The sequence below is a fragment of the Triturus cristatus genome, chromosome 7 (genome assembly GCF_964204655.1).
Source record: "Triturus cristatus chromosome 7, aTriCri1.1, whole genome shotgun sequence".
Lineage (NCBI taxonomy): Eukaryota > Metazoa > Chordata > Amphibia > Caudata > Salamandridae > Triturus > Triturus cristatus.
The window spans coordinates 1,682,340,737-1,682,484,915 of NC_140590.1; the positions used below are offsets into that span (position 1 = coordinate 1,682,340,737).

Sequence of the window (144,179 nt, forward strand, 5' to 3'; positions counted from 1 at the left end):
ACAGATATGAATTCAGCAGCCCACATGCCTCGAACTGAATATGCTACTTACCAGTATGCATCTGTTCTTGGCATGTAGGGCTGCTGACATTCATATCGCCCACCCTCCTCCCCGGCGCCTGTAGCAGCTGCAGCTCTCAGAATTACTGTATAGCATGGTCATCACTTACTGTATCTACTCCATCACTGCCACAATGGCGAAAAACAATCTAAGGATGGAGAAGATGCCCATGCGCACTGTGGTCCAGGGGAGGAGTCACCTATCTTGTGATACTTCGAAGACTCTTCCAGGACAACAACGTGCAAACATTCGGACCCAACACTAGGCGGCGATCTATGCACAGATATGAATGTCAGCAGCCCTACATCCCAAGAACAGATGCATACTGGTAAGTAGCATATTCAATTCCCACTACAGTCAGTACAACAGTAGGGAAAGTGTTCGATTGCGGAGGGGTAAAATGTACTATTCCCACCCCAATGATTGTAACAGTAGGGAAAGTGTTGGATTGCGGAGGGGTAAAATTAACTATTCCCACTCCAGTCAGTACAACAGTAGGGAAAGTGTTGGATTGCAGAGGGGTAAACTTTTCCCACTCCAATCAGTGCAGCATTATAAACAAACAAAATATAGTGAACAAAATAAAATTATTTCAAAAAGAAAGTAAATAAAGAAAAAGTATAAATATTTTGACAAATAAAATACAAATATATTTAATATATTAAAAATATTAAAAAAGAAAAACATATTACAATGTTAAATACATATCAGAAATACCTACAAATATTATTATAAATAAAATACAAAAATAATTTTCGAAATTATTTATTAACAAGAAAATGTATCACATAAATTCAAATTTAATTGCTTCCCACCCGATAACCCCACAAATCTTACAACCTACAGGTAAAACTTAACTTTAACAAAACATCATTTACACTATTAATATAAATATGTATCAACACACTAATTATCATGAATTAAATAATCATTATTAATTATAATTAATGTACTTCACACAATATACCCCCACAAAACACACAACACAAAATTTAACAGACACTTCTTTACACTAAAAACATATTTAATTATCAAATTAATAATTAATATTAATTCAAAATGATAATAATTTACTTCTCACACCATACCCCTACAAAACCAACAACTTGCATCTAAAAGCTAAAACATAATTATTGCACAATTAACATAATTAATTATCAATTAAACAAATATTTTTAATTAAAACAAATTATCAATTGATTTAAATTAATTAACTTTCCACCCTTTACCCTTATAAAACCTACAACCCGCACCAAAAATGAAACTTAAAAAAAATTCATTACACAATTTAAATAATTGTCAATTAAATAATTAATAGTTTTTAACAACGAATTATTAATGAATTAAAATTCATTTACTCCCCACCCTTTACCCCTATAAACCCCACAACAGGGCAAAAAATGTATAGCACAATTAAAATGATATATCAATTAAATAAATAATATTGAATAAGAAAATAATCATGAATTTATTATAATTAAATTACCTCCCACCCTATACCCCTATAAACTCACAACCCGCAATGAATCTAAACACACAAAATGTAATTGCATTAAATGCAATAACTACTAAAAATTAACAAATATATTCATAAACAATTATACACAGATAAATACATCATATACACTTAAAATATATACAATACATAATAATTAAAAAACAATATTTTGAACAACTATTTTTGCAAACAATATTAGTGACTTCGATATTTTAAAAATGTATATTGGTTACCTTAAAATCGATATTCTTGATATCGATATTCTTGCTGGTGATATTTCCATAGTAGGGTATTTATGACTCAATATTCTAGTATGGCGATAATTCTTTCTGAATACCATAGAAAAATAGGAACAGGGACCTTTTCTGTATTGTTTTTTTGCACTTTGAGCAGAGGAATTGGCCTTCAAAACTCTTCTACCGCCTCTATTTTGTAAGATAAGTATGCAAAATATTCCCCATGACAATGATGATGACAAAGCTGACAACCTGCTTCTGACTCACTATACTTATGGGCAATATCTGGACTTACAAATTGTAAGTGGCCCACGTAAATCTCTAGAGACTGGGCTATCCAAACCACCAATGGAAAAAAGTGCCTCTATCGCTGTGCTTTGCAAAGGGCAACAGTGGTTCTTGGTTTACAGTTGCCTACTGTTGAAACTAAGACAAATGTGTTAACTAAGATCCTTCAACCAGGTCCAAATTGTTCAGAGCCACTATTACCTTTCAGCAAGGTTCTTACTGACACCCTTATGACCACTTAGTCCAATTTATGCTTGGGCCCTTCGGTAATCTATCTGTTGCCTGGTGACATTGGCCTGCCCCTGGTGATCCTGATTTTCTGATGAGGCTCTCTATTCCTTAAAGTCTGAAGGTACAGGCATCGACCAGTAACAGCCCTCCTAAAGCATTTCTAATCAATCCTCCAGATGTACTGATGCCTTTAGAAAGAGATTTTTCTCTTCAGTAAATTTGGCCCTCTGGTCAGGTACAACATTACCTTATGGAGTATGCCCAACAAAGTTTTACTGTACGAGTAACGTCACTCCTAAAGCCTTACTAATCAATCCTCCAGATAGTCAAAATGTACTGATGCCTTTAAAAAGAGATTTTTCTCTTCAGTAAATTTGGCCCTCGGGGCAGGTACAACACCACCTTGTGCCCAACAATGTTTACTGACTGGCACTATACCTCTGAGCTGTGCTGGCTCAAATTATACATGATGGCCACGACAAAGCATACTCTGAGGGCAGAGCTACTGGCACCAGTGTACTGCCTAGAAGGCAGGCTTGGATGCTATCAATATGCTTTTCAGGAGATGCCCAGTCATCTCTTATGGACATACCCCTTTGACAGCTCTAGATTATTTGAGGGAAAGTCTGATTGGACGCTCAAACGATTTAAGGACAGTCGGTCCACAGAATGACCCTTGGACTCTTGTCTCTTGCTTAACATTATCATTAAAACCATTGGACATTCAGGGATTATTCCAGTGGGCCAGCCTACTGAGAACTCTGCCTGGCCAACCTGTGCAGCAGCAAGCCTAGTTCTTTCTAAGCAGAGTTCGTAGCGGTGACGAAGGCTGTTCGCACCAGCAGAGACAGCTCTCCTCTACTTTTTCTTCCCCTTCTGAAGGGGCTGCTAATTTGCTTTACCTTGCTCAGCTGGTAGGTAGTAGTATGCACATTTCCTTCCCACTGGAGATCCAGCACATCAGACAGATCGGTCTTTCATTTCCTCCTGCCCTATTTTACCTTTCAACATCAGAGCAACTGATAGCAGACCATTCCGCAGTCTTGCTTCAAGAAGTTGGCCTGTAGGCCAATGGTGCAATTGAGCGATGGCTGGCTTTGGAGACAGGAGAAGGGTGCTATTTGCACTAGTTCTTGTGCTAAAGAATGAAAACACCTCAGACCTACACTGGACGTTCAGCCACTAAATGCCTTTCTCTGGAATAACAAATTCAAAATGCTTACCTTGTCCCAGATCCTTTCTGCTCTTGACTCAGGATTTAGGATACTGCATTTACCCAATTCTTAGGAAATATCAAGCCTCGGCCTGAAGTGAAGTATTAGTCACTTTATTTAGAATTAAATATTTTTACTCCACAAAAAGTCTCATACTTCAAGCCTTGTGGAAGGTTCTGCAAGAACTGGTCTCTTTCAGATCCACATTACAACTTTATACGGTCGCTGAGTTTAGATTATAAATCCACAGCCTTAGACGTCCGAGCCTCTATGCACCTGAAAGCTACCAAAAAGCAGGAGGGCAAACTATTTTTGCCTAAAATCCTCAGAGAGACCCTGAGCAATCTCCTTCTCCCGGTCCATATTGGGACCATTCTCCAAAGAAATCTTCCTAAAAAAAAAAAAAAGAAGGACTACAGGAAGAAGCCTTGTTCCATGAGGGAACTGTCCCAGTGGGTTTGGTTCTGACCTGGCTGAGGGGACAAAGGGTTGCCTTCTCAATGTCTGACCTCACATTTGCTTGTGAAAGAGCAGGCTATTTTACCAGCTACTGGTGTTCCTGGGTCCAGGCTAACGGGTCTTCCTGTAAGTGGAAAAAAAATGCCTCCCCATACAGAGGCCATTGTTCCAGTTCTGGTAGCTACTGGACAACAAAGGCAAATTCGACTTCAGAAGATTTGGGCAGGAAAAGGGTAATTTCTTAAAAGTTATTTTTCTTAACTAATTATTGATAATACAACTTAATCAACAATTTGGACTTTAAATTAATATTAAACTAGAACTTTAATTACTATTTTAGTTGTTTTCAGGGAAAGGTTACAGATTAGTGTTTATAATCTGTATGTTGACATTTTCTCCAACCTCCATCCTGCCGGTGAAAAACCCTTTTGATGGTTAGTCACTGAAGGAACACACCAACTTTAATTTCTAACATATTCACCATTTAAATATCAGGTACTGTTCCTTCTGGGTGACAAATTGTAATTAGAGGTGAATTATGAACCCGTTTGCTGCTAGGCCTCCCTGTGCCTACCCTTTTTTTGGCTATTTGGGGTAGTTTGCGCTTAAGCCTCCATGACGTTTTGTTCACATAAGGTATCCACACCAAATTTGAGTCCTTTTCTTCCAACATCCTAAGGATTTTAAAAGTACCCAGGGGTTGTGAATTTCCCTGGAGGGGACCGAGAAATTAGCCAAAATACAGCTAAACGTTGGTTGGTTGGAGGAAAAAAAGTGCTGCAGAAGAAAGCATCTTTCTTCCCCCTGCAAATGGTATCAACGAAGGGTTTGTGGTGCTAAAATCACCAACATTTTCTACACAGTTTTGGCATTGTACTAGGACATAGCCTATTTTTCGTGCTTTCAACCTCCTTCCAGTTAGTGGTAGAAATGCGTGTACAACTAATAATGGATCCCGAAAAGCTATGCATTTCTAAAAAGTAGACATTCTGAATTTAGCAGGAGGTCATTTGTGTAGACCCTTTAAGGTTTTCCTATAGAAAATAACAGTTAAAAATAAAAAAATATTGAAATTACCTTGAAAATTTAGAGTGAGGAAGCCTCTGCAGTGACGGATGTAAAAGACATGTGGTGGGGGCACCGGCTTGGGCCCAGACGAGGGCATTGAAGACTCAGTGGCTGAGACAACATGAGAGAAAGGCACAGAAAGGAGCCACCGTCACCTCGTACATTGATCAGGACTAGATCTCAACGCCTACAAATCAAGCTACGCAGCGGGGGTGTAGTGACGCTGTGTGGAGTGAGGTGAGGAAAGTGAATCAAGCCAGGGGGAGGACAAGTGGTGAAATAGGTTGAAAACAGTGTCCCGGGAGTGGGACCCCTGTAGCCAATCGGGGGACCAGAGACGGTGAAATCTTGTGGGGTGGGGCTCAGGCAGGGCCCCTTCTCACCCCCTTCCACCAAGAAGGTGGTAAACTTGAGGCTACTTTGGGACACAAACAGTGCGGAGAAGGCACCCCCCCCCACCGGAAAGCTATAATGCACCCTAAGGGAATGGCCCCAGCCCAGACAAATAAGTTGGACAAGTACACAGTCCCCTGGCTGGCAGGGGCGGAGGGTATAACGGCCACCGTAAGCCAGGAGACAACAGAACCTTCTTTGGGAACCATAATGACCACTATACAGGAGCTAGGAACGACTCTGGAGTCTAAAATGGACAAAGTTACCAAAGAGGTGAATCTCCTAAGGGGAGACATGAACAAAACATCAAAAAAAAGTCGCTGCGGCAGAGCAGAATATTAAACGACCTCCAATCCGCCACCTCGAAATTAGAGGATCGGGTTCATCGACTCTCCCACCAACATAATTGGATTGCAGCAAAACTGGAAGACCAGGAGGAGAGGGCATGCAGGAATAACATCAGGGTGGTGGGGGTCCCAAAGGGGTCAGATAGGCCCTAGATTGATCTCCTCCTGGAAGACCTAATTGTCCAACATCTGAAGCACAAATGTCTTTCGAACTTCTTCTCAGTCGAAAGGGCGCACAGAGCGCCCATACCAATGCCCATGCCTGGGGCCCCCCCAGAACTATCATTGCCAGAATCCTCAATTACCGCGACCTCCAGCATGCTGCACGTACGCAGGGAGATCTACAATATGAAGATGCAACCATTTGTTTCTTCCCGGACTTTACCCTCATGGTGCAACGTCAAAGGCGTACCTTTGACGAGGTCAAGAAAGTGTTGCGGGCCGAAAATCTTAAATATATGTTGCTGTTCCCAGTCAAACTTTGTGTACTGGATAAAGACAAATCATAGTACTTTACTGTTCCCAAAGAGGTATGGGACTCACTGGAGGGTGGAAGAGCACCCAGGCAGCAGCAGAAACAGGAACGGACACGACGCGGGAACAAGAACGACGAAACCACTCTGGGTACGCACAACCAGGCTTCAGATACTTCACTCCGGAAGAGCACTCACGAAGCCCGGCCAAATGATCATGCGGGGGAGGGGAGTTAGGGCCTCCACAGAATTGTGGAAAGCATGAGGCGGCGGTGTTCGCATCTGGCCAGAGACTGACAGGACATTGACCACAAAGAGGTGGACACTGGGCTAAGGACTTTACAATCACGAAAGCACAAGTAAGTGCTGGGACAAGTCTGTACCAGGCATAGGGACACAATCAAATGCAAAGCTATGGGAGGCGAGGGTGGGCCACCAGTGGGTTGAAGGCGTAGGTGTTAGCCCACCCTAGAGTGTTACAATGGTTAAAAAGGGTGACAGGCACTCTGCAAATTGGGGAAGTGGGTAGTTATAGACCTACGGTGCAGGGTAGCAGGGTGAGGGGGCGGGGGATGGGACTTTGTTTAGGTATTATTACGTTGCGCATCTCTAAAGGTTTAAATGTTTTAGCTTCACGCGTACCACTACACATACTCCATAACACTCTGGCTTGGAATGGTATGGGAGGGGGTGGGGGAGGGTGGGGGAAGGGAGGAAGGGTAGCAGCTCACCTAGTGTTGTTATGACTACACACTCTGAGGCGCTTCTGAGGGTTTGGACGTGTGACTCCAATTTCCTTGGATTCTAAATTAAATGTTCCAGGGTCTTGCAATACTTGCACAGACACTCCCCAGACTTAATCTTTCAACAGGAGACTCACCTCTGTGGTAACCATTACCTAGCACTCAATAGATTTGGATACACATGTGTGCGGGATTTACCTCGGGCTCTAGGGAGTGCCGATAGTTGTCAGGAATATGGTGCCCTTTCTGCCAGAATGCACTTGGCAGGACCCAACCGGCAGATATGTAGCGCTGACAGGAATGTGGGAGCTAGGACCATCAACTTGTGTTCTACATTCATACCCCCAAGACTACATACCGAATCTCTCCCGACACTAAGCAGGCAGGTGCTCGACATGCCTCAGGGCATCCTAATATTGGGAGGGAACATGAACCCCATGATGTCCCCAAAACTTGATAGAACAGCAGTTTCCCGCACAGCCAATGCTTAATATGTTCCAGGGGGCAAAGGAGGAGGGGCAGCTGCCAGAGGACCTATGAATGGCCACCATTGTAGTCATTACAAAGAAAGATAAACCCCCAGAGGTATGCAGCTCATACAGACCCATATCGCACCCAAATGTCTAGGCAAAGGTGCTTGCTAAGGTGTTGGCCTCTAGAGTGCAGTCTACGATTTCCACAATAATTCACCCGGATCAATGAGGGTCATGCCACACAGGAGCACCAGACTAAATCGTAGATGTCTGTACGGAATCATGTCCGTTACTGCGTCCTGTCCGGCAGAGGCTGCTTCAGTGCTCTCACTAGATGCCCGTATGGCGTTTGAGAGCATAGAATGGCCATACCTATTCGCCGTACTATCAAGATTCGGTTTCGGCCCAAAGTTCTGTGTATGGGTTCACCCGCTGTATTCGGGCCCGAGGGCAAGAGTAAGAGCTAATGGGACGGTATCCAGACCCTTCACACTACATAGAGGTACACTGCAAAGTTGCTCCCTTTCCCCCATGATCTTTGCGATAGCTCTCGAGCCTCTTGCTGTGTGGGTATGCAGGGATCCCCTGGTGCGCGAAATTGACATTGGAGAGTGTTCGGGGGAATGAATGTCAGTATATGCGGAGGATATTTTTTGTATGTGCACAGACATTCCACAGACTAATACATATCTTCCAAATATTTGGCAGCTACTGGGGCTACCAGGTAAATTGGGAGGAATCGCTAATTTTCCCTTTGGCCGGAGAGATCCCTTCTCTCACATCTGCCAGTGGAGCCCTGTCCATACTTGGCCCTGCCCTTAAGCACATCATTACCCCATTCTGGACCAAAATCATCAACACCTCTCTCTCCACGGGCTGTGTCCCCACCTCCCTTCAACTTGGCAAATCTCGCCCATAATCAAAAACCCCAATGCTGACCCCAATGACCTAAATAATCTCCGCCCCATCACTAACCTCCCCCTTCTCTCAAAGGTCCTTGAAAAATGTGTCCTACTACAACTAGACAAACACATCGAAAACTTCAACCTACTCGACCCCTTTCAATCTGGCTTCAGGAAAGGCTGCAACACCGAAACGGCAATGCTCAATGTCATAGATGACATCCATCAATCACTTGACAATGGCGAGACCTGCCTTCTTATCCTTCTTGATCTCTCCGCAGCATTCGATACAGTCAACCATTTAGCCCTACTTAATGTGCTTAGGACCCGTTTTGGCCTTAATGGCACCGCCTACAAATGGTTCATCTCTTATCTACAACACCGAACTCAGCAAATCAAAATTCAAAACTGTCTCTCTAACCCCACTCCCGTCTCCCTTGGAGTCCCCAAGGATCTATTCTCTCTCCCTCTTTAACCTCTTAATGGAACCCCTCACCCTCATTCTTAATCAAGCAGGCATAAATTACTACCTCTACACCGATGACACCCAAATCTATTACAAGATTAAAACTCATGCTGACATCTTACACCTGAACAACACCCTTACCAAGATCCAAACCTGGTTCCATTCCAATCATCTCAAACTCAACCCTAATAAAACCGAAATCATTCTCTTCTCCCCCCAAAATAACCCTCTCCCCGTTCAATCATGGATTTCTGACCTTAATGCACTCAACTGCTCACTCACCCTGTCTAACTCCGTTAAATCTCTTGGCATCTCTATCGACAACACCCTAACCCTTAACGTTCACATCAAAAACTCTGCCAAAGGAGCCCTCTTCACTCTCCGTCACCTCGAGAAGATCAAACCATTCATACCCACCGATGATTTTAAACTTGTAGTTCAGTCACTTGTTCTGTCACATATTGATTATGGTAACGCCATCCTCAACGGAATCCCCAAGGTACACCTTGCTCCAATCAAAGCTGTGCTCAATCTTGCTGCCAGGCTCATCAGGGACTGCAAAAGCTTCGATCATATATCCCCGGCTCTCAAATCTCTTAAATGGCTCCCCATCGAAGTCAGATCTGCCTATAAAACCGCTTGCATTACTCATAAAGTCCTCCACCAAAACACTCCGCAGTACCTCTCAAAGAAACTCCTCATTGCGGGCTCCACTCGACCTCTGAGAAGCACCAACACCCTCCTCCTAATCCCACCTCTGCATAAAAAGAAAACCACACACTCACTCCTTCTCTGGCAATGCCCCTACTATCTGGAATGCTCTCCCCAAAAAACCTGCGCTGTAATCCCTCCTATTCTAGTTTCAAAAAAGACCTCAAAACCCACCTCCTCAATTATTATTGGGGATCCTAACCTGTGTCCTACACCTGATCTCCTATCAACATACTATATTTGTTCAGTAATATATGTCCTGTTTCCTGTACACCATCTACCTAATTACTTGAAATGTATAGCTCCAGCCCGTTTATTTATCTTGATTTACATAATGCTCATGTTGTTTTTACTTTGTATATTTCAAATTTTTGTTGCTCTACCTTTCATATGCTTTTATACCGTATTTGCCTTATACTATCCCTATCTTGTAAAGCGCTCCGATACCTCTGGGTCCAGCCAGCGCTATATAAAACTTTCAAAATAAAATAAATAAATAAAATAAAAATACAGGACAAATTCAAATACTTAGGATAGCTAAGTCAAAAGAGAAATTCCTGGTTCTGAATCTTTATTCCCAACTTGAGAGGCTACAAGAGGATGTGATCCATTGGAGACGGCTTCCAGTCACCTTATGGGCCGAGCTGTCTTATTCAAAATGATGGCCCTTCCGCACCTCCTGTATGCGTTTCAGAACCCCCCATACCCGATCCCGACTACTTTCTTTCAAAAGATAGGAGACCTACGTAATCTACTATGGGAAAGGGGTAGCCCGCGAATTATGCTATGCAAACTACAACGGGGAGTATATGACGGAGGTCTGGCGGTTCCGTATGTTAGGAGCTACTACTATGCCTCCCAACTCGTAAATATCAATGACTGGGTCTGTGCACCCTACACAGAACCGGCATACCGGGTGGACTGCCATGCCATGGGAATGGAAGGGAACCCGGTTGCATTGTACTGGAAAGGCTGAGAAAAGATTCTTCCTACGCACACATGGGATGGGAGGCCAAACTGACTGAACAACCCCCACTATAGCATAGCGACCTACTGAGTGAGCCTGAGCGAATGCGGGGCTTTTGTAGATAGGGCCTGTTGATCTTGGCCCTTTTTGCAGGGTCATCCCTGAACTTTTTGCCTTCCTCCTAGCCTTTTTTCTGACATGGTGTTGGTGGTTTTAGGACTCTGGGCACTTTAGCACTGTTGTTCAGTGTAAAGTGTGTGTGCTCTCTGTGGTAAACATGGTAAGATTGGTATACACCTGTTTTGGCATATTTAATTTACCTGTCAGTCCCCAGTAATGTGGCATCTCATATACCTGGAGCCAGTAAATTAAATGCTACTGGTGGGCTTGCAGCGCTGATTGCGCCACCCACCAAAGTAGCCTTTCAAACCTGTCTCAGGCCTCTGCCATTGTAGGGCCTGTGCGCGCAGTTTTACTGCCACTGTGACGTGACACCTAAAGTGTGTGCCACGTCTGTGACCCCCCTTTTTCTGCATGTCAGTCACCCCTAAGGTAGGCCCTAGCTAGCCCTATGGGCAGGGTGCATTGCAGGTAGAAGGTAGGACATGTACCTCAAGTATGTGACATGTCCTGGTAGTGACAAACCGCCATTTTGGTTTCTCACTGCTGCGTGGCTGCCCTCTCATAGGAATACATTGGGAATAGTGATAAGAAATGCTACGCAATGGTGTGCGCATATTTATTTTCACTATTTTAGAAGTGCCACTTTTAGAAGGTGGCATTTCTGTGTGCTATGTGTCTGCCTGCCTGATGTGTATTGCATGTCTGGCTTTGGAGTGACAGGGGCTGGTGAGGTGTGTGTGTGTGGCTGCAGGAAGGGCAGGGTGAGTCAGCGCGAGGCTGAATGGGAGATCTGCATTCAGAATAGTGGGAGGAGTAGTCCCCTGACCCTGAATAAGTCTGTGCCTGCCTAGGTGAATGCTGGCTCCGCCCCCTGTGGTGTGTCTGATGACAGAGCCCCAACCTGACAAAGGAGGTTGGGAGCCCTGTAAACAAAGTGCCCCCCCCCCCCCCCCCCCCCCCCCCCCCAGTTGAGGCTGGGTTCACCCAAGCGGGGCTGTGTTGGACTTGGTCCTTTTTGGCTAAAGTTCCTTAAACTTTTTGCCTTTCTACTAGACCTTTTTCTGACATTATGTTGCCGACTTAGATGCTTTGGTCACTTTGCCACTGCTGATCAGTGTCAAAGTGCAAGTGCTCTCTGTATAAAGTGTTATGGTAATTGATTGTCCATAATTGGTTTGTTTGCCATACTAGTAAAGTCCCTAGTAAAGTGCACTATGTGTGCCAGGTCTAGTAATGCAAATGCTACTAGTGGGCCTGCAGCACAATTGTGCCACCCACACAAGTAGCCCTAAGAAGAGATCTGCGCACAGTTTGTTAACTGCCTTATTGTCCTGGCAAGTGCACCCACTTGCCAGGCCTTACCTTCCCTTTTTATGCACATCAGACACCCCTATAGTAGGCCCAAGGTACCTCCCTGGACAGGATGCAGTGTATGTGGAAGGTAGGACATGTACTGAGGTGTGTACCATGTCCTGACAGTGAAATACTGCCAAATTATTTTCACTGTTGCAAGGCCATCATGCCCATAGGACAGAATGGGGAATGCTGTGTCCCATGTTTCCAGCATATCTTCCCATAGGCATAAGATGGAGGGATGGAGTTTAGTGTGCCTAAACTCAGAATTTATTAACACATATTTTTGTGAAGATGGTTTTTGAATTGTGTGTTTAGAAACCACGCTTTTAGAAGTGGCTGGTTTCTTGTCTCAAACCATCCTGTGTGCCTCTACCTGGTTGTGTATTGCCTGTCTGGGTTTGGATGTGATAGGGTCTGGGAAGTGTCCTGCCCCAGAGAGGAGTAGGTGAGACAGCAACAGGCTGGCCTGCGTTTGATGTGGAGGGAGGAGTAGCCCCCTGGATGTGAAGAGGGCTGTGTTGCTGCCCCAGATGATGGCTCCACCTCCTGCTGAGCGTCTGGGCCCCAGACCCTGACTATCAAAGGAAGAGGGTGTGCACTGGCAGGAAGACACCCAGTACTGGTTTGGACCGGGGTCAGAGCCCCCTGACCACAAAGACTTCAAAGGCATTTAGGGGTATAAATGTACGAGCTGAAACTCCTGAACTCAAGACTGAAATCCATACTGAAAAAGGATTGAAACTACTTCATGATCAAGAGGAACCTCTGCCAAAGAGGAACAGCTGAAGAGACTGAAGAGAAAGACTGCCCTTGCTGTGTGTTCTGGGGCTGGCCTGCAGTTTGCTGATTTGACTGAGAAGAGGACAAGGGACTTTGCTGTGTGCTGTGTCCCCCTGCTTGAGAGGACTTTGCTGTGTCCTGAAGTAACTTGTCTTCAAGGGCCCGAGGAGAGCTGGTCACCTGTTGTGGAAACTCAGGAACATAAAAGTTTTCAAGTGTGTCTCAACGACGCTGTGTGCGTGTGCTTTTTGCATGCCTGAGACTGCCGTGTGGTCCGTGGTGCTGTTTACGAGGTGCCCCGTGACCGCATTGCCCCTGCAGCGTGAAACATCGTCCACGCTGCTGCATTGATGTTTGTGGCCCGAGCCGTCATCATAACTGAGGCTGTGAGTAAAGATCACGGCCACCGGCCCGAGCCGCAACTTGCTAAAGGTTTACTTGAAACTAAGGACCGTGTCTCAGCGACGCTGTGTGCGTGTGCTTTTTGAACACCTGAGACTGCTGTGTGGTCCGTGGTGCTGTTTACGAGGTGCCCCGTGACCGCATTGCCCCCGCAGCGTGAAACATCATCCACGGTGCTGCATTGCTGTTTGTGGCCCGAGCCATTGTCGTAACTGAGGCTGTGAGTAAAGATCGCCGCCGCCGGCCCGAGCCGCAACATGTTAAAGGATTTCTTGAAGCTAAGGAAGCTACAAGGTGAAAGGGATCGTTGTTCGTCAAAAGGAATCTGCCCAAGATCGTCAACGAAGGAGAAGGCAGTGCCTTAACCCGTCCGGCTATAGCGTTGCCTAGCAACAGCTGCAACTTGATCGGGATCGCCCAGCAGGATGTCCGACGAGCAGGGAGAGAGAGCGAGGCAGCGCACCCCCCAGGTAAGGCTTGGACTCCGGTCGGGAGCCGCAAGCGTGTGTGGCCTGGGAGGCGTGCTGGAGAAGTACAGGAATGCTCCGATCTCCCTTCCGCTGCACCACGTTAGATGCGCTGAGTCCCCGAGCGGCCCATACCTGCCCAGCAGTACCTGGGCCGCCCCTTTAAGCTTACGACTGTTGTCTCTGCTGTTGGGGCCTAGTGGTGCCGGAGTTGACCGCGCAGATTGGCTTACCGTATTATTCTTGCATTTCGAACTGCCTGATCTTGCATTACGAACCAAATTATTCTTGCATTACGAACTGCCTGATTCTTGCATCTGAAAGAGACACGTTAGTGATAGATTCCTTACCTTAGAATATCCCCAGGCGTCAGTCTGGATCCGGAACATTTTGCTAGCAGTACTCCTGTGCGTCAGTAAGTGGCGTCGTGCGGCTCCGTGTCCGTCGCTGGTGTCGTAAGCACCGAGATGACGTCACGGAGACTACTTAGGAGCCACCCATGCGCGCTGACGTCAGTTCTTTCTTTTTCCGTGCCAGCAAGTGCAGATCCGGTGATAGCACGTACCTTAGTTACTTTTTGACTACTTTTTGAGACTTTTTGTCTCCCCTTTTTTCTCCTGGTGCACGTAGGGATGCCTGGGTTTAAGTCTTGTGGAGCCTGCCGTCGCAATATGTCGGTGGCGGACCCCCACGATGTCTGCCTCTACTGCCTGGAAACCGGCCACGACTCCCGGTCCTGCCGGGATTGTCGGGCCATGGCCCGGAAGGCCTTGAGGGAGCGGCGCCGGAAGCTGCTGGAGGCCGGACACTCGTCCCTGCGCCGTTCCAGATCCAGAGACCGTTCCCGGGATCGCTGGCGGGGCCGCAGTCGTCGTTCCTCGGGCTCCAAGTCTTCAGCCTCGGATTCCGGTAAGCGATGTCATAAAAAGAAATCAAAGAAGCATGCTCGCTCTCCGATGTCCCCCCGTCAGTCCTTGGATGCGGATGAGGGGGACAGGGGCTCTGCCCCTGTGGCTCCTTTGGAGCCTGGGAGTCTCGTGGCCTACCCGCCTTACCCGGGCCCGTCGGCGACTCCCGAACAGGTGCAAGAGTTTCTTGCCACCATGGACTGCCTTTTTAGGCCTCGGGCTCCCGCCAGCGCGCCTTCGGGCCCCGCAGTCTTGTGTCCAGATCCTGTTGGGCCGTCGCCGGCGGATCCAGCTTTGGCACCACGAGGTCCGGCACTCGGATCAGCCTCCGGCGCCGCAGTTGGTGCCGTTCGTTCCGCCCTTGCCCCGGTTCCAGGACCATTTTGTTCCTGCCTGGGATCCGCATTGGGAGACGGCGCTGGCTCGGCCACTGCGGCCGATTCCTCCTGCAACGGAGGTGGAGGAGGACTGAGAGGGGTCCGAGGACCCGCTTGCCCATCAGTGTGACTCCGAGCAAAACTGGGTGGACTACCTGGAGGACGTCGGCGACCTCTCTTCCCCCTACTATGGAGGAGGGCGCTTCCTACACGATGGTGCTCCGTCGGGCGGCTGAGGTCCTCAATCTCGACCTCCCTACGGTGGCCGTCAAGACTAATCTCCTCACTGAGGTGCTCCAGACAGCGTCCACTTCGTCGGAGCCCCTGCTTCCCTTCAACGACGCCCTCACTGACGTTTTGTTGGGCACTTGGTCAAGTCCGGCCACTGGGGCTCCTGTGGATAAGAATGTCGCCAGGCGTCACCGCCCGGCACCTGGTGACCCCGCGTTTCTGACCACTCATTCTACGCCTGAGAGTCTGGTCATCCAGGCCTCGACGTCGCGGAGTGCCTTTCCCACGGCTCCCCCGGATAAGGACTCTAAGAAGCTTGAACAATTCGGTAAGCGGTTGTTCTCTTCGGCCAGCTTGAGGCTGCGGTCAGTAAACACCGCCTGCTTGTTGGGCCGCTATTCCCACACGGTGTGGGATACGGTTGATCAGGTGTTGCCTCAGTGTCCTGAGGAGGTCCACGCTGTGCTGTCCCAAGCAGTTGCTGAGGGTAAAGATGCGGCTAAGTTCGCCATTCGGTGTGGTTTGGACACCGCTGACTCACTCTGCAGGGCGATTTCTATGACGGTGGCGCTTCGTCGCCACGCCTGGCTGAGATCCGCCGGGTTCTCGCCTGATGTTCAGACCTCGCTCATGGACATGCCCTTTGATGGCACTCGCCTGTTTGGCTATAAGGCCGACAGTGCTCTGGAGCGCTTTAAGGACTAGCGGGCCACGGCCAAGTCCTTGGGTCTTTCTGCAAAAAGCCGGGCCACTCCTGGGTTTCATTCCTTTCGTGGCCATAGCAGAGGCGCCCAGGCACGTTCCTTCAGCAAGCCTGTGCAGAACCAGCCTCAGCGCGTCCGCGGACGCTGCTTCCGCAGGTTCGGGTCTGGGAATCAGCATAGGGGTCAGTCCACCTCCGCCCGCTGTTTCTACCTCAAAACCTTCCTAATCCGAGCTTTGTGGAGCACCCCAGGCCGGTGGGTGGCAGGATCCGCCACCACCTCCCCCACTGGCGCGATATCACATCGGACAAGTGGGTGCCACCGCATGTCGGGGGATCACTTGGTGCTTCTCCAGCAGGAAGTCACGGCCCTCATGGCCAAGGGGTCCATCGAGCGCGTTCCTGGGCCAGAAGTAGGACGTGGTTATTATACTCACTACTTTCCGGTCCCCAAGAAGGACAAAGGGGGCCTGCGCCCCATCTTGGACCTCAGGAACGGCAATCGCTTACTCCGGAAGGAGAAGTTCAAGATGTTGACTCTGGCTCAGGTCTTGGCTGCCCTCGACCCTGGAGACTGGATGGTAGCGTTGGACTTGCAGGACGCATATTTTCGCATCCCTGTCCTGCCGGCCCACCGACGTTACCTGTGGTTCACGGTAGGCCAAGAGCATTTTCAATTTGCCGTGCTCCCGTTCGGCCTTACCAGCGCCCCTCGGGTGTTCACAAAAGTGTTGGCGGTGGTCGCAGCTCATCTGCGCAGGTCAGGGGTGTCATCTTCCCCTACCTCGATGACTGGTTGTTGAAGGCGGGCTCGCCCCAGACAGTCGTCACCCACCTTCAGACTACGGCTGACCTCCTGCATTTGCTGGGGTTCTTCATCAACGTGCCGAAATCGCACCTGAGTCCCTCTCAGAAGCTCCCCTTCATTGGAGCGGTTCTGGATTCGACGCTGTTTCGGGTTTATCCTCCCGAGCAGCGAGTCCGGGATATTCAGGCTATGATTCCGATCTTTCAGCCTCTGTCCCGGGTTTCAGTCAGGATGACCCTCCGGCTCCTGGGCCTGATGGCCTCCTGCATCCTGCTAGTGCAACATGCCAGATAGCATATGTGGGCTCTGCAGTGGGACCTGAAGTTCCAGTGGGCGCAGCATCAGGGCCACCTGTCCGATCATGTCCCAATCTCGGAGGGCACTGCACGACAATTGCAGTGGTGGCTCACGTATCGCGATTGGGTCAGTGGCAGATCCCTCTCTCTTCCCCAACTGGAGCACACAGTGGTGATGGATGCGTCCCTCCTGGGATGGGGAGGCCACTTGGGAGCTGCGAAGATCAGAGGACTCTGGTTTCCAGTGGAGTCACGGCTCCATATCAACCTTTTGGATTTTCCGGCGATCCGACTTGCACTGAAAGCATTCCTTCCCTCTGTCCGGGGAAGTGTGGTGCAGGTGTTCACAGACAACACCACCGCCATGTGGTATTGCAACAAACAGGGCGGTGTGGGGTCCTGGACCCTATGTCAGGAGGCTCTGCGCCTCTGTACACGGCTGGTACATCAAGGCATTACCTTGGTGGTTCAACACCTGGCAGGTTCTCTGAAAGCCAGGGCGGACGAACTCAGCCATGAGTTCACGAATGGCGTCTGAACTCTGACGTGGCGTAAGGTCTCTTTCAGCAGTGGGGAGAGCCTTGGTTAGATCTATTCGCCACCGAAGAGAACGCGCAATGTCTTCAGTTCTGCACGTTGGAATTTCAAAGGCGGCACTCGCTAGGTGACACTTTTCGTCGCGAGTGGAGTTGCGGTTTGTTGTACGCCTTTCCGCCTATACCACTTCGCCCCAGAGTGCTGAAGCAGATTTGGCGCGACTGGGCCCAAGTCATTCTTGTGGCTCCGGAATTGGGCATGAAGATACTGGTATCCCGAGCTACTCAGCATGGCGATCGATCCCCCGATCCAACTACCTCTCCGGGAGGATCTTCTGTCGCAGCAGCAGGGGACGGTCCTCCACCCGAACCTGTCCAGCCTCCACCTCCGTGCGTGAAGATTGAGCGGCGACAGTTGACAGCTTTTGATCTTCCTCCTGAAGTCTGTGATGTTATTCTGGCAGCCAGGCGTCCCTCCACTAAAACGGAATACGCCTGCAGATGGAACAAGTTTGTGGCATGGTGTACAGCAAAGTCTGTGGTCCCCTTTCTGCCCCTCTTTCCGAAGTCCTTCTGTTCCTTCTTTCTTTGGCCCAGCAGGGCTCTGCTCTGGGCACTATCAAAGGTTATCTTTCGGCCATCTCCGCCTTTCTAAGGCTTCCAGATCAGCCTTCTCTTTTTAAGTCCCCAGTTGTTATCCGTTTCCTGTAAGGCATTACCCACATGTTTCCTCCCGTGCCTTTCATCATGCCTCAATGGGACTTGAATCTTGTCTTGACCTTTCTGATGTGCGCTCCTTTTGAGTCCTTTCATCGCTGTCCTTTGCGTCTTCTCACTCTAAAGACGGCTTTCCTGGTAGCCATCACCTCTGCCAGGAGAGTGAATGAGCTCCAGGATCTTTATTCTAAACCTCCTTTCCTTTCTGTTCATCCGGACAAGGTGGTTTTAAGGACCTGTCCTTTCTTGCCAAAGGTTGTCACGCCCTTCCACATCGGGCAGACCATCACTTTGCCCACCTTCTTTCTGCCTCCGCATCCTTCCAGAGAGGAAAAGAGGCTCCACCGTCTGGACCAAAAATGTGCGCTCTCGCTCTACCTGCAACGCACACAACAGTTCCGGGTGGACGACCATCTCTTTGTTGGCTACGTGGGCGCCAAAAAAGGTCAGGCTGTGCACAAACGGACCATCTCTCGGTGGGTCGTTCTCTGCATCAAGGCCTGTTACTCGTTGGCTAAGAAGGAGCCTCCTGTGGGGCTGCGTGCCCATTCGACCAGGGCCACGGCAGCCACTACTGCCTTGGGACGCGGCTTTCCCTTGCAGGACATGTGTCAGGCAGCTACGTGGTCCTCGCTGCACACGTTTACCAAGCATTACTGCCTTGACAGTCAGGTCCGGAGAGGCGGCTTCTTTGGCCGTTCTGTTCTCCGTGACTTTCTGGTGTAATCTATTCACAGACCCACCACCGGGGTTGGTATTGCTGGGGTATCTATTCTAAGGTAAGGAATCTATCACTAACGTGTCTCTTTCAGATGCACAAGTTACTACTTGTGTAACGATATATCTGTAAGAGACATTATTTAGTGATAGATTCCTTACCGCCCCACCCATCCTCCCCGTTCTGCGAACTGATTTCTAGGGTTAAGGTCATCCCTTTCAGGGCCCTAGTTTTCTTGGCACCAGTGTCAGTTTCTTGCATGGCTCTGCGTTCCTGGCGCAGAAAGTCGTGTACAGAACTGACGTCAGCACGCATGGGTGGCGCCTAATTAGTCTCTGTGACGTCATCTCGGCGCTTACGACGCCAGCGACGGACGCGGAGCCGCACGACGCCACCTACTGACGCGCAGGGATACTGCTAGCAAAACTTTCCGGATCCAGTCTGACGCCTGGGGATATTTCAAGGTAAGGAATCTATCACTAACTAATGTCTCTTACAGATATATCGTTACATAAGTAGTAACTTGTGCATTACGAATCGCATTATTCTTGCATTACGAACTGCCTGATTCTTGCATTATGACCGCATTATTCTTGCATTACAAACTGCCTGATTCTGGCATTACGGACCACGTTATTGTTGCATTAAGGACTGTCTTATTACTACATTACGAACTGCATAGCATTGCAATTGGACTGCATTAGAGATAGTGAATTGCTCATTAATACCGCAAGAACCTACAAGTGATTGCTGGCCTAATAACCGGCAAAGCGAAATAATACAAATACGCATATGTTGGATCTCTATCGTTTGGTCTCATCGTATTCCTTTTTAGGTCTCGCTGAGTCAGCGCGCATGGACTGCTCGGAGAGACTTTAGAAAGGGAGGGCTTAAAAAAATGCTACCGCCGGCTACAGCTTGCAGTGCATGTGCGTGGGCAAGCTGTGGCCGGCGGTAGCAATTTCCCCCCAGCTTTTTAGCCAGCTTGCTAGAACGTGCAACGAGCACGCGCGCTTGCGCGCGCATCCCTTGCGTGTTTTAGCGCGTCATCGCGATCACTTTCGCTTTCACAGCAATCGTGATCGCGATGACTTTCGTGGGCCAATGCTCGTTTTAAAAGAGATCCTCAGCATCAGCTTCACATTCTGTGAGCTTGGGCAAACCACTTAGGCATGGGGAGAGCTGATACCAAGACTTGCACGGGAGAAGCCAATGCCGAGACTCAAACCCAGTACCCCAGTTGTTAAAAAATATATACATACGATGTATGCACTGCTACCAAATCTCTTTGCCAGGAGAGCTATTGCCCGCTGCAAGGGTGGGGCATTTGATGTGCGCTCAAAATGGGAATGGCTGGTAGACTGTCCTGCACTGCCCTGCAAGGACCCCCCTTCCCTTCTCTGCTTGTGTAAACTGGAAGTACTTTGCGTTTAGGAGTGAATGTCTCGGACAATGCTCTCTTGAAGTTGGCATTAAATAATGTCTGCATTCGTGAGACAGTAGTCAAGATTAAGTAACTTTGTATTTTCTAGTACTTTAATTATGTTAGCTGGCATCCGTATGCAGCCCCATTTGCTTCTTTGCACGGAAGACTGTTAGAAGCTCATAACAAAGGAGTTTCATTGCCTCATTAATCAAACCGGTGTCACAACCAGTCTTATCTAGTGCAAACATCCCCCTGCTTTGCTCAATCAGAATTATATAGTGAGTCGCTGCACCCCTACAGTCGACCTAAGAACTTCTGGGGGTTGTACCAAACGTACCTATCAGGGCAGGCGCTTCAGGAAACCAGGCTGCTTCCCTCTGAACCGGAAGTCCTGGGGCAATGTTAAAAAATCTACTCGATGTATGCTGGATCTGTGGTGTCTATGTGTGTAAATTCTGAAAGACCTGTCTAGCAGGTTAATTGTATTCATAGCATTTGGAGCAGTTTCTGAAACAAACACTGTACATTTCTGCTGTGACCATTGCTTGTTATAACAAAAAAGGTTTGCATTGCTTATTATACAAGTGAACTTTTGTACGCGGATATTTAGGAATATCCACTTTGTAAGTCCTGGAAGTTATGTCTTCTTTGTAAAATATGACATGCTCTATGTCGCTGTGCAAACTAAAAAAATTAATAAAATAAAAAAAAATCCCTTGCTTTGTTTAAACAAGCATTGGCATAGCCAATAGGTCTCGCCTTTGGGACCTTATAAGTGTTTAGTTATCCAGCACAATATCCTTGGTGCAACATCAAGTGTTGCATGGATAAACCCTTATAAGGTCCCAAAGGCAAGACCTATTGACTATGCCAATGCTGGTTATAAAGATACCTCTATTTTTACGAAACCAGTGTGGTGTCCATTGATTACTACATTACGAACTGCATTACGAACTTCATAGCATGGAGGTCCCTGTGAGCTGGCCTGCCTGGGCCCAGCCTTGTGCCCCCTAGAAACTTTGCCTGAGCGCCTGGTGAGCGCTGTATCTTTCTCTCCCAGGACGAGGAAAGTGCTGGGGCTTTGCAGCGCTGTGCTGCGAAGAATTTGGAGGGAATCCAGACGTGGGGATTCCCCCTCATTGCTGGCTTGGAGGCGGGAGCCCACCCCGCATGGATGCCTTTCTAGCGGGAGCCTACCCCACATTTTGGTGCGCTTTTGGCGGGAGTCCAATCCGCATTGATGCCTATTTAGAAGCGGGAACCCACCCCGCATCGGCCAGCATTTAAGGAGGGGGAGCCCTCCCCGCATTCGTTACGAGCCGCCGAAAGGAACCGCTGTCGCGGCCCCGAACGGAAGAAGGTAGAAGCCCCGACAGAGACTTCGCTCTGTAAAAATCGCTGTAGCCGCAAGTCAGGAAAAGCCGGCCGACAGGAACAGCTAATCACCTACGCAGTTGCCGGAAGTCAGGCGCACTTGTGCCTGCTTAGAGGCGGGGCTCCCAGGAGCAAAGGGAGAGCCCCGTGTTTTTTCTGGTGACCGGCGAGAGGGGAGAAAGGTCCGGAGCCCTGCGGGCCCCCTCTGCTGCATCCTGCCGTTTTGCTCATGCACGGAGCCGGCAAGAGGAGTAATAGCTCACCGCCAAGGAATGGTGAGTGGGGCTGAGCATGCCTTTATCAAGCTCCGGTCACCGTGAGGGTGGGAGCATTTCTTTCTTGGCAGTTTGGGGGCAGAGGCCCCATTGTGAGTTGGAAAGCTCGGGGTGAACCTCGACGGAGGCTGCCGAGCCAAGGTGGAGGAGTAAACCCTCACCAGACAACCCCGCAGTTCAGGGAGAGAGCGCAATGGCACTAGGACTGCCATTTGGGGGCCAGAGGGCTCCCGGGGACATGGAGTCCTAATGTTAGGTATACTTATGCCTGAAAGGGGCCTGAGGTGTAACAAAGATGCTCTGCTCTACTGCTGATATTCTTTAATGCCTAATATGATTGATGCTGTTTATGCCTATTGTTCAGGCCTAATGTGTTTGCCTAAAATGATTCTGGTATAATGTGTTTATGCTTAGGATGATGCCTAATGTTAGGCTTATGAGGTTTATGCATAATGTGTTCTGTGCCCAATGCTAATGTGATATAATGCTGAGTACAGTATTTTGCCAGTAGTTACTGGTTGTTTTATTTTGACTACTTGTGCTTTTGTGATGGCTCTGACAGTGGCCCGATTGGCCCTGTCATGTTTATAATCCCCTTTGAATTATGACCTGGTGCCAGTTAGCACAGTGTACATGTGTGAATATGATTCTAATGTGTTTTAGGTAATACAAAGGCTATTGTTTATATAACTTTATGTGGAGTTTCTTTTGTGGTGTACCTAGTGTGTTGCTGCTTTGTGTGTGTGTTGTGAAAACGCTTTACACATTGCCTCTGGGATAAGCCTGAGTGCTCGTGCCAAGCTACCAAGGGGGAGAGCAGGGGTTATTTTCAGCGTGTAACTCCCTTGCCCTGACTAGAGTGGTGGTTTCTGCCTGGCTTAGGCACATGCCCTAGCCAACCAGAAATACCCTTTCTAACAGGGCATCATTGGGATAGACCGCTTAGGGGTGGTATGGCAGAGCGGGACCATGGTCAAATTTGAAAACTTGCAAACGGAATTCCAGATGGCCGATGGAAAACAGTTCCCTTATCTGCAGTTGAGGCATGCCTTACGATGCCCCATGCCGAAGGCAGAGCTGTTGCCCAACTGCTCCCCATTGGAGCACAGATTGCTATTAGACCCGATAGTAGACAAGGCCATAACTTTAAAATATCGTAAGATTATGAACAACTTGCCGTATCCCCTAGGTCCCCTCAGGGAGGCCTGGGAGACAGATCTGGGTCTATAAGAGGATGATGACTGGGCGGAGGCCATGCAGAGCCCCAGGGAATGTGCTATATGAACAAGATTTCGATTGATCCAACTCAGAATCTTACACAGGTCATACACCTCCGGGACACTCCTGCACAAAATAGGCCGGAGTGATTCGGGCCAGTGTGCCAGGCGGTGCGAGGAGGTGGGCTCCTTCTTTCTTATCCTTTGGGTATGACCCATAATTCAAAGATACGGGAAGGGAGTGGCACAGATTAGGACTACAGTAGTGTGGTAGCAGGCGCCAGCAGACGCGAGGTGGCACCTGTTGTGAGTAACTGAGGTGACACAATGGCCCAAACACACCAAGGCCTGGCTGATGTTGACTGCGGAGGTGGCAAAGAAGAACATCACTTGGACTTGGGGGGGCAGCAGATCCCCCTAAAGATCGGAGACTGGAAAAAAGACCTAGATTGGTGCCAGCGGGTGGAAGAAGTCATTTATCAGAGAAGGGGATGCATAAAATTGAAATGGCCCATAAAGCAACATGGACACATCACATTTTTCCATCGAAAACTGACCCTTTTTTTTGTTGCAATATGCCTAGCTCTGGATTTTGGACCCTAGCTCAGCTGCAACTAGGGAAAACTAGCAACCCTGTACATTTTTTGAAACTAGACACCCAGGGGAATCCAGGATGGGGTGACATGTGTGGCTCTCACCAGGAATCCTTGGGGGAAGCGCTGGGTGGTAGGAAAATTGTGCTGGCCCGGTGATCCCACTGCTTTCCCACACAGAAATACGAGGAACATTTTATGATTTTTAGCTAAATTTGAGGTTTACAGGGGATTCTGGGCAAACAAAAACGCGCATCCACGCAAGCCACCCCTCCCTGGACTGACCCAGGTGTCTAGTTTTCAGAACTGTCTAGGTTTGGTAGGTTATCCTAAATGGCCGCCAAGCCCGGTACTAAAAACGTGGGTGACCTGCTTGCAAAACCAAGTCGTTAATCTGATAATTTTGATGCCTCCACGTTTTGGGCCCTTCTATTCCACGGGCACTTGGCCCACCCACACAAGTGGGGGTAGCATTTTTATCGGGAGACCTAGGGGGACGCTGGATGGTAGGAAAATTGTTCCGGCCCGGTGATCCCACAGCTTTCGCACTCAGAAATGCGAGGAATATGTGACAAACTAAATTTGATGCATGCAGAGCATTATGGGTAATAAAACGCTGGGGGATCCACACAAGCCACACCGCCAGCCAAGTGACAGTCCACACATACTGCCAGCCAAGTGCCAGTCCACGCACACTGCCAGCTAAGCGCCATCCACGCACACCGCTAGCCAAGCTCCATCCACACATAGCGCCAGTCCACGCACACTGCAGCCAAATGCCAGTCCATGCACACTGCCAGGCAAGCGCCAGTCTACACACACAGCCACCCAGCGCTAGTCCACACACACACCGCCAGCCAAGCACACGCCCTCACACACCGCCAGCCAAGCTCATGTCCACACATACTGCCAGCAGAATGCCAGTACCCACAAATCCAGTCAAACACCAGTACATGCAGACCATCAGCCGAACTCCAGTTCACACACACAAACTGTCCTTGGTACCTTGTGGTTTTCTGCCCTCCTTAGGGGCAGATGAGCCTAAAAATATTGCTGATCTGCCCCAAGGGGCCTAAAAAAAGGGGAGCGATCGTTTAATATGGGGCTGCTCCTTGACATGCCCACTAATATATCCTTGGTACGTAGTGGGCATCAGCCCCCCCAGGGAGGGCAGAAAGACTGGGCAGCCCCCGCTCCTACACAAAGTAAAAATAGTCCCTGGTGTCAAGTCGGCAAATTGGGGGCTGTTGCCCTTATCTGCTCAGATATGTGGGTGGTGTGGCATCGACATGACTTTTCAGGACAGCTCCCATCCCTGCACAAAAAAAAAAATAGTCTCTTTTGCCTAGTGGTTTTCTGCACCCCTCCCCCCTGGGCGGGCAGGTCGGTGGCTATTGCTCCCATATGCACCCAGGGGATAGAAAGACTGTACATATGTTTTTGTTTGGGGGGGGGGGGGGGGGTTTGACATACCTATTTTGAGCAGCCCCCACCTCTACACTAAGAAAAAATAATAATCCAATTTTTGCCCCTGCCCCGGGGGATGGGGCGGGGGGGGGGTCAGATCGGGGGCTAGTGCCAGGCAGAAAGACTTCTGTTTTCATTTATTTTGGGTGAGGGCATGGTCTTGCCCATTGTGGGCAGCCCCCACCCCTCTTAATAAAAAACACAAATCGCTGGTGTCTAGTGGGCTTCTCCCCCCCATACCCCCATCTACCCTCCAGGGAAAGACTGTCTAATTTTTTTGGGGGGGGCCTTTGGCATGCCCATTTTGGGCATCCCCCCCCCCCCCTCTACTAGTTAAAACAAAAATAAACCCTGGCGCCTTGGGAGCTGAGATGGCCTTGCGAGCACCGAAGCAGTGAAAGTGAAAAGAGCCGATCGGCTCCTTTCACTTTCAATGTAATGACGTCCGTGCGCCATGTTCGTCAATCGTCATTACATTGACAATAAAAATGCCTCAGAATTTCTTGACCCGCCCCTGAGGTAAAAATTTCAATTCAATCCCACTGCTGAAAACAGCAGGGATTTCCTGGTTGTGTGCAAAGGACGGAACGGTTCTATCCTCAGCACACGACCACCGTGGCTGAGAACTGAACCGTTCCGTCCTCAGCACGGAATGGGTAAATTAAAACCAGGGATTCCTGCCTGTCACGAAAGTATTATTTTGACAGGTGAGACAGCAGGTTTTAAATAGCTTCACTCAGGTGACACATGGAAGGACTGAAGTCAAGTTTTACAGTCCATCCCTGTGGAAGGCACCCTAGGTGGTGCAGTCCGCCGGTGGCATCTAACTTCTAGTCCGGTGTGTATTTCGTGAATATGACACGTTATTTCGCATGCCATTACTATGCGGTTATTAATTAGCAACAACCGTTACTACGCAAGTTTTTACTTCGCATACCATTACTTTGAAAGTGTTAATGTATATGAATTAAAACGTACCTAGTAATAAAAATGGTATGCGGAATAATGTGTCATATTAAAAAAAGACATTTAACCCCTTTTTTAAAATGTTTAAAACACAACAGTACTTTAAATATTAAATAGAAATACACTACCCTACACATCTAAAAATGAAAAACACTACCAAAACACTCAAACAATACATTACCCTACACTACTGAAACACCACTACACTACCCTTAACCCTAAATCACTACCCCTACACGAACATACGCATTCCCCCACTCAGGTCCCTACACTCATTCACTACCCATCACAACCCCCCGACACTACACTAAACACTAAAACAGTAACCTACACTACACTAACACCACAAAACTACCCTAAACCACTACCCCCAGCACGACCTTGACCCTACCCCCAGTCCTGTCCCTACTCCCAAACACTACCCTTCACAACCCCCAACACTACCCTAAACCGCTTCCCTACACTACACCACAACACTACCCTAAAACCTAAAACACTACCCCCTGCACAGCGCTCCCCCGACCCCCAGTCCTCTCCCTACACCGAAACACTACCCTGCAAGACACCCTGACACTACCCTTAACCCTAAAACACTACCCTACACTAACACCACAACACTACCCTAAACACTAAAACAACTGCCCCCTGCACAACCCTCACCCTTCCCCCATCCGCTCGCTACATTACAACACTACCCTGCATGACACCCCAACACTACCCTAAACCCTAATACACTACCCTGCACTACACAAACACCACAACACTACACTAAACCCTAAAACACAAGCCCCAGCACGACCCTCCACCGACCCCCAGTCCAGTCCCTACACCTAAACACTCCTCTGCACGACCCCCTGAGAACCCTAAACCCCAAAACACTACCCTAAACTACACTAACACCACAACACTACCTTAAACCCCAAAATACTACTCCTCAAACACATTACCTTTAATCCTAAAAGACTACCTCCGCACGACCCTCTGCCTACCCTAAACCCTTAAAAACAGACCCTCTTACCTCTCTCTCCTCGTGTCCTCTGTTCTCCTTCCTGCCTGCGTCGTCAGAAGGGTGGTGATCGTTGCACGTCGTTGTGAGGAAACGCCTCCGTTTCCTCACAACGATGTGGTTCGCATTACAATGCATGCGTTGTAATAACATGCTTAGAAATGGCTATGCGTTATTATAGCGCATGCGTTGTAACGCTTGCGTAGTAATGGTACGCGGTGTAATGACCGCGTACAAATGGATGTTTACTGTATTTCGCACATCATATACTAGGGAAGTTAAGTATGACACCATGGCAATCAGATGCTAGCCAATGTAACTAAGCCTAAAGGTGAAACCAAGCACTTTACTCCTGTTTAGCAGGGGTAAGGAGCACAAATGTCAAAATCCAGCCAAAATAATGTCCAGAAAAAGGTGAAAAGTCTGGGATGACAATGCAAACAAGCATTTGCAATGCAATAGGTCTCGCATTTGCGAGAGTTTAAGCTATTGGGATTGTAAATGACAATGCCTTTTATTTATATGTTTTGATAATTAACACATAAATAAAAGGCATTGTCGTTTACAATGCCAATAGCTCAAACTCTTGCAAATACGAGACCTATTTTATTTCAAAGAAGCAGCTGCCATAGTCCCAGGCTGCTTGGAAAGTGAAATCGCACATGTTGCGCTGAATGTTGCAGGAAAGCATGTCGTGCATGCAGTAGGAGAAACTCATTAAAGAAAATAGTGCTTACAGACTAAATAAGACGTACCGTGTAACAACAGAAGTAAAAGGGCCAGTCCTCATGAGAGGTTACAAATGAAGACAAGGCGGTACTAAGGTGAAACTAAAAAGCCAATTAACGAATCAGAAGCCAGCATTTACGAAGAACAATGGCACAAGTCAATTAAAAATATGGTCGGAGAGTTGACCGGCCTAAAGTCCATACTCGAATACAGCATGCCTCAGATTCGACCTAAAAAACGGCAAGTGAAAACAGGCGCACTAAAATAACTATTACATATTGCAGTTTTAAGGACAACCTCGCTGCATTTATTTATTCTAAAGAAAGGAGGTAAAAAGAACAAATGCCCATTATCCCCTGCGAGTTATCAAGCTGATGTGCAAGATAACAAGGGCTATTGATGTTGCTAAACACTTTTGATCGCCTAGGAGGTTGAATTCTTAAAATATTAATGTAGGTTTTTGTTCTCAATTGAGTACCTCATTAGAAGCATATGTATCGTGGAAAAGGACAACGCATTTACGTTAGCTGAAACAATTTCCCTTCACAATGTTCTTTACATTATACATAGTGCACATGGCACGACCAATCTTTCTATTTCCATGTCCAATGTGTGACACGTGACTCTTACATGAACAAAAATGGCCGATCAGGAACGTCAGGGGAGAGGGGACATTATTGCCCAGTTCGCACATATTTTCAACCCCTGTGCACTTGCTGCAAAATCTCGTTATGGTTTTTGAAGTAATCCTGCCAGTTTGCTGATAGTAGCTAACGCTTTAAAGCACCAGCCAGATACTGACGTTGATGCTATGTTTTTGGCCCCAGCTTTGCAAGTACTTCGAACATGCCTGTGACTAACTAGGGAACATATGCAGTTCAACCGCCCATGTCCCTTTTAAACAAATGTCTAAAAATTACTAGTTTATACCTTTTCAAATGCGGCATTTTTTGAAAGTCAGATATAGAACATTGAAGCTGAACTGCTTACTATTTCCATAGATTGTTAAAAGATTACATTTTGTACTTTTTTTTAATGTCATGATTTGCCGATTTTTCCACTGTAAAAATGGGAGGCATTTACTGGCAAATCATGAAGATAACTTCCCTAGTGCCAGTGGCGTAACGAAACTTGAGGGGGGCCCCCCTGCAAGGTACTGGAGGGGCCCATCCGGACACCATCAGGAGCTCTCCACAGGTCCGTAGCCAGAATGATATTTTTAGGGGGGCATAGCCCTCAGCTATGGCGAAACATTAAGGCTGTGCACTATGGGTATATTCTTTCCCAAGTATTTGTAGGGGAAATGTACAGTATGGAAGATTTGAAATGGCACACTGCTTTTGGGTGCTTTTTCAAACAACAGAAATTCTATCTTGGTTGGGTTGAGCTTCTGCTAGGTGCTGGGCATCCAGTTTGGCATGATATGCAGGCAGTGTTTGAGGCACTGGATGTTAGAAGTGGAGGAGCCTTTCAAGTAAAACTGTGTATCATCAGTGTGTTGAAGGAAGCTGAGAGGTCCAGAAATATCAGGAGGCAGTGGTAATTTCATCTGGGATTAGGAGGATATTGTTTACGACATGTAAGGTAGTAGTCTCAAAGCTAGAGCATGATCTGAAGCCAGACTGGTAGCCGTACATAGGTAAATGGCTTCATTTTCAAGTGCAATGCATTCACAAATGGTGACCATGCAATAGTAAATTAATTAAATTATGCACAGACCCTTGGCTGGTGTTAAAGTCTACTCCTCCTGTCCCTAAACTGCAAGAAGTGGGACTCAGAAACTTTCTGGTGGCTTTCTGCCTGGAGGACTGACAGACCGGGATCGCTGCCAGAGCTCTGTCATTGATGTCAAATCGCCAGTCCTGCTGGGATGTGACAGTAGTGACACAGTGAGAAATCGGTGCTCAGTGACAATGTGCGTGATATGTGCAGTAGTTTAAAAGCGATTTTTTCGTAAGTGGCCAGGATGTGTCGAATAGTAAGACTGCGCTGTGGAAGAGTTCTATTTTGGCACAGGTTCTATACGAAGGTTGTTCTGAAGAAACGAAAAGCCGGCCTTTGGGTCCTGGCTCGTCTGAGGTGAATCAGCTGATTCACCTCAGACGAGCCAGGACCCAAAGGCCGGCTTTTCGTTTCTTCAGAACAAGTAATAATTCGTCTGAAGAAGCACCTTCCCTACCTACACTAATGAGGTACAAGGATCTGGATTATAGACAGCGCCGCCCAAACAAATAGACACCTTCAATATCAAACACTATGATGGAACCCAAAGTTACGAAAAAATCGCTTTTAAACTACTGCACATATCACGCACATTGTCACTGAGCACCGATTTCTCACTGTGTCACTACTGTCAGCACATTATTGCATGACGGCCACTCGTGAAAATATTGATGTATGCATATATGAATGACGCAATTCATATATAAAGATTCATTTGGTTGCATATGAACTGTCTTGTGTGTTGCTTAAAGTCAAATTAATGTACTTTGTGAAAAAATGCTTGACTAAACCGTAAGTGCAAAGCAATACTTTCACCCAACAGAACCATTGTTACCTTATAAATTTACCGCCCAGGTTCTGAGGGATACTGGGTCACCCCATTGCTTTTTTGAATACTGCTGGGATGTGAGGCAGTGTGCTCCCAACCCCCCTTCTGTCGGTCCCGACTTTCTTGTTTGCCCCATTGAAGGGCACATTGGTATGGGCCACAGTGGAGTGGGGCAGATTGTTTTGGATTAAAGTGGACTAGATTGGTTTGGGGTTGGCTGGATTGGGATGAGGTGGATTGGAGTTGGGTAGATTGCATTGGGCTGGATTGGATTGATTTTTTTTTTTTTTTTTTTTTTCTTTTGTCCTCATTTGCCAAACCCTTATGTGTGAAGAAGGAAATCCGCCAACCACCATTTTGTGCTATCTTGTCCTGCCCACCAAACCCTTTAGTGTGCTATGGACAATTGCACAAAAAACAAAAGAAACAAATTGGCGGGAGAAGGAGCAAACAACACACAAAAAAGGACGACCTTCAGAAACTCCATCCAGGCATATTTCAACCTGTTTGGACCAGAAAGACGAATGAAGACCCTTGTTATAGGTCCATGGAGCAGGGAAGCTGGCATAATCATAGGACCTGGGGGGGGGGGGGGGGGGGGGGAAACCCGGGAGACCTACTTCCACTGTATCAAATAGTCCCAAAAGGCAATTTTCTTTTTTTTCATGCTACAGGGTCTAGCCAGGTCTACTTTAGAAACTTTATATAGGGACGATAACCATCCCATATATATTGGAGGAGCTGTGTCCACCCAAAATCTGCAAATCTGTCTCCTAGCCAACAGGATTGAAAAAAACAGAAAGGATCTGGCAGGCCCTAGGATAATTTCGTCAAGCCCAAAGAAAATCAAAGGGAGAGTATTACTAAGAGTGATATTTAGCATAGAAGATAGTGCTTCTATCACCTCTTCCCAAAAACGACTAATGGCTGGGCACTCTTTAAACATATGAACATCCGAGGCCTCAACTAGGTCACATTTGTTGCATTTTTTTCCATGTTGAAATTTGGCTAACTTTTGGGGGGGGGGCTGGATTGGATTGATGTGGGGTGGACTGGATTGTGGTACATTGGAGTGTGGGTGGATTGGGTGAGGTGGATTTGATTGGATTGGGGTGGGGGGATTGGAGTGGAGGGGTCTGGAGTGGGATAGATTGGAGTGGGGTGGATAAGAGCGGGGCTGTCTCGATTGGAGTGGGGCAGACTGGAGTGGGGTAGACTGGAGTAAGGCAGATTAGAGTGGGGCACATTTTTTGGATTGGAGTGGGGCAGATTGCTTTTGATTGAAGTAGGACAGATTGGCTTGGTTTGAAGTGGGGCAGATTATATTGGATTGAGTAGCGCAGATTGTTTGAATTGGAGTGGGGCAGATTGTTTTAGATTGGAGTGGGGCAGACAGGTGGGGTAATCTGTTTGGGAGTGGGGCAGATTGGAGTGGGGCAGATTGGAGTAGGGTACATTGTTTTGGACTGGATTGGGGAAGGTTAGAGTGGGATGGATTGGAGTGGGGCAGATTGTTTTGGAGTGGGGTGGATTGGATGGGGATAAAGTGGATTGGATTGGGGTAGATTGGGTTAGGCTGGATTGGTGTGGGGTGGATTGAATTGGAGTGTGGGGATTGTGGTGGATTGGAGTGTGGTGAATTGGGATGGAGTAGGTGGATTGGGGTGAGTTAGATTGGAGTGGGGCAAATTATAGTACGGCAGATCAGAGTGGGCGGACTATAGTGGGCAAATTGTTTTAGATTTAAGTTGGGTGGATTAAAGTGGGGCTGTCTGTTTTGAATTGGAGTGGGGCATACTGGAGTGGGGAAGACTGGAGTAGGCAGATTGTTTTGGATTGGTGTGGGTGGATTGGACTGGGCAGATTGTTTTCGATTGTAGTGGGGCAAATTGTTTGGACTGAAGTGGGGCAGATTGTTTGGATTGAAGTAGGGCAGATTGTTTTCGATTGGAGAGGAGCAGATTGTTTGGATTGAAGTGGGGCAGATTGTTTGGATTGAAGTGGGGCAGATTGTTTGGATTGAAGTGGAGCAGATTGTTTTCGATTGGAGAGGAGCAGATTGTTTTCGATTGGAGAGGAGCAGATTGTTTGGATTGAAGTGGGGCAGATTGTTTGGATTGAAGTGGAGCAGATTGTTTTGGATTGGAGTGGGGCACATTGGTTTAAATGGAAGTGGGGCAGATTGGAGTGGGGCAGATTGTTTTGGATTGGAGTGGGGCAGATTGTTTTGGATTGGAGTGGGGCAGATTGGAATAGGGTAGATTGTTTGGGATTGGTGTGGGATGGATTGGAGTGGGGAAGATTGTTTTGGAGTAGGGCAGATTGTTTTGGATTGGAGTGGGACAGATTGTTTTGGATTGGAGTGGGGCAGATTGAAATGAAGGAGACTGTTTTGGATTGGAGTGGGGCAGTTTGGAGTGAGCAAATTGGAGAGGGGCAGATTGTTTTTAATTGGAGTGTGGCGGATTCGATCCTTGGCCGGGCAGTCTCCAGCAAGCGAGGACGACCTGTTCACCACTACCTACAGAGTGGGCGGACTATAGTGGGCAAATTGTTTTAGATTTAAATTGGGTGGATTAAAGTGGGGCTGTCTGTTTTGAATTGGAGTGGGGCATACTGGAGTGGGGAAGACTGGAGTAGGCAGATTGTTTTGGATTGGTGTGGGTGGATTGGACTGGGCAGATTGTTTTCGATTGTAGTGGGGCAAATTGTTTGGACTGAAGTGGGGCAGATTGTTTGGATTGAAGTAGGGCAGATTGTTTTCGATTGGAGAGGAGCAGATTGTTTGGATTGAAGTGGGGCAGATTGTTTGGATTGAAGTGGGGCAGATTGTTTGGATTGAAGTGGAGCAGATTGTTTTCGATTGGAGAGGAGCAGATTGTTTTCGATTGGAGAGGAGCAGATTGTTTGGATTGAAGTGGGGCAGATTGTTTGGATTGAAGTGGAGCAGATTGTTTTGGATTGGAGTGGGGCACATTGGTTTAAATGGAAGTGGGGCAGATTGGAGTGGGGCAGATTGTTTTGGATTGGAGTGGGGCAGATTGTTTTGGATTGGAGTGGGGCAGATTGGAATAGGGTAGATTGTTTGGGATTGGTGTGGGATGGATTGGAGTGGGGAAGATTGTTTTGGAGTAGGGCAGATTGTTTTGGATTGGAGTGGGACAGATTGTTTTGGATTGGAGTGGGGCAGATTGAAATGAAGGAGACTGTTTTGGATTGGAGTGGGGCAGTTTGGAGTGAGCAAATTGGAGAGGGGCAGATTGTTTTTAATTGGAGTGTGGCGGATTCGATCCTTGGCCGGGCAGTCTCCAGCAAGCGAGGACGACCTGTTCACCACTACCTGAAATACAAGCAACTCAAACATATGCTAAACAGGCAAAGGTAGCATGCATGTCTGATAAGGGTAATTGTCTGGTACTTGCAATGCAGCGAGCAGGTAGCATGCACCTTTGATACTTCACAACAGGAGACCGAACGGGTTGATTGTCCTACTACTTACTGCACGGAGTCCGGAGTTGTTGGGCAGCTGATTAGCTGCTGCATGGGAAGAGGGGAGGTGGGCAGGTCTGAGGCTGGCTGAGCAGCTGATCACCGTGGCTCTTGCGCTGTAGAGGTGATCCCGGGAGAGGCTGAGCCCGGCCGATGAACTCCTTAACCCGGTAGCGGGGTGAAAGGAGAGTTGAATAGTTATTCTGTTTTTGGTGGTGGGAGGCAGGGCACACTACGGGGAGATGGAACTTTGGGGCATATCAGCAAACAGGCGATAAAAAATTGCCACTTTTGCGTCCGTTTTCGGACGAAAAGCGGCGATAATTTTATCGCCTTATCATCAAGGTCACGCTATCGCGTGAAACCTTGCCTTATCGCTATTTCCCTCAACGCCCATCTTTGCATCTCTAATGAGATGCAAAGTGGGCGTTCCTCCCCAGGATAACGGGAGAAATGTCGCTAAGCGACATTTCTCCTATTATCAAGCCTCACGCAAAGCAGCATAGCGACAAGAAAAGTAGCGATAACCTCTGTTATCGCTACTTTCCTTACGCCTGCTTTGAAACTGACAGCCATGATATCCAATGGAAGGTGGATATCATGGCTAAGTATGTGAGGCCCTATCAGCAAGCTATCGCCAAAAGTTGTGTGATTATCGCTGGATTTCCAGCGATAATCACACATTTGGCAGCTTGCGCTCTGAATTTTATCGCTTTGGAGATAAGTGTTGCTAATAGCACGCTATCTCCGCGATAAAATTCAGAGTTGGCCGGCGATAATTATCCTCGCGCTAAGAGCGCTGAGCGATAATTATCGCCGGCCCTTGCTGATATGCCCCTTAGAAGCTGAAAGCACAGCGCTCGTGCAATGGGCGCCGCGCTGAATAGTTTGTAAGTTGTAAGTTGCTAAAAAAAAAAAAAAAAAAAAAAAAGGCGAGCCATGCCCTGCAAAAGAAAGGAAAATAAAGTGCAGCTCAAGGATTTTCCCTTTCTCACGTGGACAGCAGAGAGCCCCTGCTCCCAAGCATGGCACCCCAAAACGTATGTGCGTGCCTGCAAGTGAAGCAGACAACATAGTAATTAAAATAGTCCCTAGAGCAAAACATATAGACCTAAAGTGTAGGAAAACTGTAGTTGGCCAGTGCTCCTGGCCTCCAAGCGGAAATGATGTATCGGGAGCACCGGCCAATAAGGAGGAAGGAAATAAAAGCAATGTAGAAGTTGCCCAATGGCAAGCAGAATGTGAAATTACACTCCATAGAGTTACTACTGCAGGTCTTGCAGACCGCGCAAGCGTGCTGATGCTCGACCTAAAAATCATCTATTGGGGAAGGCAGCAAAAAACTCTGAATTCGGAAAAGAGACACATACATACCAACAGTTTTTAGTTGAAATTTCTGGAAAACATTCATTTATGTATAGACATTTGAATCAATCACATAAGTACTCAGGATTATAACGAATTAGAAATAGAAAGGTGCTCTGAGAAGGGACACATGAAAGTGTAAAGAAGAGAGGAATTGGAGGGTTCCTGATCCTTTTCTGAATTATATTTCTTCATCTACAAACCTGTCAAATGCAAAGGTATGTCATTATCTGCATAACAAAGGGGTCACAGTTAATCGATAACCATAGCCAACATGCGTATAAATGTTCATTCCGGCTTAGTTCTAAGAGGCGTTGACGTTTCGACCCAACACAATGGAGGGGGGCGCTGAATGCCTCAAACGGGGGTCTTCATCAGGACTAGAGAAGTTAGTGGTGAAAAGAGCAACCTGGATGTAGACGTCAATCAAGTATGACAACAAATGCAGAAAATAGGAGGTGAAACAGGCCACCAGGCTCAGTCTCATCAGGTAATAATAATCCACCTGGATAGCAAAATCATCCAAGACTGTCCAACACAAATCAATTCTGTAGACACCGGGTTTATTCTACTTCTGGGGGCTGCGTATCCACCTTGTGGGGAAAGCACGAGTAAGAGCCATTCACAAGTGCTCCAAAAGCAGTCTTTTAAGCGATAATTCAATTATCTTATGACATTTGTGTCGTGTCTGTATCTACTCTCGCTTCTTAGCTTTGGACTTTCCTTCAATCTTCAATAAAATAAATAATTGAATAAAACATACTTTCCTATCTGTCATATAGTTAGATCTCACACTGAGCGAAGACAGACTGGTACTTATAGCTGTAGTTTGTTACAGAAGGAAAATGAGCCTTAGCAAAGCCAATAGGTCTGGCCTTGGCAAGCTGTTCAATGGTTAATTATTTTTTATGTTTATTGGAAATTAATGACAAAAATGTAAAATCTAAATGCAGCGGTTTTACTGGTGATTTTTTTTTTAATAAGAACTTTTTAGGCGTTCCAGGAATATTAATATTTGTATTATTAATACGTGTGAAAGAGATAATAGTTCACTGTATAGCTAAGCAATGAAAATCACAGACCTGCTTTTTTTTTTATAAATTAAAAAGGAGACAGAAAATGAATCACCATGTACAAAGTTGCCAACATTTGAACAAAGTTTCCCAGACACTTTGCAGCACAGGGCTGCTGCATCTAGAAAGTTTTTGTTTGCAGACATGGATGTCATAAAAAGGAACAGTTTCTGCAACAATATTACCAAGAACAGTCTCCAACTTGCCGGGACTGTCACTGCAAAAATGTGACAGTTGCATCTAACTGAGCATGTAAAGGGCAGTCAAAATAAATCGCTGATATTTAAAATGAATATCCAAAATAAATTAAACAAATCGCATGCTTTAGGGACGTTTTATCACTGAAGAGAATGGAAATCTTAGTAAGTGGATGTGAACAACGCGCACTGGCTTTGTTCAGCCGCTCAAAGTGAGGAAAGACAATGGGCGAAGTAAGATGACAAACTGCCCTGTGATGTATGCTGTGGTGGGTGAGGAAAAAAATGTGAATGGCAATTTATCAGACCAATTGATGAAGCCTTCTGACCAAAAGCCCCTCCAATTATGTAAACAACTGATGATATTTAGGGGAAAACAATAGTTCAGGCCTAATAATAATGGATAATACCAAGGAGTCAGTCACAAACGGATGAGTGGTTTCCCAGATGTGCACGTGTGTCCCATGAATGGCGGGGAGTAGTGTGCGTTGCGTTTTACACAGGGAGCTACCCGATGATCAAGCATGACACCCACTTTGCAACACTGCAATGGGCCCTGATGCAAGCATGTAAAACTGACTCCTATTCCCACGCGGAGTACAAAAAAAAAAAATCTATATCTGGGGTACAGAGGGCCCCTTTAGCCAGGGGCCCAGTGACACTGCACCTGCTGCACCCTGATGGGGGCTTTTATTCAGCACACACCACAAGAACAGTAGGTATTACACTTGGGATTAATAATACAGTGTTTAAGAATCGCCTACTATAGGGCCGTCGGTCTTCCAGTGAATAAACGAGAACAGAGGCGACCCTAAACCCTGTGAGATCCAACACCTCTCTCTGTGCCCTTCTGTCCACCATATAGAAACCGGAAGTGAAGCGGTAGCCCTCTCATCTGGAACCCCGTGGGCTACAGATGACGCTAATGAAATGAGCTGTGCACGCTTCTGAAAGATCACCCATTGCCAGAAAGTCTAGTGATCCAAAAGCAGTCCTCCAAGCAGAATCCCCAACGCTTTCCTTATGGCATTTCTGTATTGGGAGTCCAAGAACCTAAACACCTTGGCCTGCAACGTTTTTGCTTCCAGCATTCTGAGACAATGCATTGCTAATGTCCCCTGTTTTTAGGCCAATATATACATCCCCTACAGAAATTAGCAACACCTAGCTATCAACTTGACCGAAAATATAAACAAAAACAGTTTTCTGATATCGTGATTAGTGGACTGAATGCATCAAAACAAGCCATGAAATATGGCTTAGACTATGCTAACTCGATTACTTGGCCTATTAGTAAGCCTTCACTCTCCATCAACATGCTTGGATGTGTCCCACTGAATTTTCAGTGCCCCGACTAGGCTCATGGACATGCTTTTTGAAAGTAAGAACGTTTTGCAAAGAAGGAAGACTCCTCAGGGACATTTTACAGCAGGGCAGGAACTATAGATAGCACCCTGAGCCTAACCTCTAAAGTATTGCAGTGACATGAATTCTGAAAAAATAGTTATCCTAGGGCCCTGTAGTCTCAACCAGTCTGCTGCCACAGCAGTTACATCTCTTCTTACAAGTAAATGGAAGATCTGAGGAACACCAACAAGGGATCCAGTTCTCACTGTCTCCTGCTGCTTTTTAACTCCTTAGGTAACTCCTCTTTACGACATCTTCCGGTGGGTCTCATTTTGTCACCAACTGGCAGGCAATCACAATAGATTGCTGTGTCATCCAGCGAATCCACTGGGACTATGACTTTCCCCCCAATAAACCACACCACCTTCTCCCATCAGAGCATGCTCTCTAGCACATGCTTTGATCCTAGAGGTGGAAGTCCTTGTCCAACTGGACAAAGAGGGTCATAAAGATGGTGCCTCTGGTAGAGACCGACACATGATTTTACTCCTTTTACATCTTGGCCTCCAAGGAGGACAGATGCCTGTGGCCAATAGTGGATCACCACCTTCTGAACATTTACATCCAGCAGGACACCAACATTGCTGTTCCGGAGCCAAGTCCTGATTGCCATGAGCTCAGGAAATAGGTGTCCATAGACCTCCATGAAGCCTATTTTCTTCTTACAGTTATCCCCACTCACAGGTAACACTGGAGGTTCACAGTTGGGATCCCAGCATTCACATTGTAGTCCTGCTGTTCAGAAAGAAGCTTCACTGCGATTGCCAGGAGCAAATGTATTTTCTTACTTCGACTGGCTGGTGAAAGTAAAGTCGCAAGCACTGGTCAAGTAACATCTATAGCATAGTAACTCATAACCACAATGTGGGCTTTGCCATCAACACCCAAATATCTCACCTCTTCCACACCAAAGTGGGCTGTTAGACCTGGTGTCATTGGGGTGGTATTTCCCTAAACGTTTTGCCTTCACCCCTCCTGTTTGGTGAATTTGTTTGTGTTGGCTTTAGGACTCTCCTATTTATCACTGCTAACCAGTGCTTGTGCTCTCCTTCAACTGTAGTAAAATTGGACTAAACCCAATTGGCACTTTTATTCTACCCATAAGCCCCTACTAAATGGCGCTGCCAGCACCCAGCGCCTGTAAATTACATGATATTAGTAGGCAGCAGCACTCACTGTGTCACCCACTAAAGTAGCACTGTAAAACATGCCTCGGATCTGCCACTGCAGGCTGTCGTGAAGTTTTAAACTGCCATTTTGACCTGGCAAAATTAACCTTTTGCCGTGCCTAACCCTTCCTTTTTAATACTTATAAGTTAACACTAAGGTAGACCTTAAAGGCTCAGAGAAGAGGGTACGGTGTAGTTAAAAATGAGGACATGCGTACTAACGTTTCACGTGTCCAGGCAGTGATAAACACCTAAAGTAATTTTTCACTGTTTTAAAGCAGACCATCTTTCTGCAACGGCGACCAGCCACGAGAGAAAAGCACCCAACGTTGGTGATAGTAGCAAGCCGTCTGTGCTGTAGCACGAAAACGCAGCGATATCTGTATCTTCACGCTACAGCAACGACCGTCTGCAAAGCTCAACCTGCTTTCTGCGCAGAAAGCCTCCCCTTCAGGGCATCCTGCAATATGAACAGAACTCTTTTGTAGTGGACTTGAGAAGTTTTTTCAGAGGGACTAACAGACCCTGTATCCAACCCGTATTCCAACACAGCCTGAACTTGTGACTTTCCCCTGACCTAGCATGACCAGATGACCATGAGTGGTACTTTGGGTGCTGTTTTCACTAAAAACTTTAGAATCGGGTATATCCGGCTCTACTCTTTGGATTTGTCATTTTGGGTATCATTTTATTTAATAAAATGTACTCTTTTTATGTGGAGCGTACAGCGCTTGCGCTTGGCGACCTGTTGTATACGCTTTAGGAGTTGAACTCCTCATATTGCTTTTGATTTGTCTTTGTTGGGGTCCTTTACAAATACTTGCTGGGCAATCTGCAATCCGTCCCTCCTACTTGTTTCTGGTTTTCTCCATGCAGTACCGACCAGCTACTATAGTGTTGCGCTTTATGTTTTTAGGTCTTCCTTTGCGGACTACTTTTCTTCTTGTGTTTACCTGCCTCGGCTCCATACATGCTTTGCGTCTGCTGCGCTCCATTTGTAGAAACCGTATTTTAAAAACGACCAAACCTCTTCCTTGTTTGACATATACAAAGTTAATAAATCACAAGGAATTAAGTTGATTCATATTAATGACTTTCTAAACAGCGCAGTGCATGCTTATGGCCGCTACTTTGTTAGTTCAGTCTATTGGGAATCACTTTAATGTTGCAGGCATAGTCCTTGTGACGTCACAATCGAAGACAGTTGGCTGGCTGCCGGCACGCAGAGAGACTCCATTGCAGTTTCTTTATCAAAGTGTTACTGAGGGCGGCAGTGGGCTACGTGAGTATCTCTTCCAGGCGTTGGTGTTCTCGTTGCCCACTTAAACAAGCATTTACAATGCAATAGGTCTCGTAATGACATTATTTTGAGCCATTGACATTGTAAATAGCAATGCCTTTAAAAAAATTAAAAGACATGGTTATTTACAATACCAAAAGCAACACCTATTGCATTGCATAGCGCGGTGTCTGAAGACGGCGCCGTGCTTATTAAAGTTAAGAGTGTGTTGGGGAGCAGATAACTGAACTCTACACAGGAGGGTGCATCAGCAGAACACACCCTTGACACAAAAGGCTCTTGTTCTACTTAGAATTCATAAAACAGTGCACTGCCACCGCAGTTTTAAGTTCTACACTCGGGGCAGGGACATAGACCTCCGTCTGCTATAAAGACATGCTTGGTGCGTATCACTTCATCACACCACAGATCGTGGGCATCACCCGGTCGAGGCCAGGTCTAGGCCTCTGCACACAAGCTAGTTTGGCATACGTCACAGCCAAATATGTCAGGCTACCAGATTTACAAGCAGTCGGGCACTCAGGGCCTACATACCATGAAAGGGCAATTACCGTCTCAACCAACTGAATAGCTAGGCCTCTTTTTTTTATTTGGGGGCAGGGGGCGCGTCATGCACAAGTCTGCGATGCAGGGCAAACTGAGGGGGCATTCTGTACATGAAGTGCTCGAGTTCCCATGAGCCGCAGACCGAGGGCGGGGGGGGGGGGGGTGCAAGCAGGACAGCCCCGGCTCCTTTCTGCTGGCTGGAGCCCTTCGGGAAGCCGGCAATGAGCATTCTGTGCTGGAGGCTGTAGTGAGGGCTGCAATTTATATACATAGCTAAATTGCATAACCGCATTAGAAAGCCATCTTGCCACTTTTGCACACGACACTGCAGTTACAGGTTATTATTTGAAAACTGCTTGCTCGCCTTTTCTTCACATGAGAACGGTCTGTTCACATCCCTAGCCGTGAGCTGCGACCTTGATCTGAACATTGTGTAAAGAAACAGTCTGGGTCGCCGGACAATGCATGTTTGAGTTCAGGCTGATCAGCCCACTATTTAGCCTTAACACGCACACAGCTGCAAATACCAGAGTAGAGAGCTTTTAATATTGCAGTCTGCGTGGTTTTAACACATTCTGAAGAACAGCTTTCCCAGGAGCAGAGCACACCTGATCCTGTGATGGGATTCAACTAAGCTGATCTATACGGTATGGGGTTCCCCATTCAAGCCTGGAGACCTTTTATTAGTATAATATTAGTTTACTAACGAAAGTAAGGTGGCTGTATTCCACTGTCATTTGTAATATCTCTCCTTTCATATGTATTATACAATTTCTCAAACTGCTGTAAGAAATCAATTTGTTATTAGTATCAAGCAGAAGTACGCACCACTAAGCGGGGGCTCATAGACAGAGCTTATCACAGCAATGTTATCCTATTTATTACTGTTATATGGAGATTAAATATCACCAAAAACTGGAAAGCTCCTACTCTACTTACAATAGGTCACTCAAGGAATTAATTAACAAAATGTTAAATGATAGAGAAAACGATAAATTTGGCTAATTGTAAGGCATGCCATTTTCTAAGAATTTCAATAACGGATTGCAAGGAAGCTGGGAAAACTTAGTTTCACTGTTTTAGCAAGATATTTTTCTCAGTCTTGAAGTGCCACATATTTAAAATAAAAATCAAAAACCAATTGTATTTTATCTGGGGGAAGTCATCTGTTCGAACTATATGATTAAATTTGGTTTACTATAATCATTTGAGTTTGAATGCCTCTAAAAACAATGAAATGTTTTGGCTATGTGGCCGCATGTCATGTGTGACATCTTCGGCTGGTCCAGGCTTTTTAGCTAACAGCAAATTGCACTTTAGAACGTTAAATTGGGCTTTAAAGTTTGCGATATGAGGTCAATAACCCCAGCATGGAAGTGCCATCGGATGAAATGCTCGGACTGGCAGGGAGATCGCTTATGACAGTAGTATAATTCGAAAATGGAGTTCCTTTTGTGGTGTGCCTGGGGTGTTGCTGTGTGCGTGCGCAAGCGCTTTACACATTGCCTCCAGGATAAGCCGCACTGCTTGTGCCAAGCTACCAAGGGGGTGAGCAGGGGTTCTTTGACATGCAACTTCCTTGCCCTGACTAGAATGGTGGTTTCTGCCTGGCTTTGGCGGAAGCCTTAGCCAACCAGAAATCCCATTTCTAACAACTTCCATTTTACATGTTCCTCTAAAGTGGACATCTTTAATTGAAGGTTTAGCACACATGTGTGCCCATATGAGAGTATACTTAGAAGTGTATCTATAAACCAAACAATTTCTATGTAAACATGAACTGTTTACATCATTCCGTCCGAGGACTGGGTACACTTTGTTGTAGTCAGTTTGCCAACAGCTCTGGGTGGGAAGAACCAACAATGAAAGGCGTACTAGATCTCGGAACCAATGGTTGCAGTTCTATATGATCTGCACCAAGCCATTGTTCATTAGAGAAGCATTTCTATGGATTGTCGTAGTCACCCTGTGCCTGAATTCTACCCAGCTGAATCTAATCACTATCCCGGGGGGGGGGGGGGGGGGGGGGGCGGTAGTAGCCTGTTCCACACCAGACTTGCTACCAGACAGGTAATCAGGAGTTAGACCACTCAAAGTTATCCGGCAGAATCACATCCACCCTCTGCACTCTAGGATAGACAAGTGCTAAGTAGGAGTACATATGTATCCATAATGTGATACCCAAGTTGAATTAGTCATTTTTTTCACCATTCTTGTATTGCTGGTGACTGCTTGGTTTTCCTCTACTAATCATTGCAGCACATGTATTTTACTCAAGAATCCATGTGCTATAATAAAGGTTTAAAACGCCAATTTTTGGCATTTCGGGTCTCCTTTTGGGCATGCCAGAATTACAAGGCTAGAGGTTTTTCTTGAGGGCGACATCAGGGTCACCATTTTCTGAGGTTGTCGATACCATGAGGTACCCCGTATGGTTTAGGGGTGCAGAGGGCACAGCTATCCATTAACCAGGTCAACCTATTTTCGGATGTTATAAGTGGACAAAGCCCCATCGTTTTGAAGCTTGCCCCAATGCAGTCTTACTGAAATAGTAACTGTAAGACATGCCACTAGCATTTTAAGTCAGACATTTATTTAATGTTAGTAGTTGTCTTAAGTGTGCCTAGAGCCCCTAGTCATCCTAAAGGAGATGTCTGGTGATCGGGAAAACTACGGCAAAATAGGGAACAACTTGTCGGTAGGTTGTTCAAGCGTGAACCTTTTGAAGCATCACCCCACTATAGTTTACCTGCTCTGAAATACATTTGTAAAATGGCTAACACAGTACTAGTGGTTACACTACTAAACTGCAGGCTTGCATTAGTGCAGATGTTACAATGGCTTCCTCTTACTGGAGGAGAGGCTACCTTTGTGGTAGAGGCCCACAAAGCATAAAAAAGGTAATCTATTCATGGGTAGAATTTCCTGCAGCAAGTCCCAACAAGGGCAATTTCACATCCACTGAGGCAGCCATAACAATTAGTTGAATTTCTAAATCTTCATAAGCTCCAACATTACAAGGAACACAAGTTGGTTCCCTGGTAACCTACCACACCCATTAGCAAACGTTAAACTGGGTTCTCGCAATGATGGGGCAACAGGGACAGTCCTAGCCAGCTGTACACCATATCTACAAATAGGAGTTCAATGCAGGATAACTTTTAGTCCCAACTGTACCTGTGTAGAGTGCAGACAGCTAACTGGTTAGTGCAGTCACTATTAATGCAATTTTATGGTGAAGGTTCTCAGATAGGATATTTTATTCTGGATTGCACACAATCAGCATTTTCCCCATATGGTACCCCCGGACACACACTGTTCAATGTGCCTACTTTTAGGGATGTTCCCCTGGTAGAAGATTTGCCATAGAGCAAATATACCTGTATGCATGTTACACCACTCATAGCAGTTATCACATTCAAAATGAACAGGGGAGAATCTGCCCTGAATTTGGGAGTGAAATTGGCAATTTTGCTACAGTATCCTTAATCTTTAAGAAAGGGGAAGCAGCATGGTCACCACACCATGCGCAGGTATCTCCTGCAGACCAATAGTGTTTACCTAAAACGATTGTTGGAACCTATCCATCAATAGGTTTGAAATAATTTGGTGACCAAACCTAACAAAACCACAGCTTACGGGCAATTCTGAAAAGGATAAGTCAAAACAGGCACCAGAGTCTCTGAAAAAACCTGGGATAAGAAAAATGTAACTGCAGGGTGCATCTCCTCAACAGGAGTCTTCTGAAAAGCGCTATAATCTGCACAACCATGAAACAATTAAATGCCTTGGAAGTATGTGTATACCAGTGCCAGTACTTTCTGGAATGATTAGGAAAAGGAGAGAGATCATAGCGCAGGTTGGATTATATGAAACTGAAGGTCAACGCTCTGACCGCACCATAAAAAGGGACAAGCAAATCAAACAAAAGTAGATCGAAGAAACAGTCTTACTGATTTGGTAACTGTAAGACACCATGACCTTTGCTGTCCAAGGTATGGCATTTCAACCAGAGGCTTGCTAAGGTGTCCTGTCAAACAGGAATTTTAGGAAACTGACAAAGAAAACTCTGGAATCATAGTAGGATCTGAACGGGCCAACAGATTGTACCTTTGAATTCCTGTGACCCAGATTGTGGGGGGAAAAAACTAAGCACTAGTTGGTGCTGATGCAAAATGTAACCCAAGGAGCCACATCTCATGATGCAAGCTACAAAGAAAATCTTCCGATCCTACTAGATGGCAGGAGTAGACCAAGCAGGTCCATCTACACCCACAGTGTGCAAACGTCCCATTAAAGGGTAGCAACAAACCATCCCTTGTGCCACTTATTCTACCCTTCAAAAGTGCACAATTTGTCAGCATTTTCTACATCCGAAGGAGATACCAGCCCGTGTTCCTCAGTCTCTGCTTGGGCATAGTTAAGATCAGTCTAAGTGTTCTCTGGCGGGGACTAACAGTAATAGCAAGGGTGAAGCGTTAAGACTACCTTCCCAGGGACCATCCTATACATCTGAGGCCTGGTAGGTGCATGCATCAACTGGGCAATGGAAAGACTGGAGTGAGCGGTCTCCACTGCGGGATTGCAGGCAGCATGCCATGTAGGTATGCACCAATGACACAAAGCATGAACTGACGTTTGCGATTGCCCTCCCTTTTGAACCCATCACTGACGGGATTGCCTTGTGGTGCACTTACTCATTACTACGCTAATGGGATGTAAAAACGCAAGTATTGAACATCAGGTATGTTGTACTGTCAGATAATTGGATTACACTTAACACACAGATAGGTACCCAGTTATATAAGCAGGGTCATGGTCTTTAGATTACAGATTTGCCTCGAACAGCTCAGCCACCGAGATACCAGAAAGTTGGCCTCTAAAGTGGGTAAAAACCAACACACACATGGGCCGCATTCTGCACCCCTCCCGCCATGGACTCCCAGAGAAACGAAGTACACGTGGTTTCACACAGTGCCAAGATGGGTGTTTATTTCCTTACAGTTTACAGATGTTGGTGGAAGTTTATTCTAACAGACTGGGGGCAGTGCACCCTGGGTCAGCCGGGCTGGCTACAGACAACAGCACACATCAGCCACACGTGGACAGCACTACGAAGGAGCAGCTCAGGAGCGATGCCTTTGTGCACAGGGCAGAAGTGGTGGAGACATTTAAATGGGAAGACCAAACAAAGACGGGACAACACGATGCGCGGTTCACGTCTATTCCTTGCTGGCCATGTGGCTCATCAGATCCACAACGCGTTGACTGTAACCAAATTCATTGTCATACCTGCAGGGAGAAAGGACCATTAAACGAGTGGTTTCAGAACAAATCCAAACTCAATAACTATTGTCAAACAGCCACTGGCACAAATACCCAAGTATGAGACAACTGCGCAGTAGCCAAATTACTAGTTACATTAGCAGCCGATATAGCAAAGTCCTGCCCATAGGACAGAGGCTCCCATCTAATGTACCCACACGAATGTGCCATTATTCCACTAGCAGCGGTGGCCCCGACGAGAGCTGCTAGCCATGGGAGAGAAGGCTGTCAATTAGCAGCTTAGCCAGATAAACACCAAGACTACATAATGGAGCTACTGCTTGGCAGATTAGGGCGACCATACTGTATTATAGCCCCATGGCATGCTAGACTGACTACGGAAACACTGGTCAAGAATGGGAGTTAAACAAAAAACCGGGGACCTTTCAGCACTCAAGGGTTTACAGTAAAACCTACTGACAAAGTACTGCTGCCCAAGAGCAGAGCTTCGCACTTACCAAGACACCAGCTTCACGAAGTGGTTGTTGAGTGCAATACCGGCACCAGCATCAAAGATGGAGGAGTGATTGTCACCGTTGAAGTCGGAGGACACCACCTGAGATGCAGAAGACAATTAAACACCAATCTCCCTGCCACATGCCGTTCTTGAGAGTAAGATCAGAACAGTTTACGAAGCCTTTGAGCCACCATAGGGAGTCGAGGGCAACAGTTCGATTTACAGTACTTCATTATGTATGAAGGGGACACAACAAGTAAATCCTCCCAGTAGCCATACACCCTGCTGGGTCACTGCTAGCTACCATCCAATTTAATTACTTTGGCTTGGCCAAGCCAGACTGACCTCTTACAGAGAAATACAATTAGAGTATGGATCCATCCAAATACTCAACCTAGCGCGCATGACATGCAACTCAAACCTGGTACAGATCAATTATAAAATTACCTGATCCTCGGTGTATCCCAAAATTCCTTTTAGTGGTCCATCAGCAGCTGCCTTTACCACCTTCTTAATTTCATCATAAGACGCCTTAAGAAAAAACAAAAAACTCCAATTAATTGTACCCTTCCGCTGAAGTGATCATATTCCACCCACCTTCCATGTAAATCACAACTACTTCTCCATCCTCAGAACCGATTGCCCCTCTAGAATATCGAACTGTCATACCAGCAAAGCTTGCAGGGCCTGCAGGTAAGCAATGCATGCATCTCCACCAATAAAGATGTAGCACTGGGCCCAATTTTCGGTCATAGTACCTCGCTGGTAAGTCACCAGCCAACAGAGGGAGACGTGGATTAATAAGAGCAAAGGGCGCTGTTGATAGGCCAGTACTTACACCCTTCTCCAAGCGACAGGTCAGGTCAACCACAGACACATTGGCGACAGGTACACGGAAGGCCATGCCGGTGAGTTTTCTGCACACAAAAAGATAAAGCAAATTACACAGGGGCCTATGACAAGACCATACGTAATTGGCTGCAGGAGTTACAGCCAACCAGAAGCCAGGACTTTCAGACCCTGGCCAACGTCGAACCCAGCTCTTGGACAAGTTACAAGTAATCAACTGACTACTAGAAAAAGTTACACATGTTGAGGACTAAACTGTTGGGAAGATCCAAATATATGTAGGACCATCTAAAAACCCTGCCGTTATTAGAAAAGCCACATGTAAAAGCCAAAAATACATTCAAGATCTTGGTCAGGATGGGAATGCCCCATACCAGGTAAATAGCCATGTACCCCTGCCCCAAGTACTGACAGCACGTGACTGGTATCCTTTATATTTGGCCCTGTGGTCACCTAGGCTCATCCATGAGATCCAGAACAGGTTGAGACCTGCAGCACCAACAGGCCTGCATAACTGGCCGAGGGCTACAGTCCAAACCCTAGTTAGAAAGCAGTGGTGGCAGCATCCAGAGTTTATGAACCCTTTATTATAACAGACCTTTAGTATCAGCATAGAGTGGATTCTACTGGCCCCACTTGTGTAGAGTTTGGCTGTAGTGTGAATGCCAGAGCGGACTATTCTTTCATGCGCACTTGGTTTGCAACATGCAAGGACTAGCAAGTCGTGGGATGCTTTTGGCTAGCCCCTTGCCAAGTATGGGGCAAAAGAAAATGGCGGGTGGATACATTATCCCCCACCTGAACACTGGAAGTGTAGACTATTGATGTGGAGGAGAGACACCGAGGATAGAGAGGGCCTGCCCTTAAATTCAGTTAGGACCTTATTTAAACGATAGGCTTATTAGTTCTCCTGAACACTGCCATTTGGTGAATGTAGGCGAAGGGTGGGGATGCAGTTTGTCCAAGGTGAGGAAGTTTCTAGGCAGGGTCTGTCCCAGATTACTGCTTCAGGAATGTTAGAGCCAAGTGCAGAGAACACTTCATTGTGCATTGTTTGAGGCTCCTGCTTGGTGCCAAATGCAAAATACAATTGGACAGAATGCAGAACAATGTCATACATTTACCCCCAGTACAGAGATCTGGGCCTAAATCCCTCGCTTTGCTCACCATGCCATTCTAGTTTGGACCCAGCCATATGCAAATCAGTCTTGACCCTGCGCCCAATGGGAAATGTCCAGCCTGAACTACCAGGCAAGGTCCTCCCTGGACTGGAAACAAGCATCCTAGGATCGGTTTCATTACTTTCAGCCATCAGCCAGGATAGCTTGACTCCAGTGGCATGGGGAGCACAGAACCCACATCTGGGCATAGCCATCCCACTCGGGGTGACATATGAGACGATGGATTTAACCCCGATCTCTTGACTATTATGTCAATCATTTGTTGCAGTTACTTTTCACACTAAGGGGGATGGGTATGCCCAGACTTGCTCACTGCCACTGGATTCAAGCTAGCCTGGCTGATGACGGGTGACATCCACCCCCCCGAAACTGGCACCAGGATGCTTATTTCTGGTCCAGGTTTGACCTGGCTTGGCAGTTCAGGCTGGACTGTTCCCATTAGGCACAGGGTCCAGACTAATTTGCATATGGCTGGGTCCAAAGTGGAGTGGCGTAGTGGGCAAAAGAACGATGATTTAGGCCCAACTCTTGACTGGGGAGAATGTTTGAATCATACATCATTCTGTCCATCATTTGTTAGTTACACCTGCTTGGTGCCAGCACCATGGCTTGCCTCGAGATCTGTTTCCTTGCACATTCGAGAGAACTAACCCAGTTACTGAAACTGACAGATCCACATCCAGTATGGAAACTAGTCTAGGAGTGAGGTGCCTCAGACACCCACGCTGTTCTAATTCTTGACCAAGTAATGGGTGCTCTGGAGTTCAGGACTGCAGTGTGACCAGGGCGGAATCTGCATGACAACCAGACTCCTTAAGGAGAGGGGAGATCACTGCAAGTCCGCACTTGCCACTGTAGGAGCTGCTTGATGAAGGCCGCCTGGTGCAGTGGAAAGCTACTGTCCAAGAGGACAAACCCACATTACAGACTACAGGTTAGTGAAGCCAGTGTTGTAAGGGTCACCAAGCAGCTCCTGTTCAGAATTGCAATAAGCTTTACGAATGAAAAGCAGTCATCCTGCACCCAGCCACGTGCCCGAAAGAATGATCAACTGCACAATATTTCACTGCACCAAGAACTGAGGTGACAACTGGAGGCAATACCCTCAAAAGAGTCACCAGCCGAAAGCTGCAAATGCTGTGAAGCCACCACTAGCTACAAATCTGCTGAAGACAAGCACTGCCATGCAGGCCTGCTCGGCAGACACCCAAACATCAGCCCATGACCTCTACGTGTTACTGCATCGCTGCACCCCAACTGTAGCATCAGTGGTTTCACCGAGCCAGCCGCTCCACCCTGAAGGTAAAGCAGACACAAGTGCAAATGGACTGCAAGACTGAGCACGCAGTGAAGTGAGCAAGACTAGCTAGTCGGGTAATCGAGTGACTTCTCCATGACATGAGACCAGACATTAGAACACCTCCAGAGGAAAGCTCTTTGGATCAGTGATTTCCATTGAACTTTGAAGGATTTAGTTTTGTTGGGAGGTTAAAAAAAATTAGTACTGATGGACATTACCTGTTGAATCAAGAACTCTGGACACACCAACCACACGCAAGAATCAGTTTAGCTATCTCTATGGATCCAGCCCCCCTGGGAACCATATTACACGCACCTAATTAAGGATTCTGCCATGTTATTGTCCAGGGGCTGCACATAGCATCTTACTGCTCTAGCGCTGAACAGAATTGTACAGACTAAGGTTTCTTAATGTGCTCTACAGGACTGACTGCTCTTACACACTCACCCATTGAGTTCAGGGATCACTTTGCCCACAGCTTTGGCTGCCCCAGTAGAGGCTGGAATGATATTCTGGTTGGCACCTCTGCCGTCACGCCACAGTTTCCCAGAAGGACCGTCCACAGTCTTTTGTGTAGCAGTCACAGCATGGACAGTGGTCTGGAGGAGAAGTTTAAAAATATGACTAGATGTGACAGAAGCAATTGTTCCACAGAAATGGGCTAAATAAAGCATCATTTGTTTGAACAGGAGCAAAGATTTAACTAGTGAACAAACCGAGTGAGAAAACACTGTGCACCATTAGACTCTCACCCACAAGTCCTTCTCCCACCCTCAGTGAGCCTTACAGCCATCAGAGCCACAGCGACCTTATAAGAACTCCCGCCTCCAGTCCATCACCTACCATCAGACCCTCGACGATGTGGAAGTTGTCGTTGATGACCTTAGCCAGAGGAGCCAGACAGTTTGTAGTGCAGGAGGCATTGCTGCAGAAAGGGGTAGACAAGTGCACTAATTATTTAACTGTTAAATATAGTACTAGGTTACCTCACACCACTACCAAAAATCCGTCCCACTCCTCACCCAACTCGGTTCAAGGATTCAGACATGTCACCAAAAGCCACTGTGCCCCATTCATCCAGCTTGGCCTGGTCTCTGCTGCTGCCATCCCAGGGTTGCAGATGTGTCTGACATCTAGCCCAAAAACCACAGGCAGCCATACTGATAAACGCAGGGGCTCAGCGTGCCATCGAGTACTCACCTTACCACCTTCAGAGACTTGTCATACTTCTCGTGGTTGACCCCCATCACGAACATGGGAGCATCAGCAGAGGGCGCAGAGATGATCACACGTTTGGCACCACCCTTCAGATGAGCCTACAAGGTGAGGAGTGGCAAGGACAAACAAGCTAGTGAGCCTCAAGGCCGCCTACACCACGTTTCGCAGGAGCAAGGGTCAAGCAGAGTTTACAGGCTTCACTTACAGATGCTTTGTCAATGGTGGTGAACACTCCAGTCGACTCGACCACGTACTCTGCTCCAGCATCCCCCCACTTGATGTTGGCGGGGTCACGTCTGTAACAAGATGCAATCCACATCAGTATGCTAGTGCAAACACTGCCTGCATTTAAAGGACTGTTTATTTACGCTCCCCATGGGCAGCTGTGGTACCAGTAACGCTGGGGAGCAGGTTTTTAGACCATACACGCAAAAGCACATGACACCCCACTCACTCTTGGAAGATGGTGATGGGCTTGTCATTGATGACCAGCTTGCCGTTCTCAGACTTGACTGTGCCTTTGAAGCGTCCGTGGGTGGAGTCATAGTTGAACATGTAAGCCTGGGGATCAGAAGAGACCATTACTGCAGTAGCCAGGGGACCTGAAAAATAACTTCTGGTGGGCTGCATCCTCAAACATTCCACCCACCCCCCCCCAAAAGCACCCAGCGTTCACGGCCGAGAGCAAAGCGAGGCAGGAGATTACGCATCCTAGCTCTTCTGTGAGGAGGCCCCAAAGCACTCACTATGGTATCCATACTCACCATGTACTCTAGGTCAATGAAGGGGTCATTGATAGCCACAACTTCTACTTTTCCAGATAGGACTGCAGCGCGGGTCACCAGACGACCGATGCGGCCAAATCTAAGGGGAAAGAAAGGGTTGGATTGAGGAAGGCAGTGAGTGAACATCTACAGCAAGACAAGTGATCCTACGAGCACTTAGAGCACCCCATGGAGTAAGTAAAGTGCCGAGGTCACTTGCACAAGTGAAGGAATGGCGCAACTGTCCTAGGCTCGCTAGTGCAGAGGGGGCCTTGAGCCGCCTAGTTAGATTTCCATTTAAAGGGACTTTCCTTATGAAAACATGGTCCTTGTTATTAGTGGTGGTGAAACTCCCCATAATCGACATGCCTAAATGTTGCATGCCACTGATGAGTCCAAGAGCAGAGTTCTGGGTCCCTGCATGCCAGCAGCCATGCTTGAGAGCCTATCCTAAACGAGCTGCTCCCGCGCGCCCCATCGTGAACAAAGCGTCTATTCTACAGCTGACCAGCCAAAATTCCATTTCCCCCGATTAGTCCCACACAATACGCGAGGCAGAGCGGCGCTTCTTTTGGAGGCGCTTGTCACAACACTAAACTAATGCTACAGCAGGCAGCGAGGACCTAAAGGGGAGCTTCCATTACAACAGCACCCGGTTACAGAAGGTTACACAATGGAGGTGGACTATAAAATGGAAATTGTATATAGTAAGGAAACTGATTAGACATACACCAGAAACAAATTATAGTACTAACTTTGCGGCTATACAAGAGCAAATTGCAACCTCTTTAACAGAGCCCCCTGCCTCATCTAACAAAGGTGTTAACACTTCACAGTAACCAGGGGAGAAAGGCTAGTGTTCCGTTGCCGTGCACTCTGGCAGATGGGGAAAATAGGGTGTCCCATTCCAGGGAGAAGGCCCAAGTATGGAGTGTTATTGGGGCAAAGAAGTCACTAAAACCTCATTAAAGTGTAATATCCCACACTCAACTTTGCAATGGGGAGCTTCCATGCATTAGCAGCCAACAAAAATCCCAGAAAGTGAAATTGGCTGTGTACACAAGTAGTTTGATTTTTTGATACAGTCTCATTAGTTACCGATTACACGATGCAAGTAATTTTGCTTCTAAACAGTTGCATTAGCTCCTCCCACCCTGTAGTGAAGCTAATGGAGGTTGAGGTTACCACCCAAACCAGCTTGCAGTGATGGCGGCTTTCGAAACAATGCACCCCGCTTTTATTCTCTGGCCTGACAGCACAGCTATTGCCAGACAGTTGTATCAGTAAAGAGGGGTTTTGCCTCCACCCACATGTACTCGTTTATTAGACAGACTTTGTGCGCTTCCACAAAAAAGTGCTTGCCCTCCATGTGCTATGATCATTATGTAATCAGCTGCTTGAACTTTAAGGGGCACACACGTCATAGGAATGCCATTAGACACCCAGATAAGTTAAGCCATTTACCTGGCTGCAGCAGCACAGATGGGAAGCCGTCATTAATCGGCATGGATTTAGGGCGGTCTCGACAGTGCATCCTTCAAACTTAGCGTTATTCTACAGTTTTGCTTGCACACAAATGCTGGTCTATCAACATGCCATTTACTCGTAATGTAGTGAATTACCATACATTATTCCTTAAAGCCATACCTTGGTGAATGAGCATTGCAATGCCAATAAGAGTGCAGACAGTTCCATATGAAAACGCCTAAGTGTAAGGTGCCAAAGCTTCGCCCTTCTAAAAAGTCTACAAAATGGAATTTTGCAATTGAATGGAGGAAAAAAACTCCCTCCCAACAGGTCATTTAGTCCAATCCAAGTGTTGCATATTTAGAAGCAGATCATGGAGGGGTTCGTGTCGAAACGTGTTCGAGAATGTTTATGTACGGTAAGGTAGTTCCACCATTTTTTCCAGCCTAGTTTAACATGTCATTCTACTTGAAAAATAGGACTAATGTACTAGATGCTGAAGACAGCCACGTGAGTGAGGACTGGCGGAATCTCCAGCCAATAAATGAAACCGGGCATCTAGTTTACCAAGCAGCACTGCACCAGCTCAGTGCCAACTGTAAACAAGTCCAAAGGGCAAAGGGCTTACACAGTCACTCGCTGCAAGTACCTGCCCCGCAGCAGAGTACTTTGCACCAAGGCCCCACAAAGATAAGTTAGCAAACAAGCCACTCACGGGAAATTACCCACGAGGCCCCAGTGCAGGGGTGAGGACCCACGTGTGGGGAGGAATTCAAATCCAGACTACACAGGAGGCTTCGTGCTGTCGAAGAAAAGGACTTCTGCAGGCTTCCGTCATCCTCTTCAAACCAGTGGACACAGGAGGACATTTCATGCTTCTGAAATAGTCGCCACTCCATGCCTGAAGTAGCTCTGCACAATATTTAAGGCACTGCCCCCCTCATCCAGCCGCTCAGGGCCCAGACTCGTTAACTGAGGGTTGGCAGGGGATGCCCTGCCATTCCCGCACTACGAAATGGACGGGAGATTCGAGACAGACATTGTACGGGTCGGGCATAAATTGAGGTACTCAACTCGGACATGTGGCCTGGGCAATCACTATCAGACCCTTGAAGGTCGGGTTTCTCAAGGAAAGGTCAGACAGGTGCCTGGCGGCTCTGTCAGCCCCTTCGGATGGGTAACATGCTATGTTTAGACCACAGCCCCTGGACCAGTCTGTATAGCGTTTCCATCTGAAGGTCACAGGAGGGGCAAGACGGAGCCTTAACGCTGCGTAACCAGTGGTCGAAGTGGGCGGGATCGGCAGGACACGGCGTGCCCCATCTTTCTTAATTTGATAGCGTCCGTTCCCCTACTTTCTTATTTTAAACATGCCTCCCCGGCGGCAGAAATCGCAAGTTAAGGCTCGGCTTTTTGGGACGGTCAGAGAAGGAAAAGGACTGTCTTTTCCTTCGTGCCCAGAGAAGACAAGGAGAGTGTCCAGTCCTCTCGCCACTGGCCGCTGCCCCCTCCCCCCGTCTCACTCCTCCCAATTTAGTGAAAACCGAGACTTCAACAGGTATTACCTTCTTTCGTTTATTTGCTCCCTGTGAAATTGATCCAAAAAAGAAAAAACACTTTTGCTGGAAACGTAGTTTTTGCTGACATTTTTCAATTTCTAAATGCAGCCTCGGGGTGGAGAGAAATAAGACATTCAAGATATGAAAAATAACTAACGCAAGAGTGGTTGCAAGGTGGCCAGACTGATTTATTCACGCCTGAACCCATTAGCGCCACTACAGTGTTTGCCAGTGAAGCGCTACTTTGGTTTTCTCGTCGCTCTTTGAACATGGTTTTCCCTGGGTGGGAAAGCGCACTATTCCTGAAGGTACTGAAATACCTGCTTGATGGGTGAATTAGAAAACAAAACGTGTACAGTGGCAGTGTTTGCGAATGTGGTCACGATACTGCTCACGTGGTTAGGCTATAAGCAATGGGCATTGAAGCGGGTCCCTTCTGGGCCCTGCAGTCATGGCCTTAACTTTCCAGGCAAAAGCACTATAATTTCTGAATAATGTATAAAAATAAAAAAAAGGTAACCATGTTGTTCCTGCTTACATTTCACATACTTTACTAAACCTTTCAATTCAAATGTTCTCTATTTCGGCCAATTAGGCCATAAAAGATAGAATCACACAATATCATGTAAAACAGTCACTTTAAATAAAAGCAGTTGATAAAATCAATAAAACCAATGTGCAATGGGTTACGGACATGGTAAGCAAATGGAATTCATTAAACAGAACTGTCATTAACTAATTTAGACCTTATCTGCCACACAGCCGTTAAAAATTTTGCAACTGCAAAGACTATGTGCGGAGCAGTGTTCGTTCTCCATGAGAATGCTTTTTCTAGCATGCTAATTTTTTTTAGGCAGCATATTGCTCGTCTAGTGCGTAATTTGACTTGAGTCACATCCCGGTGCTTATAGCGGGTCAGTGCAGTGCAAGTTTCTCAGTGGGGCAGTAAGGTGTTCAGTGGGGGATAGGATGTGACACTATGGTCAGAGCTGCTGAATTTGAACTGGGGAACCAGGTTCAGCCTTCATGTCCAGTCCACTCCCACTTAGGGAGCACACTCCCATGCTAGGCCTTAGAAGGCCCTGCAAGATCTTAAAAGCCCTGGTGTCTTAGCACCAGCAGGTGGACCCAAGCAATGGCAAGTGTAGGTTAACCTTGAAGGCCAGTCCGCCACAATTCAGGGTGGCTCTAGGGCAGTGCGACCACATCAGGTGCTGACCAGCTGCGGGCTGTGCAGCTAACAGGTGGGGCAGAGGGGCCAGTAAGGGGGGTGGGGATTGAGGGGCGATGTAGAGGGAAAGTTAGATAGTTAATTTTCCCTCTGCATCGTCCCTCAAAATCCCCCTTATTTGGCCTCACTGTTGTTACCTTCATGGACCGCAGCTGGTGCTGACTTCAGGTGGGGTCGTCGGGTTTGCAAGTATATGGTTTTAAAAGCACTTGCTGCCTCCTTCCTGGCCTCCAACAATAAAAAAGTAATGCTAAATCTAGTGATTAATATTAGTAGAGATGGTGTTTTGTCTAATCTACGTTTTGATTCATGAAAAGGAAGCGCAGAGGGTTAATGTGCCTGCTGCTAACATGTACCATGCAGATCACAGCGCACATAATGTAAATAGGTCAGTGGGTTACTGCTTTTGTCAGAGAGACCCTATTGTTACTTGCAGTTAATAATTTAAATCCTAACAGAACAGTGAGCTCTTAACTGTCGTAAGAGCTGCATGCAAACTGCAAGGTATCAATTAGAGCATCATGGCCCCCCCCGCCCCCCAATCTTGGGTTAATTTGGGTAGAAATCAATTCTGATTATTAAAGAGAAACACCAATCATGATATTAAGTTTTAAATTCTGAGTTTGTGTTTCTCCAGAAAAATCCCTATTAAACTATGCTGCCTACTAGTATGGTAGTCCTGTGACTCCTACACCTTGTAGTCCTTTGCATTATGCAACATTCTCTATACAGTGATTTACACACGTATGCTTGTCTGATGTAAAGTGCTCTGGCACCCTACACTGGTAATAGTGGTGCTTTAAATTCTGACACTATTCTTTTGACATTTTTACACGTTAAGTCTCTGCAAAGAATTTTAGAACCAGTGGAACATACAACTGCATCAGTGAGAAAGGTGACCAGTCAACCTTTGCAAAGGGCCCTCCACAGCAGCACAAGTCACGTTTTTAGGAACTTTTGATCCATTTGAGCTATAAACAATTTACTAGTTAAATTTGGCAGATTATGCAGCAGATATGTGGCAAATATGGCATAGCCATAATTATGTGGAAAACGTTTGAAAACTAGGATATTTTGCCATCCATGTTTGAACGGCCCTTGTGGAAAAAGGGAGGAGAAGTGTTGATGACAAACTCCATGGCTGGGAGACAAATGGCTTGCGATTCCAATTAAGGATATTTGGGACATTGTGTGATTGGAAATGTAGTCCAATTTTTTTTTTTATGTATTTTAATATCAATAACTCCTATTAAGCCTTAAATAAGCGTGAGCTTGGTTAAATGGTTAAATGAAATAACGTTATAAATTGTAGCTGTTTTGTGAAATGCGAAACAAATACTAAAAATTGGGATATTTTGTTCTGCCACACCTGACTCCGCCCACTGACCCAATCCAAAGGTTATTCCCGCCCTCTGTTACTCAACCCACAGTAACAACTTTTTTCCTCCCCCACTTCGACCACTGTGCGTAACCCACCCTTTCCTCCAAAGGGTGGAGAAGCAGAGAAGCCCCTATAGTGTGCCTAGAGGACAGTACAACGCAGACTGCAGAGTTAGCCGGCAAGGTATAACTTTTTATAAACACATGTCCCTCGACATAAAGCAGCAACTGCTAGTGCGACGGCAGCAAACAAAATAAGGGGAGAGAAAGTTCGAAAGAGACCATTCCATTTACTACCAGTGAGCAGGGAGCCCCTGGACTGAAATAAAACAAGTCTTGGCAAAGCCACTAGTTATGAGCTTGATGTCCTCTCGGTCTTGCTCCGTGCAGACACGGTTGGCTGCACTCGGGCAGCTCACTGTAAGCACTGAGCGGAAGCTGAACACGACAGCCAGTAGCATTAAGTGAGCTATACTCCAGTGGCCTCGACAAGAGGCGATTGATTGTCTCAAGCCAAGAGACTGGTTAAGTACGCCAATTGTTGAAAGGGCAGATCCAAACGTCACGCAACAAGGTAAATTGGTCTGCCTAAAACCTGAGCTGTCAATACCCATGGATGAGGGCCACGGATTGGACAAATTACTAACTTCCCTCGGATTCAGCCTCCCACCTGAAGTCCACTGCGGTATGAACTTGAAGCACCGTTTTAGTGTGTCCATTTCAGCCTCCCTTCAATCTCTTGTGTACAGACCATACTGTACACTTCGGACTCCTGGGGCTTGCACGTACACTGAACCACATTTCCTGCCGCGGAAGACACGCAACGGCATTAGTCACATCCGTGCAGTTACTCACTCTCCGCCTGGAGGAGGGGCGGGGGAAGCGCGCACAAACCCCGGTGCTCGAAGGTAGTCACAACCACTGTGCAAAGCACCCGCGCAGTGCCAGTCTGCACGTTTACCATGTCGAGGCCGCAGGGAACTAAAAGCGCTGACTGGGCAGCTGCAGTCTCTAGGCAACAGACTGCCTAGGAGCAGTCACAAAGGGCAGGGAGGGGCAGCCAGAGGGTAGTGCCAAGGTGTACAGGAGAGCGAGGCAGGAAACCAAGCAGCGTATTCAGGAGACGTGTGGTAGGCAGTACAGAACACAATACTCACCCGTTGATTCCGATTTTAACCATCTTGGCTGTGTGAAAATCTCCTGAAAATAGAATAAATAGGTCAGTACAGCTAAAGCGTGCCCCAATCTCCCACCCACCACATCTGCGTTACAAGTGAGACCTGAGAAGGTAGTGTCGACCTACATATTCACTTAAAACAGCAGCATAATCAAGTGGAATAAAAACGTAAAAGCTGCCACACCTACTCAAAACAAGTGAGCAAAGCCGGTCGGATGAAGCCTGTCGTAGCAACAGGGCCCTGGGTTGGGAGACGTTGATGCAGCGTTTTACCAGACAAGGGCGCCCCTCAAAGTCCCCTCACTCCTGTACATGCACCCCCTCCCGTGGGCAATTCCCCGTTTTGCTTTATTACCGATTTCTTGTGCCCCCACCTCTAGAGCGCCCCGCCCTCCAGGAGTTCCCACAGTGCAAGCCCCCTTCACCGCACGGGTGCACACCGCCACCCATCCCAGGGATGAGACACTGGCCGCCGAGGGCTTCCACGGCACAGGACTGCGCGCTCCCACAGGCCTCAAGGTTATGGCCAAGGTCACAGTGAGGCTGCAGTACTGGGGTGCTAGGCAAAGGCTGGACGGCTCCTACAAGCTGTACCGTGCCGCCTGCTGTACAGTCACACCAGAGCCCACCTAAGCCCCTTGACGACACTCCCACGCTCTCCTTCACTACCGGGACGCACACCCCCTCCCCCCGCACCACAGGAGGCCTAGCTAGACCGCTCATTGGCGAGCTTGCGGGAGCGGCGGTACACCCGCTTGAGTCGTAAGAGCCACTGCACTGAGTTTTAAGCCCACATTCATAGATTTTTATGTACCCCCTCCCCCTTTTAACAGGATGCGTGGTCTTCCGTTGAATTAACTGCCCAATACACTGTTCGTGCCTCGAAACAAGGGGGGCATTTTCGAAGCGCCCCATTCCACTAAACAGGCATCCATTTTAAGATTATATGCCCCATCTGCATAGGGTGACAGAGCGGAAATAAGGAAACGAGATGGCTGGCCAGGCTCGGCCTAGACGGACTGGCTGGCAGAGGTTCCCGGGCTCGCAACGTCATTTAATTGCTTCAGGTTTCCCGTTAGTGAAACGCTGCCAAGCCATTACAGCGCCTCCACCTGTAGGGCGCGTGCAAGTGAGGCGTTTCCCCATCTAAAGCGGCGAAGGTAACCAGGTCCTGTGGGCGTGCAGGGAATGCTGTTTGGGGGGGGGGGGGGGGGGGGGGGGTTAAACCCACATATGTGCATTTATAGGCAATGTTCGTGTACATTATATTTACGCAAGTCTGAGCGATTAAACATACATGCACGAATGGGAACGCCCGCTTTAAATCCATGCATGCACATTTGGATATTTACAATTGCACAATTTTAAAGACGCAACCTTGGCAAGGCACACAAGCTGTGCGCAGCGGGTGGCCTGAGCGCGAGACAGTCACGCAGGGAATCAGAAGTGTGTCCGCATTTGCAAACCTATTCATGTAACACTGCACTTATATCAGCCGAGTCTATACACACATACACCCAAGTCAGCCAATGCTCTAAAGGACCTCGGCTGTGATATACATGCATAGCAACACTAGGTCTTTCTCTTGTGAACAGTGCAATAACATTGACATCTAAACTGGCGCCGAGCCGTTACAACATATGACGTAACATAACAAGCAGTAGCCTCAAAGAGTCTACTCAGGTAAAGTATCCTCAATTGGATTCCACCATCTCTGGGAACTGCGATATAGTGAATTAAAAAAACACAATCCCCTCCCCCTGAAGTCTGAGATCCCTACCGGAAGTGTACCTCCGAAAGAAGGTGGGGGGGGGGGGGAGAAGAGGCATACAGATGCACAAAACGTACACAGGTGCACAAAATGTAAGATTTATGTTTTAGCAAGCCTTTAGTTAACTCTTTAGCAGGCTAGGAGCGTAGCAAACAACCACCGGTACCTTTCACAAGCAGCAGAGTGGAAAACGGATGCGCCACCCACTTTTAACAAGCTCTGGCAGGCCCACGCTTCTTACCTCGCCTTCTACGACCTGACTCTTGCTCTGCAGTAAGGTAGAGAACACAGAAGCTGACATCACGTTTTTATAGCCCTCCTAGGAGCCCGCCCACACCCTCACCAATCGGCCTATCAGAGTTTAAGATTGGGCACGCCTCCCGAGGGCTACGTGCAGCAGTAATGCCGCTGATAGCAGCGCACTACTAAAATTGAAGAGGAAGCTGCAGTGCGCCCCTCCCGTTAGGCGGAAACGGCAGACTCCACCATAACCCGTAGTGGCGGAACACGGGCTCATGCAAACCCTGCAACTCGTGGGAAGCAACGATTCAATCCGGGATCTGCGCATTTCTGCGGTATGGGAGTCGTTGAGCGGGGGTTGATGGGGTATTTAACGTTACGTTACTGTAACAGTAAATCCAGTGAAAGGCTTAGTTTTGTTGTCTGAGTTTGACGGTTTTCATTCAAACAGGATCGTAGCTAATTAAAGCATTGAACGTTTAAGACAATTAAGTGACTCAGGCCTATTAATTGCTGGTATAAGCCTTCTGCCCCAACTTTTTAGTGTTTGTGTATAGTTCTTCCTTTTTAAAGTTAGAACATGCTATCTTCAGTGGGTGGACTTTCCAAATTTATTTAACGCAATTTTATGTAGCACGGACTTTACCCAAAGGTGTCACAGCGCTTCACAATAGAATTTGGGAGCATATTATCAAGACAGGCGATAAAATTATTGCCGCTTTAGCGTCCGAAAACTGCCGCTAAAACGGCGATAATGGGCTTGATAATATTCTCTATGGAGTTCCAATTGAAGCCCGTTTTAGATGTGAAGGACATCTAACCTGAGCTTCAATTGGAATTCCATACAGAGCATATTATCAAGCCCATTAACTGCCGCTAAAGCGGCGATAATTTTATCGCCTGTCTTGATAATATGCCCCCAAGTACGTTACATGAGGAAGTTTACATACTTGCACGTTACATATACAAACGAGATAGATGAAAAAGTAAAATAAAACAATAGATGGCAGTCACACAAAAATCAAAAACACAATAGGATTAGGATCGTACACGCAAAGATTACATATTTACAACAATGTAAGAGCTTCCTTGAGGGACATGAGACGGGATGTATTCATTCTGGAAGTGTCTTTTTTAAAGAGAAGAGATTTGAGGTCAGTTTTGAAAGTCCGGGTAGAGGTGGTGGTATGGAGTACTGGAGGAAGCGAGTTCCATATTCTGACTGCATTACCTGAGAAGGATTGAGACATCGATCTTTCTCTTTTGAAGGTGGGGGGCTCAAGCAGTAACTTTTCCTCATTATGTGAAGGTCTAAAGCCTCCAGAGATTTATTTGCCAGGTATCGCGAGGAGGAAGTGTGCAAGGCTTTGTGGGTGATACAGGCAGTCTTGTAGATTGATCTTGCTTCGATAGGAAGCCATTGAAGAGAAAATAATATGGTTGTGATGTGGTCACTTCTTTTGGCCCCAAAGATAAAACGAGCCGCTGAATGGAGAACGGATTTGAGAGGGGAAAGGTGAGATTTGGGGATCTAAATTTGGAAATGGCCATATAGCCCTTTTGTCTGGGGCTGTACTGGTTGTTAAAGGTCCTCTCCCTTGTTATAGGCTCTCGCATGCTGCTCAGCCCTATAGCTCGGGTTCCAGACCTTTAACAACTGGCACAACCTCTGCAGCAGGCTATAAGGCTATATAAGATGTGTACTCTGCTTCATATGGATTAATAGGTGCTGCATAATCGTTATAGTAGCAGCACCTTCCAGAACTCCGGTGGAGAACCTAGCAGCTGCACTGCTAAAACTCAGCATATGATATTTGTCTATACAGGCTGTATTTAATGGAACCATAGCAGAGCTACTTAAAACAAGGAGCGTTTTAACCCCTTCCCCGCTCATGACGGAACCACTCCGTCATGAGCCACGGGTGCCGTGTGCTCATGACGGAGTGGTTCCGTCATGCCGCGGCCGTTGGCGGCCGCTCCGCCCACGCTGCGCTGATTCCCCGCCTGTGCGGGCGATTAGCGCAGTGGGCGGAGTCATGACGGAACCACTCCGTCATGAGCACAGCTCAACCGTGGCTCAGTCATGAGCACAGCGCAACCGCGCTGCCCCCAAACCCCCCCCCCCCCCCCCAGCGCTGCGGCGGAATTCCCGCCGCAGCCAAGGGGTTAATTCTTCTGAAAGGACTTGGTGCACGTTATTACTTTTAGCTGCCAAATTTGCAGACAAAGAGTAACATTACCATTCCACCTACCACTATGAGGTTTTTAAAATGGATATGAAATAAGAATTAGTTAGTAGCCATTGATACGTCTTTATGCAGACTATTACTGCTTTTCAAGTACAGAAACAGGTTACAAATGTATCGTTGGGAACCATTTTCGAATTATGCTACTGTGTCATAAGCGAGATCTCCCTGCCAGTACGAGCATTTCATCCGATAGCATTTTACATGCTGGGGTTATTGACCTCATATCTAAAACTTTAAAGCACAATTTAACGTTCTAAAGTGCAATTTGCTGTTGGCTAAAAAGCCAGGACCAGCCGAAGATGTCACACATGACATGCAGCCACATGGCTGAAACATTTCATTGTTTTTAGAGGCATTCAAACGCAAATGATTATAGTAAACCAAATTAAATCATATAGTTCCAACAGATAACATCCCCAGATGAAATACAATTAGTTTGTTTTTTTATTTTAAATATGTGGCATTTCAAGACAGAGAAAAAGAAAATCATAATTACAAATACTCATTACCTTATATACAGGAACATTCAAGAAAATGCAACAAGCAGAAATAAAGAAAGATAAAACAACATCTTGCTAAAACAGTGAAACTAAGTTTTCCCAGCTTCCTTACAATCAGTAATTGAAATTCTTAGAAAATGGCATGTCTTACAATTAGCCAAATTTATCGTTTTCTGTATCATTTAACATTTTGTAAATTAATTCCTTGAGTGACCTATTGTAAGTAGAGTAGGAGCTTTCCAGTTTTTGGTGATATTTAATCTCCATATAACAACAGTAATAAATACGACAACATTGCTGTGATAAGCTCGGTCTATGAGCCCCAGCTTAGTGGAGCATACTTCTGCTTGATACGAATAACAAAAAAAAGGGATTTCTTACAGCAGTTTGAGAAATTGTATAATACATATTGCATAATTTGCACTCTAAACGACCCCTTATAATATATTACCATATGCATGATAATTTTACAAGAAGTGTGAACCATCCTGTGAACTTCATTACATGGAATGTTAACATCACATATGGAACCCACAAAATATCGCACAGATCTGATTGAGGAGAATATTTCAAATTTTGTGGAACTGAAGAAAAACAGAATGACAAATTAGCCCTTATACTTGACTAATCACAAACACCGGGTAACCCAGATTGATGTGCTACCCGATCTTTTGACGTAACACGCTGGAGGCCATTTTCAGCCCGGTTCGATGTTGAAGATGAGAGCGGAATCAGAAAAGCCGTCTTTTTATAAACACACTACAATCAAATATACCAGAGCGGTACCGTGTGTTTATTTATATTGTCGTGGATGGTGATTAAGGAAGGCATCAGTAACTTTCTAATATACCATTGGTCCATATTGGAATATAAAAATTTTATTACTTACAACCATAGACACAGATCCTTTATTTGAAGAATCCGCGACTCTATTATTCTTGAAACATGTTCACAAATTAGATCGACAAAATCCGAGGTGCAGTTTTTCATTGTATGTACTGTCCCCACTATAAATGTCCTAAATAATTGTGTGGCTACTCCTGAAGAAGGCATTGTGAACGCCGAAACGCGCGTCGAAAATTCAAAGATATTGCCACTTTTTAACCTTTTTTAATTTGCTCTATATATATGTTATTTATGAATTTAAATATGATTCTCTATATGAATTTTTTTTATGAATTATTAAAAAGTAAACAATTGTTTGTACAATTTTTCTCTTTCTTCTTTGTTTTTCACTATATTATATTGTTGTTCATATTGCTTATTATATTCTGATTGCCTAGGAGTTATTTTCGTTATACAGTGCTACCCGTCTTTGCTACTCGTCTGCCAAGCACATCAGGGGTAGCAAGCACTATATTAATATCCAAAGTACTGGATTAATTTATTTTTTAGAAATAATTGATTAGTCCAGATAGGGATATAGCGATTAAATGGAGGAATTCATACTATTTGCTCCATGGGATAAGACTTCCACTTTAAAGTGCCTAGGTTCTTCATTTACTCACTTTTGCTTGGCTACACCATTTAGCCCATTTACCCTATAGGTAGCTATGGATTTAAGTGGAATGGATACTACAAGGTCATATTGTTCACTTTACAGGCAAAACACAGTTCGGTTTCTCACCGTGGGCTGTAAAACACCCATAAGGTAATCCGTGTCAGCAACGCAGTCCCAGTCCCCTTCCATGTGTTACTTCATCGTGCATTCCTCACAGGTATTCGCTTTTTCCAGATGCTGTGTCTGTGTGTTTTTCATGCAACATTTGACTCTTGCATAGCGCATACTGTGAACCGAGTCACCTATAGTTTGGGTGAGTCCAGGGTGTAGACACGTATTAACCCCAGGCCGCGATTGAGAGCTCTGGAGCTGAATTTAAAGGCAGTGCAAGTTTTTCCAGTTGTCAGTGCAGCATAATGTTTTCCAGAGTACATGCTCATCCAGTCCTTGGGCTCTCTGAACGGTGCACAAATGGATGGTCACATATGGGGCAAGTCTACTTACTATTTTATGTGAAAGTGTGCAAAGGGAGTACACGGCTGTGAAATATTCATAGCACCAAAGTAAAAGAATATGCTTCGTTTGCAGTTGAGGAGCGAGGCAGCGTGTGCTTGTGAGAGAGAAGGTGTGTCTGTGAGAGGGAAGGTGTGTCTGTGAGAGAGAAGGTGTGTCTGTGAGAGAGAAGGTGTGTCTGTGAGAGAGATGGTGTGTCTGTGAGAGAGATGGTGTGTCTGTGAGGGAGATGGTGTGTCTGTGAGGGAGATGGTGTGTCTGTGAGGGAGATGGTGTGTCTGTGAGAGAAAAGGTGCGGTGAAAGGGGATGTGACCTAAGGAAGTACACGTAGAAAGACTGGGTGCGGAGTTAGAGATGCAGTGGAAGCAGACGAGGCATGATGTATACAGATGGAGGGTTTCAGAAAGTTGTGGGGGAAGACATTAGCGATTAATGGAGTGTGAGAATGCAGAGGGTCGTAGCTGCAATTCGCGAGGCAGGGCCAGTGGCACCAGTGGCACGAGGAGCCCATTGAACCGTGTAAATTGCTGTACTACACTACCCCAACTGCAGTCACAGGGGCATTTTCCGTGCTAGTAGAATGGCCTCATGGCATCCTTGCTATGCTGCTACTGAGAGGATATTGGCAATGGTGTGACGCGAAGTTTAGGAGCGATTGAGACACTGAAGACAGCTACCCCTTCCATAGACCTTAATATTATTTAATGTTTGCACATGTGTGAATTCCTACACTGCTCCAGCAAAACACGCAATAGCTAATCTGCCACCCACCTTTTTTAAATGTACCCCATTCCACACCCAATTATTCCCCACACCCTTTATCCCCCCTCCCTCCTACTTGCGCCTCTGCTGCCCATCTCTCGCTTTGGCACCTCGGGTGTGGGAGGGGGCAGTGGACCGTAAATTATTTTAAAAGCTGCACCTTCCAATTATAAGGGTGTGTAGGTCTATCCGTGTAGAACGTGACCTAGGTTGGATATGAGGTGATTCTTATTATTACACTGGTTGATCTCGCCTACCCAGATACACGAACCTTGCAGGTTGGCGTGTTGCCGTAATATCGCTAAAAGCATGAGCTCTGAAATGTCTCGTAGAAGCTGCAGCTCCCTCCCACCCCCTCACATTGCCGAAGCTATAGATAGATGAGTCATTGTGAAGGACACTCATTCGTGCCTCTTTCTTCCGCCGCCATGGCTCCTGGTGACGTCGCAGCCCTCGAAGGCACCCCACGTCAGCCCCTTGGTAATCCATCGGTATATTGATTTTCGTAGCGCAATCCTCTCCCAGTTTTACAATCTGAAAACGAAAACATTTGGATCAGAAATGAAAAAACCCATGCCACCCACCAATGTAAGATGTGGAATTTAATGAGGAAAAAGAGGGTGTAGGAACAAATAACAAAAGTTGGAAAATGTTCATTTATGTAAAAATAGCTCACAAAAAAAGAAAATGGTAATTTCTGCCTCACTTCCCTCTACTCAGCACAAGAAACATTCAGTTAAGGATCCGTATTCCCCTGGTCTCATTCCTTCCGAGGAGCACGACATGTACCTGTGCAACCAGCACATCAGCTAAGTGAACCGTTTTATCGAGATTTGGATTTGCAATCTTCAATTCTCAAACTAAATTCAGAAGAAGCCACATTAACAAACGGAATTCGAAGACGTGACATGCAAGTTGCATCAAATTTTTAATTCTGAAATTAAGACTATAATTTGTTAGTAGGTGCAATAGGATTTTATTTTAAACCAAAGAACCATGTTACTAATATTGTAATGTGTATTTTACAGGTCACAACGATTTCTGTGTACGTTGAAATAATAAGTTATTCTCATGTAGCTCTTCGTACCTTGCTTCTGTTGATTGTAAGCACTGTAAATAACAGCTGTTGCTATTACCCAAATTATTGTACTCGAATAACCGACCTCAGGAGGATGGAAGGCTGAGCCTGCTTTGTCCGGATGTAAACTCATGGCCTCCAGACCATTCCATTTGCCTTGGGCGAGCGTTTACCTTACTGAGACATAAGTTGCCCGCCCTATATTATTGAGTTCCAAGCTGTGACCTGAAGGTTATACAGAGACCCCTGCAGTTTGTAAATTAAGTCTCATAGCTTATATTAACGTGCAGCTCCAAACATAAAAAAAACAGGAAACCAGCAAAAAGCTGGGACGCAGAAACGGCCCCACTCTACTTGAAGAATTTAGTTTTGAAATACTGCGTAATAGCCGGTGAACACTGCCTAATCAATGCAACTCATTTGCTTAGGCACACCAGACAAAATTGAGCGCATTGCCTTATTATAGAGCAATACAATCACAGAGGTACTGTAATAACCCATCAAACATGCGCTCTTCCACACACTCATGCCTGGAACCTATCTGTCTGGCGTAAGAAGATTATAAGTGCTGGACAAAAGGGGGCCTTGGATAAAAGTATAAATTATAAGATTTTATAGACAACCGTCTGTGCAGTGTCAGCTTCCGCATATAATTTGCAAAGCCTTCTTCAGGATAATTCATGTAACTGTTGATTCACAAGTGTTTCACCACACGAGTGGTGAACATTTCGAAATACAATGATTTTCATAACAGTTCCGTTAGATGGCCAAACAGTTACCATAGACAATCAAGAGTTCCAGGGAACCTCTTGTCAGAAACAATAATTTTCACACTGTCTTGCAAAATATATTCCACATCTCACCTTCCTAAATACCACAGGAGACATCTGGCGGCCAGCCAAATAATTTTCCAGAATTCCGCTAGGAAAATCTCCATGCTAAATACAAACTTGCAGTTATGACAGGGTAAAGATGGTGTTCTTGATTTGTTAATTCGAAGTCTTGGAGCAACAACTCTAGGTGACTCCCATAAAGCTCCTCAAAGGTCCTCCATGCTTTCATCTGGCTGCCACTATCCAAGTACAACCATCTTCTCTCCTTCGAGCTTCAGTGCTGACTCACATGGTGTGCAAACTTTGACCTGCATTCTACAGACAATTCTCTGCAGAGTATTGTTTAACCCTTTGAGCTATAAGACTGATTTTAAATCTATGACCCGTGGGTTAAACGTGCACACAAGTCTGCAGCAGGCACATTCTTCTTTCTTGCATCCAAAACTTCCAACTCATTTAAAAACGTTGGGGTTTTCTTTGACCCAGTATTGAAATTGCTTTTGCAAACTAAAGTAGTCACTAGAATGTTTTTTTTCAGCTTCCATCGGTGATGCCCTTACTCTGCTGTCCAATGTCCCACCATACCCACCGCCACCCTTGCAGAAGTTGGAACAAGGTCACAGTAGAGCAGCTCACCACTTCCCTCAGCATAAACCCACCCACCACCGACATCCACGGATGCCAACATCTCAGCATGCAACCTCTACCAAAAGATCGCCAGCTGTGCTTACACTCTGGCCCCCTCAAGAAATCCACAGGCAAGCAAGACTCCAAGAAAGCCAGGTGGTACTCTCCCATCCTTCATGAATCCGGGCGCACTTGTGGACAGCTCGAGAAGAGACGGAGGAGCAGCAAGACCCTAGAAGACCACTCACCCTTCAAAACTGCTGTCACCGCACACCACCACCTTATCAGAACAACCAAGAAAGCCGCCCTCCAAGAAAGGATCAACGCCAATGCACGCAGCAGCAAAAAACCATTCACAGTAGTCAAAGAGTTTGCCAAGATCAAGGAGATCTATGACAGCTTTGACACTCAGGACCCTCCCACCCCACCCACAGACAATGCAGCCAACAACCCCGGGCCCCAGGAGACCCTGCTCAGCTAGACTTCCCTCACCGCTGATTACACCTTCAAGATCATGAGAAGTATCCACTCCGGAGAACCCTCGGACCCATGCCCGCACCACATCTTCAACAGTGCCGGTGCCTCTATCGCTGTGAACTCTGCCACACCATTAACTGCTCCATCAACTCTGCCACCTTCTCGGAGGACTGAAAACATACAGACATCAACCCCCTGCTGAAGTAACCCTCTGCTGACCCGACGGACCTCAAGAACGTTAGAGCCATCTCTCCACTCCCCTTCCCAGCAAACGGCATTGAGAAAGCCGTCGGTGCCCAACTCTTCGAGTTCATCGCGGCTAACCTCATCCTGGACCCCTCCTAATCCAGGTTCTAAAGCAACCACAGCACGAGATCGCCCTCCTCGCCGCAACAGACGACGTCCGCACCCTTCTCAGAGGCAAAATGCTGCCCTCATCCTCCTAGACTTCTTGGCCGCCTTCGATACTGTCTCCCACCACACCCTATTCACAAGACACCGCAACGCCGGCATCCGCAACAAAGCCCTGGAATGGATCCACTCCTTCCCCACTGGCAGAACGCAGAAAGTCAGACTACCACCTTTCCACTCTGAATCACCCAGAGATTAGTTGCAGAGTGCCCCAGGGCTCCTCCCTGAGCCCCACTCTCTTCAACATCTATCTGGCCCTGCTCACAGCCATCGTCAGGAACCACAAACTCAACATCATCTCCTACGCCGACGACACCCAGCTGATCCTCTCTCTCACAAATGAACCCACAGTCGTCAGGATCAACATCCAGAATGGGATGAAGACCGTCGCCACCTGGCTGCGTCAATTTCAAATCCGAGAAGACCGAAGTCCTCATCCGCGCCTCCACACCCTCTGCCTGGGACGTCTCCTGGTGGCCCGCAGCACTTGTAACCCGCCCCTCACCCACAGACCACACAGAAGACCACAGCATCATCCTGGACTCCTCGGTCACCATGAACCGCCAGATCAATGCTGTCTCATCATCCTGCTTCCACACGCTACGCCTACTCCTCAAGACTTCAAGAGGATCCCCACCAAGTCCAGAAAGACGGTTACCCACAGGCTCATCAGCAGCAGACTAGACTACGGCAATGCACTCTACACCAGCATCACCCAGAAACTCCTTAAAAATCTTCAGAACATTCAGAACGCCTCCGCAATACTCATCCTCCACATTCCCTGCCGCAGCCACATCGCCGGTCACCTGAGACCTCCACTGACTCCCAGTCATTAAAAGGATCACCTTCAAGCTCCTCCTCTGCAACTACAAAGCCCTACACGACGAAGGACCCTCATACCTTAACCACTGCGTTGCATTCCACGTACCCACTAGAAATCTCCGCTCTCCCGGGCCACCATCCCATGCATATGCAAGACCACGGATGGACGAAGATCCTTTTCGCTAAAAAGACCTGGAACACACTTCCACTTCACCTCAGGCAGTCACCGTCACTACCTCAATTCAGGAAGGATCTCAAGACTTGACACTTCGACTGAACCGCAGGGCCCTCGACGGATCTGCTACAACCCCCCCCCCAGCGTCTTGAGACCCTTACGAGTGAGTAGTTGCGCTCTACAAGAATCTGATTGATTGATTGATTGATTTGGATGTTCATCGTCTTGTGTGAGGTGATGGAGAACAGTTGGTTAGACTACACTAACTTTCCATGGGTGGGTCTTTTTCTGTGCCTCCTTCATAGGCTTCAAACTATAGAATGGGATGTTTGGCTGCTATTTAAGTGTAGAAGAAGGACCATGTGTTACCTGTTAGAACTGCTGCATTTGGCTGCCATAGTTAAATGTAAGGTGTTGAGGCAGGAATGCCTCCTGATTTGGTATAAAGGCAAGTACCTCTGGTCTAAGTGACCAACTGCATGTGAACCTGGCATCCCATCTTTAATTTTGGCCCTGATGTCATGCTTAACTAGCGTGAGTGCGGAGGACTTGGCCTGTCCCTGACTATGCATGCTTTAGGGCGTACCCAGTGACCTTGAGTGCACCGAACGTGCCCTCATAGTTGACAGTGAACTAGTGTCCGTGGTACATAAAGTGGTGGTGGCACTGTACAATGTATTGTGAATATTTAGTGTGACCACACCTTTTTATCTGTGTCAGTGAGAGAATGTGGCATACTACCCCTGCCCCCGTTTAATGTTACGCGATTATGTAAAACCCAGAAACTTGCACTGACATCCTGTTTGCATATCTAGGGCATGTACAGGGAGTCTGTGACATAGGTGCTGGTAGGACTCTGCATGTGTGAGCCTGAGTACTGAAGCCCCTGGGATCCATTGTCGATGCCCCTGATTGTAGCATCGCATAAGATGAAGGATAGGGATAACGTCCCCTGACCGTGGAAGTGTATTGCTGGCATTTCTGTGGCTGGAGATGCAGACAATGAAGTGAGAATGATGGGACAGGGCTAACCCTTGAAATCTGTGAAGACTTTGTTTGCCAGGGGTTATTAATTAGGTCTTCCAGAGCTTTGCCATTTGATAGACGATATGGTTAGGTTCTGCAGCTGCTGCTGTTTAAGGTGGAGGGGATTTTCGGCTGTGCCTGCCCTTTTGAACAGGTCTGAACCTTGAGACAGAGGATCCACATTTCCTGTCTGGAAAATGTGTACAGAAGTCGGATCCAAACCATCCCACTTTGCTCTAGTCCCAGGTTCTTTTTGAACAAGGGTGCATGCCAAAGTACTCAAAGAGCTGCTGTGTAACCAGGCCTGGTGACTGACTGGCTGTCGCACAGCGCTAGGACTGTGGACTCTGTTGATTCCTGTTGAGACTACCAGGCCCAGAAACACCGCGGGCAGCATCATCACCTGTTGGCCCTCCCATTTCCCGGCGGCGGATCTAAAAGCGCCTCGCGCCTCCCGCTTCGCGGAACGCGCAGCGCTAGGACTGTGGACTCTGTTGATTCCTGTTGAGACTACCAGGCCCAGAAACACCGCGGGCAGCATCATCACCTGTTGGCCCTCCCATTTCCCGGCGGCGGATCTAAAAGCGCCTCGCGCCTCCCGCTTCGCGGGACGCGCCGGGCTAAGCCCGGGCAAAGGGCGGGCCGTCTAAGGCCGGTAAAGGCTGGGCTGGGCCCCCCTTCTGTCACCCGTGATCCTGTCACCCCAAGTAAGTGACCCCATAAAATTACGTGTTTGCTCCCACATCCGGTTTTGTCCCAGACTCTTTGTTCAAGCCTGTTATCTCTTGCCTGCAATGGATAAAACCCCTTTGGTAAAAAAAGTCCAGCAATGGAACTTTGGATCACTTCGTTATTAGGACAATCCCGGATCCAGATTGGGAGGACTCTCTTGCAGCGCGGCGTGCTGACAGACGCCGCTCAATTGAGCATATCAATAACATGCGTACGTCTCCTCAACCAAGCACGTCAGTCCATGATGGTTCCCTCGCAATTCCAACAGCTTATGAACGTTCTAGCAGCGAAAGCACTCCATTGCTTTTACGGGACAAATCCAATCTGATAGCCTCTATTACTGATCATATTGTTGATTCCATTAACGAGTTAAGTGTAATTATTTCTACCTCTCCCTGTGACCTTGTTTCACCTGCTAAGTCCAGGGCGTCTACCTCGTCACCTGTGGTAGCGTTACCCCAAAAAAAGAAACATTCTCGGAAACTTAACCCTGATCCCCCCCAAGGTCCCCCGCCAACAAAAAGAAGGAGAAAGTTAGGAGGTAGAACCTCTAAGGGTAAATCGGGTAGGCATACTCAAATTCCAAAGCAAAATCCCGATCCTGTTAACATTCCAGCGTTAACTACCCCGCAATTGCACACGCCATCTCCCCTGTCTATTCCTCAATCCATTCCATCCAAGGATACCCCCACTATTAATATAACTAGGTCTATCGAGCAAATAGTGCGATCCTTTATTCTCCCAGTAATAGAGAGATTGAACACCATTACTCTCCAATTAGGGTCCTTAGGAGAGCTAGTCAGGGAGAACTCAGTAGCAAAGAAGACTTACCCTAACAGTGCTCCATCATCTCTCCCCCCGGTAACGGTAATACCGATCCCCCCACCTGTCATCTCGGAAAAAGGGTTATTACCTTCTTTGATATCTGTTCCATCAAAGCTCCCTCCTGCCCCGGTGGAAAAAAGTTGTGTTACAAATAAGAATCGACCTCGCCCTCCTCAAAAGGGTGAGGTAAAAAACTTCAATACCTCTATCTCAAAATCGTCCCAGTTAAACACGTCATGTTCATTACGCCCATTTTCTGAATCCAGGGTAAATACACAGGTGGGTGGGAATTTTGCAAATCTAAATCCGGCCCCTGTCCCAGGTAACCATCCAAAACCTGAGGTAAGGCGAGAGCATAGCACTAGGTTAGTTGACCTCCCCCCGGAAGTGGCTCCATATGTAGTCATTCTGACAGGTGTCCCGCCCTTAGAGGAAGGTAAGACGGAAGATTTTTACCAACTAAAAAACAAAGTCCTCTTCTGGCTTAGCCAAAATCGGCCGCTTCCCCCGTATCTGAATGGCGCAATCATTCATGTCAGGCGTTTGCCCTGGCTGGGCTGTAGATCGAAAAACCTATTCGGTGACATTATTATTGTTAATTTTTCAGATCGAAGAACTGTAAGATATATTCTAGATGAATTTCAGGAAATTGGGTCAGGGGGCATCATGACACGCGATCTGCTATTCTTTTACCCAAGATCTGCTGTAGAATCCATACCTAATCTGGGACTTCTAACTAGTTACCCTAACGAGCGTTCTAGGTATAGCCGTAATAATGGTTTGTTTAACATCAATTCCTTTAACGGCTTCAATCCATTTTACGGCCTTAAACCTTTTTTAGCTCCCTATAGGTTTGACTATCCATCAGGCCTGGACATAAATGACTGACTGGCTCAATCTACGCAGTCCCCAGTCTGTCCGTCCCGTTCACTTCCTGAAAATGAAAACCAAGTACTTCAGCTCCCTTCTGTCAGTAGGCCTATGGAGGTCCATCAATCCACACCCCAGGGTACAATGGATATCCAATTAGACCTAGGTTCCCCAAAGGTTATGACAAAACCCTCTGGTGGCGTTACTTTATCTGTGTTGGGTTCGGTTAACTCTGCCCTCTCCCCTAAAACCAATTTTCCAGTTGACGATCTTCCTTCTGGAGGGGGTCCAGTTAACACCGACCTTTCTCTCAAATTTATTTTCTGGAACATTGCAGGCTTACGTTCTAAGGCAGACAATCCATCTTGGCTCTCCGTCATTAGGGAGCATAACATTGTTAGCCTGCAGGAAACTTGGTTGACAGCACCTATTCACCTGCAAGGATACAAAACCTTTTAATTCATTTGCCCAACCATCTACATGTGGGCGAGCGAAAGGTGGCCTGGTAATTTATTTCTCGAATGAACTTCTAACCACAGATATCAAAGTCATTAATAGCAATCCCTATTCCCAGATCCTTTTGATAACACTCAACAAAACACAGTTGTTCTATATAGTTAACTTTTATAATAATTTGACCCCAAAGGACATACTTCCAGTCCTGGAAAATATCTATCGACTCTTATTAGAAGAGCGTCTTAACCATTCTAATTTCAGTATTTCCATAGTCTGGGGTGGAGATTTTAATCTTAACCTCTGTAAGGGAGGTGATTCAAACATCTGTGGTATTGTGGATGACTTAGTTTATAATGTAACGCATTTCCCTCATACTAAACTAGGGAATTATCTGACCGAGATAATATTCAATTTAGATCTCGGATTTACTAACTATCTTGCTTCCCCCCCAGTTCCTTTCACTCCTACATTCAATGGCAGGGGACTAACTAGTCTGATTGACTATGTTCTGGTTTCACAAGCTTCCAAAGACCAGCTACGTAGCGTTCGAACTGGGATCGATCCTAGCAGCGACCACTTTCCTAACATTCTCGCTATCGCTATCCCGGATATGTTAGTACCACCCAGTAAGCAAACTCTCTTAATACAAGACACTTTAAGGGTAAATAAGCTGAACGGGTATGCAATCAAATGGAGTAAAGTTGATGCCGAAAAGACTACTTCAGCAGTCTTGAGTCGCATACTCCCGCATATCGAAACGTGCTTAAATTTGCAGTCCCTCCCCGGTCAGGTACTGGATAGTTTCTCTCTTATTACATCTGAAATTAAGAGAGAGTTGTTCCGTAAAACGACGGGCACAAATCAAACAAAAAAGGGTTGGTTTAATCCTGCAACAAGGCGCTCACATCAATTACTGAAGAAAGCTCTGACTAATACCGTTAGGGATAGCGAGGAAGTGAAAAGATTAAGAAAATGTTATAAGCAAGCACAAAAATCCTGCAAGGTTGATATCAAGAAGGAACTATGGGCCAAGCTGCATCAGAGTAGCTCTCTTAAGGATTCGGCCACTTTCTGGAAAATAGTAAGAACTCCCTTTTTGACTGACCAACAAGAGACCCCAAGGATCGAGGTAGCAGTGGGTGAGGCAGCATGGGTTGATCATTTCTCAAGGATCTTTGGTCTTTCGGATGACTCTATGCCAGAACCCCTCTCAGATAGCGTAGGGACGCGGTTTACCCAAAACTACAGTAGGTCTCCTCCCCCCCCCCTAATTCTAACCTCCATTTTGGCCACGATGAGGTACTTATGGCGTTGCAGGCCTCCAAATGTGGCAAAGCCCCTGGTCCTGATGGGGTTCCTGTGGACCTATTCAAAAACAACTTAGAATTATGGTCCCCAATTCTCACTAGGGTCTTCAAAGCAGCCACTAAAATCGGCCCACCAGAGTCCTGGACAACCTCCATTCTTCTTCCTATTTTTAAGAAGGGCGACCGTAATAGTCCTGCCTGTTACCGACCCATTTCCCTCTTGGATTCTACCGGCAAGGTGATGGGTCGGCTACTCCTTAAAAGACTCCAGGATTGGGCTGAAAGCAACCAAGTGGTTTCCGACCTCCAGTATGGCTTTCGAGAGGGACTTGGGACGGTGGAGCAGGCACTAAACCTTTCCCTACTGATAGGTAAATACGTTGGGGCTAAAAAGGGGAGGTTGCATTTAGCATACGTAGACTTATCGGCGGCCTTCGATTGCGTTTCCCACAGTAAGCTATGAAAACTCCTTCTGGCCATGGGGATAGATCCTCTTCTGGTGAACTTTATTCGGAATCTCTATTCAGGGGCCTCAGCGAAAGTACGGTACGGTCTGGGGGGGGGAAGTCACAGCACCATTTCCAGTACTTAAGGGTGTCAGACAGGGATGCGTACTGGCCCCCTTTCTTTTCAATTTATATACAAATGGCTTAGAAGCTGCGATGTTGGCAGGAAGCCAGGACCTACCAATGATTGGTCACCGTTTGATACCCGCGTTGCTTTACGCGGATGACGCGGTGATCATGGCCAGGACCCCACGCCAACTCCAACTTCTCCTCTATAGATATTGTGACTTCATGGCAGCCCTTGACTTAAAAGTAAACATAAAGAAAACGTTTGCCATGCATCTGGGGAAACGCCTTAGACATTCTGGCAGTATCCAGATAAATAATACCATCCTGGAGACCGCAACTGCATACCCCTATTTAGGTATTCTGATAGACAATACCTCTAGTTGGGGTCCCACCCTCCAGGCCAGAAAGTTGGGGCTCCTCAGGACTACAACAGCTTTGGTCACATTTGCGCAAAAACTAGGCCAGCGCCCTTCCCGGGAGTTGATCCAGATTTATAGGGCCAAGTGCCGTCCAGTGGCAACGTATGGGGCCGGGGTTTGGGGTTACGTTGACACGGAACCTATCCAAAAAACCGAAAATGCTTTCTTGCGGTACTTTTTGGCCGCTCCCAAAAGTTCACCAATTTACGGTTGCCACATGGAGTTGGGGGAGGATTATATTTCGGATCTTATTGCAATCCAACCAATTCTTTTATGGCATCGTCTTTGGGTTACTCCAGAATGCAAACTGACTCGGCAGCTTATTTCTGACTGTCTCACCTTAGAAGGTTGGAAAAATATTTTGTGGCTGCTGTATGTTCATAAATTTCTGAGAGATGTAAACCTGGAATCTTTTTACATACTCCCTGAGTCTTCAGCGGACATTTCACGCAAAAATTTGAAAACCGCGTGCTTATCTCATTTACGTGAGCTTCGCCTAACATCAGAGATCTCAAAGCCCACAAATCTCCATCTTGCCGCTGTACAAGTCTCATCTGGAATCCAGCCATATTTACTAACCAGTGCTAACCATTATGAAAAATATCTCTTAACACGATTCCGGTTTAACACTTTCCATCGGTTGATTACCTTCCCGAAGACAAAAGATTGGTCCAGAAAATTAATTCCTTGTCCCTGTGATGGGCAATCTGAACAATCGTTATTGCACGTAGTCCTTTTTTGCAGCTATTATGATTTTCCACGTCATAAGTGGATTTTACCTTTACTAAAACTCATAGGCTTACGCCAGTGTCGCCCGGCCCTTCTTGCATTACAACGTTTGGACACTGAGCATAGCATCTTTTTAATAGCCAGTTTTTTAAAAGCTTGTGTTAAATATCGTGCAAACTATGACCTTTCTTAAATCGCTAGATTGTAACTGTGACCTAGATTGAAAGTAATTATGTGTTATATACGTGTTGTATTTACAATCAATGCATATTAACCCTTCCATGATCTACTTGAACTCTTTAAATTTTAAAACTTTGTTTTTAATTCTTGTATACTTTTATGGTTACAAATTTTGTATCCGAATAAAGTTTTAATTGATTGACTGGCTGTCTCCTAAAAATGAGGGGCTACCACCTGGAGGAGCCGAGGGTCTGCCTGAAGAGCCTTGAAGCCTGCCTTCTGACAGAGTGAAGAAATGTGCTAGGCCCGGCAGGAGGAGAGACTGTCCAGGGGGAGAGTCCCATTGGTGTTCTCTGTGAGGGAAACTCCAGAGAAAGATAACAGTGGGGAATGTACCAGGGTAAGCCCTGTGCTGCAATAGGGTCTTCCTGACCTATCTGCAGTATGTGGAGTGAGCTGTGTTGAGTTTACGCCAGAAGTGTATCGCCTTGGGAGCTGTTTGTGGGTTTATTCATTTGGTGCTGCCACAGGTGTCAAAGAGTAATGAGAGAGGCAGATCTGCTAAGTTTCTGCCACTGCCTAAGGGATCACAGTCAAAAAATTCCACCTGGAGGTCCCCCTCTCCGAGTGCCTGCCTATAGCCTTTTACTAGAGCTGCCGCTTCTGAGCAGGGCGCTGCTATTAGGACCCCCATATTGGTCAGTCTTTTGACGACATCCAGTAATACCATCACCACGGTCTTGCATCGAAGAATGCAAGCTGCAAAGGAGGGACAATGTAGTTGCATCCGCTGCACAGCCAGACTTTTGAGAGCACTCTTACAGGTAAAATGCTGACTTAGCTTGCCAGGGTATGTGAGACACGAACTTGTGCAGGGCTATTCACTGCGCACACTAGAGATTATTATTTCAGTGATAACATTTTTTTTTTATAAATTGTTGAACTAAGCTGCCTATTAAATCCAGCGATAGCATTTGCGCACCATATCCTAATCCAGTCTAGAACAATAGCGGGGAAGGATGTTTGTAGCTGGAATTGGGGTCCTTGCGTGAAAAGAGGACGATTACAGGGAAGAGAAGGGGTTGCAACTCCTCACGATAGAATGCAGAATTCTGCACGCATTTATTCGTATTTAGTGAACTCTACGCTATTGAGTAGTGCAGTGAGATTAAAAGTATTTTCTTTCCCATAAAGAGCAGCACTGATCTGGATAACTCCTAAATGTGTCTGTGGGTTGATTGTTGAGTTCTGCGTTCTTAACCTCCTACTTCTCTGAGACCCCTATGACTGCTCGCCCTCGCTACCCTGAAACCCAAGTGCTGCAATGGTTGTACTCAGAACAGTTTGCAGAGCCATAGTAGGCCAGGCCCAATGACACGAGTAGCAAACTACCTCCAACATCACGGGTGGGGCCAGTAGCTTGTATGTCCTATATCCCCCATCTGATGGGGTGGGTGGGTCTGACTTAAGGTCTTGTATTCTCCTTCACAGACCTCTCCAGTAGAATCTTCCCATCTTTCTCTCACAGAAGGGCGTCCTAAATCAGCCCACAGGCACTTTTCGATCCTCAGCACACCTTCTGTCTATTCCTAGAGGGAAGCGTGACCATCCAGGAGGCCAGTTGATGTGTTTAGTGTCCCCGGCTTGAATTTTTTATTTTGTCAGGAATTTGCACCTCGAAACCTACCATCTCATATTAAGATAAACTCCTCGTTTGTTAGTTCTCCTGTTTGCTTCGGGCTGGCAGGAGCTGATCAGGGATAAGAGACACTTGGGTCCATAGTGAGCACTATATAAATGTTCTCACTTATTCAAGTTGCTCTTTTCAGTGACTTGGGCAGTTCTACCCCCAGACCCGAGCACTGAGGGATGCTTAAATGCCTCGTCTTATGGCAACCCCAAAGGTCACCTTGGCGGGGCATTCCTTAGAATGTTGAAGAGAAGGGACAGTGAATGACATGTCCATCACCAGCCTTGAGGCTAAATGCCAAAGGAGCAGAACTGCCACCGCCCTTCCCCCATCCAATCCCAGCATTTGTTCTTTCTTGTTTGCAGGGCAGCCCTCCCTCCACGCCTCGCCGCGCTCATCATCAGCAAGGTCACCACTCTCTGTTTTACTCCCTCCCCCTGGTGGCATCAAAATCAATATTCTGTGCGCCGAGCGGGAGCAAGTCCAGAGACACTGCAGTGCACAGAGCGTGGAAGGTCCACACATGGCGACAAGTAACGAGTGTAGTCATCCTCCCCTCCCACCTTCCCTGTGCACTAATGTATTCGAGTATTTTTAAGAATCATACCCTGCGTGTAGGCTAGCCACCTCAAACCAGTCTTTCTTCCTCTTTCAGCTACTTCTCAGACACCATTTTGTTCCCATAGTTACACCCATGTCTCTCCATCCTGTCTCACGGTCCTCATTTCCCGGTGTTCTCTCTCGTCTCTCCCTGACCCAGTTTCCATCGGATTTCTGATGTTATGGCTCTTGTCTTCCTACTTTGTCCCATCCAGAGTGGTCGAGTTTCCTGGACTACAAAAAAAAAACAGGACTGGGTAAGTTACTCACACATGAACCTATGAAATATGATGCTATTTAATTAACCCCACCTCTGCATTCTACATGTCTCCTTTTTTTCTACTTATACCTTATTGTCGCCCCGTCCGTGTCTCCTACTGCTTGATCCAAATTTTCTGTCTCAAGATTACCAGAGAGCTCTATGTGGACAGGAAACCATTATATACAGTACTGTGCGTAACCTGAACGAATCTAATTAATCAAGCTCATTGTTCCAATCATAGTAGTTCCCAAGTGGACCAATGCCATGTGATGTGTTTAATCAGGTCTAACTCTTTTAGCAAACAGACGGGTGCATTGTGGGACTTGTAGTTTCGTTCCTAAGATTGTTACAAACAAACAAACCCCTGATAAACGGTAGTCCGAACAATTGCAACAAGTTGTCGGCTAAAAATAATAGATGTTTCAAAGTGTCACACGTGACATGAGACCACTTCGCAGCTATGATTGGATCATATCTACTAAGCGACCCCTTGTCACAAGTGACACTCTCAGTTAAAACCGGCTTTTAGACAACGGGGCTGTTAGTTTGGCAAAAAGCTAGCTCAAGCTAGCTCAGGCTATAGTGTCATACCGTACAATTGAAATCTACCAAGCCTCCAACTGCTCAACGAAAACCCAGGACTGGAAGCATGCTGTTCCCACCAACGTTTCTCCAAATCATCTGTTCTTGGTGGCAGTTGGCGTCTTCACGGCCTTCGTGGTCCTAAACTAGCACCCTAATCAACATTTCCGCAGACATCACGTGCCATCGGATGAGCGGAAATGCATTACATAACGCAACTATGAAGATGCTTTCTGTTCTGCGGTGCAATCATGTTGCACTTGCAAGGTATGCCTGGAACTAGCTGACACGCTCATTCCCCGATCTTGCAATCCTACCATGGTTCAATGAAATCTGTGTTGCGCAGCCCCATACCCGCCGCCCTCCATACATCCTCGGTGTTTTTCGTTCTCTTCTACTATAAACAACACGGGAACGAGCCAAGGCCGCAGCTGTCGCAGCAGAGGGCACTGGCGCCGCTACCCATCAACCACTGCGGCGAGCCTTTTTATGTGTTCAATGGAGCGTCTAGTCATTGAGGCCTATAAGACGCAGGGAGGGGAGGGGCACGCAATGTGACGTGACTCGAAAATACGTGCCTGACCTGTTCGGTCTGCCGAACTGTGTGACGTACCAGATGACACAGGAGTTTCCCCCACAGTCCCCGGAGGCACCGAAGAGAGTGGGAGCAGGCTGACCTCTCAGCTTCTAGCCGACGGTGAGACGCAAAATAAGAAAACAAGGATTAGCAAAGGCAATAGGTCTCGCCTTTGAACCAACCCGCTGGCTTTGCCAATGTTTTGGGTGATGGTGTGCAGCATGGCTAATGTGGAACCCCCCCCCCCCCCAGAAAAATACAAGGTGCAATGTTGCTTTGTCTTTTTGTAGGTGCAATGATGCAGTGTCTTTGTCTTTTTGTAGGTGCGCACACGGAGCATGTGCTCGTCTACAAAGTGACGCAGGCACTTTTATTTTTTTCTTTTTGTTTAATGAAGTGAGTTGCAATGGTAAGATAATAAAAAAAAAACACAAAAGCATTTTTTAATAGTAGGTAAGGGTATGCAGCATGGAGGATTGGCGGCTGAAGCAACGGATTGTGTGGGTGGGGAGAAGGAGGACAACATTGAGTGCAGGGGAGGGTTGTATGATGGAACAACACATTCATTTACCACGTATTCCTTTTCATCCAGCACACTACCAATCATGACCCACTATCACAAACCCCAGTATCACGCATGCCGTCACAATGCACATTCATAGGGGCACATTGTAAATGCCATTACTGCACATACAGTCACCATGCATACCCCTACAATGCAAATATTTTCAGCAAATTTCTTGACTCACCAGTGCAACACTAATACATTTCACTTAAATCGACTGACTTGCACATCACTGTGGCGCAGATAGCGCGTCCTGGCAAAGATAGGAGTCTGATGCACACAAAAGTTACAGCTGAACCAGAGGTGTGCACGTCATAGCTACAGCAGGAGTGCGCTATGGTATTCAACGCTGTGAACACTAGCACTGTATTTCTAGCGTGCCATAAGGCGAGCGCATCACTGCAATAGTCGGGGCATGCAACAAATTAGCTTCCTACTAAATAAACGCTAGCCGCAACTCCTCCCCAAAATGGCTTTTGCAGGATGGTGGTCTAGCTCACGCTCCTATAATGTGACGTAGCTGTCCAGTCGATAAGGGAGCTTATGAGATGTCTTGAGAGAAGGAGCTCGTAGAGCTCTCAAGCTCACCCTCGTGCTTAAGTCTTTGCAAGTAATAAGTAAAACAAGCACTGGCATAGCCAATAGGTCTCGCCTTTGGGACCGTATAAGTGTTTAGACATGCAACAGTTGATGTTGTTGCACCAAGGATATTGTACTTCATAACTAAATACTTATAAGGTTCCAAAGGCAAGACCTATTGGCTATGCCAATGCTTGTTTTAACATATTCATGCCGTCCCAGTGCAATGACTCCGGGCCTCATTGAAGACTTGGGAATCAAAGGGCTCGCAAGGGCAGCATCACCTCCTCAAAGGAATCCTTTTATATGGAAATTGGGTCAGTGGGCAGATGGAAAACAGCAGGAGAGAGGGCCAAAAGGAGCTGGGGAGAAGGAGCCTACGAGGAGGGGAGCATGTCCGGGTCCCCGCATCTGCAATGAACACGATGCTTGGGGTGTCTTTTTAGGAGCTCGTGAGTAGACATGGGAGAAAAATACATGCAAGCCCACTCATTAATGCATGCAGATATGCAAACCTTTCTGGCCTTCACCAAGAGCAGAGTTCTGCCAGGTCGTTTGGCTGGCAGTCAGTCAAGAAAATGTTTCCAACTCTGCCGATGTGACTCTTTCTAGAGGCAGACCCAACTAACAAGCTGCCTCTCCAGTCCGGCTGAAACAGTGATAATAAGTCTCTTCCCAGGTGCGATTAACACCCAGAGCATTGGCCGGCTTAGGGCAGGGAACAGATGCAACAAACGCCGGGCATGGACTGCGTGTCCCTCCCAGCCTCCCACGGGGGAGGGGGCGGTGGAGGGCGCGTTACTGATGCTGCTCATGGGAACATGAAACACTTGTTCTGTGTGGCGGATTCCCATGTGCTAGGTGTGAAAGGACCAATCAAGTGTCACCTCTGCCCTCTCTCATCACCTCCGGTCCCCAGGGTGTGAGAAGCAGCAGATTATCTCCTCATTAGGATCTAAGGATCCCAGACCTGCCCCGACTCTCGGTGAGGCTTATCGGGGGACAGCTTTTCCAGGGGCGGGGATTGGTCAGGAGGAATGCGACAGGCAGACGGATGAAAGGACAAAGGAAGCTCACATGGGTGCAGGACAGATGTAGATCGCAAGGCCCCAGGCCCTACAGGTGTCAGATTTGGGGGATACTTGCGCAAAGTCTTATATTTAAGAGGTCAGGAACGAGAAAGTACATTTAAGTTTGAGGTAGGGGGTACATAATTAAGAGGGCATTATAGAATATTGTCACTACGAAGAGGCTTTTATGTCATATAGAAATACCATTACGAAAAAACAAACAAAACAAGCAGGAAGTGGGATAAGGGAGGGGGGTAGGGTAGTCACGCGCACTACGGGGAGAGAGGCACACAGGCTGGCAAATGGTGTGCACTTTCGCGGCCGCTTTGATGTTCTCAGTGGCCGCGTGGCTCACTGAGAACATCAAAGCGGCCGCGAAAGCGATCACGCGGACAAATGGTGCGTGTGCCCGGCACACAAGCACTGTAGCTGGAGGCCTGAAAAGCCACTAGTTTGCACTTCTAAAACCCGGCTTACTAAAACTCTCTCCAGAGCAGCGCTAAAGCGCTGGCTCAGGCGAGACCTAAAAAACAAGCATTGAAAATGCTGTAGGTCTCGCCCTCGTTTAAGTTAAAGCAATTCTGTTTGTAATTGCGTTGCTTTTTAGCTTTGCTTTTATTAGTGTTTTTCAAACTTTCATGTACATAACATGCAAACGTATGTATATGTATACATACATTTATATTTGTATTTATATAGATATGCATATGTGTGTGTGTGTGTGTGTGTGTGTGTGTGTGTGTGTGTGTGGGTATGTGTATATATATATATATTATCTACTGGCGGTCGCCAGTAGATAGTTATAGTTACAACCTAGTTTCCATAGGAAATCTCAAAATTCTATTTTGAATAACTTTGGCGCCGGTTGACGAATCCTCGCAAAATTTTCAAAACTAATGGGGCGCTCCGTTCAGCTCCTACCCTGAAAGTCTCGGAGTGATTCGTCAAGCGGGCGCCGAGAAAAAGGGGGGGTCCCAAAACGCGTTTTCCCCATGCATTTTTCCATAGGACCTTTAGTCGCAGCTACAGCCCGAACGGCTGAACAGAATTACGTGGAATTTGGCAGAGAGGTAGCCATAAGGTCAAGGAAGTGCCTTTTGCAGGTCTGGTGTAAATCTGTTCAGTATTTCCTGAGAAAAAAGCATTTAAAAGCATATCAATATCTATACGCGCGCACCGTGCGCGCACTGTGCGCGAGCGCAATTCTGATTGGTTGTTAGATGTCGGTAAACATTCGAATCGGTCGAAACCAGGAAGTGTCGGCGGCCATTTTGTCTCTCGCAGTCTGAGGGGGTGAAAAACAAAGGTGGAGAACGTGAAAAGGGGGCAGAGTGGACAGTTCCTGACCCCCTAGCCTTGGTCAGGGGGTCACAGAAGGACCCCCCAAGGGAGAAAAAAACAATTTTTTTTTTATTAAAAATCACGAGGTGCGCGCACTGCGATCCGTGGGCTCTCGGTGCGCGAAGCACATCGAGAGCCCACAGAGCGCGCACGGTGCGCGAGTCGGACCATGCACGCACGGTGCGCGCACGGTGTAAAACCTGAAAAAGAAAAAGATTAATGGAAGAAGACATGGGTAAATAAGTGTCTAAATACAGTGATGTAATATCTGACGTCATCAGCAGAGGATTGAGGTCGCGTGAGTTATAGTTGCCTGCAGTAACTATAACGGAGGAATTTCATTGGTTTTTTACGAGGGAAATGTCCAGCTAACTATAACATGTGTGAAACCTATGGTTTTTTAAGTGAATATATATATATACATATATGTGCATATATATATGTGCGCGGGTAGAGAGAGTAGTAGAGTGTGAGTAGTAGAGAGTTAGTAGAGTAGTAGAGAGTGAGTTGAGTAGCATGGAGTGAGTAGCATGGAGTGAGTAGTATGGAATGAGTAGTAGAGAGTAGTAGAGTAGTAGAGAGTGAGTAGTAGAGAGTTAGTAGAGAGTGAGTAGTAGAGTATAGCAGAGTGAGTAGTAGAGAATAGCAGAGTGAGTAGTAGAGAGTAGTAGAGTAATAGTAGTAGAGAGTGAGTTGAGTAGTAGAGAGTAGTACAGAGTGAGCAGTATGGAGTGAGTAGTAGAGAATGAGTAGTAGAGTGAGTAGAGAGTAGTAGAGAGTGAGTAGTAGAAAGTAATAGAGTGAGTAGAGAGTAGAAGATAGTGAGTAGTAAAGCGTGAATAGTAGAAAGTGAGTAGATAGTAGTAGAGAGTGAGTAGTAGAGAGTAGTAGAGAATGAGTAGGGAGTAGTAGAGAGTGAGTAGTAGAGAGTGAGTAGTATTCCAATGCCAAGTTACACGGTGCGCGTTGCAACAAAATAAATACAAATTCATCAAACTACGACAAGCTCCGTACAGGAAACAGCATTCCCATTGCTACAACATCAAAATGCGGCAAGCTGCGTACTTCCAAACTCTTCAAACCCCGGCAAGCTGTGTACTTTCAAAGTCCTCAAACCCCGGCAAGCCGCGTACTGAAAGCAGCCTTTTTAACAACAAAAACACACAAAAATGCGCACCAAGTTACACGGCTCGCGTTTCAACAAAATAAATACAAACTCAGTGTAAGCGGCATTTTTAAGAAACGTGCCAGTTAAGAATAAATAAATAACCATTTTCGTTACTAGGAGCTGCGTACTTCCAAACTCTTCAAACCCCGGCAAGCTGCGTACTTTCAAAGTCCTCAAACCCTGGCAAGCTGCGCACTGAAAGCAGCCTTTTTAACAACAAAAACACACAAAAATGCGTACCAAGTTACACGGCGCGCGTTTCAACAAAATAAGTACAAACTCAGTGTAAGCGGCATTTTTAAGAAACGTGCAGGTTAAGAATAAATAAATAACTATTTTCGTTGCTAGGACACCTTCCACGCCGTACAGGAAACAGCATTTTCGTTGCTAGGACACCAAAATGCAAAATGGCGTCGGGCTGTCCACAGTCACTACGGACACGCGCATGCTGTTTGCTATGGACAAATGACAAGAGCAGCCATGTTTGTCCATGCAGACCCGTGCGTGCAAGCCCTCGGCAAAATCGATTCCAAAAGGTAGTCGCAATAGCAAGATTTTGCGAGGCGAGACCTAATGATGAAATAAAAAATATTTTACCACAACTGATCTGTGCCGCCTGCTCCCCTGGTACCTAAGTAGGCAATTAGGACTGAAATCCGAAAGCAGTTAAGACAGCAAGGACGTCTTGGTTCTGGTCCTGTGTGGACATGCAACATCCTCCTCCTGCGTTTAGAATCCTAAAATGTTCGCCGTAGCACAGGAGACTGTGGTAAGTCAAAACCTTTACACAGCTCTTTAAGTGGGGTGAATAAACTGGGGGGTCTCTCGAAGGGGTGTGGCCGATGTAATTAAGGGCATAGCTTAAAAACGCCTAAGCTAAAAATTTGTGCTCAGCAGAGTGTGCCGCCCGACTGGTGTTTTGCTGTTTCTGTCATTGCATTCAGATATATAATACAAGTAACATTATACCTACAATTATCCAGGACTATTGGCTTTGTCAATGGTTGTTAGTTGCATAAGATAAATAAGCAACAACTATTACTTTGTTGTATTTAGTTATTGAAAATGCTTCAGTTCTGAAATGATGAGGCTGTGAAAGTACTAAAACAAGTCTCTTCGAAGTTACATCAAATGCAGTAACGGATGGTACTGCTGCAGAGCTAAAAAAAAAATGTGCACCCCGGGGGTGAGGGCAAAAATGGAGAGCCCGATAGCGACCCGTCTCAGCACGTGCTTTTTTGAACTGCCGGTGCTGAGCATCAGCGAGACGTGGGCTACTTTTAAGCTCTGCCTTTACCACGCATGTGCTGTTGTAAAGGAGCACATGCCTTTATCATTCATGTCTTTAGAACAAACTATGCTGTAAAGGCATATTCGTGGTAAAGGCATGCGCGCTCAAGGCCTGCGTGGTAAAATCATATGCGTAGTAAATGCTTTGTGGTTACTGTCACACGTGGTTATGACTTGTTGTAATGGCTGTTTCCCGTGGGGGAGAAGTACATGGTTGAGAAATCAACGGGAGAGAAGAGCTAGAGTGCGAATACAATATGGAGGGGAGTGGGGAGAAGCACACGGACGAGAGAGAGAGAGAGAGAGCAACACTGACTGTGGCAGAGTGTGAGAGAAGTATACCAGAGAGACATTTGGAAAACACATATCCTCATGGAGTACTTAAAAAAAAAAAAAAAGAAAAAAGTAGGAAGGTAAAGGACACAAATAATAAGGCAATGCTCCAGGGAAGAGACCAACCCAGTAAGAGGAAGGAAAGACCACACACGCTTACATATAAAAACTGACTAATGAGTGACAATAAAACCGACTAATGATTAGCAGTGAGCTGCGTCTTAGCCCACCCCACGGTAAGCTGGCAATATGTCTTTTGGAAGCTCACATCTTTCTCTGTCTGATTGGCAAGACATAAGGAAATAACGCCCAAGTGTTTGTCTAACCTTTCAAAAGTAAATAGCATGGTCTGCCTGTTCCAAGATGGCCAGCAGTGACGTACAACTTGGAGACTTTAGTTGCACTTACTACTTCCATTTAGGTGTCTGCTCAGTATTGCCCATTTACTTACTGGCAATCATTATTAGGGCTCCCGGTTTTATTGTATTTATTTTTTTGACATATCCATCTGTATTTATCCATATTTAATTTTTCTATATTAATATTTATTTTGTGCTAGTGTAAAAAATACAACTTCAATATGTATATTTCTATGTTTATTTAACCGACAAATGTTTACTCATGTTTGAATTAACCCTGGGTGTAGTTCGTGAAGTAGCGCTACGCGTAGCTACGCAACGTGCACTTCGCACTACGCGAGCTACGCGTAGCACTTCGCAGTACCCTGTTTGCACTGTGCAAGATGTCGTTTTCAATGATTGCACTGTGCGAACAAGCATCCGGCACTGTGCAATCATTGAAAACAGCATCTTGCACAGTGCGAGCTGTAGTTTTCTGCCGCTCGAGTAGATTTTTACTCGAGCGGCAGCTTTCTCAACGCAGACTGGTAGTTTCTCATTGCGAGCGGTCGCGAGCATACGCGACCACTCGCAATGAGAAACCTGACCTCCCCGCGTTGAGAATCTCGCCGGGAGGTTTATTTTCCACGCTCGCGATCGCCAACTTGATGTTGCTGATCGCGAACGAGGAAAAAGTCTCGTCGGGATGTCATTTTGCTTGCTCGCGGTCGCCAACTTGACGTTGAGGACCGCGAGCAAGCAAAAAATGACCGCTGCTCTACGCAACACTACGCGTGTTCGCACTGTGCTACGTGCAATACGCGTAGTGCGAAGTAGCGCAAACTTCGCAAACTACGCGAGCGTAGCGTAGTGCTTTGCCCAGGCTTAGTTTGAATATCCAATGAGTTTTAGCCATTTACAGTGCAATACAGTGATCTGAGATCATCTATATTATAGAACGGTTTAAACAGCTGTGCCGCTCCACTTATTTAAGCTTCATTACCAAATATTGTTTTCTTTTTTTAACTCTTCTACCTGTTAGTCTGCACAACTATTTGACTAGCATGCATGATTGGCATTAATGACAATCCTTCAGAAGTAAACCTATTTTCTGTATTTTTCCATATATATTTAAAAAAAACACATTTTTATTAGCATTTTCCGGTAATTGGTACATATTACTGCATACTGAGATAGATAAGTACTGCATTTTATTACGATTAGTCTTATACAAATTGATTACATCTACATGCTCTTCAGCACAATTTCCCCCCCACAATCATAGTAACGTTGGTATGTGAATTGGTGAAACCAGCACAGCACCCCCCGGTCTGTATAATTAGTCGCTGACATTGGACACCGACTCAACTACAGGCGGATCACAAATGTTGCCCCTGAAGGCATTCCACTTTCCCCACACCCGTGTCCATTTCTTGGGGCACCCCCTATGCATATATACCACTTTCTCCGCTATCATTACGCCATCCATGTCACAGCACCACTGACGGTATGTGGGAATTAGTCTCGCTCCCCAGTGTTGGGCTATGTTCCATTTTGCTATCATCATACCTAACGTCGCCCAACTTAGGGCCATTTGATTGAGGTCTGTCGGCTCCCAGATATTTAGAAGACATCTCTTGGGTTCCGGTTCAACGGTAGCTCCGCCCACCCGCGAGATGGTGTTCATGACTGCTTCCCAATATGGTTTGGTCTCTGGGCAATCCCACATTATGTGGTAAAAGTTACCCAGCCCCCCACATTGCCCCAGACAGAATGGTGTGTTGGCGAGTCCCATGCAGTGCATAGTCGTTTGTGTGTAGTAGATTCGATGGAGGATTTTGAGTAGCAGTAACTTTAATTTAGAAGGGATTGCTACCTCATGTGAGGACGCAAGTGCTTCCTGCCAGTCTGTCTCGTCCAGTTCCCTATGTCGGTCTGCCATCTGTCCCTGAGGGTTTTTGTGGGGTCCGGTTGCTTATTTACAATTTTGAGGTATGTTTGAGAAATCGCTTTTTTCTTATGTGGTCCGTCAGTAATCTATTCTCTAGTGGTGAGGTCTCTGGGAGCTCACTTCCCGGTGGGATGAGTTTCGTAAGCGCGTGGCTAATCTGCATTTAACGGAAAGTTTCAGTCAATGCCATCCCATATGTTTCCTGGAGCTGGGTGAATGGAATGATCTTACCCCTATTCCACAAATCCCCAACCCGGGAGATACCTATTAGGTCCCATTGTTTAAATCCCTTGCTGTTTCGTAATTTGCCTAAGCGTCGGGTTTCCCAAAGTGTTGTGGCTTGTGCCAATACCCCCTCCCAGCCAAGTGCGCGGTGTACAGTGAACCATTTTCGTACAGTGTGTGCTACTGGCCCTATGAGGTTAGGTCCCCGATATTTATTGTAAAGCGCTCCCATGACACCCTCCACACCAAGGACATAATCTGTCCATACGGAACGCCGGTTCCTCTTGCAGAGCGTGGATCCATTGGTTTATCACAGTGAGCTGTGATGCCTAATAGTATACTTTTATGTTTGGAAGGCCGATTCCGCCATGGTACCAGCTCTTTACCAATTTATGCATCACTATACGGGCAGGTTTCCCATCCCACAGGAGATTGCTAACTTCGGTTTTAATGGCTTTAAAATAGTTGGGGGAAACCGGAAACGGGGTATTTTGCAGGGCGTATAGGAACCTAAGTAGCGCCTTCATTTTGAAGAGGGCCGCTCTTCCCAGCAGCGTCAGTGGCAGGGAGCGCCAATGTTTTACATCCCGGCGGAACCTACCCAGGGGTTACAGGAGTTTTTTTTCAGTGAACTGCTCCGGCTCTGGTGTTCTATGGAGACCTAGATATTTAAACCCACCATCCGCAATCTGTATCTCACAGTTTCTTGGTAGTCGCGGAGGAGGGCCCTTAAGCACATACAGTAGTGATTTCACCCAGTTAATGGTATATCCTGAAACATTACCATATGCAGCAGAAATATCTAGGAGGCAATTAATGGAGCGTGCGGGGCATGCCATGTATAACAACACATCATCCGCATATAAGGAAATGTGGTCCTCTCATCCCTCCGCCCATTTGAGCCCTCTAATGACCGGGTCCCGTCTTATCCAAGCCGCCAATGGCTCGAGCACCAGCGCAAACGAGTGGTGATAAGGGACTGCCTTGTTTTGTCCTCCTTCCCAAGGGGAAGTCAGCCGAGATGTGGCCATTCACCGCTACATGTGCCAAGAGTTTTGTTTAGAGTAGTTGGACCCACGCACAGAACCTGGGGCCAAAACCTAGGTGTCGGAGGACTGCAAAAGGAAAGGCCATTCGACTAAATCAAATGCCATACGTGCGTCCAGGGAGAGAATGACAGCGTCTTCCTCTATGAGTGCTATACTTGCCATGCAGCCGACGCAGGTTAAGTGCCGTGTTATGACCTGGCATGAACCCTGACTGACCCCAGTGCACCAACTTTGTGAGATAGGGTAGCAGTCTGGTGGCCAGCGTCTTAGCCAGTATTTTGGCTTCAGTGTTTAGCAATGAAATTGGCCGATAAGATGTATATTCCTGCGGTGGTTTACCAGGTTTATTTATTGCCACTATTGTCGCTAGTCATTGATCCCTGGGAAGTTCTCCCCTTTCCAGACTGTCTGCATACATTTCTAGCAGATGTGGCGCTAGGTGACTCGCTGGTTTTTTGTACATTTCGATAGGTATCCCATTGGGACCCAGAGCATTCCCAGTATGTAGTGCACCAATTCCTAGTGTCAGTTCCTCTGCCGTCAAATCTGCTTCTAGCTCCTGCCGTTCACTAGGGGCAAGTGTAGGCATCTGAATATTTTTGAGAAATGCAAAATTGTCTTCTATCGTTGCTGTGGCGGTAGGTGTGTACACTGTCTCGTAGTGGAGCGCTAACGCGTCAACTATCTTCTGTGGATCTGTCGTATTGGCTCCGTTGTCTAGTCTCAACTATGTCACCCAACGATTAGCATTCTCCTGTTTATCTAACCAGGCTATAAGCTTGCCCGCCTTATCTCCAACCTCATAAATAGTGTGCAGTGTTTTGGTGCGCCTAATCTTCGCCCCTTCCCACAGGTAGTCCATAGATTCCTGCTTGGCCAAGGTCAATTTATGTGCCGTGGTGTCATTTGCGTCTGCAGCGTGATCTACCTCCACGTGGCCCACCTCCCTCTCGAGAACCTCTAAGTGACTTCATTGTTCCTGTTTATGGCATGTGATCAATGAGATAGCTTGGCCCCGCAGTACCATCTTATATGCCTCCCACAGAGTTGTCGGGGATGTGACTGAGTGCTCGTTTTCCGCAAAGTACTGTCTCGTGGTTGTAAGTAGACCCTTCCATATCTTAGGGTTTTTTAGGAACCCAGGGTAGACAAGAAAAATGCTTCGTCGCCCCAGGATATGAGATGTGTATTTGAGTAGGACAGGAGAGTGATCGGAAATACCCCTGGGTAAATGTGATACTTCAGGTATCCTCTCTAGGCCTGTCGCTAATGTGAAAATAGAATCTATTCTTGATAGACTGTCGTGTACCCCCGAGCGGAAGGTGTATTGTCGCTCCTGTGTGAACCGAGATCGCCAAGCATCCATGAGACCAAAGGCGTCAAGGAATTCAGATAACCGGAGGTTTACCCCACTTTGGTCCCTGAGGGGCCGTCGATCTATGGCGGCATCCACTGTGGCATTAAAGTCGCCCCCTATAACCAACTCGCCTTGTGGGAGTGTAAGTAGGAATCTAACCAGTGCAAAGAAGTTCACCCAGTGCAGGGCTGCTGGGCTATATACTGATACTAGATTATACGGATGCCCCTCCCACTGACACGCTACAGCTGCGAAACATCCCTGAGCATCGGACCATGACCCAGTTATAATAACCGGGAAGCGTTTACTGATCAGAACGCCTACCCCTCGAGAGAGACGGAGGAGAATTTGGAGTGTGCCACCATTTTGAAACCCCACCTATCCATGGCTTTGCAAGCCGAGCCCACCAGGTGGGATTCTTGGATCAGGGCCACTGCTGGTGCCTTGCGTTTAAGATATTGTAGGACTAACCCTCTCTTTATCTTATCCCTAAGGCCGTTTAGTATTTTTCCATATTTAAAATATTAAAAATATATACAGAGAGGAAAATAGATTTTCTGTGTTTATTTGTAAAAGTGGGTAAAAACTGAAAACTGGGAGCCTTAATCATTATCCCTAGTCCTGGAATTCCTCATTGCAATCATTATCCATTCGTCTCTTCTTGTCCTAGTCATTACTTTTGAGTATACAAAAGGCAAACTGGGCTTCAAATAGAAGAGGCAATAAACATAATCACTAACTATGCAACACCCTTTAATTTGTGAAATTGAGATTGGGTATCTGGAAACAATACAGAATTCCAAACCCCTTCGCCAAAAGAATGCCCTTTAAGTTTCAAACTGTCTAATCAATAATGTTTGACAAAAGTATTTGGAACAGGAATGTTGGAGAGGGAATATGCCTTGAAATAGAATGGTCCATCTGCTAATAGTCATGTTTGAGGCTTTAATTCCCTGGTTAGAGTTTCCATATGTCGCCAACAAATGATCGGTCTTCCTGAAAGTCTTAGATCTCTAAAGTTAGTGATCAGAGATTGAGAAATATAGACACTATAGACTCCGGCCCTCATGGCAAGATGGGACTCTGAATCGAACTGCTTGAGAGAGGAATCTTTTTATCTGTCTGGTCCTTAAGAATGCTTTTTTCTTTAGCCTTGGATGTAGGCCCCATCAAGCTGGCTAATAGGGAATCTGGAATTGTTTTATCAATCTGAACCAGAGGGTAATGATTAGACATACATTTTGGTATGGCAATCTCTGTGTCCTTCCACTCCCTGGAGAACACATCAGTGACATACTGTGTATGGGAAGATCAAGGGTAGGAGCCTCCTGAAATTTCCTGAGAGCAGGATATGTAGAAGTGCTGTGTACTTCATCAATAGGAAATACCATATTCACTTCAAATTTCCCCAAATTTACTCAATAATATCTCTCAATACGCTTCTCTCATTGATCAGAGGGGCCGGGATCCATAATACTCTCCTCAACACTGAATGCAACAGAGTCTGATGCATAAGCATGACCAGGTTTGGTGAGGGAAGGGGGTTTTGTAAGGCAGGGGCATAACAAAGGCCCCCGCAGCCCCCGCAATGCGGGGGGCCCCATGCTCCAGGGCCCCCCTCACTCAGCGGAACCATCAAACAAGCCTCTTCAAGTCTTCATTAATTAAATGGTGCGCAGGGCCTCTCCATAAATTAAATGGTGCGCGCACGCCACGGCCTCTTCATTAATTAAATGGTGCCATGCGCATGCCCTGCCGGCCTCTTCATTAATTACATGGTTTGTACGCACGCCCCGGCCAGGCCTCTGAGGCTCTTCATAATTAAATGGTGCGCGGCAGTTCGCAGTTGTCTCCGCGGTCTCAGGGTGGGGCATAGGGTGGGGCTGGTGACCAATGCCATTGTCATGCGCATTGTGCAGCGCAATTGAAAGTGCGCATGACCTGTGAGGTGAGGCATCCCAGGACCCAGCCAAAGACTACTGTACTGAGAAGGACCGGCATTACCGTGTGGCCGCCGGGCATAATTTACTTATTACTAGTACTAGCCCCAGCCTGGCTATCCTTGCCCTGTCTTCTGCTGCCCACTCGCGCCCTGCCTCTGAAGCTGCAGGCCAGGGCCAGGCCTCAGGTGAGTGAGTCTGTCCGAGGCAGGAGTCGTCCGAGGCAAGCCGAGGTCGGGGGAGTGGAGTCTCAGAGAGGTGGGTGGTGGGGGGAGATCATTGGAATCCGGGCATCATGGGGCCCTGCCAGACGATAGTAAAAAAACATAATACAGGCCTGGCTCTGCAGGAAACAATTGCTGCTGCTCCAGGTTGTGAGAGTATGGATGGTTGCGCACCGTCACATAGCTGCAATGTGCAGTCAAAAAATGTTAATCATGATTATCATCCCACTGCACACACAAAAATATCCATATGGGGTCTCTAGTGCTTTCTGCAATTTTACAAAAGAAGAAAATGAAATCAGTGATGCTGCGGGGAATGTTTGCTGCCTATTTACTGGCTTTGCCATGGAGACAGCAGGTTTTTGTTTGTACGTAGGTAACATACACACCCTGGCGTCTGGACGAGGCAGGCTTCATGTGCCGACACCCGAGCTAAACACCCAAGAAGGTGCAGACATCCTATGCCTCAAGCTCACGGAGCGTAGTTAGCTCCCCCTTTAGGTCACGATCAAGAGGGCATACCAAACTCACTAGTCATAGCCGCTACCCCCAAATAGTTTAGGAGGTGGTTTCTTTCCCCCTTGATTTGTGAGAGGGCCAATGGTACCCCTCTTATACTAATACTTCCGTGCACTCACTTAACACCACCTTCACCTCTGGTCCTGATGAAACGCCAGGGATCTCTTAGACCAACATAGGCGTGAAACATGTCGACCTTAGTATAGTTACCCGGGCACATTGCGCTTCCGCTGGTAACTCTCAACCTACGGGTTTTTTATCCTGCCAAGGGTACCTCATCATTAAAACTCCTCTTTTGGCAACCCTTATGCAGTTTTAATACGCACTGCACACACAACTTTCACCCTTCACAGAGGACTTTTACCCACACACCCATATGCACCCATCGGCAGTTCTCTAAAAAGATCTCCGCCAAAGAGACCCTTCGGGGGACTCGTAGGGCATTGCACCGCCGGCCCGACGAGGAGCAACTGCCCGATGATGAAGCATGACATCCCTGGGATGTGTGAGGGCAACAAGAGACGACAATCTGTCTCTCCCCACCTCTATCACTAAGTCCCTGACCTAGCACCCTTCTTCCCCCTTCTCCATTCCTCTTTCCTCTTACTTTGTAGTGTGGGTTGACTCTTTGCAACACTCATGCTGGAACAGTGCCCACCCTTTTGATTACAACATACACGCGCTGCCATATAACGTGTTTGCTTACATATACTGAAGTGAGCAGTGGTGGCTCTCTGGTTGACACTCCGGTCTAGAGTCAAAAGGGCAGCTGGTGTCTCGAGAAGGATAATGATTGGACCTTCGCCTCTGCCAATTATGCTTCTCCCCCCAATAAGAAATCGCTATGTTCCATTTTGGAATTAAGTCACCCCCCCCCCCCCGTGGTGAATTGCAGCGGGAGTATTGGAAGGAGTAACATATGCCAGGCCAGGCACAGGACTGGAATCTGAGGAGGTGGGTGACCTGGCTCTGTTAGCCCGCCTCCGGGGTTATTACCCACCGCCGCAGCTCACAGCCTGGAAATCTGAGTCAGAGGCTCAGCTTCAGCGTGTTAACAATAATTTGCTTTTTAGTGTAAACTGCAGCGCGCGCTGCGTGATCAGCTGCCTGACAGTAGTGTTACTGCTGAATCTCCCCTGGGCTGCGGGGCATGGATGCAGGCTCGAGGCTGCAGGTGGGCTGCAGCCTGCAACCAGTGTGTGCCTCACAATGAAAGAGCCTGTGGCTGCCTTCCTTGCCCAAAAGTTTGGCCGACATTGCGTGCTGCTGCTGCAGTTGGCTGCTGTTAGTGTTCACTTACTTCAACAGGGTGTGCTATGCACATTGGAGAAAGCGAAAGATACACAATTGATGGACGGAATGCAGAACAAATCAAAACATTCACCCCCAGTCAAGAGATCTGGGTTAAATCCATCATTCTTTTGCTCACCGTGCCACCCCAGTTTAGACCTGGCCATATGCAAATCAGTCTTGACCATGTGCCTCATGGGAACAGTCCAGCCGGAACTGCCAAGCCAGGTCCTCCCTGGACCAGAAACAAGCATCCTAGGACCTGTGCTCTCCATGCTACTGGAATCAAGCTATCCTGGCTGAAGAGGGGTGAAACCCCGAAACCGGTCCTAGGATGCTTGTTTCCAGTCCAGGTAGGACCTGGCTTGGCAGTTCGGGCTGGATTGTTCCCATGAGGCACAGGGTCAAGACTGATTTGCATATGGCTGGGTTCAAACTGGAATGGCATGTTGAGCAAAAAAACGATGGATTTAGGCCCAGATCTCTGTACTGGGGTGAATGTATGACATTGTTCTGCATTCTGTCCATCAACTGTTGTTTTTGCATTTGTGCACAGTTGAGAAGCACGTGTGTAGCAGATGTCGCCAATCTATGAACACTTAGGGGCACGCCGGATCGGATGACAACAGGAGTCGCTGAGACAATATGTACCTTTATAACAGGAGGCACCGCAATCCATTGCTCTTCATGTCTTCATGTTCGTTCATGAATTAAATGGTGCGCACAGCCTCCCCATAAATTAAATGGTGTGCGCATGCCACAGCCTCTTCATCAATTAAATGGTGCTGTGCGCATGCCCGGGCCCGGCCAGGCCTCTGAGGCTCTTCATAATTAAATGGTGCGTGGCGGCACGCAGTCGTCTGCGCGGTCTTCAGGGTGGGGCGGGCTGGTGACCAGTGCCATTGGTAAGGACTGCATTTAATGTGGTGAGAACAGGGGGCCTCTACATGCAGACATTCAGGCCAGCAACCAATCCAGAGTAAGATGGGGTCACAGAGGCTACCATGATAGGAGGAACAGAGAACGAGAGAGAGAGAGGGGGGGCGAGAGAGAGAGGGGGGAGAGAGCTAGAGAGAGAGAGAATAGACATGTTGATTTCCGGGACATATGTAGGGTAATGCTGTGGATGAACATGAAAGATAAAGCATCTGTACAACCAGGGTAGCCCCAACAAATTGTAGCAGGTAGGTGGGAATAGGAGAGCATAGGCAAGGCATGACTAGAGAACGCAAGCAGCACAAACCATGGGCCTGAGGCAGAATGACACCCGAGAGCCTAGGCATGGTGTGACCAAAAAAAGAGGGCCCCCACTCTGACTATTCCTTACATTTGAAATTTACATTTACTGCTGTAGTGTGAGAATGCATTTCATGAAAAGGAATATAAAGAAGGCGGGGTTGCCTAAAGAAAAATGCCAGCCATGAGTTTAAAGACACTGAAAGACCTCGTCTCGACACTAAATAGGGTTATAAATAAAAATGTATGTATTCATTTGTAATGTGACTTTTCTGTCTTTGTTCCCTTTAATTATCAGTCATGGATCATTCAGGCAGCCCTTGAACACAATTAAAAGTGTTCTCTATTTATATTTGCTGTTTGAAGTATGCACAGATAAGTGCTGAAAATACTGCTTTAGGTGACTGCTTATTTTTGTCCTGTATGGGGCATCGAAATAATGAGCTGGCAACCCTAATCATAAGACTGGAAGTATGTTGCAGGATCAGCACATTATTTCCTACACCCTCGATCCCTATTCATGCCAGAATAACAATAGTTTAACTTATACCTGAAACCCTACGCTGCCGCCAATAACATGCTGAGTTACTTTAAGTGTCCGTGAATGCACCCTGCATCCAGACAACTCACTCCTCATTCAATTCTTACCCTTCACTTTTACGCTCACCCTGCACTCACAGCAATCACAATGCACTCACACTGACCACCATGCACTCACATCATTCACCCGCTCACCCTGCACTCAGTCATAACTCTGCACTCGCAATGCACTTGCGCTGATCAGCCTGTACCTCACCCTGCAGTCACACGAGCACATTACTCACCCTGCACTCATGTCACACTTCACTCACCTGTCCTCCTCACTGCTCAATCTGCAATCTCACTCAAATAAGCCCATCACTAACCATGCATTCTTTCGTCCAACTCTGCACTTACATATGGTCACCTCACTCACCCTGCAGTCTCTCCTGTTACCCTACTCTCACACTGTTGCATCACTCATCGTGCACTCTTTAATCTATGCCTACTCAGGACCATTAACTTTAAACAGTAGGCACAGTATTTTCAGAATGGACGACTCCGTGCAGTAATCACCAAGGTGGGATTATCAACAAAAGAAATACCGTAAAGGGACCTGCAGAGAGATGAAAAACAAAATAGTGTGCATATCTCTCACCTCTTAAGCCATTGCTAAGCCCTGCATCCTATTGCGCAATAAGCTGCATGCACCCCAGTCAGTGGTCCTAATGCACAACATGGAATGGGAGCACTTCCAACATAACATCAAATACAACGCCCTTCCAACCACACACCCTACGCATATTGTAGCTTGCTACTCCTGTAGGCAAGCACTTCAGTGCTCCTCATAGGGGTAGTAGGCCCTCTAGAAATATAACAATACAATACATTCAAGACCGCTCCATCCCTTGTCTTCTTGGCTCTGTCCTTTAGCTCCTGCCTCCTTGCAGCAGTCCATTCAGTTCATGCCTTCTTGCATCTGCCTTCAACTCTTGCATTCTTGGTTCTCACCATCCTCATCCAACTGTTGAGTGATTACCTCCTCAATCCCATCCCATCTGCTATTTCCTTCTTGTATCTCTCCCTTGAGTTCTCACCTTCTTGCATCCATTCCTCCAGTGCCTGCCTTCAAGTATCCCTTACTCCAACTCTCTACATCAATAGTTGGTATGGTTAAGCTACCGTAGTGTTTAGTAATAATGCTTTGTATTTTCCTTTCTTTTAGGCAGTATTAGTGGAACAAAACCCACGATCACAAACTTTGTGGTGTACACAAAATATTCTTACTGCTACCTTCATAGTCGGGCACTCTACTACAACATTGACTTCAATTACATTTTACTCAAAGAAATGAGCAAACAGCCAAGAAAGTATTTAAGCGGTGCTCAAAAGCGGCAAATTAAATCAAAACAAGAGCAGTTTAAAGGCAAATTCATGAAAATTGACTCTGTGTTTAGGTGTGCAGGCGATCATGGCGCATCATCATCATCTCCTGCATCATTACCAGAAGGCGATGCAGCTGCATCATCAACCGGAGACAAAGCAGCATTGCCGCAGTCCCAATTGGTTCCACCCCATGACAAAACATTACAGTGCTCTGATCAAACCACAGATGTTCCTTTTAGCACTGAGGCACCAATTGTGGCAGCACTGCAGGCAACAACAACTATCGGAAACCTAGAAAGCAAAAGTAAAAAAGCTGTGTCAGCAGTGCCTCCATCTATTACAGAAGAAGTCGGAGAAATTGAAGGTGCACCAGCTAGGCCTACACTGCTACCAGTGACTGAACAAAGTTCAGAAACAGAGAATACACCATCAGCAGATGAATCTCTGAGTCTACTATTACAAACACGTGAGGAAAGTGCTGAAATAGTAAGTGCACCAGATGTATCACTGCTGCTACCAGTGGCTAAAGAAAGTGAAGAACCTACAAATGTGCAACTTGTTTCAGCAGTATTGCCAAACATTGAAGAAGAAAGTGAAGACATTATGAGTAAGGATGTGGAATTACATTTAGAAGTACTAGAATCAAGCAATAGTCAGTTTTGCCAGGATTTGTACCCGAGTGATAGAGGGAACTTTTTAGACCAACCTTGGCATGATGCAGAGTTACGAAGGTTTGTCATTAGAAGTGGCCCATGCAAGCCTAGAGGACCCTTCCCACGAGATAATAAAAACAGGTGCTTTTCCACAAAGTACTACTACAAGGAAGATAGGACTGGAGAGAAGACTCCAAGACTGTGGTTGTGCTATTCTTTAAAAATGGACAGTGCATACTGTGAACCTTGTTGGCTTTTTGGAGATAGAAAACTTTCATCCTACCAGCAAGCATGGGCTAATGGTATAAAAGATTGGGAAGGCATGTCTAGAGAAATTAAAGAACATGAAATGACGCGCTCGCATTTAGTGGCTTGTGCTGTACATGGACGATGGAGGCAGGATGAGACGATCGATACCCAACTTGAATTAGACTGCAAAGAGGAGGTGAACTATTGGACACAAATTCTGAGTAGGATCATCGATGTTACACTTCTGTTGTCAACTTGCAATTTACCTTTCAGAGGACATAGAGAAAAACTGAAAGAAAAAGATGGTGGGAACTTTCTGGAAGTCATTGAACTTTTGGCCAAATATGATCCTATTTTAAACCATCTGATTGCAAAAGAGAGTGGAGTTAAATACTTGAGTCCTGCTATTCAAAATGAGCTTATTGAAATGCTTTCAAATAAAGTTCAAAATGATATAGTAAGTGAAATAAAAAATGCACCATTTTACTCAGTTATAATGGACACAACGCAGGACATTAAAAAACAAGACCAATTAAGCCTGGTTATCCGATATGTAACACTGTGCCTTAATAGTGATGAAATTCCAACTGAAATCAAAATTAATGAAAGCTTTGTTGGTTTCTATAAAATTACAGACCAAAGTGCTGAGGGGATAGCAACAGAGCTTGTAAACCTTATAGAGGACAAAGGCCTAGTGCTTAATAAATGTAGAGGTCAGGGATATGATGGTGCCAGCACAATGAGTGGTATATATAGTGGAGTGCAAACCAGAATACGACAGAAAGAACCCAATGCAGTCTATGTACACTGTGCTGCTCATAATCTAAATTTAGTGTTGAATGATGCCTGCATGCACATTCCTGAAATTGCCGAATTTTATGACATTCTACAGAAAGTATATTTATTTTTCAGCCAAAGCATCAAACGGTGGGAACTTCTTACAACTCATTCAAAGCCAACACTGAAGAGAGACTGTCCAACACGTTGGGCATCCAGACTTGATGCTCTCCATGCTCTACGCTATCGATTTATGGACATCATGAAAGCACTCACCACCATTTTACTGCAGTCTAAAAAGGTTGAGGAGCGCACAGAAGCTCAGGGTCTTAGGAAGTGCATGGAGACTTTTGAGTTTGTGTTAATGGTTGTAATCCAGTCCAAAGTGCTGGAGACAATAAATATTGTGTCCAAACTGCTTCAGTCTAAAGATCTGGATCTCTTACAAGCATCAAATATGTTAAGTAGCGCAGCGAATACGTTTGCCAGTTTCAGAGATCAGTTTGAAGATGTTAAAAGCTCAGCATCTTTACTTGCAGCTGCATGGGGAATTCAATTGCATTTTACACAAAAACGACCACGACACAAAAAAACGTACTTCGATGAACTCTGTGAAGACCAAAGGCTGTGCAATCCTGAAGACAATTTTAAGGTGTCTGTGTTTTATGCTAACCTAGATATTGTTGTAAATCAGATAAAAACTCGATTTGCTGGTATGAACACCTTAATCCAATGCTTTCATTTCATGATGCCTTCAGAAATCCTCAGAGCTAGTGAGGAGGAGTTGTTTGAAGCAGCCATGACCCTGGCAGCTCATTACGAAAAAGACTTGTCCCTAGAGTTTCCACAACAACTCATCGCTTTCAAAGCAGTGTTGAAAGAACAAATACAACTTATCTCAGGTGGCACAATAAAGGATCTGGCTGAACTTTTATTTTTGAGAAACCATACAATTCTGCCCAGTGTTTTGGATGTTGCAACAGCACTGACACTTTTTCTTACAATTCCAGTTACTGTAGCCAGTGCAGAAAGTTCATTTTCAAAGTTAGAATTAATCAAAAACTATCTCCGAAGCACAATGACGCAGGAAAGACTGTCGGGGCTTGCAACTTTAAGCATTGAGTGTGATCTAGCAAAAAAAATAAATGTGAAAGCTCTAACCGAAGAGTTTGCACGAAGAAAGGCAAAGGGGCAAACATTCTTTCAGTCAAGTACATCTCTCCAATTCAGTGAACCAAGCAGTAGTAGTCTTCAGCCACCAGTCTAATTTGCTAGTCACTCTTCCTGGTGTAAGCAGTCTTCAGCCTTGTGTCCACTCTTTAAGTATTGTTTTCTGCTGTACCAGCCTTCAAACGCTGCAATTAATTTCATCAGGCTCCTGCAAGTACTGTTCCTACTCATAGCCTGATTTTCTAAATGTATCGGTCAATTGAATCCCATGACGAAGCAGTAAGTAATATGGTATTCTGCCAGTTTATCATACTTTAAATATTGTTTGCTTATATATAGGCTACCTCAATATTCCTGACATACGTTTATAGAGGCAAGAAGAAATGTATTCAGTTTAACCTGACATATATGCACCCCCTTGACACTTTCTTTTGCACAGACAAAAGGGGCATCATTTGAGTAAAAGCTTTGTTTATTTTGCTGCTGAGTTTGTTATTGTTTTGCCGGTCACTTAAATATTTGCGCCTTTATGCACAAACGAAAGGGGCATACTTTGTCGAGACTTATTTAATGTTCATGCTGCTAAACTTGTTATCGTTTTTAGCACTCACGTTGAAATATTTGCACCTTTTATGCGCAAATAATAAAAGGGGCAGTTTGACTGGACTGGTTTGATGTTTATGCTGCTAAATTGTTATTACTTTACCAGGCACTTTGAAATATTTATGCCTTCATGCACAAACAAAAGGGGAAATTAGTCTGACTAAATAGGTTTGATTTATGTGTGCTGATGCTTGCTGTACTTGTTATTGTTTTACCAGTCGGTTTGAAATATTTGCACCTTCATGCACAAACCAAAAGGGCATTGGTTGACTAAAGTGGTTTGATTTTTGTATGCTGCTGCCTGCTGTACTTGTTACTGTTTTGCTAGTCACTTTGAAATATTTGAGCCTTCAAAAATGGAATTGTTATTTTAAACTGGTTTGATTATTGTATGGTGCTGTAGTTGTTGTTGTTTATCAGTTGGTTTGAAATGTATGTGCCTTTATGTACACACCAAACGGGGAATTGTTTGACTAACCTGAAGTAGCTCCACAAACAATCTGTTGTAAGTTCAATCGCAGCAACGCACTCGTCCAGAGTCTTCAGTAATATTCAAGGATTTAATTGTAGAAGAACGGGAAGTAAGGTTCATAAGTAATGAGGGCTCAGGATGGCAGCACCAACTGACAAGATGGTGTTACAGACCTTCACCCAAACATTCCAACAGTAATAATACATGGAATACATGCACTAAGGTTTGAATTTCTCTACTCCCCACACACACGCAAGCATCTCTTTTTCAATGACCGAGTACCTTAACTCCACATCTTTCATCCTTCCTGAAGCAAATCCAATGGTAACCTCATTGTTGACTATCATCTGTGACAAAACTGCACCCATACCATAGGAAATAGCATCCACAGTGATGTAAGTATCACAACCTTCAAAATATGCATGAAGAGCCGGAGCAGAGAGAATGCTCTCTTTGATAATTTGAAAATGCTCTTGGCAAATGGATGTCCACACCAAATCAGTTCCTTTTTTTAACAAGCTCCTAAAACATTCAGTGAGACTGGCAAAGTTTTTGATGAATTTTGAATAGAATTCACACAAACCAATAAACGAACGTAACTGATCCTTATCAGTGGGATGTAGTGCATTAATAATACCATCCACAATACTTGGTTTAGGTTTTACACCATCTTTGGAAAGTACATGGCCCAAATATTCAATTTCAGTAACTGCAAAAATGCATTTATCCTCTCTGACGGTGACTTGATTGTTTTGTAAGATTGACAACACTTGCTCAATACCATAGAGCGTAGAAATATGCAGATCCGTGAAGACAAGCAGAGCGGGAAGAGATTTGGTGCCAGACGTCGCAGAGATGAACAATAAACAGGCCCCAATCATCACGGATGCAGCGAGGAATATGCAATCCAGGATCTCGCGTGAGCAAACAAATTTAAGGCAAACGCTCGAGGGATCAGCAGGGCGAGCGTGTTGAGAGGTAAGGAGCCTTAGCAACGCTCGGTGCGCTTGAGCGAATGAAGCGACGTTTGAAAGATGCTAGTGCCAAAAATTATAATAAACACCAAAATATGCCGAAATTCAATATTAATGAAGCGTCACCAGCCGATGTGAGTGAAAGTCAGTTGAACACTCGGGCACAATGTCTGCAGAAATGAAGCAAGGCAAAGAAGGGCTGGAACGCACAACATTCGATGTAAAAAGCCCCTTTTCTTTAATGAATCTGCAAGCCTTTGTGACAAGAGTTGAGAAAAAAATGTTTCCTTGAGCCCTCAAAGTAAAATACATTTTGTCAGTACCTTATGGAGAAGCATAAATCTGGTCGCAAGGTGAAGCAATGGTAGTTTTCATAAAAAAAATAGTATTCCAAGCTTGTCCCCAAATTTGAAGTAGCTCCACAAACAATCTGTTGTAAGTTCAATCGCAGCAAAGCACTCGTCCAGAGTCTTCAGTAATATTCAAGGATTTTATTGTAGAAGAACAGGAAGTAAGGTACATAAATAATGAGGACTCAGGATGGCAGCACCAACTGACAATATGGTGTTCCAGACCTTCACTCAAACATTCCAACAGTAATAATACATGGAAAACTTGCGCAAGCAGAAAAGAGGATTGTTAGACCTGGCACCTTGGCGTGGGTCTCCCTTCCATTTTCTTGCTGTTGCCTCATGTGTTTTTGCTGGTGTTAGATGCTCAGGGCACTGTGCCACTGCTGTCCAGTGCCACAGTGCGAGTGCTCCCTATTGTAAATTGAGTGGTTGGTTTGGTTTACCTGTCAGACCCTAATACAGTGCACCAGGAGTGCCCAGGGCTGGTAAATCCAAATGCAGCTGGTGGGCTTGCAGCACTGGTTGTGCCACCCACAGAAGCAGTCTGTAAAAGTGTGTCTAAGGTCTGCCATCGCAGAGCCTGCATGCAGTCTGGTACTGTCATGCTGACTGGGCAAGTGCACCCACTTGCCAGTCCCTAAACCTTCCTTTTTCTTCACATCAGACACCCCTATGGTAGGCCCAAGGGCAGGGTGCATTGCAAGGATAAGGTAGGACATGCCCTGGTTTGTGTGGCATGTTCTAATCGTGAATTACAGCCATTTTCGTTTTTTCACTATTGCAAGGCTACCTGTTCTCAATAGGCCAGAATGGGCAGTTTGGTTATTACATATTATAATCCTAACTGACTCAGGGAACATGGTAGAAATTCGAATTTAGTATACCTGAACTCAGAATGATAAAATACATCTTATAGTGAAGTTGGTTTTAACATTCTGTGTTTGAAAATACCACTTTTAGAAAGTAGGTATTTTCTTGTCTAACCATTCAAACCTGCCTCTGCTAGGCTGTGTATTCCTTGTCTGGAGTTTGAGTGACGGCTGTGGAATTCCAAGAGACAGGGTGAGGTGGCCCAGTGGTGAATAGAGAGATCTGCATCTACATGGGAGGGAGGAGTTGCACCTCGGAGCTGAATAGGGCTGTGCCTTCCCTCCACAATGATAGCTCCACCTCCTGTGGTGCGTCTGATGTATCTGCCCTGCACTCTGAAAGGAAAGGAGGAGTCAGGTAAACAAAGTGCTCCAGGACTGACCAGAACTGGTTTGGACTAGGCAAAGGCCCCTCTGCCTTCAGAGGACAAAGGATTTTGGGGTATAAGTATTGGGACCCTGATCCCAAGAATTTAGATCACTTTGGGGAACAAGAAGAAACCTCTGCTGAGGAGAGAAACCAAGAAGAAACTGAGGAGAGACTATCCCTGAAACTGGGGGATTTGCCTGCAGGGGTGCCTACTGCCAAAGAGAGGAGAAAGGAACTTTGTGTGTACTTTTTCTCAACTTGTTAAAGGATCTCCAAGGGGTTGGAAAAGAGCTTGCCTCCTGTTGAAGTCTCAGGGACAACAGACTTAAACCACCTGCTCCCCAGAGTTCTTTGGAAGTGCCTGCTGCTGTTTTGGGCCTTCTGAGGGACTGCGTGTCGCAAGGAGCTGGAAGCGCGACTCACGGAGAAGAAGCGTGTCGCCGTCGCAGCCGCTGTCGTCGCTTCACTGAACAAGGGTGTCGCCGCTGTAGCTGTCACATTGCACCGCATCACGAGAAGCGCCCGAAACCCCAAAAAAGCGTGTCGCCATCGTAGCTGACGCATTGCACCGCATCAAGAGAAGACGCTCGCATCGAGGAAGAAGCATGTCGCAGCTGCTGCCGTCACATCTTGGTGCCGTAGCTGTCGCATTGCACCGCATCAAGAAAAGTGCCTCGCATCCACGAAGAAGCGTGCCACCGTCGGAACTGCTGCTGTCGCATCACTGAACAAGGTTGTCGCCGCTGTAACTGTCGCATCGAGCGGAGGCGTCTTGCATCGCTGGAGAAGAGTGTCGCTGCCAAACCCGCTGTCGTCGCATCACTGGACATGGGTGTCTCCGCTGCAGCTGACGTATCGACCCGAGATCTCTTGCAACATCGGAAAAGCGTGCCGCATCAGGAAGATCTTCTTCACGTCTTTATATCTTTGCACCAAACTTTCATCGCATCGACGTCGTTGCAACATTTTCGTTGCCCTGCGTGTCGCATCTAAAGGTACATTGACTTAAAGTGTTGCATTTAAGAACTAAAGAGAACTAAGCTAAAAACTACCATTTAAAGTAACAGTATTGTGGATTTTTGTCGTTTATGGTCTTGTGGTAAATCTATATAAAGAATACTTATTTTTTATATAAAACTTGTGTGGTGTCCATCTTGTCACTTGATTACTGTATGTGTTCATAAATGCTTTACACACTGCCTCTGAGATAAGCTTGTCTGCTCGTGCCAAGCTACCAAGGGGGTGCGCAGGGGTTATTTTAGGAGTATACCACCTTACCCTGACTTGAGGTGAGGGTCCCTATTTGTCACATGTGCATACCTGTGCCAACTAGAGACCCCCAAGTCTAACAAGGATTCTGTAAATGACCTGTAGAACAAGAGCACCAAGAATATACAATCCTAAGTAGTAAAACCCAAATACCACATAACCTGGCTTCATTTTTGCATACTGCTGGACTTGTTTTTACCATGCACTTTGAAAGTATTTTCACCTTGATGCAAGAAGAAAGTTGGATTGTTTTAACAAAACATGCTTGATTTTTGTATATTGCTGGACTGGTGATTGCTTTATTTTGCACTTTGAAAGTATTTGCACTTTTTCTTTTGGTTTACCAACTACAATTTGTATAGATTGTCAATAGGTACTGATATGGTTTGTTTTTATTCTACATGCAGTGTTTTATGGTGTTGCTTGCACTTGTCTGTAATACATGTACCTTAAATCTTGTATTTAGCATTGTTTACTCTACAGAAATGATAAATTAAAACAGACAAACATCTGCATCAATGTCAATCAAGGGGGCCCTCCTTGTGCTTTGCAAGGGGGCCCCCTTCAAGTTTTGTTACGCCACTGTTGTAAGGCTTCTACTCTCTCCCTTACAGTACTCTTGATAGATTTCTGTAAGGCAGGGTCCACCTTCTCACTCCTGCATCTCTTGGAGTGAGGGAGGTGGGATTGTCCAGAGGCAGATGAGAAAGCTATATACTCCCGCAATGCAGAATCTTTGACCATTCTTGCTGATATGCCAACACTAAAACATTAGAAATATCCAAACAAGAACTGCCATACTTACCGTAGCGGGGCGTCATATAAAGAAAAAAAGACACGCAAAAAAGAAAATTAAAGCTGATGCCGACTACAGGATGAGCCTGTGGCCAAATTTGACACTAGGTTCTTTTGGTATGTAGGAACGACAGGCCTTCTTGTGAGAACGTCCATGGTACCATGCAGACAGCCTTACTTTTAAAATCTGGCCTTTAGGGTGCCTCATGGGAGAGAGATTCACTTCCCAGCACATACCCTCTGATGCCTCATCAGCGACCTGTTCACTGTTTAAATGTTGCTGCTTGGCATTTCTGCATACTCAGTGTCTTGAAGCTTCCTCAAGTACCAGTAAGGCAGGAGTATGTTAATGCTTTATAAGGCCCAGAAAAACATGGAAGTCCCAAATAGCAATGCAGTTGTGTCTTTGCATCAAAACTAAATTGGGCTACCTGGACCTGCGACATAGCGAGCAAAGTCCTGTCTGGGCCTTAGTGTACGTGACCACGTCTCTTCGCCAGCGCCCTACCTGACTGTTCCAAGTCACCGGCTGGGCAAGCTTCACACACTGCACCAGGGGGAACAGGTTACACCAGAACCAGGTTGTGCATAGTGACTGCTGACCTTCAGGGCAACTGGGAACCAGGTGAGCGAGAAACTCCTGGCCTCTCACCTGCCGTATTCAACACTGGATCCCAGGCCTCTCCACTCCCTCCATCTCTGGAAGTCCTTGAAACCGTCTCCACCCTGTCAACAACAAAATACCAGGTACACTCAACACAATCACCCTTCTATCAAGCCGGCCTCACCCCTCCTCACAACAGCCTTCGACCTGCATTGACTTCAGTTGGCTCCTCTCATCAGACCCACACCAGCCTCCCTTTTAGTAATGGTCCCTTTCACAGAGCTCTCGGGCCATAGCCGTGCAAGGGGGAGTAGCTAATCCTGTTCTATTTTTGGCTTTGCATTCTGATACTTCAGGGTTGATTTAATCATGTAAGCGCTAGGTTGCATCATGTACCAATAAAACAAATACTCGGGACTTCGATGAGCTTCTCAGGCTTGACCTGGGACAACTTGGCCGCCCGGTTTCCGTAGACTTCAGCAGATCCACCCCTCTCATCTCCCCAAAGGCCAGACTTCACACCTTGGTTAACCTCGTTTATTCAATTTGTTTTTGTGCTTCATTTTCTGGGGCCCGCATATTCGCATTGGAAGTATTTGAGGAAGGGGATGGATTGTTCCTTAAAGTTCCTGCTAAAGTCTCAGCACTAGCCGAAGCTGCCACACATGACCTGTCTCGTCGCTCGGCGGCTGTTGCATTTTACAGTTCTCTCCTGCCCCTGTTCAGGTGCTGCAGCCATGCTTTCCCCTGGGCAGGTCTTGGGCCTTCGGATCCTCTCGGCTGCTGTAGCCTCACTCAGCTCTTTCTGCACTTGGACCCTCTGCCCCCTGCCTCTAAAAGTTCCTGGGTTTTCTGTTGCAATCCCATCACCTCACACTTTAAAGGAAGGTTTCCTTTTCTCCCACCTGTGACATTTAGTACACTATGTCCTGTCCTCCTACCTTCTACTACCCTAAGTTGTGGCAGTTTTTCTCCTTGCAGTTCTCCATCTCCCGTTCATGCTACCCTCTCTGCAGCCCCTGCACCCCTCCCGCCTGTGGGACTCCTGTGTCCCATGTGCAGTCGTTACCAATCCCCGTGAGGGACATCCGAGCGCTCCATTCCGGTGTTCCCGCTGTGCTGCCCTCTTGCAGTTCCTGCCTGCATTCTTCTAACTTTTGCCTTTATCCTCTTCTGGTCTAGCAGTATCGCCTTTACCCTCCCCAGTTACTGCACGCCGCCTGCATTTACCCCAGCCCCCCTGATGCAGCCTCCGCCTCCAGGGTCCATCTATGCAGCTCTGCCTGCTTGTGGCCATCGAGTGTGCCTGCATTTGCCCCAGCCACCCTGATGCAGCCTGTGCCTCCAGAGTCATCTATGCAGCTCTGGCTACTTGTGGCCGTCGAATGTGCCTGCATTTACACCAGCCCCCTGCGCCTCCAGAGTCATCTATGCAGCTCTGGCTGCTTCTGGCCGTCGTGTGTTCCTGCATTTACCCCAGCCCCCCTGATGCAGCCTCCGCCTCCAGGGTCCATCTATGCAGCTCTGGCTGCTTCTGGCTGTCTAGTGTGCCTGCGTTTACCCCAGCCCCCCTGCTGCAGCCTCCGCCTCCATGGTCCTCTATAAAGCTCTGTCTGCTTCTGGCCGTCGAGTGTGCCTGCGTTTATCCCAGCCCCCATGATGCAGCCTGCGCCTCCATGATCCATCTATGCAGCCCTGGCTGCTTATGGGCGTCGAGTGTGCCTGCGTTTACCCCAGCCCACATGCTGCATCCTCCGCCTCCAGGGTCCTCTATGCAGTTCTGGCTGCTTCTGGCCGTCGAGTGTTCCTGCATTTACCCCAGCTCCCCTGCTGCAGCCTGCGCCTCCAGGATCCATCTATGCAGCTCTGGCTGCTTGTGGGCGTCGAGTGGGCCTGCATTCACCCCAGCCCCCCTGATGCAGCCTCTGCCTCCAGGGTCCATCTATGCAGCTCTGGCTGCTTCTGGCTGTCTAGTGTGCCTGCGTTTACCCCAGCCCCCCTGCTGCAGCCTCTGCCTCCAGGGTCCTCTATGAAGCCCTGGCTGCTTCTGGCCGTTGAGTGTGCCTGCATTTACCCCAGCCCCCCTGCTGCAGCCTGCACCTCCAGGATCCATCTATGCAGCCCTGGCTGCTTGTGGGTGTCGAGTGTGCCTGCATTTACCCCAGCCCCCCTGATGCAGCCTGCGCCTCCAGGATCCATCTATGCAGCTCTGGCTGCTTGTGGGCGTCGAGTGTGCCTGCATTTACCCCAGCCCCCCTGATGCAGCCTCTGCCTCCAGGGTCCATCTATGCAGCTCTGGCTGCTTCTGGCTGTCTAGTGTGCCTGCCTTTACTCCAGCCCCCCTGCTGCAGCCTCCGCCTCCAGGGTCCTCTATGAAGCCCTGGCTGCTTCTGGCCGTCGAGTGTGCCTGCGTTTACCCCAGCCCCCCTGCTGCAGCCTGCACCTCCAGGATCCATCTATGCAGCCCTGGCTGCTTGTGGGCGTCGAGTGTGCCTGCATTTACCCCAGCCCCCCTGCTGCAGCCTCCGCCTCCAGGGTCCTCTATGCAGCCCTGGCTGCTTGTGGGCGTCAAGTGTGCCTGCATTTACCCCAGCCCCCCTGCTGCAGCCTCCGCCTCCAGGGTCCATCTATGCAGCTCTGGCTGCTTGTGGCCGTCGAGTGTGCCTGCATTTATCCCAGCCCCCCTGCTGCAGCCTGTGACTCCAAGGTCCATCTATGCAGCTCTGGCTGCTTGTGGCCATCGAGTGTGCCTGCATTTACCCCAACCCCCTGATGCAGCCTCCGCCTCCAGGGTCCTCTATGCAGCCCTGGCTGCTTGTGGGCGTCGAGTGTGCCTGCATTTACCCCAGCCCCCCTGCTGCAGCCTCCGCCTCCAGGGTCCATCTATGCAGCTCTGGCTGCTTCTGGCCCACGAGTGTGCCTGCATTTGTCCCAGCCCCCCCCCCCCCCCCCCCCCAATGCAGCCTCCGCCTCCGTGATCCATCTATGCAGCTCAGGCTGCTTCTGGGAGCCGAGTGTGCCTGCATCTACCCCAGCCCCCCTGTTGCAGCCTGCGCCTCCAGGATCCATCTATGCAGCTCAGGCTGCTTCTGGGAGCCGAGTGTGCCCGCATCTACCCCAGCCCCCCTGTTGCAGCCTGCGCTTCCAGGATCCATCTATGCAGCCCTGGCTGCTTGTGGCCGTCGAGTGTTCCTACATCTACCCCAGCCCCCTGCTGCCTGTGCCTCCAGGATCCTTCTATGCAGCTCAGGCTGCTTATGGGAGCTGAGTGTGCCTGCATTTGCCCCAACTCCCTGCTGCAGCATCCGCCTCCAGGATCCATCTATTTAGCTCTGGATGCTTCTGGCCGTCGAGTGTGCCTGCATTTGCCCCAGCCACCCTGCTACAGCCTGCGCCTCTAGGATCCATCTATGCAGCCCTGGCTGCTTGTGGCCGTCGAGTGTGTCTGCATTTATCCCAGCCCCCCTGCTGCAGCCTGTGACTCCAGGGTCCATCTATGCAGCTCTGGCTACTTGTGGCCGTCGAGTGTGCCTGCATTTACCCCAGCCCCCTGATGCAGCCTCCGCCTCCAGGGTCCTCTATGCAGCCCTGGCTGCTTGTGGGCGTCGAGTGTGCCTGCATTTACCCCAGCCCCCCTGCTGCAGCCTCCAGGGTCCATCTATGCAGCTCTGGCTGCTTGTGGCCGTCGAGTGTGCCTGCATTTATCCCAGCCCCCCTGCTGCAGCCTGTGACTCCAGGGTCCATCGATGCAGCTCTGGCTGCTTGTGGCCGTCGAGTGTGCCTGCATTTACCCCAGCCCCCTGATGCAGCCTCCACCTCCAGGGTCCTCTATGCAGCCCTGGCTGCTTGTGGGCATCGAGTGTGCCTGCATTTACCCCAGCCCCCCTGCTGCAGCCTCCACCTCCAGGGTCCATCTATGCAGCTCTGGCTGCTTGTGGCCGTCGAGTGTGCCTGCATTTGTCCCAGCCCCCCTGAAGCAGCCTCCGCCTCCAGGGTCCATCTATGCAGCTCTGGCTGCTTCTGGCCCACGAGTGTGCCTGCATTTGTCCCAGCCCCCCCCCCCCCCCCCGATGCAGCCTCCGCCTCCAGGATCCATCTATGCAGCTCAGGCTGCTTCTGGGAGCCGAGTGTGCCTGCATCTACCCCAGCCCCCCTGTTGCAGCCTGCGCCTCCATGATCCATCTATGCAGCCCTGGCTGCTTGTGGCCGTCGAGTGTGCCTGCATCTACCCCAGCCCCCTGCTGCAGCCTGCGCCTCCAGGATCCATCTATGCAGCTCAGGCTGCTTCTGGGAGCCGAGTGTGCCTGCATTTGCCCCAAACCCCTGCTGCAGCATTCGCCTCCAGGATCCATCTATTTAGCTCTGGATGCTTCTGACCGTCGAGTGTGCCTGCATTTACCACAGCCCTCCTGCATCCTCCGCCTCCAGGGTCCATCTATGCAGCCCTGGCTGCTAGTGGGCGTTGAGTGTGCCTGCATTTGCCCAGCCCCCCTGCTGCAGCCTGCGCCTCCAGGATCCATCCATGCAGCTCTGGCTGCTTCTGGGAGCGGAGTGTGCCTGCATTTGCCCCAGCCACCCTGCTACAGCCTGCGCCTCTAGGATCCATCTATGCAGCCCTGGCTGCTTGTGGCCGTCGAGTGTGCCTGCATTTTCCCCAGCCTCCCTGCTGCAGCCTGCGCCTCCAGGATCCATCTATGCAGCCCTGGCTGCTTGTGGCCGTCGAGTGTGCCTGTATTTACCCCAGCCCCCCTGCTGCAGCCTGCGCCTCCAGGATCCATCTATGCAGCCATGGCTGTTTGTGCTGTCGAGTGTGCCTGCATTTACCCCAGCCCCCTGCTGCAGCCTGCACCTCCAGGATCCATCTATGCAGCCCTGGCTGCTTGTGGCCGTCGAGTGTGCCTGCATTTGTCCCAGCCCCCCTGATGCAGCCTGCGCCGCCAGGATCCATTTATGCAGCTCAGGCTGCTTCTGGGAGCCGAGTGTGCCTGCATCTACCCCAGCCCCCCTGCTGCAGCCTGCGCCTCCAGGATCCATCTATGCAGCTCAGGCTGCTTCTGGGAGCCGAGTGTGCCTGCATCTCCCCCAGCCCCCCTGCTGCAGCCTGCGCCTCCAGGATCCATCTATGCAGCTCAGGCTGCTTCTGGGAGCCGAGTGTGCCTGCATCTACCCCAGCCCCCCTGCTGCAGCCTGCGCCTCCAGGATCCATCTATGCAGCTCAGGCTGCTTCTGGAAGCCGAGTGTGCCTGCATCTACCCCAGCCCCCCTGCTGCAGCCTGCTCCTGCAGGGTCCATCTATGCAGCTCCGGCTGCTTCTGGCCGTCGAGTGTGGCTGCATCTACCCCAGCCCCCCTGCTGCAGCCTGCGCCTCCAGGATCCATCTATGCAGCTCAGGCTGCTTCTGGGAGCCGAGTGTGCCTGCATCTACCCCAGCCCCCCTGCTGCAGCCTGCGCCTCCAGGATCCATCTATGCAGCTCAGGCTGCTTCTGGGAGCCGAGTGTGCCTGCATCTACCCCAGCCCCCTGCTGCAGCCTGCTCCTGCAGGGTCCATCTATGCAGCTCAGGCTGCTTCTGGCCGTCGAGTGTGGCTGTAGGCCGCCCTCAGCAGTCCTTCCACCTCGGATATATAACCCCTCTATTAGCATTTCCTGCTCTCGCCCTGTCATTTCAGGCCATTTTGCCCCAGTGCTGACAAGGGCACAGTCTCGGAGTTCGGGCCGGGGCACGGTACTGCACTTACATTTTGAGTCACGGGGTCCCCGGACCCTCGTTTCTCCCTCCCAGGCCTCAGCCTTCAAGCGGTAACCCGATAGCCCCGTGAAAGGGCAGGCAGCCCCTCAAGGACAGTCAAATGTCATGGAAGGGAAGGCTTATTTTAGCCCCAGCCGAGGTCACAACCTTTCTGTAAAGGTCAGGGTTGGCGGCTGGGTGCTGAGAGGACAGGGGGTGAACGGCATGTGTAGGACAGAGGGGCCCAAGCGGAGCTGGGTAAGCTGAGCAGCGTACACAGTGCATGATCCCAGGGGCACCTGGCCGGTCTTCTACCTGCATCACCGGTATTTTGATGTCCCAGCCGGTACCAAAATAACCTGACCTGAAGCCTGTATTTTTAACCCTTATCTGTGCACGCTTCATATAGCAAATTTATATAGAAAGCACTTTTAAATGTGTTGTAGAGCTGCGCTAACTATCCCTGGCTAACAAAGGCAGAAAAGAATTCATACGATTTCACTTAAAGTCCACTTTCTTGTCCAGAGCTTTGCAGACTCTTAAAACAACAACAAATGCCCGGTATTTTTGTCTCGGAAAGGTTGCGACCCTAACTGTGCTCAATGTCTGAGATAGCTCCTGCATAGTGACCACACCGTCATCCGCTTCATTCAACACGCATGCACAGACGTCACCCAAGGATTACACTGACACTTTCATTGTGGGTGAAGAACTGCTGCAGGTTTATTTCATACAACATAAGTATGACGATAAATGGGTTATCTTACGGGCGATCCAGGGCAAGCAGCCCCTCGCTGCTCCGCCCGCCTGGTGAGCCAGCACGCACGGTGGGTCGATGCCCGGCAGTGCGGCACATATTTATTTTCAGATCATCCACTGGGTCACGTGATCTGTCTCCTACTCCCGCCCCTTCTGACAGGGGCGGAGCGTGTTGTGGCACATCCCCGGTTGGTCAGGCCCCCCAACCGCCCGAAGGACTAACGGGGCGCTGTCGCGGTCTTCCCAGAACCCCCTTCGGCTCCTGGACCTTGGCTCGGGCACCCTTACTGTGCCGGACAGGGGTACCCTTACTGTACCGCCTGTCGCAGAGGTACCCTTACTGTACCCGTCTGCCTCCAGATCGCCCTGTGATCTAACCTGAGGCCTCATGTGCCACTCAATGCTCTAATAATGAATACTTTGCAGTGTGTCGCAGGTCCCGGATCCATAACAAATGCGCACTTTTTCATTTCAGGGCTCCGAGTTTCAATTGCAAGTAACATGCGACCGGACTAAACACAGAGGCTTATGCTGTGCTGCCAAAATGGCGGGTTTGATGCTATAAATACAGACTTCAGTCGAGGGTTTTCTCGTTGCCTATCACAGCCCTGCCACCAAATTCACTTGCGACAATGTGCAACGGATCATAAGAAAACAAAACTGCGTCTCCAAAATTAAAATCATATACGGAGTAACGATGCTTCACCATCGGTATTCAAAATCATCACCACTGCCACATCGCATCTGACAGCCAGAGAACATATCAGGCTCTTTGTGGGTCGTGATGTGTAGCAGAGCGGCGAGACACTGGAAAGCGCATTTCCCCACAGTTCTGAGGACACTGTATGCGGATACATACACCGAGCACTTCAAACACCCAGTCTCCAGGATGATGCGTGGGGAGTTTCCGACGGCCACTATAGTAATGAGCTAGGTATGACGTGGGGACCCAAGCCCTCTAGTTGAGCGCCCCGGGCTGACACCCACAACCTGTTGTGAGCTGAACACTATTTACGCTTCTCGCACACGGCGCAAGCGCCTCCTCCTTACCTCGGTAACGCGTGTCTATCTCCCGCAACAGGGAGACGCTGCACTGAATCTCAAGCGGCAGCGACTCGATGCAGTCTATGGTGCGATCCTCCTCTACGCCCACTGGGCTACTGCTGCCACCGCCACCCCCGGGGAAGCCTTGCTGCGGTCCCAGCATCCTAACACAGGGCAGGCTCAAACTAAAACCGCGGCGATGGACCGGGGATGGTCATCCTGCTGGGGGAACTCTACAGCCTTCCTCTGTTTCTAAACGTTGCCTTTCCCGGTACCGGGGATTCTCTCCGCCACTACCAGTAGGATGCTTTCTGCGCCTGCGCCAACATATTCCATATAAGGCAATACACTGACTTTTACAATTCCCGCATTTGCTTCTGGAAGCCTATTGGACTGAGCTCCCGGGTATTGGGGTCTGGGCATGCTTGAAGTTAATCTGATAATGGGAATCTACAAGGATGCCAGCAAGCAGTGCATACCGTGTACTCAAGATAGTTCCTGTTTCAGGGGAGGGGTGGGAGGCAGTCTAGGTGCTGGGCCCGGGCCTGTATTGCCAAACTTTCGGACAGGCTCGAGCGCAAGCACGCCGCAAACAAACGCCCCCACCCCCCCCAGCTAAACTGGGCCTCGAAAGCCCCCAAAGGCGCTCAACGTCGCGCTGTGGAACGGCACGGACGAGTGCGATATTCGCACCAGGCCCCCTCAGAGCTCTATCTCCGGGCATGCCACCAAGACCCCCTCGGTCTAACTTCCGCCCCAGCGAGATGCCGGGGCCTAACGCATTGGTCGGCTCGGATACTTGCCTCGTACCAAAAGAAACTGCTAGCTCCCTGCTCACCTGAAAGCCCCGGCTGCGACCACCTCCCTGCCCCCTCCCAGTCCCAGGCCCCGGGTACCCGCACGGCCCACAGGCTCGTCTAAATTAGGGCCCGGCTGAGAACATACTTGGGACCAGTCCCTAAGTGGTGGGACCCAGCTGGGGAGGAGGGCGGGTGTCAAGAAACTAACCTCGTGGTCCTTCCCGCAACGGTCTCGAAACCCGACGAGTCGGCGTCAGAATACGCGTGTCCGGGCAGGAGTGGCGCGCAGGAAGCAGAGGAGGAACTGGGCGAGAGGGACGCCTATGTAGGGGGGGGCAAGCCTCGCCCCCCCCTAACGGGCCGCCTCCACCTCACACTCATTGGGAGATCTCCTCCCTGGGCGTGGCCGCGCGAGGCAGAAGGAGGGGGAAGGCTGCGACGGGCGGCCACTAGAGAGCTGCCCTGCTGATGTCCCACTGCGTGGGACGCGGGCAGCGGCATACTCTTACTGCCCTGTGTGGGCGACCTCCGGCGAACCTGTGCACACATTGAGACTAGGTTAGTCCCACCCGCGGTGCCTGCTGTGGAGATGGACTCCAGTCCTGGTCAGGGTGGTGCACGCGCCTCAGATCACAGTAGGGCTCGAGGCCTCAGAACAGAACCCAAAGTGCGACATGAGGCTGAGCTGCAGCTGAACTTAAGGCCTTAGCTCAGTCTTGTGCTCAGTGTTTCAGCGTACCTCTCTTCAAGGCGAGGCCAGATATCAGGCCTGATAACCGGGAGGTGAGCCAGGTCTCAGGTCAGGTCTGTACACCAGGCTGGAGCAGAGGCGAGCACTGTAAATATGGCCTGAGCTGAGCACTGAACACCAGTCCGTAGCTTACTGTCACACCAGATGTGACCTCAGTACTTCAAAGGAGGCCTGAACACTTTACTGTACATATGGCTCAACAGAGACCTGTACAGAAGGCCTGAGCAGAGCGCTCTGCTCCGTAGTTTACACAAGGGAGGCGATCAGGGTTTTACCAATGCTTGATGTCAGCACTGTGTATACCAAGCCTGGGGTCATGACTGTGGAACTAGCATCTTAATTCGAGCAGAGTAAATTCAGTCTGAGTTTAACATACCACACAGTGCCTGAGATGAGCTTATGTTGTGCAGCGCCCGCAAGGCCTGGGACCAGTAAAATACAGGAAGCCTGAGGTTAGGGCAGAATAAAATGTCTTCACTCAGGCCTTTGTGCCAGGCCTTTGTCCAGTGGTGTACCCAAGTTAGATCAGGGCTCAACAGTGTTCTTGAACTGAGCGCTTTTAAGAATGTCTGAGGTAGGAGCTGAAGATATGGCCTATGAGTTCGGATATTGTAAGAAACTGGGATGTTAGTAGAGGGTGGTAGGTACCCCCTCAGGTAATAACCACAATTCTTGTGAGGATGAATCACTAAAGTCACTGAATTAATCTGAGCTCAACCCCTGGTAGCTATAGCAAAGAGCAGACAGGCTTAGTTTACAGGCAATCTATAAACTATTTATGCAGTACTAAAACAGTAATGAAGTTGAAATGTAAAACTATAAAAATCCCACAAAAGTTAGGAAAATAGAGTAACATTTAATTAACAAAATGACAACAAAATTCAATAAATATGGGGAACCGGAGATATGAATTAAAAACGTTTTAAGTAGAAATATCTCCAAGAAGCATATAGGGCCAATGATAGTCAGTCAAAATAACTTTATTTGGTCAAAAGGACATACAAGCAAATGCATATAATAAGGCAAAAGAAAGAAATCAATAAATACATACAACTCATTCACAAAATCAAACAAATTAGAAACATAATAAAACAAATTAAAACACCATAAAAAGTACAATCATAATATTCAGCAGAAGGAACAAATAAGCTGAAGGATTTCTTTAATAGCCATACAAACCAATGCATAATTATTGGCAATGGTAGCCCCTAATAAATATATGTTGACTAAGAACTATGATATAGGCAGCACTGTTAGCTTTGTCGACTAAATATTGCTTTCCTTAAAGATGATAATAAAATGATATGTTTAATACCTAAAATAGCTTATGAGGTGACAAGTGCAGGATAAAATGTACCATGGTTCAACTCCTAGGTGCCCAACACAGCTTATTTTGTTCCAGGCTATGTCAGGAGAGGCCACCACAAGGTACAAAGTGCAAAATCAGTGTGGCAGATAGTATGCTAATTAGCTTCCTGAAAAATGTCAGGAAAACCTCAACATTTCCTCAACAAAAGCCTCATGTGGGTTGCTCTCCAGATGAAAGCGGTAACTCAGAGACACTTATTTGAGTGCCCCAAAGAAAAAGAAAAACGAGAAGGCATCCTGATGCCTTCTGATGTTATGTACTATGACTAAAGGTTTTAAGTAAAATTTCCTAATATCAATATGGAAACTGCAAAATAGATAACATGCAATGTGGATTGAGAAGATCTACCATCACTCAGGCATTTTACCATCAGCTTCATTTTGGGGTAAGCCACCAGGACATGGGCTATGCCTAAACGTAATCACGTCTGGACAAAGCGAAGTTGGGTGTTGGTTGTAGACCGCAAATACTGCTGTAGCCCCTCATTTGGTGTCACCGAAAGATATGTGGCCACAGAGGGCCTTACGAGGACATTAGCACATCTAACAGCACATTTTTTGTTAAGAAGCAGAAGCTTCAAATCTCTCTTGCTGAAACACAGTATCCTGTCTGGACAATCTAGGGACTGGGTATCGCAAGCTGGTTGAACTCTTGAGATACATGAGCGGAATTCTCATCACCCCACCCAGGGTTTAAACAATCTGATATGATTGTTTTTGTGAACCCAATCTCCTCTGAACACCAAATAGAGTGCCACAGTTGTACAGGTTTCAATAAAAGTAGATCTTTCAAATTGGCAGCCCCAACTTGGTATGTACTCTCAGTCAATGTAGATTGAGGAACAGTGAGTAGTCGCTGTTGAAAGAGGTTCTCTAGAGATTGTAGGCTGGCGTGTTTGGCATAGCCCCACAACCTGCTGCCATAATGGCTGCTGATATACATTAATCTCTATAGATTGCGACAATTTCCCTGATTTGTTTACAACCTAATTTGGAGTCAAGCCTGAAGATACCCTCACAAGAAGGCACCATCTTTAGCCTCTTTTTTCTTATGTGCTTAGACCAAGAACTGCTGGTAGTAAAGAGAATGAGCAGGTAGGAGAACCTTCATGATCTGTGTGTCGTTAATATAGTGACTATGATATTTACACTCGCCCTTTCCACAGATCATCGTCTATATTTTATTCAGGTCCCTTTTAGGGTTCTCTTGCCTCCATGAATTCAGACAAACTGTCTATTAAGCGTTGCAAACTGTTAGGTGTTCTAAACAATAGGACAGCATCATCTTCTTAGGGCAGGACTGGGACTGCCCTACTGTTGACACATGGCGGGTCAGCACCCACACCCTGAAGCAATTTATCTACTCCATTTATATAAAGAGAGAACAGGAAGGGTGCCATACACCCCTGCCCAACTCCTCCGAATAATCAGTAGAGGAGAACATTCCCTGTTAGGTCATAGCGCACCCTCGCTGATAAATTCCTGCAAAGCAGAGATAGTAAAGACACAATTTCAGGAGGTGCACCCATGGACGGCAAGATCTGCCACAATATTGTGTGATTGACCTGATCAAAGGCACTTGACAGAACAACGAAACATAAATGTAGATGCCAGGCTTGTCCCTTGTGTATTTCCCTATGCGGAGGTCCAGGTTGACACATAGTACAGCCCCCCCAGTCCTCTCTTAAACCCATATTGAGAGCCTGTAAGCACACTGTTGGTCTCAGCCCAATCTTCTAGCCTTTCTTGGATTACTCTGCCTAGAATTTTGGCAGAGGAGTCGAGAAGGGAAATTAGTTGGTAGTATTTTAGGATCCCTTTTATAACCCTTTTAAAAAATCAGGCTTACCAATGTCTCTCCCAGGTTGTAGGAATATGATCATTGGCTGCCCCGTTTAATACTTGTGTCAGGGTTGGTGCCCATAAGTCAGGCTATGATAGTCAATATTCATAGTAGAACAGGACCCAAGTGTAATTTGACACTGATCATTATGGAGCATGGGCCAGACACACCAACCAGGTACATCCTGGTCAATGATGTTTCCTTCTAGCTTTAGTACTTAAAGTACCAATCCACAACAGGAGTACACTTCTAAAGCCACCCGGGACCTCAGAGAATGCATTTAGTGACTTATGAGGAGTCAGGTGGAGGCTAGACCGCAAGGACCAGTCCTGGCCCAGTTACTACTGGTCAGCTGGGCAGTTGCATGACACATCCTATTGTAGCTTGTTGTCTCCCTGTAGCATTAGCAGGAAGTCAGCCTTATGAGCCTTGGAGTCCACTTCTTTGTTCTTTGGAAGAAGAGAGAGAGAACAGGTCCAGTTTTCCAGGTCTCTTCTCAGGTTGCAGACAACACGTTTAGTCTTTTTCTGATCTTTCGCTTGTCCAAAAAGTGTTCTGAAGTAGATGCCTGGAGATGCCACATTTATGCCTAGCATGAGCCCAAACTAATGGAGTAAAGGTTTCAGGGGCTAACTTTACCCACTTCGGGCATTTTCAATGTGGCTGACTCTGTACTCTAAACCTGGGCACTGAGGTCTGTGTATGTATGTGTGTGGGGGTTATACCACAGTAAACATAGAATCCTCCCACACCTAACACAAACTGAGGCAGTCACTGTAACCACAGCAACTTCGAAGACATAAGTCTGGCAAAAAAAGGCTGTGTTTTGAGCATCTAAACAGTGGAGTTTTGGCATCCTGTCTTCGTCCTTTGAATTGTGTCCCAAATGTTATATTTAAACCCAACAAGACTTGTCACAACAGCTTTGACACTGCAATGTCAAACCCTGTCTGGCTGGTGCAGGACTAAAGAAGGGCCCTACTCTGTGACAGGGGAGGCCTGTTTGAAGTGCGAACAGTAAAATATGAAAAACCCCAGCAGCTCTGTCAAGCAGGATGTGTGACTCAAACCAGATTTGGCACTTCAGTGTCCAGAAGTATCCTCACGGCCCCAACCTGCATATTTTGTCAGGTTCAGATGTGTCATCTCTGCCCATTCAGGTCAGCTTAGTGTTTGCTCCTAGGAGCAAGTTCACACCTCGTTGATACCCATGTAAATGCTAATTATTGGCTGGCAGAAGTGGGTGAGCAAAATGTAGATAAAGCTTCCAGGAACTTTAGGAAGCTCAAAGGTAGCTTCCTAAAAGATACTTCTTAATATTTAAAAAAAAAAATCATATTTCACCATTTTAAATTGGATTTTTAATAAATATTACAAATAGTAGATTTTTTTCCCTAACAAGTCCCATTCCTAAGATAGTCTTAGTATTTATAATTGCATACCAGTGTTTTGCTGTGAAACAGCCAACCTTGGCATGGTGAAAATAGTTTTAAGGGTGCTATCACTGTAAGGACATCTTTAACATTGAACTTTTACATGTCCTACTTTTACATACCATGCACCCTGTTGTTTGGACATTAAAGCCTAGCTTGGGGTGATTTATAAATATTTAAGAGGAATGTTTAGGCCTGTCAAAAAGGGTTATTTGGCCTGGTCAAATTTGCAGTTTTAAAACTGCAGAGTCAGGCTACAATGGTAGGCCTCGATGAGTGCTACAGACCACTGGTAGCATATAATATACAGGCCCAGGATGCACTTGGTTCCATAAATTAGGCACATATGAGGAAATTAAATGTGGCCACCAGGAGTATACCAATCTTACCATGTTTCAAGGAGGATCATAGGCACTTTATCACTGGGTAGCAGGGGATAGAGAGCACAGATTTCTATAACCAGCAAAAATGGGGCTCAGCAAAAAAGAAACCCAGCAGGAAGGGCATATGTCCAACAGATATGGTTTAAGATTTAGGCTGTCTACAGGCTAAGCTTTGGAAATAGGGCCGCAGCTGAGCCATCTTTTCCCCTTTTAGAAGGAATACAATGGCTGATTGTTGTTGAGAGGTGCTCCTCTGATGTAAGTTTAACATTTTACCTCTTTGCTCTGCTTTTGGCATCCCGGTCCTTTATCAGTTTTCTACCCTTTGCCATCTTACTTTAAGCATGTGAGGATGGAAGTTTACACCTGTGTGTACCAATAGTACCTTACCACCATTTTTCTTGAGTTCCCAGAATTTGTCTATATTCAGCTAGGTTTGAGGGACCCCTCCATCGCATCCTCTGTAAATCTGTTGCTCCCCAGATCAGCCTTTGGTTGTCTGTGGGAGAGGGATGATCCTAACCTGGTATCCCTCCCCCAAAGTCACAAGAGCTTACTCGTCCCCTACTCTTTTTAAATCTCACCTACAGCCCTTTTACTTGCAGGTATTTTTTTAATAAGATCTTCATTTTCAACAGCAGTATTTACTTCATTCTATGAGTTTGTTAAAGGGTGAAATTGTGCTTAGATTTGTTTGTATTTCCTTCTGACACTGATCTTCCTGTATTCATCTGCTCAGGACCTTGTTAAATTTTTGTTATCTGCTATCTGGTTGTGGAGAGGCTGCACAAGAGCTCCACACCAGCAGGAAAGGAGCACCAGAAGCTAAGCAGAGGACAAGGCTGGTGTAGGGAGACCAAATATCCAGCTCCTCACAAAATCCCACAATGCGCCCCTTTAGAGGCTAAGCAACCTGATGAAAATGCTCCTGGGGCTAGGCCTGACTGTTATTGGCCACAAAGGCTGGGGCACTACCAACAATGATTACGGAGTATTTGGGGGCTGCAGAAGTGCAGCAGCTCCCCTATGATGAATTTAGAAACATTAACCCTAGTCTCCTGGGGCCTTGTGCCCTTGATCCTGAGAGAGGCTGATCACAATTTTAAGCACTTTTGCACCGGGGCTTTGGAATGCAGGAATCCGTAGTTGTTTGTCCTATGACTGAACTATGTGGCAGTGTGAAAAATAAGTCTGACACACGCGTTGTTCGTTGTTTTGGATGAAAATGCTTTAGTAACAGTAGTAGTCATAAATATTTACCATTGCAATGAATGTTTATGACCATTAATACTGTGCTTACTGACTTTAATGATGTTATAAGATTGAAACACTAAATGTAGCTCATTGTATTAATGTGATGACACCCTTACAAAGGCAGTAGGCCTACCTTATATTTGGAGTTTGGGGTTCAGGGCCCACTAGGGTTGTAACATGATATGAAATTTGTAACATAATATGTATTATTTTGTAGTAGTGCGAGTAGTAAAGTACTTTTCCTTTTCAAAACGAAAAGCACTGATTGAACAGTAATTTAATGAGTGTTGCTGTGTACCAGTGAACCACTTCTCTTAAGTAGGCCTTGGGCTGCTCTGCTTCATGACCCTGAGAAGTCAAATGCTACAATGGGGCCCTTGGTTCACAGCAATAAAACAGTTGTGGACCTAATACTTGTGAAGGACTCGCATGCTTCGCAATTCATAACCTAATTTCTTACAGAGATGCTCAAGGGTACCTGTTCGCTACCCCATAATAAGAAGGAATTGTATGCTTGTAGCTACTCGTGACTTGGAACAGGAAGTGAAGTGTTTCAGACTGAATTACACTGCAGAGATGGAAACATTAAATTGTTAAGAGGTCAAAGTATAAACTCAAAGAACCCCCCTTTTCCTCCCAGGTAGGTATGCATCAGTTGTCTCTGACACATATCTTTCCCTTCAGAAAAAAAATACCGCCACCACCTCCACCGCCATCGCCACCGCCACCGCCACCACAACATAGCCACCACCACATAGCCACCACATAGCCATTGCAGAACTGGATGAAGATTTCTCGTCTAAGAGATGCTGCCTGGGACCTACACCATCTACTGGCATTCCCTCCAGCAGAGCTTCAGCTGCACTACATGGCTTGTCTGTGCTCAGGGACCAGCCCTTGTACCTGTTACTCTTGCACCTTGATCTGTTCCCTGTAAATACCCATCTTGTACCGTGTTCCCCTGCGCTTGCAGGATCCTTCACAGTCCTACTCCCACACCACTGTAATGCCTCAGTGGTCCTGCACAATCTGCCACAGACAAACTCCTTCCTTCCAGCATCACCCACATCCAGCACCCCTCCACTATCCACCTGCAGCCTCCACCCCTATACTGCCCATCCACACCCAATGCCCCGGAACCATCCAAACACAGCAAGTGCTATGACACCATCGCCAGGGCTCCTGTAAGATGCACACAACCATTGCATACCATCATCCTCCCCCATTATCTCCCACAGCCAGCGCTTATACACCACCCTGACAGCAGACGCTCCTACACCAGGTTATATAGTAAGTTTGGTTCTACACGGCGTACCGGAGAAACGTTAATAAGCGTCAACAGCTTACCTCGCAAGCAAGAGTGCTAATAGGAAGCTGTTCTCTTCCCCCGCAATTTTGAGTTTTAGACTATAATAAACTCGGTTCCCCTCCACACCCGAAGGGTTCTTTAAAAGGTGATATCACCCTCTTTCAATTCTGAATTTATTGAAGGGGAGGGTGAGCACCCAGGGTCACAGAGATGAGAGTCCTGAGGAAAGCCGGGGCATTGTCAATTGCCGGCTGAAACATGTTGACACCCATGCAGAGTGGAGCAGGTGGATTCTCATTATAAGCTCCTCTACCCAGCATCCACATTTTTTGCTATAATTTTTAATCCTGGACGGGGGACCTAATATTAAAATTGTAATAAGGATCCCCTGAGACCTGCTTTTATATCACTTCTTCTGCACTATTTTTCTCACCCTTGATTTCACATTATTTGTTGTATTATCTTTCCCTCCCTATTGCTCCACCTCCAGTATTGGGTAAACACGGAGGTGTGTTAGCAGCCCTATGATGAAGCATGACACAGCTTGCTGTGTGTGAGGGCAGTTTTTAATGCAAGGTGCACCTCCTTTTCACTCTTTTTCCATCACTATATACTTTTCTCCCTCTTCTTTTTGTGATTAAAGTCTGAGCGGGAGGTCGAAGAGGGACCTGATCCTCTCACCCCTCTGTTCTATTGTGTTTTTCATATATAGTAAGTACTCCTGCGCCACCGCCCCGTCAGTGTTCATACATCCTCTTGAGCCAGCTCTCCTACACATCCCGCACAGCCAGTACTCCTACACCTTCTCCCACAGCTAACGCTCTTTAACCATCCCCTTTCGCCATCGCTCCTACGCCTTCTACCACAGGCCGTAACTTCTACACCATCCCTCACAGTCAGTGTTCTGGTGCCATCCCTTAAAGCCCCTGCTTCTACACCATTTTCTTAACCAGCAACCGTTAACCATCCTCCACAGCTAGTTTACCTGCACCATCCCCACGAGTGCTCGTACACGATCCCCACAACCAACACGCCTGCACATCTACACATTTGTCATAGGCACACTTGCATTCCCTGTGCTACAGCTTGCATTCCTGCTTCATTGCTCTTTGGCACACTCTGAGGTCTAAGGGACAAAGCTTGTGAACCCATCCACGGTATCACAGCACAGAGTGCCCTGTATCATACCATGCAGTATATGCCAAGTGCCCGTCAGCATGGCCGGCAGCCAGCAGTCACCAGCTATGTAAAGAGGCTGACAGCTGTCCTGACCCCCTGCCAGAAGTCTCCTCTGCTGAGCTGAGAGTGACAGCTAGCATGACCAATGAGGAAGGACGACAGCTGCCCGAACGCCAAAAGAATGTCATAACTGTGACGTGCTCCGCCTCTCTGGTTATGGAGACTGTGGAGTTGTACGGCCATGTCTGAATTTGCATGCATACTACAAGGAACAACCAAAGCGCAACCCCTGTTTTTGTTTTACAAACTCGTAGAGCCTGTATGTGGGTGGAAAGCAACTAAGCGCTATGCACAAGTATAACAAGCATTGGCATAGCCAATAGGTCTCGCCTTTGGGACCTTATAAGTGTTTAGCCATGCAACAGTTGCATAAACTAAAATACTTATAAGGTCCCAAAAGCGAGACCTATTGGCTATGCAAAGCGGCCGTGCAGCCGCGAAAGTTATAGTGATCGCGATCGGGATCACCATCAAACATCAAAGCGGCCGGGCGGCCGGAAAGTGAAAGTATTTGCGGTAAAGCGCGGCGCGCGCGCCCGCGCACATGCACTGGAGCTCTAGGCTGGCCTAGTAGCACTTTTTGGAGCCCTCTCAATAAGTCTCGCCAGACCAGCGCATGCGCTGGGTCAGGCGAGACCTAAAAACGGCATGATGCATCCATAGTTGCACCAAGTCTTCCAAAGTGGGCGGGATCAGCAGGGCCCCTGCATTTTCAATTCATTATAATCTGTCCCCTATTTTAATTTAAAAATGCGTCTGAAGACGTCAAAAATAGCGAAGGCCTATAGATAAGGCGTGGCCGTTCGGGGCCGGGTGGGGTAGGCAGAGAAGGAAAAGGCCTGTCTTTAAGTCTTTTCCTTCTTGGCCAGAGAAGGCAAGGACAGTGTCAATTTGTCCTGCTCTGCCGCGGCCAGCTGTCCCCTCTCTTTCTTCCTGTTCTTCCCTCTGTTTCTGTCCCTGTCTCGCTCCTCCTCACTTTGCTGATTGCAATTCGGGACTTCAAGAAACGGCTCTTACCCTCTCTTTCCTCTCATTTCCTTCATTCGTTCCCATGTGAAATGGATCCAAAAAGAGAAAGAAACACTTTTGCTTGCAATACCTTCTTTTTGTGACATTTTTCAATTCCAAAGTGCAGCCTGGGGGGCGAATAGAAAAAAAGGTTTAAAATACGAAAAATAACGAAGTCAAGCAAGACCGAGTGGTCGCAGAGGCCATAGTCCCATTATGGCACCAGGCCCCACCCTTACCACAACAGAGTATGCATGCATAAATAAATACACAACACAACTTTTGTTTGGGAAAAATATTGCTGCAGGTTTATTCCATACAAAAGTATGCAATATGGTGGGTTATCTTACGGGCGATCCAAGGGCAGGCAGCTGTATAAACCTATGCTGCCCTGCCTGCCTGATGAGCCACGCACTGTGGAGAAACCAATCAGCGCTCCCCTTATGGGGGGTGATCCCCTTACTGGATCACGGGTGATCCCCTTACTGGATCATGTGACACATTGGTCCCTTATTACTCACGCCCTTTTCAGGGCGGAGCGTAGCAAGGCGAACCCCCGGTTGTTCAGGCCCACAACCGCCCGAAGGACTAACGGGGCGCCGATGTAGTTGTTCCAGGACCCTCCACACGAGGTTCCTGTGATTTGGCTCTGGCACCCCTATTGTGCTCTTGCAGAGGTAAACTTTCTGTACCCATATGCTTCCAGATCGCCCTGTAACTCCGCCTGCAACGACAAAGAAAACATTACAACATCCTATGTAATTCACCTGCCAACCCCACGCCGGGTAAGCGGTAGGGTGGGAGACGGCGTGTCCGGTGCAAAGAGGACGCCAAGATGGCCGGGGGAGGCATAAATACCTCCCCCTCCTCTTTGTAACGGAAGTGACGTAGCTGGTCAGGGGACTCCTCCTATAGTTCCCCGTCTTAGTGGGGGTGGGGGAGTGCCAAATGCGACTAAGGGTGGCCGCCCGCTTAGGGTGGCCCCCTGCGGGGGCCGCGGGCAGCCGCATAGTCCCATTATGGCACCAGGCACCACCCTTACCACAACAGAGTATGCATGCATAAATAAATACACAACACAACTTTTGTTTGGGAAAAATATTGCTGCAGGTTTATTACATACAAAAGTATGCAATATGTTGGGTTATCTTACGGGCGATCCAAGGGCAGGCAGCTGTATAAACCTATGCTGCCCTGCCCGCCTGATGAGCCACGCACTGTGGAGAAACCAATCAGCGCTCCCCTTATGGGGGGTGATCCCCTTACTGGATCACGGGTGATCCCCTTACTGGATCATGTGACACATTGGTCCCTTATTACTCACGCCCTTTTCAGGGCGGAGCGTAGCAAGGCAAACCCCCGGTTGTTCAGGCCCACAATCGCCCGAAGGACTAACGGGGCGCCGACGTAGTTGTTCCAGGCCCCTCCACACGAGGTTCCTGTGATTTGGCTCTGGCACCCCTATTGTGCTCTTGCAGAGGTAAACTTTCTGTACCCATATGCTTCCAGATCACCCTGTAACTCCGCCACAGCTCTAGAGGCGGCTACCGTCGCCAAAAGAGCCCCCCACCAAAACAGTTCCTTTCTCACTGCCACCTGCAACTTCCCGGGCCATATTCATGTCCTGTAAAATGGATCAAAGCCCACCTGTGCCAAGTGCACCCAAACTATGCCAAACTAAGATTTGGGTTTCGCACGGCATGGCTCATGCCTGATGAAGCCAAAGCCCCTTGCCCTGCGCATGGAGCGGTGCCTGCTTCCCTGGGAATGGACCAGTGCCTCCCATGCCCTGCAAAGATGTGATGGCCTCACAGGACGCGCATCAGGACATCCCTTCTGCCATAAGAAACTCGTTTTGCTTTGGCAGGGAACAAATTGTTGCATCTGTCACGCTCTAAATAGTGGCAATGTGCAGTTCTGTTGCATTCTACCCTAAAGGGTGGAACTACATAACACACGAGACCACAGAGGGGAGGCATAAATACCTCCCCCTCCTCTTTGTAACGGAAGTGACGTAGCTGGTCAGGGGACTCCTCCTATAGTCCCCCGTCTTAGTGGGGGTGGGGGAGTGCCAAATGCGACTAAGGGTGGCCGCCCGCTTAGGGTGGCCCCCTGCGGGGGCCGCGGGCAGCCGCATATTGGTTTCATTTACACCCACCTCCCCCTCCTCTTTGTAACGGAAGTGACGTAGCTGGTCAGGGGACTCCTCCTATAGTCCCCCGTCTTAGTGGGGGTGGGGGAGTGCCAAATGCGACTAAGGGTGGCCGCCCGCTTAGGGTGGCCCCCTGCGGGGGCCGCGGGCAGCCGCATATTGGTTTCATTCACACCCAATCACATTAGCACTACTTTACAGAGTTTGCCAGTGAAGCTACTTTCGTTTTCTCGTCTTTCTTTGAACAGCATTGTTTTCCTGGGTGGGAAAGTGCACCAATCCTGGAGGTACTGCAATGCCCGATTGATGCGTGGGAAACATTAACGTTTAATGTGAGCCATACCAGCTGTTTACCTTATTTTAGTTTATAAAATGTATACTGAGGCTCTGTGTTCAGGGATGTGGTCTTTTTAAACCGTACTGCTTACCTTTTGTAAGGATATAAGCAATGGACATTGAAACGGGTCCCTGTAGTTATGTTCTTAACTTTTCAGGCAAAAGCACTCATTGATTTCTGAGTAATGAGTGTAAAAGTGTTAAGGTAGCCATTTTTTTGTTGTTGCAGATTTATATAGCGCAAACTCGACCCAAAGCTATCAGAGCGCTTTACATGAGCACCAGTTACGTTACACAAGGACACATGTTTTTTTTTGTTTTTTAGTAGGCACGGGTAGATAAAGTGATTTGCCCAGAATCACAGGATGTGGAGTCGGCCCGAGGCTCGAACCTTGGTTTCCCAGCTCCAAGGTCGGCAGTCTAGCCGTGAGACCACATCCTCTCCCCAACCATGTTGTTCCTGCCGAATTTGGAACTGGGGAACCAGGTTCAGCATTCACGAGAAATCCACCAGACCACTCTCCTGAGGGAGCACATTCCCATGCTAGACCTTAGAAGACCACACTAGACCTTAGTGGTGGCAAGTGTGGGTTAACCTCAAAGGCCTGTCCACCACAATCCATACGGATGGACACCTCCAGTCTGGCGGGCAGCCCTACAAAGCAGCACACCCCAGAGCAACAGTGACTCTGTCGAAGTACACTAGAGGCCAGTCCGCCTCACCCATTGGTACCTCCATTGGCCTTGTTTCAGCAATAGTAGTGCAACTCACCTGGGATCCGCAATGCAGGGTTTGCACACACACCCAACTAAGTTTGCAAACTTCATGATCGCTCTAGTTCTTGCACAAGCACTTTTAACATGTGCTGCCTGCTTTGAGGCCACTGGAATTATGCAGCAATGGAGGACACAATTATGTTGCAGTGCTGACTAAATTATACAGCAAGAAAAAGGCTGCAGCGTAATGCTGTACATTTTCTGATACTTTATTATTCTGACATCTTTACACATACTAACCGTCTCTGCAAAGATTTTGCCTCATTAGTACCAGTGTGATATGCAAATACAGCAGTGAGAAAGGTGACCAGTCACCCTTTGGAAAGGGTCCTCCCTTCGCTGCAATAGAAGTCACGTTATTTAATAACTTTTGATCCGTTGGAGCTACAAACAATTGTTAGGTAAAATAGTTAGATTATGCAGCAGATGATGTATTATGTGGCAGATATGGCAGAGTCATAATTATGTGGAAAACATTTGCAAACTAGGATATTTTGCCACTCATGTTTGAACTGCTCTTGTGGAAGAAGGGAGGAGAAGTGCTGATGATAAACTACATGGCTCAGAGACAAATAGCCTGTGATTCCACTTTTGAGCGTATTTAGGACTTTCTGTGATTGGAAACATATCCCAATTTGTGAATGTAATTTAATGTTAATCACTCATTTTAAACCTTAAATAAACATGTGTATCTATTGGTTGAATTAAATAACGTAATAAGCTGTAACTGGTTAGTGAAATGCCAAACAAATACTAAAAATTGGGATGTTTTGCTCTTTCTGGCCACATCTCTGACTCCACCCACTGCCCCAATCCTCAGGTTATTCCTGTCTTCTCATTCTCCGGCAACAGTTCCCCTGCTTTTTTTCCCCCACTTCGACCACTGGTCACACCATATAGGTTATTGGGCATCAGACTACTAGTGCCCAGCAGGTAAAGACATGCCGATGCCTGCTGTTTTAAAAAAGCATCAACTAAAACAATTACATGCCAATAACCTGCACCAGCAAGCATTTGAAAGCCCCTGGTTGAGGTGCAGCTGATGTCCAAAAACTTAAATGCTATGAACGGAATCCTGCGGAAGCCCTTGTCCAACAGGAATTTAATGCTACGGACAGCATCAGTGTCCACATCCCCTAGAACCAAAAGAAAAACTCCCAACCCTAACCAAGAGTTTTTAAACAGAAAAAATTCAACCCGCAGATCGGGCTGTAGGCTTTCTGCGAGTTGAGAACTGCAGTTAGAAGAGGCTTTTTGCCAGGTTTGTTGAACAAACCTTGCCTGTTCTGAAGGCCGAACGTCATGTTTTCTTTGAACAAGCAAGCTGGTAGAGGCATCTAATAAAACACAGAGAATCAGGCGCATCTGGTAGGACTCTTGCACCTGTAGTCTCGGGCAGCTGAATTCAAAGCTGCCTTGAAGGGATGCAAGGAGAATAGCACAATACTCCATAAACCTGCATGTGCAGGTGACAAACACCTCCCATGGAAGGAGAAAGTTCTTGTATAGGATAGAAGTCGAAACTGGAAAGCATCCTACTATAGGGAAAATGGAACCCAATAGCCCAGCATGTCTCCCTGCTACCCCCCCCGCCCCCCACATACAAACATACAACTGCCTCATGAAATTTGAGTGTGCCCTTTTTTGACATGATCTACCCTTAAGGAGACACTCTTTAAAACCTGTTATACCGACCACTGCTCAGTACTAACCACATATGTATTTTGCAATAAGGCCGTTTTCAAACAAACCAACCACGGAATGCTATCAGCCTTTGATTACGTCTTTATCTGGCTTAGATACATCTCTCTTCTTCATGGCTTTCCAGGTCCCACACCACCATTCCCCCTCCCGACACCACACAGGCCTATCCCAGACAACCCTTTCATCTATCTGCTATGATCCTCCCTTCCAATGCAGGCCTGGCTTTCCCAGCTCAGTAGCTTACATCTTTAGCATGCTCTGGCCTCCAGCAGTTTAAAATTCACCCTTCTCCCTGGTCCAAACTCTCCCACCATAAAGAATACCGCTATCCTCTCACAGTCGCTCACATCCCCGTGGCTGCTCTTCCATCACTGACACTTGGATAGCCTTAGTTACTCCTACAAGCCTTGCGTGTCAACAGATTTCCTTCCTCCGAAGGACCAGCAGAAGACGAACCCAACTGTTCCATTCCGATGAGGGTCACACTCCACTTGCTGTCCCCCCCCACATCCCTCTCTTCTCACACCCCTACCACTCCCCACCACTCCACATTCAAGGGTGTGCTTCTCACTGCAAATCGTGCATGCTGAAAATATTCACAAGGTCACCACAGCCTCTGTTCCACTGTCCTTGAGAGCTCGCGATCTCCTCCTGGCCAATATGGCTATTTACAAAAATAGACCCTTTTGTGTGGAGGCACAGTTGTAAGATCTTACCATTACATGCAATGTCTGCTACAGTGGTGTATCGCCGAGGTCTCCCTTACCTATGCAACTATTTCACCTGCTGTGTTGCATCGAAGTTGAGTAAATCTGGGCCTTGATCTGTAGCAGTAAAGAAACTCTCTGGGCGAAGATCCCCACCGTTATTGTACCAGCCAATATCCAATTCTTTTGCAACCCTTCCTGTTCTGCATTGTGCAAATTCATGAAGCATGAAGGGTCCTCAGGTCATCAAAACCACCGGACCCGCTCGAAGATGATCTGTAGCACCACCATCTTTAAATCGACACATCCCCCATTATCGTCGACCTCTCAGCTGCATTCAACATCCTAATCCACATTAACCAACTTTCTTAATTCTTTGCAAAAGACCATACATTTGATATCATGTAGGGCAGAGTAAATGTTCGACTACAGCGTGGATCAATGCCTCGGACTGTTATTAGTTTCATATGCTGATGACACCCAATTGGTTATTTCCTTCTCCAAAAAATGCAAAAATAACGTCACTTCGAAGCCCAAACAAAAGCGGTTGTGGGGTATGTTTCGGGATTCGGCGTGGACTCAAGCCTCTCTTAGGGTTTTTCGACCCACAAACTCCCCAGATCATTATCGAGTCTACGATCTTATCTAGACTGGATTATTGTAATTCCCTTTACTTAGGCGCAAATAAATCTGGGATTCAGCGCTTACAGAGGGTACTAAACGCTGCAGTGCGCACTCTTTTCGCTCTCCCAAAATTCTGTTCAGTATAAAAGCTCATGCCTAAGCTACACTGGCTGCCAATTGATAAAATACTTCAGTTTAAGACATTATGCTTTGCCCATAAAATTCTGACCCATCAAGTGCGTCCTATCTGATCTGCCGGAGCCATATTCACCGCGACGTACACTGCGTTCAGCCGTTCAGCACCTAGCTTGCATCCCCTGAGTTTTAAGAGCAAGAGCCGGGGGCTGCTCTTTTAAGGCGCTTGCGTCCATACTCTGGAACTCTCTGCCTATGTCTATCAGAGGTATCCAGAATCACCTGACTTTCAGGAAGGCTGTAAAAACGTGGCTGTTCCCGAACTAATCCACACCTCCCCTGTTTTCCATCTTGCAGCATTCTACCTGGGTAGCTCTGGGACACCCCCCGTCGCTGGGGCAGCCATGCGCTGGATAAATCTCTCTAACATGTGTGTAATTGTAGCTGTATATTACTAAGAATGATATTTCCTGGCATTAGCAGTAGATATTTTATTGTGCCGCCTGTATTCCGTTCAAATGCAGGGAAGTGACAACGAGAGCCATCGTCCTGCGTCTTCTGTACTGCGAAGCAGAGCTCCTCTCTAGTGATCACGTAGAGAACTGCACCCCGTGTGCTGCTGGACTATTGATGATTTTAGAATAGGACAATTGACAGGGTTTATTCTTGTCACTGGATGAAACATTTAATTTTGTTGAAAAGAAAATACGTTTCATATCAAGGAGATCAGAGTTCTAAAAAAAACATACACACAAGCTCGCATGGGACATTAACAGCACATAATTTCCTGCGCCCGTTCCATTGCCTTCAGATCCAAAGTAGTGCTAAATCGACACATCAGCAGACTACTTCTGTACTCCGAGTAATGGCTGACACCCAGTGGTCATGGACCCTGTCAGCGCCTGGATACCCTCACAGGTGACAAGAAGCGCTGTACAAATCCATTGAATGATTGATTTCAGGAACCGCTCAATGTCGAATGGGGCCAGTTGGTTATTTGAGACCTCATGACAGCCACTTTTTGTAAGATAAATTCATTGCCTTACGTATATTTCTGTAATTAAAAAATAAGCAGACCTTTAGAGACACAGTATAAAAAAAGGCATTAGGGATTGAGACTCATTTTATATTACTAAATAGAAGCATTACTGCCCTGATACATTAAACAAGTCGAGGCATCTAATTGAGAATCAATGTTAAATTCATTACACAAAGACTGTCTCTTCTATTTTAATCCATTGTTTTCTCAGACCTTTGATAAATCCAAACACGACAGACTCATTAAATTAGTTAAGCAGTTCACCTGATAGCTAGAATTCACTTCTAACCACCTTCCCTCTCACACTAAGCCCTTAACACCGGACTCTACCTACCGGAGAAACAAACTTGGCGCAATTAGAGGAAAAGTAGATATTAGAAGCAAATCCTCCCTCCCACCTAGAAATTTCAGAGTCAAAAAATGATCCCAGTACTCAAGAATTCCCAGACAAACTGGCAAATCATTTCAAGACCAAAGCAGACACATTGGACTCCTGTTCAAAACAAAGAAAAAAAAAGAAGCTATTTAATGCTTCATAGTCTAATCCAACTTTGCCCTCGGCACGTCTGAAACAGTCTGTTTCAGACGTGCCTCAGAGAAAATTGGCTTAGCTCCCTCTCCACACACATTGAAGCATCCGGTTGGATCCTGGATAGTATGAAGCATTACATATCTTCCGGATGTTGGCCCAAGTGCATGTAGAGGTAAGAGGCGCTTTGGGATTTCTCAATAAATATGAGATAATACAAAAGTAAGGTCTACAGTGAGGACCCCTTGCTTTGTATAATACAGGACATTTTTATCCATACCCATCTGCACCAAGTTAGATGCAGTAACTATTGAAATGAGGCTGTTCTGAATGTTCCTAGTCCTGAAGAAAACCCATTGTGATGTGTTGTATATACACACTCTTCGTTATGGGTCGAAACATCAACGATAAGAATAGGTGTTTTGTCCTAATGCCTTACATATTTACACCTAAGGAATAAGGATATATGTTTGAACATGTCAAATCAGTGATGGACGGATGCCCAACTGAGTTATTTTTTCTGTTTACTGTGTAAATGTCAAGTGACTTGTTTATTAGATTATGTCTTATGTAACGCACCTTGTATATGGCACTTATTAATGTAATTATGTATGTTGTATAACAGTCTTGTGTCTTTGGTACATGACGTACATGTTCCTGCACAACATATGAATGTTGATATACCATGTGCAGTCTACTGTTTCGTGGCAGCCTCATTTTTTCGAATGTTTTATTATTGATTTTGCACCACTGATTGGTTTTCCTAGTTCACCAGGATTAATCTAACTTTTTGAAGAAATTGATTTTGAGCAAATCACTTAATCTTGCTGTGCGTACAAAAATGAATGTGTCCTTGTGTAAAGTAACTGGCACTAATGTAAAGTGATTCAATACCTTTGGGTGGTGTTGACGCTATATAATACTGTACAAAAAATTAACTGGTGCTAATGTAAAGCACTCCAATACCTTCAGGTGGTGTTGGAGCTAAATAAAACTGCTCAAAAAATTAGAAAAACAGAATCGGTGGAGGAGGGGATCTGTGCAGCTGAATTCAGTGGGGGCAAGCAGCGACGGGCGGGAGGGGCAACCAAAAGCAAATGCGGACAGCAATGGGGGAGATTAAGTGATTTGGCCGTAATCACAAAATGTGGAACTGAGACTGAGGCTAGGTAGACGATGTATAGTGAGGCCAGAGCTGGTGATTATTGAGTTGGAAATTCGTGTTTGAGTTTTGGCGTGAGCTAAACTTCCCTGATTCTAGGCAAATCACTTAATCTCCCCATGTCTACAAAAATTCATGTATCCTAACGAAAATGAACTGGTGCTAATGCAAAGCAATCCGATATCTTTAGGTGGTGTTTGGCGCTATATAAAACTGCAGAAAAAAATGTAACTGATCCTTATGTAAAGATCTCCAATACCTTTGGTGGTGTTGGCGCTATATAAAACTTAACAAAAAACCCAGAAAGAATCAGTTTTAGACTGGTTTACAATAGTGAACATGAGGAAATACATCACTTCAGCAACCACATTAAAAGGACTACTTTTGCCATGTACACTGAGGGGCAGGCAGATCTTGATGACATCAAGACTCATCCTGGTTCATGTGAAGACAATTCAAGTTAAGCAATCAAATCCCCAACAGGTGAAGGGATGAATGCGTTTAAATAGTCTAATCAATGGCAATCACTTGGGGTAGCATTCCAAATTATCCTTTTTTACTAACTGTGCCACTCTAGACAGAGGGCCTGAGAGGGTGTAGTGGATGGAGTAAAAGTAGACAGGGTGCAGGTCTACAGTGAGGACCCCTTGCTTTGTATATTCCCGGAGATTTTTATCCATGCCTATCTGCACCGAGTTAGATGCAGTAACTATTGAAATGAGGCTGTTCTGAATGTTCCTAGTCCTGAAGAAAACCCATAGTGATGTGTTGTATGTACACACTCTTCGATAAGGGTCAAAACATCAACAATAAAAATAGGTGTTTTGTTCTAATGCCTTACATATTTACACCTAAGGAATCAGGATATATGTTTGAACATGTCAAATCAGTGATGGACGGATGCCCAACTAAGTTATTTTTTCTGTTTACTGTGTAAATGTCAAGTGACTTGTTTATTAGATTATGTCTTATGTAACGCACCTTGTATATGGCACTTACTAATGTAATTATGTATGTTGTATAACAGTCTTGTGTCTTTGGTACATGACTTACGTGTTCCTGCACAACATATGAAAGTTAATATACCGTGTGCTGTCTACTGTTTCGTGACAGCCTCATTTTTAGGTCTCGCCTAGCTATTGCGTAGCAATCGATATGCGAGACTCTAGTAAGGGGCTCCCAAAAGTGCTTTCAAAAGTGGATTGCATGGCGAGCACGCGCACAATCACGTGCATCGTGCCGCCATACAATCCGTTTGGCATCGTACTTCAAAGGGTCCGCTCCCCCGCCTGGAATGCGCCCCCCCGCCCCCGCCAAGTGCGCACACAAATTTGCTTTCACTTTACAGCAGTCTATTGCCTCCTGTCACACGCGTCCTCCTTTCTCAGTTACAATCAGATAAGTATGTTTGACAAACTCGGGTACATATTTGTCAAAACTGTAGAAAATTCTTTGGGCTACAATAAATATGACTTGTTAATTCAGGTATTCATTGATACAGTCGTTGTTGCCATGTATGTGGAGTACAGCCTAGCTGGGAAACAAATGAGCGCTGCGCTTGGCAGAAGGGAAGCCTCATACTATTGTTAAAGTTTACTCAAGGTGCAGCACAAATCCTGGAACAACAAAGAGATGTACATTTTAGTTGTTACGCTTCCTTTTTACCGCCATCTTTTTACGCGTCCTCCTCTTCACCTGCCTTCCTTCTCCCATGCTTTCCTTCCCCCCTTCTTTCGTCTATCCTGCTCTTTACACTAGCTGCTGCTTCTTTTCTCTCCCACTCTTAACCTCCGAGCCGTCCTGTTAGGGTTGGTCAGGGCTAAAATACAGATGTAAGTAGGTCTAGTGAAAGGTAAGGGAAACATTGTGGGGCGCGTGAGCACTTACCTCTGACGCGCATATGAGAGCGTTTCAACTGTGTACCATTAGTAGTTTGCTGTGCGTTGTCTTTTCCAATGTTGTCTTGGGTGTACAATTTTTATAAAAACGGACATCTTTATAACACAAATCAAGTTGCCCCGTCGCAAAGTGCCTGCTGTCACCATCCCATTGGCATTCCCCGTGTTAGCCTCATAATGGTTGGAGGGTATACCACTGTGCAGCATGCATATTATATACACATTACAGTAGTGAACACTGAACTCGCTCATCTATCCTAACAGTTGTAATAATGCATTATAACTTATTAGAAAAATAACTACATGCAGAGCACTATTTAAGGTAAGATGCGCTTTCTGTCTTTGGCAGAAACAACTTTACAAAACTTCATTACAGCCTTCTTTTTACCATACCATCCGAACCTCTATACTATAACAGAAATCCTTACATTGTGCATTACTATCACTGCTACCACATCCTTCCTCAAACAGCATACATTATTTGCGCTCCAGGCTGCCATATCTTGCAGTGCGATTCCTTCAATGGAAATGCCTACAGACGAATTCACACTCAAACATCAACATTTCGCTACCATCCACCTAGCCATCTGCAGGTTACTGGCGCCACATCAATTAAGCGACTAAACTTCATCAAAGAACTCCACAATTAACGGGACCAACCGCCATTTAAAACAAGCATTTACAATACAATGGTCTCGGCAATATTATAGGTAGAGCTATTGGTATTGCTCATTATTTTTTATTATTTTTGTATCCCTAAATAAATGGCATTGTCATTTCTATTGGCATTAGCTTTTTTTTTTGCATATGTGATACCTATTGCATTAGCAGAGAGAGAGTGAGGTAGTGAGATAGAGAGAGAGAGTGAGGTATTGAAATAGAGAGTGAGGTAGTGAGAGAGAGTGATGTAGTGAGATAGAGAGTGAGGTAGATAGAGAGTGAGGTAGTGAGATAGAGGGAGTGAGGTAGTGAAAGAGTGAGGTAGTGAGGGAGAGGGATGTTGTGAGGTAGTGATATATAAGCATAGAGTGATGTTGTGATGTAGTGAGATAGAGAGAGAGGTAGTGAAAGAGAGAGTGAAAGGGAGTTAGTGAGATAGAAAGAGTGAGGTAGTGAGATAGAGAGTGATTGAGGTAGTGAGTGAGAGAGAGTGAAGTTGTGAGGTTGTGAGCTAGAGAGTGAGGTAGTGATGTTTTGAGAGAGAGAAGTTGTGAGATAGTGAGGTAGTGAGATAGAGTGGAGTAGTGAGGTAGAGAGAGTTATGTAGTGAGAAAGAGTGAGGTAGTGAAATAGTGATGTAGTGAGGGAGAGGGATGTTGTGAGGTAGAGTGGCTATCTACGTTGCTGCTTAGAAAAGTCTGCCGTAGTGAGGGAATGGTGGATCACACCCTACCTTCAAACATCCACGCAGGACAGTCTCCTACGAATGCGTGTTTGTAAAAAGGAGACACACACAAAGGGAATGTGGAGATCGGGAAGGAGGGTGGTCGCATTGTGAACACGGATAGCGGGTGGGGGGAGGGAGTAAAGCAACAGAAATGTTAACAAGCGTGGCACGCGAAAGAGAAAGGGACCGCGTTTGGAGCAAAAATACACACACTTCAATAAAATATGTATTGCTATCCGTAAAAGGCTGGTAGGTCTGGGTACACTCCATTACATGTTACGTTCCTGCTTATGAAAGTCTGCCTTAGTGGGGGACTGGTGGATTACACCCCACCTTCAAACATCCACGCATGCCAGTCTCCTACGAATGCGTGTTTGTAAAAAAGGAGACACACAGAAAGGGGTGAAAGGCTGGTAGGGCTGGGCACAGTTGGTTACACGCTACGTTGCTGCTTATAAAAGTCTGCCTTAGTGAGAGACTGGTGGATCACACCCCAGCTTCAAACATCCACGTAGGACAGTCTCCTACAAATGCGTGTTTGTAAAAAGGAGACACACACAAAGCGGTGAAAGGCTTGTTAATGGTTTGTTGTGACGTCAGCACGGCTTCAACTCACATTTTGGAATGAACAACAAGAAGGTAAAGCTTGTATCCCATGTCTGGGATGCCTATAACCTTGAAGGGGGCCTTCATATGTTTCCCGAGACAAATCTGGGTTTAAGAGGCGGATTAAAGAGGCCCCGGTGCAAAAAAATGATGGAGAAAATGTGAAATGCGATTACCACAAAAAATAAAAAACTTACGCTTTCAGCGGGAAATCTGCCCTGAGTTGCCCTTTCTTTCCCTTCAGTTTCTTCAAGTTACTTACTCCCTGCGTTTCCAAGACCTGGGGCCTGGGCGATGGTCCCCTGGGGGCCAAAGGTGTAGAGTCTGCAGCTCAGCCCTTATTAATGTAACCTCTCCCCCTAAAATAGGAAACGGGCGTTTTGACCGACGTCAAGGTTGTAGGAGTTTTATATGCGCCCCTGCGGTGTCTGCTTCTGCACCGCTCTGCGCACATGTTTGCAATGTATAGAGGCAGTCTGTGTGGGTGGGGGTGGAGGCCCGAGAAGTAACCGGGTGTGTGAGCGAAGGTGTCCCACGCCAGGACTCTTGAAAACAAGTCAAAAGGCTCATTGTGTTTGTCAAATGATGACGCCTCCATTTGGCACACTTCTTGTAATTGTGTTAGACAAAGAGACAGTGTCGTAAATCCATACTCAGGTGCATCAGTTATTTAACAATTGGATTTATAAATAATAAAGGTTTGAGCAGGTGCGCGTCTCCGAACACCCACATTCCTGTGCTCTTCTCGGCCGAGAATGCACAACAAACTGCACGCACTGGGTACTCCCCAGCCCCTCACTGCACGCACTGGGTACTTCCCAGCCCGTTACTGCACGCACTGGGTACTCCCCAGCCCCTCACCGCACGCACTGGGTACTCCCCAGCCCCTCACTGCACGCACTGGGTACTCCCCAGCCCCTCACTGCACACACACTGGCTACTCCCGAGCGTCTCACTGCACACACTGGTTATTTCCGAGCCCCTCACTGCAGCACGGTTTACGCCTGAGCCTCCCACTGCACACACTGGCTACTCCTGAGCATCTCACTGTACACACGGTTAACTCACAAGGGCCTCACTGCACACGCTTTACTCCTGAGCCCCTCACTGCAACCAGTTGCTACTCCTGAGCCCCTCACTGCAACCAGTGGTTACTCGTGAGCCCCTCACTGCAACCAATTGCTACTCCTGAGCCCCTCACTGCAACCAGTGCTACTCCTGAGCCCCTCACTGCACACACTAACTGCCCCTGGGCCCCTCACTGCACACTAGGTACTCATGGGTCCCTCACTGCACACACAATGTACTCCGGAGGCCCCTCACTGCACACACGATTTACGCAGGAGCCCCTCACTGCACACACGATCTACGCAGGAGCCCCTCACTGCACACACGATCTACGCAGGAGCCCATCGATCTACTCAGGAGCCCATCACTGCACACATGATCTACTCCAGAATCGGAGCCCTCCCTGTGCTATAACGCACTCTCACTGCACGCACTGGCTACTCCTGAACTTCTACCTGCGCACTGCCTACTTCTCAGCCGCACACGGTTTACTCCTGCGGCTCTCACAGCATACATCGTTTAATCTCGAGAACCTCCCTGCACACACAGTCTACGGCTGATCCTCTCACTGGGCACACTGGCTACTCTGGAGCCTCACGCAGGACACGTCATCTACCCCAGCGCCTCGCGGCGGGCACACTGGCTGATCTGAAGCCTTTCACTGCACTGCAAATATGTGTGGGGAGATTAGGGGTGGTAGATTTAGGGGGCGGGTGAGAAAAAGCGCTCGAGGGAGGCGGGGAAGGGCAGACAGGTAAGGTGAGAGGATGAGGGGGAGGGGGTGTGTAGGAAGGTGGATATCTGACTATGGTTACCCCCAAATTTTTGCCTAGTGTCTAGCTGGTTTTTCGACTTAGTTGGCCTGAGATCCTGCCATTCAGGACCTCAGCCCATCTGCTCTCTCTTTAAAATGGACTCCATGTACCCTAGGTACATACCCAATTGGTTGGATCACCCTGTCAGCCCCTGTACCAGTGTACACTAGGTACCCAGGGCATTGGTGTACCCAAGGCCTGCCAAGGGCTGAAGCATGTATTATGCCACCCCAGGCTTGGCCTAACAATTTGACACAACTGGCTGATCACTCAGCTGGGGTAAGTTGGTGTAATCACCTCTTACTTAGGTGTAGTATACCTATACCTAACCTTAAATGGGACACCTGGTAACCTATAAGTCACTCCTATGGCAGGCCTTAACAATCCTGAAGGCAGAGTGCTTGGTTCCATGTGAGATGGTGCTCTGGCATGAGCTGAGCCTGTCTGCAGTGGTCGGAACAACTTCCTTCTACTGTTTCCAGATATCGTCATACCATATACTCTTAAGTGCATTATGAACCTCGCGGTTAAATGCTATCTTTGGTTTGGCTTTATCAAAACATGTCGAGTAAGGTGTCATACGAATTGGAATACTAACCCCTCGCCAATTCTGGCGACGGGGTTAGCATTCCACCCTTCTAGAGGGACACGACATGTACAGTACCTGAAACCCGGGTAAAATCAGACATAGCCTCAGCTCCACAAAATGGATGCTGCCACCACAGACACAAGTCTGCCCTCCTGCTGCTGGGAGTCCTTCCAGCTTGGGAGGTGTGGACAAAGGGTTTCCTGCCAGGGGAGGTGCGTGCACCACCCCAGACAGGATTTTGTGTATTGGTCAGGTAGGGCTTGAAAGAAACCAGACATGCCTGTGGCTCACAAGGAGCCTCGGTGCATATGCCAGTTCAAACCGGTCCTGGGGCACACCAGTCCCGGGCCTGGGGCGAGCTGGACAAAGGATTGGGGGTGTAACCACCCCCCTTC

At 47.1% G+C, this 144,179-nt stretch overlaps 2 protein-coding genes and 1 long non-coding RNA gene across 6 annotated transcripts; 1 reads left to right on the forward strand and 2 right to left on the reverse strand.

Annotated features, from left to right (window-relative positions):
• Positions 1-46,066: 46,066 nt before the first annotated feature.
• Positions 46,067-61,060, reverse strand: GAPDH (glyceraldehyde-3-phosphate dehydrogenase). Of its 2 annotated transcripts, none has more exons than XM_085619820.1 (12): positions 61,022-61,060; positions 58,990-59,032; positions 52,196-52,295; positions 51,886-51,992; positions 51,637-51,727; positions 51,414-51,529; positions 51,057-51,138; positions 50,661-50,812; positions 47,722-47,800; positions 47,331-47,414; positions 46,885-46,982; positions 46,067-46,393 (listed from the first exon to the last, which is right to left on the reverse strand). In XM_085619820.1, the coding sequence occupies exons 2-12, from the start codon at positions 59,010-59,012 to the stop codon at positions 46,324-46,326; spliced, it is 1,002 nt and encodes a 333-aa protein (XP_085475946.1). In that variant the 5' UTR covers positions 59,013-59,032; positions 61,022-61,060; the 3' UTR covers positions 46,067-46,323. The 2 variants fall into 2 exon arrangements, with proteins under 2 accessions (XP_085475946.1, XP_085475947.1); XM_085619821.1 differs by having other exon boundaries at positions 60,947-61,060.
• Positions 61,061-61,197: 137 nt separating this feature from the next.
• On the forward strand, positions 61,198-103,694 carry LOC146812710 (zinc finger MYM-type protein 1-like). 3 transcript variants are annotated; one of them, XM_085619817.1, is made up of 2 exons: positions 61,198-61,355; positions 100,019-103,694. In XM_085619817.1, exon 2 carries the CDS (start codon positions 100,144-100,146, stop codon positions 103,123-103,125), a length of 2,982 nt encoding a protein of 993 aa, XP_085475943.1. In that variant the 5' UTR covers positions 61,198-61,355; positions 100,019-100,143; the 3' UTR covers positions 103,126-103,694. The 3 variants fall into 3 exon arrangements, with proteins under 3 accessions (XP_085475943.1, XP_085475945.1, XP_085475944.1); XM_085619819.1 differs by lacking the exon at positions 61,198-61,355 and adding an exon at positions 80,467-80,635; XM_085619818.1 differs by lacking the exon at positions 61,198-61,355 and adding an exon at positions 81,784-81,919.
• LOC146812711 (uncharacterized) lies at positions 65,003-81,407 on the reverse strand. Its single transcript, XR_014966890.1, has 3 exons — positions 81,232-81,407; positions 80,386-80,612; positions 65,003-67,080 (listed from the first exon to the last, which is right to left on the reverse strand). It is a non-coding gene; the product is annotated as an uncharacterized LOC146812711 (long non-coding RNA).
• Positions 103,695-144,179: the final 40,485 nt, after the last annotated feature.

Bases quoted from the DNA above. Each gene is read 5' to 3' on its own strand.
- GAPDH (XM_085619820.1), bottom strand. From the start codon at position 59,012: ATGGTTAAAATCGGAATCAACGG. The intron at 52,296-58,989 runs GTGAGTATTGTG...CTTTCCCCTTAG, and splicing joins GTTAAAATCGGAATCAACGG to ATTTGGCCGCATCGGTCGTC. The intron at 51,530-51,636 runs GTAAGTGAAGCC...CTCACCTTGTAG, and splicing joins CCACCATTGACAAAGCATCT to GCTCATCTGAAGGGTGGTGC.
- LOC146812710 (XM_085619817.1), top strand. From the start codon at position 100,144: ATGAGCAAACAGCCAAGAAAGTATTTAAGCGGTGCTCAAAAGCGGCAA.